General features: G+C 43.2%; 12 protein-coding genes across 13 annotated transcripts; 9 read left to right on the forward strand and 3 right to left on the reverse strand.

Annotated features, from left to right (window-relative positions):
• Positions 1-6,535: 6,535 nt before the first annotated feature.
• Positions 6,536-16,032, forward strand: LOC134405726 (olfactory receptor 4Q3-like). Its single transcript, XM_063136975.1, has 2 exons — positions 6,536-6,629; positions 15,071-16,032. The coding sequence occupies exons 1-2, from the start codon at positions 6,536-6,538 to the stop codon at positions 16,030-16,032; spliced, it is 1,056 nt and encodes a 351-aa protein (XP_062993045.1).
• A 7,659-nt stretch (positions 16,033-23,691) lies between these two features.
• On the forward strand, positions 23,692-24,639 carry LOC134405727 (olfactory receptor 4Q3-like). Its single transcript, XM_063136976.1, has one exon. The coding sequence runs from the start codon at positions 23,692-23,694 to the stop codon at positions 24,637-24,639; it is 948 nt and encodes a 315-aa protein (XP_062993046.1).
• Positions 24,640-28,799: 4,160 nt separating this feature from the next.
• On the reverse strand, positions 28,800-29,759 carry LOC134405728 (olfactory receptor 4Q3-like). The gene has a single exon (XM_063136977.1). It carries the CDS (start codon positions 29,757-29,759, stop codon positions 28,800-28,802), a length of 960 nt encoding a protein of 319 aa, XP_062993047.1.
• Positions 29,760-36,233: 6,474 nt separating this feature from the next.
• On the reverse strand, positions 36,234-37,509 carry LOC134405729 (olfactory receptor 4Q3-like). The gene is made up of 2 exons (XM_063136978.1): positions 37,475-37,509; positions 36,234-37,188 (listed from the first exon to the last, which is right to left on the reverse strand). Exons 1-2 carry the CDS (start codon positions 37,507-37,509, stop codon positions 36,234-36,236), a joined length of 990 nt encoding a protein of 329 aa, XP_062993048.1.
• A 7,386-nt stretch (positions 37,510-44,895) lies between these two features.
• On the forward strand, positions 44,896-56,101 carry LOC134405730 (vomeronasal type-2 receptor 26-like). Its single transcript, XM_063136979.1, has 5 exons — positions 44,896-45,183; positions 48,046-48,059; positions 49,691-49,892; positions 54,071-54,197; positions 55,200-56,101. The coding sequence occupies exons 1-5, from the start codon at positions 44,896-44,898 to the stop codon at positions 56,099-56,101; spliced, it is 1,533 nt and encodes a 510-aa protein (XP_062993049.1).
• Positions 56,102-61,532: 5,431 nt separating this feature from the next.
• LOC134406865 (olfactory receptor 4M1-like) lies at positions 61,533-72,039 on the forward strand. Of its 2 annotated transcripts, XM_063138487.1 has the most exons (2): positions 61,533-61,551; positions 71,129-72,039. In XM_063138487.1, exons 1-2 carry the CDS (start codon positions 61,533-61,535, stop codon positions 72,037-72,039), a joined length of 930 nt encoding a protein of 309 aa, XP_062994557.1. The 2 variants fall into 2 exon arrangements, with proteins under 2 accessions (XP_062994557.1, XP_062994555.1); XM_063138485.1 differs by lacking the exon at positions 61,533-61,551 and having other exon boundaries at positions 71,095-72,039.
• On the reverse strand, positions 61,602-62,534 carry LOC134406867 (olfactory receptor 4D5-like). Its single transcript, XM_063138488.1, has one exon. It carries the CDS (start codon positions 62,532-62,534, stop codon positions 61,602-61,604), a length of 933 nt encoding a protein of 310 aa, XP_062994558.1.
• Positions 72,040-75,710: 3,671 nt separating the features above from the next.
• On the forward strand, positions 75,711-76,655 carry LOC134406897 (olfactory receptor 4Q2-like). Its single transcript, XM_063138544.1, has one exon. It carries the CDS (start codon positions 75,711-75,713, stop codon positions 76,653-76,655), a length of 945 nt encoding a protein of 314 aa, XP_062994614.1.
• Positions 76,656-84,847: 8,192 nt separating this feature from the next.
• Positions 84,848-85,783, forward strand: LOC134405731 (olfactory receptor 4N5-like). The gene has a single exon (XM_063136980.1). The coding sequence runs from the start codon at positions 84,848-84,850 to the stop codon at positions 85,781-85,783; it is 936 nt and encodes a 311-aa protein (XP_062993050.1).
• A 4,797-nt stretch (positions 85,784-90,580) lies between these two features.
• Positions 90,581-91,516, forward strand: LOC134406146 (olfactory receptor 4N5-like). The gene has a single exon (XM_063137431.1). It carries the CDS (start codon positions 90,581-90,583, stop codon positions 91,514-91,516), a length of 936 nt encoding a protein of 311 aa, XP_062993501.1.
• A 9,263-nt stretch (positions 91,517-100,779) lies between these two features.
• On the forward strand, positions 100,780-101,715 carry LOC134406182 (olfactory receptor 4N5-like). Its single transcript, XM_063137474.1, has one exon. It carries the CDS (start codon positions 100,780-100,782, stop codon positions 101,713-101,715), a length of 936 nt encoding a protein of 311 aa, XP_062993544.1.
• A 6,605-nt stretch (positions 101,716-108,320) lies between these two features.
• LOC134405732 (olfactory receptor 4K3-like) lies at positions 108,321-109,352 on the forward strand. The gene has a single exon (XM_063136982.1). It carries the CDS (start codon positions 108,321-108,323, stop codon positions 109,350-109,352), a length of 1,032 nt encoding a protein of 343 aa, XP_062993052.1.
• Positions 109,353-118,062: the final 8,710 nt, after the last annotated feature.

Below are 118,062 nucleotides of genomic sequence, written 5' to 3' on the forward strand. Positions count from 1 at the left end.
CTCAGAAATTGGCCAGTTTCCACATATTGATGGACTATGGTCTCATTCTGCCCATCCCTGTTTTAGACAGTAAGTTAAATAAAAAGAAAATAATAACAACGTATGTTTGTTTTACTCATCATTGGGGAAGTAGAAAATACCAAAATCGTACAGTCTGCTCTTCAAAGTTGGGCACCTTAGCAAACCTAGCCTTCTACATTTCTAGATTCATCCCATGTTCCTTCGATAATAATCCGGTATTTCTGTACCTTGGTAGCACACAGTGAGCTGCTCCAGCAAGCTAGTGCTAAGATGCAGACCTACTCCCAGCATCTGAAATGCATATATTATTCCTTGTATTATCTCCTGGGATCAGAGATGGTCTTGATAGATGTGGCTTGTGGCTTCCATATCTTGAATAGTGTTTTAAGATGGTCACTGAAGCTGTTGTCCATGGAATGAATGGACCTTGGGAACTGGTCTATTCAGGATAGTTCTGTTTTCCATCAAAATAGGATTTCCTTGGTGATGAAAACACCTCCCCTATTGGAGAACTAGCAATTTATGTAGTCTTCGTTTTCTTGTGTTCTGTAGTGGGACCATGCCCAAAAAAGAAGAAATACATCATCAGTGAAGAGGACAAAAGAAGACTCGGATTTGCACAATATTTTCATATTGTTTTTGTTTTTGTACCATTTGCTAAGCTTCTTCAGCTTAGGGAATGGAATCAAGAGCTAGACTAGGGTGACCGTATAGAAAGGAAAACAGATCTCCTGTATCTTTAACAGTTGTCTAGAAAAGGGAATTTCAGCAGGTGTCATTTGTAAGCATGCAGCACCTGGTGAAATTCCCTCTTCATCACAACAGTTCAAGCTGCAGCAGTGTGCCCTCTTTTGAATCTAGTCCTGCTAAGCAGGGCTCCTGCAGCTTGAACTGTTGTGATGAAGAGGGAATTTCACCAGGTGCTGCATGCTCAACAACAATGCTTATAGTCATGAAGATGGGAGCAGAGGACAGATGTGATTCAAATTAAAAATCTGAAGTGGGAAGGTTCTCCTAGGTCATAGCTGTAGTGTTGGTCTCTAAGCATTTAAATGATTAGTTTTTAAAAAATGACAAGCCAATACGATTAACTACATGATTTCTTTTTGCATGTTTAGCTTCCAAATTTGGGCTTAGTTCATTAGTTGCTTAGGTGCAAATGGTCTATGTCACTCTGAGACCAAAAGAGGTCTTTTGAGTTCAGGTGGGAGAATTCTCTCTCTCTCTTTCATTTAATAGGAAAGGAAAGGAACCTCTCGTGCAAGCACTTGAGTCATTGCTGACTCCTAGAGGGATGCCTGCTTTCGCTGATGTTTTCTTGGCAGACTTTGTAGTGGGGTGGTTTGCCATTGCCTTCCCCAGTCATAGTTACCTTTCCCCCAGCTAGCTGGGTACTTATTTTACCGACCTTGGAAGGATGGAAGGTTGAGTTGACCTGAGCCGGCTGCCTGAGAACCAGCTTCCGCTGGGATCGAACTCAGGCTGTGGGGAGAGTTTCAGCTGCAGTAACCGCCACTTACCCCATGCGCTACATAAGGCTCATAATAATCATCTTCCAAATTGCCTAGTAAATTTGTGATACTAACAAAATAGTTTTCCTTGTTTTGTTAATTATGATATTCTTCTGCACTACAACTGTTAGTGCTTTCTCTTGCAGGAGAAAGCTATTTCTCTCCATATTTAAACAATCTTAATGAGTTTACTTTTTATTTTTAAAGCCATCGTTCTTCCAAAAAGGAAGACTAGAGTTAACTTCATTTATAACACATTGAGAACCTGCGACATTTAACACCAGTTTATGTTTTGGAGCATTATTTGAAACAGAGCATATATTTATAAGTTTTGAGGTTTCAGCGAAACCTTCACTTTGAGAGTATTCTTTTGGATTGCTAATTGGTATTATCAGTGACAGAAGACTTTTTACTGTCTTCAGTGCTGGATTTTAAAGATAAGTCACTTGAGGGTCATTTTGGGCAGATCTACACCAAGCAGGATAAACACTTTGCAAACAGTTCGGAAGCTGCAGCTTGTGCAAAATGCAGCGGCCAGATTGATTTCGGGAACCAGAAGTTTCGACCATATAACACCTGCTCTGGTCCGCTTGCACTGGCTGCCTGTATATTTCCGAGCCCAATTCAAGGTGCTGGTTTTGACCTACAAAGCGTTACACGGCTTGGGACCACAATACCTGATGGAACGCCTCTCCCGATGTGAATATACCCGGTCACTATGTTTAACATCTAAGGTCCTCCTCCGGGTGCCTACTCTGAGAGAGGCTCGGAATGTGGCAACGAGGGACAGGGCCTTTTCGGTGGTGGCCCCTAGACTATGGAATGATCTCCCCGATGAGGCTCGCCTGGCACCAACGCTGCTATCTTTCCGGCACCAGGTTAAGATTTTCTTCTTTGCCCAGACATATGGCAGCACATCTTAATCACCCACATGTTTAGTTTGTTTTTTTTAACGGTTTTTAATGCTTTATGTGTGTATGTTCTGTGTTTTAGAATTTTAAATTTTGTATACTCGTTTTTATCTTAATTTTAGAATTTCTGTAAACTGTCCAGAGAGCCCTGGCTATGGGAGCGGTATATAAGTGCAATAAAATAAATAAATAAATAAACACCTTGAAAACTGCATATGCAGTGTGTCCTGGGCCCCAACAGTTGTCAATAGTGCTATAAACAGTTTTAAAGCAGTAGTGCAGATCCTGCCTCTGTGATCCAGCCCATTCAACCCCTGAAAGTTCTTCTTCTTGTCAGTGTATGTTTTAGTCATCAATTAGTGCTGTGTATGGTTTAGTCATCTTTAAATTTCATGGGAACATATTATACCTGTGTAAGGAATATGTCTCGGGTAGAAGTATTTTAATTCTGGTGAAATTAAAACATGATGCAAATTGAATCAGCATTTTACTGTTAATGCAGCAACGCTATATCTAGTAGTAAGCAATGTTAACTTTAACACCACTGCAGTTCCTGGTTTCCTGTTCAGCTGAGTTTTAGTTATGTTACTAGTTAGACATATGGAAATTTTGTCTTTCTAGAAAAAAATTCTGTATTTTTAAACTATTTCAAACATAACATTTAAGCCTGTTGCTCCATTATATCACATGCTGTGTTTCAGTGCTCGAGCTAGTCTCACTCCAGGAATTGGAGCTGGTAGAGCCTTGTTTGGCTTCTCCGAGAATTTCTCTTTGTATCGCTAAGCTTAGCAACCCCAGATCAGTGATGCTGAAGAGAGGCATCGTTTTTGTTTATTTATTGTGATTCTTCGACTTGCTAATAGAGAGTTCTCAAGCCTCACACATTGGGTGCTTCTTGAGACTGGTAACTCCTTTCCCACTTCATCTGACGGGATTGTTTCTCAGGGCTCATCTACACTAAGCAGGATATTCCACTATGAAAGCGGTATATAAAAGGCAGGAGCCACACCAAGCAGCATGTAGCAGTATGAAAGCGGTATATAGTATGTCTCAATGGGCCCCAACAGTTGTCAGTGCACTTCAATACCGCTATAAAGCAGTCGTGTGGCTCCTGCCTTTGATATACTGCTTTCATACCGCTTTCGTAGTGGAATATCCTGCTTGGTGTAGATGAGCCCTTAGTCTTGAACAGGTGAATCAGAGATTCACCAGATCAAGAGAGACTACAACTGCTTCAAAGGACAGACCTTACTCAGTGCCAGATTTACAAATTCAGCTGAGTGTTCTGGGCATCTAGCCAAGTAACACAAAGTGGTACCACAAAATATACATTTATTGTTCTAACAGTATTAGAGAAGAATAAATCTATGCCATGACGAAAGAAGCAAAACACATTACTACATACAATGCTGTTAGGGTGATTAGAAGCATAATAGCAATTGTAGCTAGCATATTCCTTAGTATAATTAAAGTTCTATTCCTCTTAACCAACAAAGCAGTCGTCATTAAGATCTTATAGTTGTGTTGATAGTTACCAATCTGGCAAACATGGTTTGAAGAGCTTAGGTAAGCATGTTGAGTAGGCATTGCGTTCTCCAAGGATCTCTCTGGGCAACCAGATCCAACTCTTGCTTTTATAACTCTTTTGTGGATGACCTCATCTTAAGTAGTCATACCACTAGAGGTAGTCATACCACTGTTCTTATTTCTGTCAATGTAACCAGATCTGCCACTTATACCAGTAACAACCAGATGAAGTGTATCCCTGCTAAGCTTTGTGCTGCTTCCAGCACTTGGCCAACTCACTGGTGGCAGCCTCCCGTTCTAAGAATACATTCTATTACACTTAATTGTCTCAGAACACAGACACAGTGCGGTACATCTGTTACTGATCACTTACATCACCATATACAGATAATTAGGAATAGCACTCCTATGAAATACGATGAATGCTTATCAACAATACACATTACAACTCCCCTATGAAGGAACATAAGAAGTGCTGTGCTGGATCAGACCGAGGGTCCATCTAGTCCAGCACTCTGTTCACACAGTGGCCAACCAGCTGTTGACCAGGGACCAACAAAGCAGGACATAGTGCATCAGCACCCTCACACCCATGTTCCCAGCAATGGGTGCACACAGGCTTACTGCTTCGGATATTGGAAGCAGCACACAACCATCAGGAAAAATTGCAAAAGCTGGGATTGTTTAGTTTGGAAAAACAGAGGCTAAGGGGAGACATGATAGAGGTGTACAAAATGATGCATGGAGTGGAGAATATGGACAGGGAGACACTTTTCTCCCTCTCTCATAATGCTACAACCCAATGCGGTCATCTCATGAAACTGATTGGTGGGAGATTCAGGACAAATAAAAGGAAGGACTTCTTCACACAGTGCATAGTTAAATTATGGAATTCATGACCCCAAACTCCGGAAATCTTTCTCAGCGGTTTCATTTATATGCTAAATAGCATAGAGGATAAGATGGATAAGACCAAAGGCCATGGCATCAAACTGGAGTTCCCCACTGCCGTCTGAGCTCACCCCTCTAAGAAGAATCAGAGCCATCATATAGTAGGAATGAGGGAAGCGCCCGCTAGGGTCTGGGACTCCCCTGCATCTGCCCCCTCCCCACGCTCACCAAGCCATGGGCCCTGATGGACCTGATTTGGGAGCCATTCACTGTTATTGCAGCGCCAACCAGCTGTCAAGCAAGCCCTGTGATGTCCTTCCTTGCAAGGAAAGAGAGACCACGAGGCCTTGACAGCTAGCGGAGGCAGAAGCTGCTGTTGCCACATACCAAATGCTTGTTTTTCCCCCTTCCTTGCAAGGAGGAAAGGACAAGTCTTTGGTGCGTGGCAGCAGCAACTCCTGCTCTTGTCAGCTCTCAAGGCCTTGCCGTGCTGTGGTCTCCTTCCTTGCTTGACAGCTGGGTGGGGCTGCATTGAGGGTGAATGGCTCTCAAGTCAGGTCCTTCAGCACCCCATGGCTTGGTGAGCAGGGGCAGGGAGCAGATGCAGGGGAGTCCCAGACCCTAGCAGGCGCTTGCAACATTCCTGTTATATGATGGCTCTTACTCTTCTTGGACCTCATCTCAAGTGTCTAGCAAGCCCTGCTATCTCCTTCCTTACAAGGAAGGAGGTGACAACAAGGTCTTGTGAGCTAGCAAGGGCAGGAGTTGCTGTAAAGGAAGCACGCTCCAGCAAAAGCTGGCCTCTTGACTGGATTTAGCACGGATCCCCAGGACAGACACTCACGGCTCACAATTTGAGGTTTAAGACCTTTTATTTCAGGAAACGGGTAGGATACATGGGATTAGCAGACTAAAACTATAAAAACATGCATATAAATGTAAGAACCCAGAAGGAGCAAGCAAGAAAACTTAAACTACGAATCATACGTCACCCAACCTTGGTGTCCAGCCGACCGCAATTGTTTCCCCCACCAAGTAGTCTTTATACTCTTTTTTCATGCTCCTTCCCCCCTCCCTTCAGCTCTGATGCAAAGATCCATTCACACCTCTGCCTTGAGATGTTAATTCTCTCAAGGCCGAGCGGACATGCCACAATCAGTCCTTGGCTCTGGCTGACTCCCACATGTAGCTGGGCCGCTTATCTCCCCTCCTATGGACCATAAAATTTACACATTAAAAGATGACAGCCCCAAGTTCCATTTAACCCTTCTTGCAACATTCCTGTTATATGATGGCTCTGACTCTTCTTGGACCTCATCTCAAGTGTCTAGCAAGCCCTGCCATCTCCTTCCTTACAAGGAAGGAGGTGACAACAAGGCCTTGTGAGCTAGCAAGGGCAGGAGTTGCTACTCCCACACACCAAATGCTTATCCTTTCCTCCTTGCTAGGAGGAAAGAACAAGCATTTGGCGGCCAGCAGTAGGGACACTAGTGACCACCACTGGTAGCTTGGGCTCTTCCAATAAGGAAATGATCCTTTACGCAACATTCCCTTTCCAGGAGAGCCCACAAATGTTGGTGGCTTGCAAAGAGGGCAGACAGCCCCCTGTGGCCTCATTGGACACTCGTCGAGCTGCCGAGAAGCTGCGAGCAGGAGCGGATGGCTCAACGAGTGATGAGCCAGGCTCAAAGGACCTTTCCCATCCCCAATAGCAGTGCCTCCCAGTCCCATCTCAGCCGTACAGCTCAGAAGGATATCATGGTCAATGGTATCGAAAGCCACTGAGCGCTCCACCATAGCCAACAGGGACACACTCCTCCACTCACCCGTGTAGATCATCCACCAAGGAGACCAAGCAGTCTCTGTCCCATAACCATGGCTTGAAGCCAGGCTGAACTGGATCTAGATAATCCACATCATCCAGAAATACCCAGAGCTGAGAAATGACCACAGGCTCCAGCCCCTTGTCCAATAATGGAATATTAGAGACTGGCTGGAAATTATTCATTACAGTTGAGTTCAGGGAGAGGTGTGTTTTACTTTGTTTTGTTTTAAGCAAAAGGCTTCCTGCTGCCTCCTTTAGGCAAGGTGGTACCACACATTGCCATAAAGAGTCATACACCACACTACCCTTACCCACCCAGACAGTCTCCCTCCCCAGGCCACACATACCTGGGATAGATCAGTGAGATAAACAACAAGTAGACCAATGAGAGAGAGAGCAATATGTTCATCTGGGCTGGCACCAACATCTGGCATCCTTGGGCAGCTGCTGAGGCCCAAAAGCCAAGGCAAGGCCCACCACTGATACCTGCCCTATCCCCAATTTTTTTTTTTAAACTTGGTACTCTGAATTGCACCAAGTGGCTGAGTCAGGATTCCATGTTAATTTCCCACAATGCCCTTGATGTAGTGCCACTCTGGGGCATTGTGGGAAATTAATATTAACATGGTGGCAATCAGGTAAGCCTCAGAGGGCCCACCAACAGAGGAGAGAGGGTACCAGAATGTCCCCACAAACCTAGAGCTGGTTTTGATTCATATTTAGATAACTATCTGTAACATTTATTTCACAGAATGGTTATTTCCTGTCATAGCCTTAAATTTTTGACATAATCCTAAATTGCCCCAAAGGGACATTTAAGGTTAGTTTAGAGCGAGTAGGAAGGAAACATAGGATCCGTTTGCCTGAAAGCCAAACGTCTCAGTTGTGACAACTTCATTCTTCTTCAGACCTTTGGCCAGATTATACATGTCACAAAGTAGATTCCTCATGGCCAATGTCACATCAATAGGCCAATTGTCTTTGATTTATGATTAAAATATTGTTTTCTGGCATTTTAATGACAGAATATAAACAATGCCAACTGCCTTAATTCAGGGCCGGCCCTCCCATTAGAGTGAGATTGCAGCCCTGCAACCATTTAACCTACCCAGTAGGGAATGCTGTCCCATCATAACTGTCGAAGTACGATTCAACTGCCAGTCCAGTTCATTTCTGTAGGTAGAATGGAGGTGGATGGGTGCCATCTTGTCCTTTGCTTTATCCTCCAAAATGTCTTGGACTAGGCCTGCCTTACCTATCCATCTGTTGTTGCAGCTGTAGAATAACTTTGGTTGTGGGTTTTTGTGGGTTTTGTGTGTGTTGTTTTTGTGAGCAAATGAAGATTTACAAGAACCTGCTGATTCTTCCCCCATGTTAATCCAAAGATACAATATACAATATATTTACTCTAAAGCAGGTCCCACTGAGGTCGATGTTACTTACTCTCAAGTAAGTGTATGTGATGGGGGTGGGGAATGTGTGGCTCTCTAGATGTTGTTGAACTGCCACTTCATATCCCTAGCCAGCATGGTCAATGGTAAGGAATGATGTGAGTTGGAGTCTGATAACATATGGAGGGCCATGTGTTCCCCATTTCTCCTGTATGAGATTGCAGCCAAGGATTAATTCTGTTTGTACCCAGTTGTCCTATTTCTTAAACCTACCTCTGAGTCCCAGCAATTATCTCATCTTGACTGGGGACATGCCTCTGTGACCTCCTATTCCCTTAAGATATCATCATGAGCTACTGAAAGATCTCACATGGGTTTCGACTCACTGTAGGCCAAATCCTTGTTCCTATGGCTGCTGGAGTTGCTACAATTTCAAGCTCAGAAGAAAGGTAAAGATTTGGAAGAAACTGAATTCAGTTCTCTCTGAAGAAGAGCTTCTGGGTTCTGTCCCTGCCTCTGAAGGAGGAATAAATCATGCTTAGCAGTGGATGCTCAGACTTTTGCTGGCCCTCCTAAATTCTGGTAGGGAGTGGATTTTCACCCTTAGAGTGGGGCAGGGGAGCAGGGACAGGCTGCAATGAATGCTTTCAGTTTTCATCCCCCATTTCCTGATAGATCTGATGAAGTAGGCTCTGTCCCTCAAAAGTGTAAACCTTAGAAACTGACATTTATTTATGACAGTTTATTTCTCCGGCCAATATATATACTGTCCAGCCTCCCTTTTATCCTTGTAACGACCCTGTGAGGTAGGTTGGGCTGAAGGATTGAGAGAGAGAGAGAGAGAGAGGGAGAGAGAGAGAGACTGGCCCATGGTCACCCAGTAGAATGACATGGCCAAATGGGAATCTGAGTTTTCCTGGTCCTAGTCTGACTCTTTAACCACTACACCACACTGTCTCTCTTGGTTCCTTAAGGCAGGCGGAAGTAGATTGCAGGTTGGTAATACTTTGTATTTTACTAGAACCCCAAGGTCTACCAAATGGAACAAGATCATGGCTGGGGGTAGGGGACAGACATACACTTAGACGTAAGGATCAGAGTGCCTCTGAGCATGTACATAGCCCAGGAATTTGTTTTTAGTACCGATGATCTCACCGTCCTTTCACATAGAAATTCACTCCTGGATCACCCTCCCTTCACATGCAGCTTTCTTTGTTTCAGCAGCCTAAATTGCGTACGTGGGAAATCTTTTTGTTGTTGCCATTGATGTTAAACAATTGGGAGTCAGAACTGCTTGTTGATATATTGGAAATTAGGTCCTATGAGGAATGGTGGGTATATTTCACCCAGAGAAGAGATGAAGGAGAGATATGATAGCTGTCTTCAAATATATGAAGGGCAACCATGCAGAAGGTGGGGGCAGGCTTGTTCTCTGCTGCTTGAAAGGGCAGGACTAGAACCAATGGGTGGAAATTGCAGGGAAGCAGATTTCAGCTAAATAATAGGGGAAATGTCCTAACAGTAAGTTTGACAGTGGAACAGTGGTGGTGGATTCTTATTTGCTGGATGCACAATGCTTCATTGTAGACCCAGCATTGAGCATTGGGTCAACTAGAGGACCTGAGAGGTACCTTTCAGATTTGAAATTCAATGGTTCTGTCATTTTATGCTGCAGATAACCCAGAGACAAGAACGTCGGATGCTGCCTTATACTGAGTCAAACCATTGGTCCATCTAGGCCAGTATTGTCATAGAATCATAGAATAGCAGAGTTGGAAGAGGCCTATAAGGCCATCGAGTCCAACCCCAATGCAGGATTTCATCTTAAAACATCCATGACAACTGTTCAGCTGTATCTTGAAGGCCTCTAGTGTGGGAGAGTCCATGGCCTCCTTAGGTAACTGGTTCCATTGTCGTACTTCTCTAACAGTCAGGACTTTTCCCCTGATGTCCAGCCAGAATCTGGCTTCCTGTAACTTGAGCCCATTATTCCATGTCCTGCACACTGGGATGATTGACACTGACTGGAAGTGGTTCTCCAGGATTTCAGGCAGGATTCTTCCCTTGCCATACCTTGAGATGCTGGGGGACGAACCTGGGACCTTCTGCATAAAAGGCACGTGCTCTACCACTGATCTTCAGATCAGACAGTAGAGCCAGATCTATAATCTCCCCATTCCTGCCTTAAGCTGCCACAAGAGTCTTTGGGCTCATCTACACCAAACGGGATATTCCACTGTAAAAGTGGTCTGAAAGTGGTATATAAAAGGCAGGAGCCACACTACTGCTTTAGAGCAGTATTGAAGTGCACTGACAACTGTTGGGGCCCATTGACACAGACCATATGCCACTTTCATGCCACTTTCATAGTGTTATATCTTGATTGGTGTAGATGTGTCAGTGGGCCTCAACAGTTGTCAGTGCTTGTTAGTACCTCTATAAAGCAGTAGTATGGCTCGTGCCTTTTTAAAATACCGCTTTCATGGTGGAATATCCTGCTTGGTGTAGATGAGCCCTTTCACTACTGGATGTTAGTCTTTTTTACTAAGTAGTAAAAGTACTACTTTACCTAAGTAGTATTCTGGGAAGAGGGTAGGAACTCTGCTGTAGCCAGAGTAGAATTTATGGGCCATGTTCTACCCTGTTCTGCTTTACTCTTTCATCAATACACCATCTCTTCTCACTCCCTTGCAGTGTTATTACTACAGGTCAGCAACCCTAGCAGAGAACCCAGGAATCCTGAGAAACGCTGATGCTCTCCCACGACGAAGGTACTGCAAATTGAATTGAGTGAAATCAGGAATTTGGTGGAGAGGAAATCCTTGGATTCATAATTGAGTTCTGTAGAAGTTGAACATGTCTCCTATCTCTGAAACTCTAAATGTGATAATGGGCCATAGTGTAAGGTGCATATGGACATTGTCTGAGACGTTGTTGTTATTATTATTATTATTATTATTATTATTATTATTATTTATATAGCACCATCAGTGTACATGGTGCTGTATATAGTAAAACAATAAAATAGTAAGACCCTGCTGCATAGGCTAACATTCTAATATTTATTTATTTATTTATTTATTTATTTATTACATTTTTATACCGCCCAATAGCCGAAGCTCTCTGGGCGGTTCACAAAAATTAAAACCTTAGTAAGACAACCAACAGGTTAAAAGTACAAATACACAATACAATATAAAAAGCACAAGCAGGATAAAACCACGCAGCAAAATTGATATAAGATTAAAATACAGAGTTAAAACAGTACAATTTAAATTTAAGTTAAAATTAAGTGTTAAAATACTAAGAGAATATAAAGATCTTCAGCTGGCGATGAAAGCAGTACAGTGTAGGCGCCAGGCGGACCTCTCTGGGGAGCTCATTCCACAACCGGGGTGCCACAGCGGAGAAGGCCCTCCTCCTAGTAGCCACCTGCCTCACTTCCTTTGGCAGGGGCTCACGGAGAAGGACCCCTGAGGATGATCTTAAGGTCCGGGCAGGTACATATGGGAGGAGGCGTTCCTTCAAATAACCTGGCCCCAAACCGTTTAGGGCTTTAAATGTCAATACCAGCACTTTGAATCGGGCCGGGACCTGGACTGGCAGCCAATGAAGTTGTAAAAGGACTGGCGTAATGTGATCTCGCTGGCCAGTCCCTGTTAGTAAATGGGCTGCCCTGTTTTGTACCAGCTGAAGTTTCCGGACCGTTTTCAAAGGCAGCCCCACGTATAACGCATTGCAGTAATCCAAACGAGAGGTTATCAGAGCATGGATAACTGTAGCTAGGCTATCTCTGTCCAGATAAGGGCGCAGCTGGTATATCAGCCTGGTATATCACCTGGTATATCACAGGTGAACTCTTTGCCACTGAGTTCACCTGTGCCTCAAGTGACAGTTCTGGATCCAAGAGCACCTCCAAACTACAGACCCGATCCTTTAGGGGGAGTGCAACCCCGTCCAGGACAGGGCAAACATCACCTCGCAAATGTAATTATCTAATTATCAGTATTATTCATTTATTTATTTAGATGTTTATTTATTGTCTTTATTAGGAAAAGGCATCTTACAGTGGGGGAGGAAAATAAAGGAGTATAAAATTACTTAACTGCACCATGTTTTAGTTCTGTTGACATAGAACTAAACCGTGTTGCAATTAGGTAATTTTAGGCCTTAGCTAAACCTAAGGTTTATCCCGGGATCATCCCGGGGTCATCCCTGTTCATGTAAATGACACACAGGGGATCCCGGGAGCAGGCAGGGATGACCCCTGGGATAAACCTTAGGTCTAGCTAAGGCCTTCACTTACATCAAAATGTGGTGAGCCAGGCAATTTTATTTAATTTTATTTACTTAAAAACATTTTTTTATAGTGCCACCATGCCATTTCTGGCATCGTGTCACTTTACAATAAAACATGAAACAATTTCCATTAAAAACCCACATTAAAATTTAAACCACCTCTCCCCCAAACACTTGTGAAAGTAAAAATGCCTTACAGCCAAGTGTACCTATTAAATGTGTGGAGAGTCTCGTCTTTCATTGCATCTGGCCACTTTGTGAGGCACTTTGAGAGATTGTCTCAGTGGAGGATGGTGGTTCCAATTCTGGTGTCTGTGTATATGAGAATCCACTCCAGGTTTTAGTCAGAAACAGACAGTTCTTTATTTGACTTGACAAAGTTCATCGGTGTGTACAACTCGATTTGCATTTGGGAGCCAAGCTTCAGTCTTTCCCCTGGACTCTGGGGACTGTTTTGCACACACCCCTGCCCAGCAATTTCTGAGCAATTTGCACAAATTATGGATGACTTTGTGCAAATTTGGCATAATCTGCCCAAGTTGCTCAGAAATTCAAGCCAGTTATGGAACCTGTGGGGGGAAATGCATAAGATGCCTGGAAAATCTGCACACTAGGCCGACTCACTGAGAGTTGGGCACTGCAGCAGCAGCCAGAATTAAGTCGGGGGAAGGGGAAGACCTTGGCAAATGCATTGAACTTGAACCCACAAATGGATTTCTCCAATATTCCTATCTGAAAGTATTTCCCTGTGCAATATTTCCAAGAGATGTTTTATTAGGGTTGCCATATTCTGAATCCACAAAACTGGGACAATTTTTTTGGGGTGGGGGCTAGAATTTTTTTTTTAAAAAAACTGAGCAATATATATAAAGGTCTAGGGAAAGCCCAATTTTTGCAAAGCCCAATTTTTCAATTAAAACATCAACAACTGTAAAACCAGACAACTTCAATACACTGCAACTTACTTCCAAGTAACAGATTTGAGGCTTTTAACCCAAATCCAAAGAGGTGGATTGTTGAAGGGTGATTTTTTTTTGGGGAGTGACTTTCCTTTCTTTTCTCCCCTCTCTCCTTTCCGCTCCTTCACCCCTTCGTCCCCCACTCGCTCCCTCTCTCCTGCCCCCCACAAAACTCTCTTTCTTCTTCCACAAATAACCCAGCAGCTTCACCCACTGCTTACCCTAAAGGTCTGACCACAACCAGCCAAGCTCACCAAACTCCTTTGCATTGCACGGGCCATAGGTTGCCTGAGGAGAGCATGTGCACCTTTCCTCACTGTTGTTCCTCTTCTATGCATCTGCAGGCACAATAAGGTGAGTCACGGTGAGTGACTCAGGTGAGCCTGTGGAGGAGCGGTGATGCTCTGGAAAAGGCGCCGGATTGATGCATCTTTTTCTCTGCTGCCGCCGCTCCACTGAGCAGGCTCAAGGCACCATTTTGGAGGTCAGAATTTCTCTGGCCAGTTATACCAGGAATCCGTGATTCTTGCCCAGCCTGTCAGGACATTTCAGAATCTCCTGGAAATCAGGACATTCCCGGTTTTCCAGGATGTATGGCAACCCTATGTTTTGTTCTTCTATTCCCTTTCCTAATGATACTGTTGAATGGATGCCTCAGTCCACAAAAAATAATTGGCACTGGGTTGGATGTGGGGAGAAGATAGAAGAATTGGAATTGATGAAGGCCATAATGGCAAAGTTGGAGAAACGTAATTGCAAATTTAGGTAGACCTAGCACAGAAGGAGAAATTATCATATGATGTATTGTCCCAATGCACCCATGTCTGCAATCATCCAACAATATTGTGTGGCGGTCGTGAGACAACATAGGCACTATGCTGACACTATAGGAAGAAACACAGAACTATGGTAGCTGGAGATTAAGGGTGAGCTGAGGAAACCACAAAATTGAAAGGTGCATGTCATTTCCAGTTCAGTTGGAGAACAGAGGACAACAAGACCTATGTCCTCAGTAAAATTCTCCTATGCATTGGACATCAGCGGTGTTGGTGCATTGTATTCTGAGCCTTTGACAAAAGACAAACAAACCCAAAGAGACTTGTGGCACCTTAAAGACTAACGTATTTATTCTGGTTTAACCTTCCATGGAGACTGTCCATTTCATCAGATGCATGATGTATTCACCTTAAATTGGCAGGTTTATACATGCGTGCTAGGGGAGGGGGGACCTGCAAACACTGCTGTCAGAGGGAAATGAAATGCGAAAAGTATAGACAGTGATGATTATCTTAACAGTTGCCATTCACAAAATATTGTTGGGTGATGATCATAGACATCATTACAATAGTGAGCCAATTGAGACATGTAGTGTGATTTACAAAACAACAGCAATACTTATGTCCTCATTCAAACCACAGGAAATAGAGTTGAAGCTTGTGAAGTATTACACTTCAGCAATGTCAGGTTGACATTTCTCTCTGAAATTACTTTGTTCAGAAATGTCCACCTTGAAAATCATTGACAGAATGTCCTGGGAGTTTGAAATGTTTCCCCACTGGTTTCTGATTTGTATTTGTGGTGCCATATTCCTGATGCTTATATATTGTGCAGATGGGGTGTACATTTCACATTTTAAAAATGGAAGAACTAGAATGTCAATTACTTTCTAAACAATTTTTTAAGGGTTGTACCCATGCTCAGAATTCATGAATGTCCTGCTGTTTTCTTCTACCAGATCTGACCCTTCCCATCAATGTCTCCACTGTCACAGAGTTCATCTTCCTGGGTCATTCCAGCTCCCGTCCCATCCAGCTCCTTCTCTTTGTCCTGGTCTTGGCTGCTTATGCAACAGTCTTGTTGGGCAACCTCCTCATCGTGGTGACTGTGCATAGAGAGCCCCGCCTCCACCAGTCCCCCATGTACTTTTTCCTGGCCAACCTGTCCATCTTTGATATTAGCTTGGGCTCTGTGGCTACACCCAAGCTGTTGACGGACCTGATCCGCTGCAGCAGGAGCATTACCTTCGTGGGCTGCATGGTTCAGATCTTCTTCATCCACTTTATTGGGGGCTCTGAGATGCTCCTTGTTACCCTCATGGCCTACGATCGCTACATGGCCATCTGCCACCCGCTGACATACATGGCCATCATGAACCGTCCGCATTGCATCAGGCTCCTGACATCCTGTTGGGCTGGAGGCCTCCTCCACACTACCATCCAGATGCTTTTGCTTCTCCGGCTACCATTCTGTGGTCCAAATAAACTGGACAACTTTCATTGTGACCTCCCGCAGGTGATCAAACTGGCTTGTGCTGATACCTATGTCACAGAGCTACTTGTGGTGGCCAATAGTGGCCTGCTTTCCCTTGTCTGCTTTCTTGCCTTGCTAGGCTCCTATAGTGTCATTGTTGCCAACCTTCGAGGTCACTTCAGAGAGAGCGGAGGGAAGGCTCTGTCCACCTGTAGCTCCCATTTGATTGTGGTCTTCATCAGCTTTGTGCCCTGCATCTTTGTGTATTTAGTACCTTTCTCTAGGTCTCACATGGACAAGGTGGCTTCTGTGTTCTACACATTAATCGTGCCTTCCCTCAACCCAATTATATATACCCTGAGGAACCGAGACATGAGTGAGGCAATGGGGAGGCTGAAGAACAGGTGTCCTTTCACACATTCATCTGTGAAAGCAGAACACATCTGAGTTGTTTTCTTCCACAGGGATCTAAGAAATGGACTTGCTTTCCAGGTTTCTCTCAGAGCAGGTGATGGTGTCATGTAGTCACCTCCAAGAACATGTATGGCTGTTGACAACTTGTGGCCTGGTCAGGAACATGGGAAGACACTGCTTTTGTGAACTGGGACCTCCTTATGGGTAGTCCAATCATAGCCCCATGATGCTAAAGCAGGAGGATTGAACCTCTGGTCCGCAGGCCAAATCTGGGTCACCTGGGGTCCCAATCCAGTCATTTGGGTTTTGCCAGATGGCCATGCCCCCTTCTGCTGGCCACACCCACTTTCTCCAACAGCCAGTTATTTGGTGGTTTCCCAACTTTTGTAAAGTTGTTTGTCCTTCTAAGATGTTGAAATGCATCTCCCAAGGCTTAAATATTGGCAGTAAGGGCTTTAAGCTTAAAAAAACCCCTTGTATTTTGCCCCCACAGTTTTGCCCTTGGCCCCACCCATCACTGGAATGCAGCCCATGAGAGCTTCTCCAGCAGTTGATGTGTAGACCCTAGTGGTGATCATGCTTAATTTCATGCTGGGGCAAGCTTCGGTTTCAGCATCTTGAGATGCTGTTAAATTCAGAAGAGCAGACATAAGAACATAAGAAGAGCCCTGCTGGATGAGACCAAGGATCCATCTAGTCCAGCACTCTGTTCACACTGTGGACAACCAGCTGTGGACCAAGAATCCACAAGCAGGACACTGGTGCAACAATACCTTCTGACAATACCGTCCTGGAGATCAATACCATGATCTCCAAGACATGGTATATACAGGCTTACTCCCTCTGATCCTGGAAGTAGCACATAGCTACCAGGACTAGAAGCCATTGATAGCCTTCTCCTCAAGGAATACATCCAACCCCCTTTTAAAGCCATCCAAATTGATGGCCATCACTGCATCTTGTGGTAGGGAATTCCATAGTTTAACTATGTGCTGTATGAAGAAGTACTTCCTTATAGCTGTCCTGAATCTTCCACCAATCAGATCAGGAGAACACTTTTCTTATCAGATACCTATTGCAAATTAATGACTCTATCACAAATGCAATGTTTTTCAATGTAACTACCTCACACAGCCAACTACAAATAACGATGTCTAGAATAATCCAATAAAGATGAGAAACCAACTGATGACATCAACATGTGAACCAATCTTTAATTAGCAAAATGGTGGATATTGGATTTAAGGTGAAAGTAAATACTGGTGAGAATTCTTCCACAAATTTATCTGAGTTACCACCCAATAGATGAGTCCCTTAATGACTGGGATTCAATTCCAGCTGAAATGGTGCTTTCAGAAATAAGTTCTGAATATTATTGCTTCAATAAAGTACATCTCCTGAAAGTATTATGTTAATTTTTAAAACAATTATTTTAATGAAAAAATATCAAAACCATGGGATTCCTCATTATAAGCCAAAAAAAGTAACTTTAAATTTCAGCAGCTAACAATAGAACTCAAATGGAAATTTTCTGTAAATAAAAAAATGTAAGTATAATTTACGTATTCATTCATTCCATTTATAAATTGCAAACTCCAACTATCAGCTGATCAGGGCAATGTACAATAAAAACACCAATGCATCACATAAAACTATGAGACACAGCAAAAAAACAAACAGACAAACAACTCCCTATACAATACAATAAGAACAGCATTCAAAGTTAGATTGAAGATTGAAATAAAACATTAATCTATGTTAATGGCAAGCCTTCAGATTTAAATTGTTGACATGTGTAATGATTTTTTTTTTAACTGTTCAAGATGCAGTTCAAGGCAATTAAGTTAAGCATCATTCTCTTATTGCCCTGTAACTTTGAGATACAGTGTTGATCCTTCCCCAGAACATTCTTTAGGTAATCAGATTTCGGAGAAATGAGCACCAAGGAATCATGAATGTCTTCCGTATAGAGCTACTAGGGAAATCCTGTTCACTTTTTGGCTTGATGGAACTCCTTAGAACCCTCTATTTGGTGAACATTTTTTTATATGCATGAGCCTCAATTTGCACAAAATCGTGGGTATAACTCCTTAAGGAAATCACAATTTGCACAAAATGACAGGTGTGAATCATCTGATTAGACTATCCATGCCTACAATTGTGTGCAAATTGCACTATTTATGGCTACAATTTGCACAAATCACAATTTCCACAAAAATACTTATATATGCATTTTGTGCAAATCATGATTTGCTCATAGGAAAAAAAGCAACGGAAAACCATAAGCTTGCCTGATTTGGCAGATGACAAGTCAGGCAAGCTCAGGGATGAACAAGTCAGAGTCCGGGTGGGTAAGCTGGTGAAAACTCACTGAGCACTATCTCCAAATAGAGTCCTCCGACATCCCTAAGAGCTATATCTGTACATTTCTCATTAGGAATTCACATCCAGTTATTATCCACCCACACCATATTGCTTTCAATAGAATGTGCAATTGAATATACAATAAAATGCATGTCCCAATCCACACCAACTAGTCAACTATGAAGAACTGAATTGATGCAAGGGGTGTTGGCCCAACTGCCTTAGTAACAGGGATGTGACTTCTGATCCATCCCGTTTTAAACAGTTTTACATCCTTTTTAACAAGAATAAGGGGAAAAATCATTGGTATTGGCCCAGAGATGGGATGGGACTCTAAAGTATCCTTAACCAAAACCCAAGAAAACTTAGTGTGATGGAGCTATATGGATATTTGTCATTATGATTACATTATGATTACACAAAGTCACACCAGTGCTGTGACTTTGTGCTTGTACCATTGGAGTGATCCCATTGGGTAGCCTCTCTGGATTCTGACCACTTTCACACATTTTCTGTGTAGGGCGTGAGACAAAGGGTAATCAAATGTCCTGGTTCCTAGAAGCCCTGTCTCTAAGATTCAGCAATTATCTCGTTTGGCAAAGGCATCTGATTGGGGACCTGGGTTCTGTCTCTGTGGCCCCTTTCCCCTGAAGGCAGAATCACAGGCCACTGAAATACTCCAGATGTGTTCCTTGGTTCATCACAGGGAGAAAGAGCAGGAGCCATTCAAGAGCCTGCTGAATTTCCCACTTCTGGAAGCAGAGGAGGGTAATGGTTGCTACTGAATTTCTCACTCCTCCAAACAGCAGACTGTGGGGTTTACCCCTATTCCTGGATGAGGAACACTTTGAGCTACTGGTATGAATTGCCACTGCTGACCCCTAACTCTCAGCTAGATGAACATCTGGTCTGTTCCAATAAGGTGATCCGTATTTTCTTACATTCATGAGTGTGCAAACAAAGGCTGGGAATCAGGACTTCGGGGGGGCTAGTTCTGCATTTCTGAGCTGGTGCTGTTCGGGGTAGTTGTTTGCCTTTGTGAGGGTGGGATATTCTTGTTACAGTCAGGTCTGAGATTTTTAGTCGTGTTTCTTCTTCTTTTTCTTTCTTCTTTCCTGTTGCACTTAACGCTTTCCTCTGTATCTTTCTTCATCCTTGCAGTACAATCTCAGGTGACCACCAACCCTGGAGGATATGCTAAGACAGATCAATGCCAGCTAACAACAAGGTATCTGTGAACTGGGGGGGGGGCATCTTAAGAGATTGTTGGGTAGAGGAGGTTCTTAGGCAGCTGGTGATGAGGTTCATTGCGGGGGCAACAGAATACTGATCTATCTATCTATCTATCTATCTATCTATCTATCTATCTATCTATCTATCATCTATCTATCTATCTATCTCATTTATCTAGGACCATCTTGACAAAAGAGAGCTGTCAATGCTATTTTAATCAAATAAACACTTGATTGAAACTCAGTTGGATATGTTGATTTCTGACCATTACAGGGCAAGGATGATCATCCTTATTAATTTCTTGTGGACCTTCCAGAGTACAAAATGCTTTGCATACTCATGCATCCTCACAACCACCCTGTGAGTTAGGCTCAGCCATGAGATTGTGACTTGCACCAGACTTCCCGGCCATCCCCCAACATACTGTGCAAACCAGCAACACAGCAACCTTGCTGTGATTAACAGTGGCCTCATCTACACCAAGCAGGATATTGCACTATGAAAGCGGAATATAAAAGGCAGGAGCCACACCAAGCAGGATATAGCGGTATGAAAGCGGTATAGGGTATGTGTCAATGGGCCCCAACAGTTGTCAGTGCACTTCAATACTGCTATAAAGCAGTAGTGTGGCTCCTGTGTTTTATATACCGCTTTCATAGTGGAATATCCTGCTTGGTGTAGATGTGCCATCAGTTTGATGCTTTGTTGCTCATTCATTCCTGTATCTATAGGAATTCCCATGGCTGGCTGTCAAAACTGATCTCTTTCACATTTCCCTGATCTGTGGTGTTGATGTCTTCTTTGACCATTTCGACTGTTTATTGTAGAAAGGTTGGAGGTAGTTGTATGTAATGGTCACTCTTATTAGTGGAAACCAGTGGGATCTGCAACAAACTGTTGCAAGGTGGAACTCTGAAGTTCAGGATTCAATCTATTCCACCACCCGCACCACACACATTGTTTCCCTTCCACCATTCAGTCAGAATTCTGTGGTCACTGAGCATGCTCAGTCCTGCTTGGGCTGCTTGTGTGTGGGGTCACCTCTAATTTCTAGCCCCCTAAAGAGGTTTTCATACTTCTGCAAACCTTGGGGTCCCCCCAAAGCCTGCTGAGACCTCCTTCTCACGTGTTGGTAGTGCAATTTTGGCCACCGAGGGAATGGAGCTGCCTGAACATAGGAAATGGATGGAATGATTAAAAAAAAATCAGCACTGTGGGGATTCTGGATTACACTTAAAAGCAAGCCAGCAAGATTCTAGTGCCTAAGGCTGAAAGGGGATTGAGAGTGAGCATGATGGTGGGGAAGGTGGGCAGGATTTCTAGTGATCGGAGGCATGGAATGCTTCCCATTGAAGCTTTGTGCCGTTCCCCTGCCTGATTCATGGAATTTTACTAAGGTCTTCAAAGACACCAGGATCTTCCATGTGTAACGACCTGACTTCTTCTGTCTTTTTTCTTACTGCAGAACATATTTCCTTTTTAAAGAAAACATGGAATTTCTGCACAATGCCTTCTCACTGGTAGCACTATGTCAGCGTATAGACCAAAACAATAAAAATACCATATTAAAAATTACTAATTTTAAAAGAACAGAGTTCTGATCAAACCTGAGTTCTGATGAAACTCCAGCCAGTCACTCAAGGAGACTTTGTGGAGGCACTGAAAGCTACCCAATGTTGGCACTTTTCTGACCTCCAAGGGAAGGGAATTCCATAGGAAGTGGGCAACCACACTGAAGGCTCTTCTCCTGGCTCTTCTCCTGGTGGACTCCAATCAGACTATAGGTCCATGTGGAACATGCCCTCAGGTGACCTCAGTGACCAGGCAGGTTAGTAAGGGAGAAGGTACTCTCTCAGGTATTTATTTATTTATTTATTTATTTATTTATTTATTTTATTACATTTATATACCACTCCATAGCCAAAGCTCTCTGGGCAGTTTACAAAGATGATCTTGGTCCCAAGTTGTTTAGGGCTTTGTATAGTAGTATTAGAACCTTAAACCTGGCCTGATAGTGAATAGGCAGCATATACAATCATATACACATCTACGCAGAATTGAGTCCCATGAATTCAAAGAAACTTACTCTTAAGTAGGTGGGTATATATAGGATGAAGTGTTTTAAAAGAGTTGCTGTCATTCTCTCCTTGAAGAATATTAAGGAAGGAATGAGGAGATGGCAGATTGCAACCTACCAATAGAGTTCCTGTCTAGTTTCTGGTAGACCACTGACTTCTGGGATTTTTACAAAGAATTCTGGCCTGCATGGACCTTGGTCAGATGCAGCGTATCACTCCTTAAATTAGTAAGCTAGAGCACAAACACTCAGGGTCTTAATACTGATTAGTTATGCTGTAAATGTAAAGTCCCAGTTTATTTCAGTTATTGTTCATAAACCTTGGTCATCCTACGTATGGGGCATTACTAAGTCTGGACCCATGGGGCCCCCAGCCCTGAATCTGTTTCCCAGAATCCCTTTCCCCCTTCCCTTCTCACATGCTGCAAACTAGGCAGTTCCCAAATTTTACCCTGCATGGCATTTAAGCATATAAAAACACTCCCCCCTTCTCCATTGGTTTGGAATGATCTGGTTGAGGTTTCAATTTAATTAAGATGAGAAATTTATTGGATGGCTTTGCTTCCTGTAAAATTTAAATAACCCTAGTAATTATTTCAAAATTTGGATATATAGATATGAATTACCATATGCAGGTTTCATGGACGTGAACCTCAAATCTTTTAAGTTCTTAGCGATCTTGTGGCGCAGAGCGGTAAAGCAGCAGTTTCTGCAGCTGAAACTCTCCCCACGGCCTGAGTTCGATCCCAGCGGAAGCTGGTTTCAGGCAGCCGGCTCGGGTTCACTCAGCCTTCCATCCTGCCGAGGTCGGTAAAATAAGTACCCAGTTAGCTAGGGGAAAGGTAATAACGGCCGGGGAAGGCAACAGCAAACCACCCCGCTATAAGACCTGCCAAGAAAACGTCAGCGAAAAGCTGGCGTCCCTCCAAGAGTCAGTAATGACTCAGTGCTTGCACAAGAGGTTCCTTTCCTTTCCTTCCTTCCTTCCTTACTACAGACACATAAGTGGTCCATTTTGTAGAACACAAAAGTGTTTGTAGACCTTACAGAAGTCTGGATATTTGCTCTCCACCGCCCCACCCTGCAGCTAGTTTATGAAGTACTATGGAAGATATTTCCATTGCTTTTTTTTTAATGACTCCCCCTGATTTAAGTAGTAAAATATTGTGTTCCCTAATCCAAGCCATATCTTGTGTAGTTGAGAATCCATAGTGTAGTTGAGTGAGTATGCTGGATTCTATTCCAAATAGCTTAAACAAACATCACAACAAACATTCCTTTTGATATGGCTTCTGTTTGTATAATGTGATCAAATAAATTAGTTAAACATGGAAGTGCCTGCCTGTTGGCTTACAATCTAGAAAAAGAAAAGAAAAGAAACATAAGGGCAAAGGGATGGGCCGGGGAAAGGGAAAAAATGAAGCAGCCTTTCCATAAATCTCGTTGAATGGCCCTGCTTTTCCTATCATCTCCCTCTGTACAGCCTGCTGGAACACCTCCTGGAGGTCATAGAATCATAGAATAGTAGAGTTGGAAGGGGCCTATAAGGCCATCGAGTTCAACTCCTGCTCAGTGCATGAATCCACCTTAAAGCATCCCTGACAGATGGCTGTCCAGCTGCATCTTGAATGCCTCTAGTGTGACAGAGCCCACAACCCCCCTGGGTCATTGGTTCCATCGTTGTACTGCTCTAACAGTTAGGAAGTTTTTCCTGATGTCCAGCCAGAATCTGGCTTCCTGTAACTTGAGCCCTTATTCTGTGTCCTGCACTCTGGGAGGATCGAGAAGGATCCTAGCCCTCCTCTGTGTGACAACCATTCAAGTATTTGAAGAGTGCTATCATGTCTCCCCTCAGTCTTCTCTTCTCTGGGCTAAACATGCCCAGAACTTTCAGTCTCTCCTCATAGGGCTTTGTTTCCAGACAGATTGCTGGCTGCCCTGTGTTATTATCGAACTATTGTAAGATGCTAACCTTAATGCCCCATTGTCTCTTGTCCCAAGGTCCTCCAGCCACCTTCATGAATATCTCCAGTGTCACAGAGTTCATCTTCCTGGGTCTTTCTCACTCCCGCCCTGTCCAGCTCCTTCTGTTTGTCCTGTTCTTGGCCTGCTACACTGTAATCTTATTGGGAAACCTTCTCATTGTGGTGACTGTGCATGCAGAGGCCTGCCTCCTCCAGTCTCCCATGTACTTTTTCCTGGTGAACTTATCCATCATCGATACTGCCTTGGGTTCTGTGGCTGTCCCCAAGATGGTGGCGGACTTGGTGACCTGTGGCAGGACCATATCGTTTGGTGGCTGTATGGCGCAGATCTTCTTCCTTCACTTCCTTGGGGGTTCGGAGTTTTTTGTCCTCACTCTCATGGCCTATGATCGCTATGTGGCCATCTGTCACCCACTGACATACACCATCACAATGAACCGGCAACGTTGCATCAGGCTCCTCACATTCTGTTGGGTTGGAGGCTTCATCCACTCTGCCACCCAGATGATCCTGGTCCTTCAACTCCCATTTTGTGGGCCAAATGAGCTGGACAGTTTCTACTGTGACGTCCCACAGGTGATCAAGTTGGCTTGCAAGGATATCTACATCACTGAGATGCTCATGGTGGCCAACAGTGGCTTGCTGTCTCTGGTTTGCTTCCTCGTCTTGCTAGTCTCCTATGGTGTTATCCTGGTCACACTTCAAGGCCACTTTAGGGAGAGTGGAAGGAAGGCTCTGTCCACTTGTAGCTCTCACTTGACAGTGGTCAGCTTCATTTTTGTGCCCTGCCTCTTTGTGTATCTTCTACCCATTTCCATCTCCAGTATGGACAAAATAGCTTCCATATTCTACACAGTACTCACCCCTGCTCTCAATCCTCTTGTATATACTCTGAGGAATCGGGAAATGAAGGAGGCTATGGGACGGTTGAAGAATAAGTGCATTTTCTCCCATTCTTCTGTGAAGGGAGAAAAAGTATGAGTAGTTCTTCCTAGGAATGCTGTGTTTATTATTATTCCTAAGGATGGGGAAGAAATTCATTTGATTCACATTTTAATGTGAACTTACTGAATTTCACATATTTGACCAATATGCAAACTGAAACTCCAATAAAAATGTGTACAAAAATGTAGATAATTGGGGAAAGTGCACATGAAAAAAATGTGTATGTTAGGAGAAACATCATTACAAATATTTAGGTAAGTTGCTTGCAAACCCTCCCCCCCACACCTTTATTAGATAAAATTGCATACAAAAATACATAGTAGGAGAAATGTATTCCAAACTGTACAAATTTTCATTTTTTTAAATTTTTTTTTAATAAAGAAAATACTCCAAGTTCGGGACAAACTAAACTTGAGATTGGAAATATTCTCAAGGATTGGGATGAACCAAATTTCAGATTTGAAACACACACACCCCTCAAAATTCAAGGTGAGTTGAATTTAAGACTCACTGTCAAACTTAAGTTGTAAAAATTCTCAAGGTTTGGGACAAACCAAACTGCCATTCCCAGAAGTTGTTATTACACACACACACATAAACACACACAATTGCTTCTTTTAATAAAACAGTGAACCAATGTAGCATAGTGTTTAGAACAGAGGTAGGGAACCCATAGCCTTCAGATGTTGCTGGATGCCAATACCCATTAGCCCCAATGAGCACATCTAATTGTCAGGGGTAATGGAAGTTTTAGTTTGTAAAACATCTGAAGGACCACAGATAAGTGCGTACATGTTTTGTGGGGACATGGCCAGTGAGAACATAGGAGCAGTGGAAAGACCACCCCTTTGCCACTCTGGTTTCCTCAATGGATGTGCCCCCCCCCCGCTGCTCCACCACCACTGAAAAGCAATGTCTGACTGATTTAGGTCTCTGTTACTCAAAAGTTCAGGCGGGGGGGAAGTGTCACAGCGTTACAGCTTTGCTTAGCCAGCTGCTGCAGTTCTGCCTTTTGCCAGCAGGTGAGAGGGAAGAGGAGGGGAAGGATAATAGGAGGAGGAGCCATTACTGCAACTTCCTGGTGAAAGGAAAGGAGGACTGACAGATGTGTGTGTGTGTGCGGTCAGTCAGAGTTCGTTAGGATAGGCCCCTTCAAAGCTACTGGAGATGTAGCCATGACAGTCTTTTTCAGCATAACCAAAACGAGACTTGTGGCACCTCAAAGACTTTTGTGGTCCACTTCACTAGATGGACTCCCATCCATGAGTCATAGAATCACAGAATAGTAGAGTTGGAAGGGGCCTATAAGACCATTGTGTCCAGCCTCCTGCTGAATGCAGGAATCCACCTTAAAGCGTACGTGACAGATGGCTGTCCAGGCCTCTTGAATGCCTCTAGTGTGGGAGAGCTTAGCCTTCCTCAACCTGGTGCTTTCTGTTCTTGTAGGACTACAACTCCCATCATCCCCATGACCAGGCTAGGTGAGGATGATGGTTGGCATAGTCCAACAGAATCAGAAAGTGCCAGATTGAGGAGGGCAGTACAAAATTGTTTCTATGAAGAATCAAATATGGTAATTATGGGCCCATATGGCTGCTCAGTCCTTTCATGCTACACATCGATTTTCCAGCCGAAAGGGGCAAGGAGGAATACTCTTGTCTGTAATCTACTCAAGATTCTACCTTTTCCAGTAAATATAATTGTATCTTTATATCAGCTGTCCATAAGACCCAACCCCATTTTATTCATACTTGTCTGGTACATCATCTGAAGGTGACGAGGGATTGTGAGTAGGTGGCTAAAGGATCAGGAACACCTCAGTGCCCCATATTTTGTCCATATTTTCAGGTTGCAAAAAGAGGCATCCAAAGACACAGAACAGGCAGAAAGCTCAATCTTATCCCAAACCACATCTGAGGGCCTTGCTAGACCTACCAGTTAATGCGGAGAGGAGAAGGAGCGAGGCCACGCTACAGCTAGCACAGGCCGTCGCCCTTTTCTACACGTAAGACGCGATGGGGAAAGGAAAGCCCAGTTGCGTCCTGCATTTCAAAAAAACCTTAAAGGGCCATGTGCGCAGGAGTGCACCAGTGAAAAGGTAAGTCCTTGTTTTTTAAAAAAAGGGTTCCCCACTCCCCTCTGCCCCGATTTCCCCCCCACAATGTATGATGCCCCCCCGCTCGCCCCCTCGCTCACCCCTCCACTCGCCCCCTCGCTCGTTCGCCTGCCCACTCGCTCGCCCCCCCCACTCGCCCCCTTGCTCGCTTGCCTGCCCACTCACTTGCCCATCCACCCCCGCTCACCATGTCCACCCCCGCTTGCCATGTCCACCCCCGCTCGCCCATCCACCCCCCGCTTGCCATGTCACCCCCCCCCTGCTCGCCCGTCTACCCCCTCGCTCGCCTGTCAACCTCCCCCGGTCACCATGTCCACCCCCGCTCGCCATGTCCATCCCCCGCTTGCCATGTCCACCCCCACTTACCTGTCCACCCCCCCCGCTCGCTCGCCCACTCGCCATGTCCGATGCCCCCTCCGCCCCCGTCCGTGATCTCCCCCCTCTCCAGCCCAATGGGCACAGCGCTCCATGCTGTGCCCAGTGCGCGGCTTCTTCCGGCTACTCGCGAGTAAGTGAGCAGCCAGGAAAAGCCACGGAACTAACTAGACCTTCTGCAGCCCCAGGCTCAGCCCGGGGCTGCAGAAAAACTGGGCCATAAGCAGTTCCGGTTATCCCAGGTCAAGGGAGGGTTTAGCCCGGCCTGACCCCGGGATCCCCTGCGCGTCGTCTGCACACACAGCACGGAGCCCGGGCCTTGCACCGGGCTAAACCCTCATCTAGCAACGGCCTGAGAAGCACTGCTCAGTAAGGAACATGAAGCCATCATTCCATTTGCAACTAAGAAGAGATCCAGAACTTAAGCAAAGTACACTATCATTATTTAAATAATAAACCATTAGTTATTTTTTATTTTTGTATTTATTTATTATTTTTTTTAAAAAAATATTTATTTTTATTTTTGAGTGGAAAAAGTTAGGATCATCTGGATGTGAGCTTCAGACTCAAACTAATACAGATGGAAACGGTTCCTTCCTAGTAGTCAGTAATATCATGTGCCCTCCTTCGCTAATTGCTTTAAAATTGAACATGTCTAGTCTGAGATTTGAGATCATTTTCTTTCTGGCTTTGCTTGAATTCCCAGCACAACAGGCTTCACCTGACTGCTGTCTTATTAGACACTCGTTCTATCCCCGAAAGATAAGAGCATTGTATCTTGTAGCATAGCAGCACGGATGTGCTGTCCATTAATGTTACACAAAATTTGCAGACTTCATTGGTGTTCTTGAGACCTTTCCATTTCCACGATACAAGTGTCAGTTGAGTGACCATAAGGGTGATGTTCTCATCAGCTTGTTACATCTGGATGGGGAAGGGGGAAAAACATCACTAAAATGTTTTGCATTAAACCTATAAAAGACCCTTTTTAATATATTTATTCCTTTCAAACGTTTACAAAAATAGCAAGGGCGGGGGAACCATCAAGATCAATCATTACTAAATGTTAAATACAGATTCTACTTGTTTCATTCATGCAACGTTCTTAAAAAATCTGACGTAAAACGGGGCTTCTGTGTCAATGCCAGCTTGATCCAAACCATAAAACAACCCCCCCACAAAATCACTCCAAAGCCAACCTACCATCTTATATAACTTCTACGTGTGCTTAGGTTAGAGCTGTGAAGTGCCTTAATTAATTATAAGGGGGAAGATACAAGAAATGACTTGGTGAATCAGATTAAAAAAATGTATTTAGCCCGGTACTATTTCCCCAGGATATAATTCTAGAAAACTCACAAATTGGGCTTTCTAGAATTATATCAACCCCCCCCCTCCATTCTAAGTTAAGGGTAGTCATTCACCATATCTCACAGCATCAAATTTCATCCTGTGAAGTATTAGGCATTGTGGGAATTCTCCAATTCTGGAAAAACAAAATATGAAGGATTGTATCCAGGAATGTTTTCCTGCTGGAGGGAGTCTAATGCACGAGAAATGGGATTGGGTGGGTGGAGAGGACAGAGAAGTCCTGTTCCATAAGTATCAAGGCCATGAAGTGGGAATTCAAGTGAATGTTGCTACATTTGTAGAGGTTCAACAATTACGATTTGAAATCATTTGTCATAATGAACCCTCAAGTCTCTTACACACAACAGTTTCTTTCACACCTGTACTGCTGAAGCATCAAAAGAGATTTACACTTGTGCTTCAACTTCTTCATGGATGCCTTTACTTCTTGGTTCCTCAATGTGTAGATAAAGGGATTGAGGGCAGGGGTGGCCACCACATAGAACAAGGAAGCCAATTTGTTCATTTGAGTGTTGGGATTCACATAAACTATGATGCAGGGCACATAGAAGAGGCTGACCACCGTCAAATGGGAGGAACAGGTGGATAGAATCTTTCTGCCATCACCCTTCCCAAAATGACCACAGATGGTGACCAGGATTATGATGTAAGAAAGCAGCAAGATCAGAAAACATGGTAGAGTTAACAGGCTACTGTTGAGTATCATGAGAATGTCAAAGGTATAGGTGTCTGTGCAGGCCAGCTTGATCACCTGTGGGACATCACAGTAGAAGTTGTCTAGGACATTGGGCCCACAGAAGGGTAGATGAGCTACTGTAATCATCTGGATAGTAGAATGAATGAGGCCCCCTATCCAGCAGCCCATAAGAAGCCTGAGGCAACACTGCTGGTCCATGATGACTGTGTACCTTAATGGGTGGCAGATGGCCAAGTAGCGATCATAGGCCATGAGGGTGAGAAGGAGCATCTCTGCACCCCCAAAGACATGTAGGAAAAAGAGCTGGGCCATGCACCCTCCATAGGAAATCGTATGGCCAGAGTTCAACAGATCCAGTGCAAACTTTGGGGCTATGACTGAACCCATGGCCACGTCAGTCAGGCTCAGGTTGGCAAGAAAGAAATACATGGGGCAGTGTTGGAGTTGGGGCTCAGACATCACAGTTGCCATGATCAAGAAGTTGCCCAGAAAGATGATGATGTAGCAGCTCATGACCAGGGTGAAAAGGAAGACCTGGGAAGTGTGGGGGAAGGAGAAGCCCAACAGAATGAACTCCGAAATGGTGGTTCCATTCATAGTGAAGGCTGGTTCTAGTTGGAGAGAAAATAAAAGGGTTATTATTAACATTCCTCCATCACATGATATTCTTGTCAACCATATGGTTTGTCCCTCCTGGAGCTGTGAAAAGAATTTGGTTCTTGGACCTATATCTTTGTTGGCAATTTTTAATCTGGACGCTATTTCAGGCACCTTCCCATGTTAGTACGCACCAATACGCACCAAGTCAAAAACAAGAGCAACATCGACATCATCATCATCGACAACAACAACAACAACATTGGAGAAGTTAGACAGATCAATGTCATTTAAATAAATAAATAAATAAATAAATTTAGATCTTTTGCTGATTTGCACCAATTATTTTATTTTGTATCTGCTTGGCATAAGGAGTTGGACAAAAACTCTGCAGGGCACAGAAGCCACACTCCCTGAGAACTGGAATGTATTATCATATTCACCTATGGATTTCGAAATGTCACCAAGCGTTCCAAACCCATCTTTATAGTGTTTAAGAGTAGGAACATGATTTGGAATTAAAGCTAGGATCTTGCCTGATCTTGTGACAAAGGCCACAGCTAGACCTAAGGTTTATCCTGGGATCATCCAGGGTTCGCCCCTGCCTGAGCACTGGATCCCCTGTGTGTCACCTAGATGAACAGGGTTGACCCCTGGACGATCCAGGGATAAACCTTAGGTCTAGCTATGGCCTAATTCTCATTTCTCTATCAGGGAAAAAGTCATGTTGTGTTCAGCCGATCCCATATCTGAGTAAATATGCATAGGACTGCTCAATTATCACCCTCATTATTTTAATTAATTGTATGGTTCTAAGCCTTGTCTTTGGGTGTTGCCAAGTGAAAAGGTTACTTTAAAATTCCAGTAACAACAACAATGACAACAGGAGCAGCAGTGGCAGCAGTCATGACTTTAATTGCCAGAAATCCAAATTCTAATATTTCCTATTGCAATTCCAATGGAGGAAAAGGCATAACTAGAAGAACAAAATGCATGGATGGAAGGAAAGAAGAGTCCACACATTCATAGACATCACTAGCAGGATCCCTCCTGTGATTATTCAACACAAGCCCATGGCTGTACCTTCAACTTCTGCTCTTAGCACTCCGTGCCAAGGTATTCCCAACATCCTCCAAGCTTTGTGATCCTTCAGGAATGTCCAGTGTGGATGGGTAGGAAACATACAGGTAAGCGAAGGAGGAGAGACTTCTGGGGCTCACGCCACATTACTTTCAGCTTATTTTGAAACAAAGAGGTGCAAGCTTTCATAATTTCCCTTTAGATAATCCTCCTGCATTAGATGTCCTTGGGTTCTACCCTCTGTGAATGAAGTCTGGGTCTCTTCTTCATGTTGACAAAGGAATCAGCACCCTGGAGAGCACCAGCGGCTGTTAAGTCCCAAACGGAGTAATTAAAATCTCAGGAGGGTGGTCTTTTTGGTGTGTATTTTTTAAAAGTGTTATACAAACAAAACTTTAAAAGGTGCATATACCATCAAGGAAGTGGGTTATTCCCCCTTTGGGAGAACAGCCTATGCTAGCACCACTTGGTGCCATTTCTTTTAATGTTGTTATTATTTCCTGCCCTGTTTCAACTCAAACTACGATAATTTTCCTAAAGTGAAATTAAGTTCATTTTGAACTTTGAGATATAGTTTTTTTTTTTAAAAAAAAAAAATTCAGGTTGCGTCTTGGATCTCAGGTTACATCTTATTCAGCTTTTGTTTTGTTTTGGGGCAGGATCTACACTATTCATTACACCATTGTTTAAGTGCATTGTTGCGTCCTCCCTTGCTACGTTACAAAATGCAACTTGAGCCCAGTCAATCGAAATACCTTTTCTTCTATCGTTTTACCCCAGCACACTCTTCTTTAGAACGTTCTTCATTATGCTCATACCGGCTCTGAAGTAAACCTCCTTCTTCCGGTGACTCTGAGCTAGACCTGCCGGGATAAGCCGGCAGGGAGGCGGGGCGACACGTAGGGACGAGGGAAGCCCTGCAGCGTCTTAAAGGGGCCACGTGCGCCCCGAAAGATAAGCGGTTTTTTTAAAAAAATTAAGCCTCTGTCCCCTCTTTCACCGCCATCCCTCCCCCTCCCCCTCCCCTTCGTCGCGTTGTGCCAGCTCTCCCTCCCCTAGAAAAGCCCTCACTTGTCCTAATCAGGAAGCAAAGACCATGGTCACGAGACATGACTTTGAAAGACGGCATTGAATACAATGAAAGGTTGGGGCACATTGTTAGTTTTAAAACGATTTTAACAGAAAGTGGAACGGTTTTAAAAGTCAGAAGAAACGTAACAACAACAGCATCACGTGACTGCTGACGTCATCTCTGCCAACTTGTTACGTTTCATCTAGACAAGTGTAGACGGGCTCTGGGTCTATTGGACTCCACAGTGCCTTTTCAGTAAGGGTTTGTCTAACTTGCACATTTATTTATTTATTTATTTATTACACTTATATACCGCCCCCATAGCCAGAGCTCTCTGGGTGGTTTACAGAAATTCTAAAATTGAGATAAAAACAAGTATACAAAATTTTAAATTTTAAAACACAGAACATACACACATAAAGCAACTAGAGACATTATCTGCGATCTGCTGGCGGACCATAGTAAAGCAATCACAATTAAGGTAGCAATGTTTGCTGCTGCAGCCCAAAAAATCAGAAATAACTTTCTTAACAAAGTCTGCGTAGATTGTAAGGGGGACCATTTGATTTAATAGTTTTGTATAAATTATCATCAGAGATCCCACCTATCTGATAGTGCCAGATATTGACTGCCAGCATTTTAGGTTATAATGTAATCACTGAAATTATCCTTGTGACTTTGGCATGTATGTCACCATCGTGATAGCAAAGGGTGGGTGCTGCAGACAAATGGAGCACCCCTAGAGTGACCCACTGACTGATTCCTTGGCTGAGAAAGGATTGTACCTCAAATATTTTGAATATTTTAAATAATGTGTGTTGCTATATGTCATAGAATCATAGAATCATAGAATAGCAGAGTTGGAAGGGGCCTACAAGGCCATCGAGTCCAACCCCCTGCTCAATGCAGGAATCCACCCTAAAGCATCCCTGACAGATGGTTGTCCAGCTGCCTCTTGAATGCCTCTAGTGTGGGAGAGCCCACAACCTCCCTAGGTAGCTGATTCCATTGTCGCACTGCTCTAACAGTCAGGAAGTTTTTCCTGATGTCCAGCCGGAATCTGGCTTCCTTTAACTTGAGCCCGTTATTCTGTGTCCTGCACTCTGGGAGGATCGAGAAGAGATCCTGGCCCTCCTCTGTGTGACAACCTTTTAAGTATTTGAAGACTGCTATCATGTCTCCCCTCAGTCTTCTCTTCTCCAGGCTAAACATGCCCAGTTCTTTCAGTCTCTCTTCATAGGGCTTTGTTTCTAGACCTCTGATCATCCTGGTTGCCCTCTTCTGAACACACTCCAGCTTGTCTGTGTCCTTCTTGAGCAATTCTGTATTTTGTAATGGTCTTTGTGCTACAAATAAACTATTCATTCACACATAAAGCATTAAAAACTGTTAAAAAACCTAAACATGTGGGTGATTAAGATGTGCTGCCATATGCCTGGGCAAAGAGGGAAGTCTTAACCTGGCGTTGGAAAGATAGCAGGGTTGGCACTAGGCGAGCCTCGTCAGGGAGATCATTCCATAGTCTGGGGGCCACCACCGAAAAGCCCCTGTCCCTCGTTGCCTCTCTCGGAGTAGGCACCCGGAGGAGGACCTTAGATGTTGAACGTAGTGACCGGGTATATTCACGTCAGGAGAGGCGTTCCGTCAGGTATTGTGGTCCCAAGCTGTGTAAGGAGATGTAATGCATCTAACGCTTCTTTAACTCATATGTTTTGGCAATGCCCAGTAGTTGCCCCCTTTTGGGGAGGAGGTTATAATAAGGATAAACTTTGTACTGAAATAATCTATAATACGGAACAATGTGCATCTCTTCCTAAGTTACCTATCGGCTTCTTGGAAGTTAACACATGGTCAGTGCAGATAGATCTTCAGAGCCCTTATGACAGCCACAAGACTTATACTATCACATTGGAAAGACAAATTCACACCTCCCATAATGCAATGCATCAAGGACCTAATAACATTATCAACTTTTGAATGAGTGTTATATAGATGCAACTTTCAAGTGGATAAATATATGGATATCTGGTCTGTTTTTCTTGAAACCTTTGAATAACTCTCCCTTTTTGGGGGGAAGCAGTACATACAATGGAAATGATGATAATTCTATATATACAATGTAAAGTTTTTTTTCCAATTTTCACGATGTATTTTCTGTTCTGTTTGTTGATATTCACAACAAAAAAAAGTTTTTAAAATAAAAATGTGTTCACGTCCTTTGTGTTCATGTCTCCTAAATATATGCATTTTGTATATAGTGTTGCCTAATATACACATTTATGCAGCCCGTTTTTCTAATATAATCATTTGTTTACTAATTGTGTGTGTGTGTGTGTGTGTGTGTTCACTTTCCTATTTTTTGTGTTCACTTCCCTAATATACATTTTTGTATGCATTTTTAATTGGAGAACTCCATTGCAAAATTCAGAGAAGTGTGGGTTTCAATGGATAAACGAGTTTCAGTTTGTGTATTGATTCAAATGTGCACAATTTGGTAAGCCCTTATTAAAATAAGAAATGAACAAATTTCTTGTCATTTGCCACTTTACCGATTTTGTGTCTCTTACATTGTACATGAGTGAATGCCCATGGCAAGTAGATGATGCCTCCTTGGTCTGTGATTCAATGCTGCCAGAGCTCCATTCAAAGCAATTCTGACCTGAACTTTCAACTGCTTCATTTCCACAAGGAAAGAAATGATCTCCGTATGGGGCACCCTGAGAAAGCCCTTCCAATATGGCCGAAGGAAGAGAAGTAAATCTTGCCCTGGAGAAGGCATGGCAATGCCTGAGCATGGTTAAATTATCCAAATACCTGGCACATCTAGGCAATTAAAGTTAACCCCAGATATATTGGGGAACAAAATATATGGGCATTTGATATTGAATATTGAAAAGCAGTATCTACATTGCAGACAGACTATGGGTGGACCATAGCTAAAAATGCTTAACCTCCGTGGCTTACTGTGTCTTCTGAACAAAGTCATTAAAAAATTCCCAGGCGAATCATTTAGATACAGACTATATAGTGTAGGGGCTAATAGACAACACTGATGGATTCCCTTACTGGCAAGAATCGGTTTTGTCAAATTGCCCAAGCTTACTCAGAGCATGGTGCATTGGCAAAGTCACTTAATAAGGTAGAGCAATCTTTTGTCAATGGAGGAATGGTATAGCTTGGCCCATAGCCTGTCTCTTGATATTGCATCAAAGGCAGATTTCAGATCTGTAAAGCTGACAAACAGACCATTTCCAAAAGAGTTCATATATTTCACCTCCAGATGACTTAAACCTAGGCAATGGTCAAGAGTTGATCTGCCCTTTCTGAAACCTGCTTGTTTGTTCCCCAAGATATTTTCATCCTTTATCCAGAACATAGGAATAAAAGAACTGTTATGCTGGATCAGACTGAGAGTCCATCTAGTCCAGCACTCTGTTCACATGGTGGCCAACCAGCTGTTGACCAGGGACTCACAAAGCAGAACAACTGATGCACAGAGGCTTACTGCCTCAGATACTGGAGTTAGCACATAAACATCAGGGCAAGTAGCTATTGATAGCCTTCTCCAACCCCCTTTTAAAGCCATCCAAATTGGTAGCCATCACAACATATTGTGGTAAGCCTCATATACAACTTGGCCGCTATCAACAGTACGCTAATGAGCCTATAATTTGAAGGATCCTATTACCGTTTTTGAATATTGAAATCACAATAGCCACAAGCCATGCAGAGGGGAGTTGGCCAGTATTATTAATATGCATGAAGAGATTAGATAAAAGAGGAGTCCACCAGTCCATTTTGGCCTTCAAATTTTCAGAAGTTATTATATGTGATCTCAGGGGCTTTCCCAGTTTAAGACAAATGATCACGGTCACTATATCGGCCTGGGATACCAGATCCCATTGTGGAAAATTGTTTAGATTCAGGGAAAAAGATTTCCCATTGGCTGCTGTCTAGATGCCACAAACATTTCGGAGAAGTGACACTTATGAACATTAGCAGGAATATCACAGCTAATTAAACCTGAAGTATCACCCAAGGTGTCAGTGACCTGTGCCCAAAATAATTCAGATTTATTATCTAGTGAGGAATGCATTAGTACCTTCCACCCATTTTGAACTGCTTGTCTCTTCTTTTGAACTAGCAGTGTTCTATAATGCCTTTTGGCTGCAAAATATTATTCCTGGGGCAAGGTATCACAATTTTCCTTCTTGTACTGGCTTTACATCTCTCTCAGTTGCTGTTGATGCTGTTTGAACTATATAGCATTCCTTATCGAGCCACTTGAACATCCTCCTCTGCAGTGCACAGTGAAAACAAACTCATGCATGTCCTTCCTTCAACCTAGTGGGGAAGAATATGCATTTCTTCTTCAACCTCCCCATGGCTTCCTTTACTTCTTGGTTCCTCAGGGTGTAAATAATGGGATTGAGAGCTGGTGTGACTATCGTGTAGAACACGGAGGCCACCTTGTCTAGTCGGGAGCTAGAGAAGGGTCTTAGATAAACAAAAACACAAGGGATGTAGATGAGACTGATGACCATCAGGTGGGAGCTGCAGGTGGACAGAGTCTTCCTGCTGGCTTTTGTGAAGTGTCCTCGGAGGGTCACCAAAATGATGGCATAGGAGATTAGCACTATTATAAAACAGGGCAGGGAAAGTAGGCTGCTGTTGGCCACCATGAGTAGCTCAATGATGGATGTCTCTGTACAAGCCAGCTTGATCACCTGTGGAACGTCACAGTAGAAGTTGTCCAGCACATTGGGCCCACAGAATGGAAGCTGGGCAACTACGGCCATCTGGATGGTAGAATGAAGAAGGCCTCCAATCCAGCAGACCACAAGGAACCTGAGGCACCGCTGTCGATCCATGATGGCCATGTACCTCAGAGGGTGGCAGATGGCCATGTAGCGATCATAGGCCATGATGGTGAGGAGGAGCATCTCAGCGCCCCCAAAAACATGGAGGGAAAAGAGCTGGGCCATGCACCCTCCATAGGAAATAGTATGGCTGCACAACATCATGTCAGCCAACATCTTGGGGGCAGCCACCGAGCCCAAGGCCATGTCAAGGAGGGAAAGGCTGGCAAGGAAGAAATACATGGGGCAGTCTAGGAGGTGAGGTTCAGCATGCACGGTCATCACAATGAGGAAGTTACCCAACAGGAGGGTGGCATAGCAGGCCAAGATCACCACGAACAGGGCGAGTTGGTGTGTGCAAGAGTGGGAAAGGCCCAGCAAGATGAATTCTGAAATAGTGGATTGGTTCATGGCAAGCCTTTAACCTGGTGGGAGAGAGGAAGGGACATTGTGTCAAGAATTACTCCTCAGCCTCACCCTGACATAGAATAGGAGCTTGCTTTAAGCCCCTTGAGCTTACTACTACTTCTTTTTGGAAAACATGGGGGTTCTAGCTTCCCAGCAAATTCTATGAAAGGAAGCAGGAATAGGCTGCTACCACACAGGCCAACAACATGTACTGCCGCTTTCTTATGACCAGGTTGGGGCTGCATTCCTGAACTGTTTCGATTCTTTGCCCTGCCTTGCCGCTTCGCTTATCTTACCTTCCCTGAGCCTTGCAATGGCTGTAAATTCCCATCCCTTTCTCTCTAGCCTGAGGGTTTCCTGGTGAACCACATCTCCCCCTTGATCTAGCTAAGCTATCCATCTTCAGTGTTGCTTTACTCCTCAGCCACAGCACGGTTCTATTCCTGTAGTTCAGTCTTCACCAACCTGGCACCCTTTAGTGGTCTTTGACTGCAACTCCCATTGCTGACGCTGGCTGGGGATGGTGGAAATTGAAAGTCAACAAAACTGTGGGGCACCGTATAAACCCTCAACAATGGGCAGAAAATAATAACAGCCATACCAGGCACTTCAGCTTTTGAAAACAGCAGCCACACCCTGAGACCAAAGACACGGAGGTCTGATTTGCATATGCTGCAGAAGGTAGGTTGTGCTTTTTTATTGTATTTCATACCATGTTTTTATACTGTTCGTTTTATGTGAACTGCCCAGGGAGCTTCGGCTATTGGGCAGTATAAAAATGCAATAAATAAATAAATAAGGTGTTGGAGGAATCCATGCAGGGGATCAAGTTCACTGAGCTTTCGGCAGCTCAGCTCCCCCACCCCACCCCAGACTCCAGCTCATTTGTTTGTGAGCTGGACTGTCTCAAAGTGTGTCAGATTTTAGGAACATGTCCCCGTCTCAGCCTGCAAACACAAGCCAAGTCGAGGTGAGGTGAGGTTGGTGGCTCCCGTTTCGGTGGAGCAGAGATTCCTTTCCATTCAGAAGGCTAAAGGAGCTGTTCAGGATGCTAAACCATATATCCAAAATGGCTTCAGCACCTTGGACAACTCCTTAGAATGGAATCTCCATCCCACTGAAATGGGAGCCTCCAGCCTCTCCAAGCCAGGGTTCTTGGGGAAATCCAGAGAGGCGAAAAAGAAGGCCTGGATTTCCCCACGTTGGCCATCTCTAGCAGAAGGAGATAGACAATATAGTATACGTTCCGTGTGATTACCTGTCTTAGGCTTGAGTTTTTCTTCTCTTTTCATGTTCCAGGGTGTTGGGGTGTTGGTGTAGATCCATGGCAATTTCCCATTGGGCAGGAAGGGTGTTCTGACCTCCTTAGACTATTTTCTTTCTGAAACACTCCCATTGGTCATGCAGCAAGTGGCACCTTCGGAGACAATAGCGGTGGGGGGGGGGATTCAGTAGGAAAACAACCCAGGGTGGAAGATCAGACCTCTCTTCCTTCTTGTTTCTGTCCTGTTTAGAAGAATACACACACACACACACACACACACACACACACACACACACACACACACACCACTGCTGTTATTTCAAACAGAGAATTCAAGCCCAAGACAGCAAACACATAAGCATATTGTCTAATCATGGATCTTAGTTCTTAAATAGTACAGACTGCATCACTTTAGACTGCAAAAGGGAGGGGAAATGGTATTTTTGGATGACCTTTTCTGTAGATTTCTGCTCGATCCATAGTAAACTAGCACATCAGGGAAAATATCAGGGGGAAGATAAAGAAATGGTTCTGTCAGCCTTTTATCCATAATTTGACCAACTAATTCTACTACTCATTCTACTGCATATCTAGTCCTGGCTGGAGCCAGACCTACATTCACACATGCACAGAACAACAGATTCAGGAGCAAAGCCAGTGTCACAATAACTTGTAGAATTCTGATCTGCTACGCGGAGCTCAACAAAAATGGGAAAGACAACGGCCCCAGTAAAAACAGATCTATGTCTCCATCACCAGTGTATTCCACAGTTTTCACTGCAGACCTAAAGGGCCCACTACAGTTATGCACAGTGGGCCTAAAATCAAGAAGAACAGTTGCATTGTCACACCAAGGAATGTACATGTCAAGGTCGTTGTATAATTAATCTTGTTGTGTGTTAAGGCTGGAGGGGTGGGAAGAGGGAAGCTGCATTGCTAGCAACCCAGTGGATCCAAAATGGCGCCATCCATTTCACACCCAAAGAGGGAGGACTCATCAGGCTTGGGTGCACCCCAGATTTTACAGATGGACAAAACCAAAAGCTTTAAGGAGGGGGGAATTGAGGAAGGACTCAAAACAGTGCTATGAGGACTGAGCATGCTCAGTGGACACAGAATACTAATTGGCTGTTTGGAAAAATAAATAGTAAACATGGGAAAGGTGTGACGGAATGAAGTACCCAGAAAAGGGCATGGCTGGCTGGAAACCTCAACAGGAACACATCACATTGCATCATTTGGTCTGTTGCTTGTCTTTAAAATGAATTGGGCTTACGGATGGATATCCTTTCCCTATCTGTTTGCCTACCTGTTTTTTTTTTTCTGCCTGCCCTTAAAATTTGAGACGAGAACATCCATGGAATATCTCCTTGGAACATTTTGGATGAGCTTCCCGCATTACAGGTCTATAAAGGACATTCTCCATGATCAATCTAGAGATCTTTTGTGAACAGCGATGATGAAGGAGTCAAAACTCTGGGGAGCAGCAGCTCATGCGGAGTCCCACAGAGGGTCATTAAAAACAAATCTAAGGAGCTTTGGAATCCATTTCACCTCGAAAAGAGCTTGTAGAAGTCCATGTGGGAAATAGGGAGGATGGGGTGATTACCCCTTTGAGATGCCATATATCCTCCGAGTGCACCTCACCATCAGGGCTGTTGCGTTCTTTGAACCAAATTTTAAAGCTGCCTCTTTTTAACTTTCTGCTGCTTTAATGTTGGTTTGTTTGTTGCTATATGTCTCTCTCCTTCAGGATTTGACAACAGCAATTAATTAATTAATTACATTTCTATACCGCCCAATAGCCGGGGCTCTCTTGGCGGTTCACAAAAATTAAAAACATTCAAAGTATAAAACAACAGTATAAAACCATAATATAAAATACAATATAAAAGCTCAACCAGATAAAACCAGCAGCAAGGCAAAATTACAAATTTAAAACACCGAGTTAAAATTTATTTATTGACTGTTAAAATGCTGGGAGAATAAAAAGGTCTTCACCTGGCGTCTAAAAGCATATAATGTAGGTGCCAAGCGAACCTCCTTAGGGAGCTCATTCCACAGCCGGGGTGCCACAGCATATCTAATGGTGGTTAGAGGCAGCGGCTGAGTCCCATAATAGCTGAATTTGACCCAGCTATTCTCAGTATTTATTATATTTATTTAAAATATTTCTATATCAACTGTCATGTACAACAGACTCAGGCAGGGTACAAACAAGCAAACAAAACCATAGCTAAAACAAAGTCCAAATATATAAAAGCTCAGTAGGCTATCAACTAAAATCATAATTACAAGTGTCATAAATGAGTAAATGAGCCTCGTGTGGCGCAGAGCGGTAAAGCAGCAGTTTCTGCAGCTGAAACTCTCCCCACGGCCTGAGTTCGATCCCAGCGGAAGCTGGTTTCAGGCAGCCGGCTCAGGTCGACTCAGCCTTCCATCCTCCCGAGGTCGGTAAAGTGAGTACCCAGTTAGCTAGGGGAAAGGTAATAACGGCCGGGGAAGGCAACGGCAAACCACCCCGCTATAAGGCCTGCCAAGAAAACATCAGCGAAAGAGTCAGTAATGACTCAGTGCTTGCACGAGAGGTTCCTTTCCTTTTTTCCAAATGAGTAAATACTGAGGTGAATAGAAAACATTTCATAAATTTCAGTAGAGTTGGTGGAGGCTTTTTTTCTGTGTGAGAGTAAACAATAACAACAACAACAACAAAAACAATAAGAACAACATTAATAGTACATTGAAGACCCAAAAGCCCATTGTTCCAGGAAACTGATATGGGTCAGACCAAGGGCTTCATCCCATGTACCCGTTTCCCTCGAATTATCCCCATAGCGTAAAGCTGTCATTGTTGTTGTTAGCTAAACCTTGGGCAGCATCGCTTTTATGATCCTTTGCATGCCAGGAAAGGGTTTAAGGGGGAGAAATGTAAAAAAATCATTAAAAAATCAACAGATGACCCAATCCGTTTCAAATTTGGTGTGCTTTAATCCGTCCTTAATATCTATTACTGTGCCAATTTTGATGTCTTTATCTTTAAGACTACGCAGATGTAAATATTTGTTTAATTTGTACTTTAAACATATTAAATCATTCTCCTGCGCTCCTAGTGGCCACTCGGAGAACAACAAAAGATTCACTCCTAAAGAGGTAGTTAAATAGGTCGGGTCTTTTGGCTTTGTTCGTAGCACAATTAAAGCTGGATGATTTGGAGTACTTCACAGTCAAAGCAGATTATAAACTGGAAAACTTCGGAGTCCTTTGCACGCAATTCACAGTGATTGCACAGTATAACCCTGGTCTGATGAAGCTACAAGTCAAATGCCTGAGAAACGTCCCAGGTCATGGCTTGAAGCCATGTAATGCAGAAACCTTTCTGAATCTACAGTAAGTCAGACTGGCTCTGGTCTAGGAAAAAGGGAGATTCTTTTTCCTGTTGAGAAATTTAATTCGAGTTTAACTAATTTTGCACTTTCAAAACACCAGGGCCAGATCTACACCCAGCAGGATATGCCACTTTGAAAACAGTTTGAAAACTGCATATGGAGTGTGTCCTGGGCCCCAATAGTTATCACTACTGTGATAAACTGTTTTAAGCAGTAGTGTAGATCATGGCTATGTAAACCCAAACCCAAACTCAGCTGTCCTTCAAAGCAGAGAACAACACTCTTTGAAGCAGGACACCGACTTTCCCTAGAAAGAGCCCACCCACCCTCTCAAGGGACAGCATACAGAATAATTAAACTATGGAATTCACTTACACAGGATTAGTGATGGTCACCAATTTGGGTGGCTTTAAAAGGGGATTGGACACATTCATGGAGGATGAGGCTATCAGTGGCTACTCATTCTGATGGCTACACTGCCTGGCAGCTGAAGCAGAAGAATTTCCCTTGTTTCTCTCTAACTTTAACAAATACTTTATTGCCACATCAGAGGCAGTCCATGAAGGAGCATGGGGTCCATGTCTTCCCAACAAAGCCTCCCTGAATGGTTTTTCATTGTGACATAGTGTAATTCCATTACATTGATAGGAATAATAATATATTTTTAAAAACGGTGGCCTAGAGGTTTCAATAAATATATGAATTCTATCTTGTCTGATGCTGGTCTGGTTAGTCACATTAGATATAGTTCTCGACTGATCATCCACGGCCTCTTTGTACTCTCCTAAGAACATAAGAAGAGCCGTGCTGGATCAGACAATGGCAGCGAGATTATTGTATGCACAGAAGTGGAAAAATGAAATAACACCACCAATGGAAGAATACATACTGAAGATATTAGAGTCAGCAGAAATGGCAAAATTGACAGCGATAACGATGTATTTGTCTGTGGATGCAATGTATGAGAAATAGTTAACTTGGAAGAAAGAAATGAATTTGATTATTGCGTTAAATGTATTAACGAGGAGAGAATATAATTTACATCTCTGATGTGTAGAGTGCTGAAAACATATCTTAACCTTGGTTTATTTATTTCCCTTTTTCTTTGATTTTCTTTCTTCTTCTTATTTTTTATTGTCTTTTTTTCTTTTTCTTTTCTTGTGTGTTCACTTCCCTTAGATGTCATGTCTTTATGCAATGCTTTCATGTCATAGATGTTAATGAAAAAATAAAAAAAACTGTTTAACATAAAGAACATAAGAAGAGCCGTGTTGGATCAGACCAAGGTTCCTCTAGTTCAGCACTCTGTTCACACAGATGCCAAACAGCTGTCACTCAGGGACCAACAAGGCAGGACCTCTCCTGATGTTCTTCCCCATTTACTTCTCACTCTTTGGCCCAGTACCCGACATGATTCCAAGGGAGTGAATTGTTGAACCCGGATACTGTCCCAAAAGAAGAGCAGACATTTTCTATAGTAACATCACAAATAACATAAACATGTTTTCTTTGGCTTTCCTCTGCAAGGACTTGAAAGCTTTGGGAAAGGAAATTATCTACCCTGTAATTAACAAAGTCACTATAATTGTTTTCTGCTTATGGAAGTTCAATAAGCTATATTAAACCAGCTAGACATAAACTACAGAGAAGACTAATAAGAGAATCAGCACAATTGGTTGAACCTTTAGCCTATAAAGATACGTGAAGCTAAAATCATCAGCACATGTGCCTGAGAGTAAATCCAGTTGAACTCAATCCACTTCAGGTCTAATATTGTGCCACAGAGGTAGAGGGAATGCATTTGAGGCAGGCAGAGCTAGCTGAAACGGAGCTTTGATATTTCATGCTTTAGGCTAATAGCCCAGGTTGGAATCTTTGCCTTGGTAAAGATTGCTTATTTCTTGACGGACATCAAGACAGATTCTGTTCACAATCAGACTAGCAGTGTCGTGTAGGGGACAATGGATCAGGTCCAACATCTGCTGGCTCTCAGGGTGGTTTGCTTACTTCTCCTCCACCTCTTCCTCCTGCTGACTCAGACTTTTTGCAAGAGTTTGAACTCCAAATGCAGCAAGCAATTAAAAGCTCAGCATCATGATCCTAGTTCCAGCGATGAAATTATCATTGGTGAATTTGTATCTGTTATATATGTTGAACAGTCCTTATACAACTTTATGATGCATCCACACTCCTCCAATGAGGCATCGTAAGTAGTTCTTCATGGGTGCAAGGGACTGAAGGGGGTGGCTTTCTGTAGTTTTCTTACGTAATTTAGATAATTCTGATACAAACCATCAAGTATTGCTTCAGATTGAGGGTTGTGTCCACAGATGGATGCATCTTAATTAGTAATGGCGACAAGTGATGAGTTGCATGAGTGAGTGATCCAACATGATAATTAGAGCTTGGACAGTATTTTTGACAAGCTGTTTTTCATTGGCTTCTGTTCACACATTCAGCAACTCATTACCATCTGCCCAGCCATCAGGTTTCTGGGGAGAGATCAAATGTTGCATATGCATGTCTGAGCCAATGCAAATGGATCAAATTGCCCCCCACTCTTTAGTATCATAGAGCTGGAAAGGGCCTTCCAGTGTTATCTCATCCAACCCCTTGTTTGATGCAGGAATTCCAGTCTGAGAGCATCCAGAACAGATGGCTGTCCAGCCACTGCCTGGAGGCCTCCAGCAAGGGAAAGTTCCAACCCCAAGGATTTGGTTCCATTGTGAAACTTCTCTTACTGTCAAGATGCTCCTCCCAAGGTTCATTCAGAATCTATCCACTTATCAGTGAAGTCCATTGGATCTAGCCCATTCCCTTGGGGAAACAGAGAACAGGTCCTTGTCCTGTAGTAAGTCCAACAATCTAAGTAAGCTCATTGCAGGTCAAAAGAGTTACCTTGAATCCACCATTGGACAAAAATAGCTTTTTGAAGTTATAAAGCAACTCTCGTTTATAGCTGCATGAAAAGCACAGATTTAGCATCATCCCAATATTATGGCAGTAAAATGATCCCATTCTTCTGATATCCAGATGTAAGACTGTATGAAACTTTCATTGCAGCATAATGTCTAAAAATTACCAGTATGTCCTTGCCTTTGCTTTTGCCATTGATGAGGTCAACAAGAATGCCAAGTTGTTACCCAACGTTACACTGGGTTCCATGATTTATGACAATGCATTTAGTGCAGGAAGAGCCTATTGGGCCACTTTGGACTTACTCTTCACAGCCCAGGGGAATCCCCTCAACTACATCTGTGGCAGGGAGAAGAGGCCATTGGCTGTCATCGGTGGACTTACCTCTCAGAATTCCATCCAGATGGCCAACATCTTAAGTATCTACAAGATTCCACAGGTATGTGCTTTGAATAGAACCATGGCTCTAACCTTAAGAAATGGAGATATGTAGGTCCACCTTAGAATATTCGGAAGGCTCCAGTCAGTCTGTTAAGCAGAGTCCAATTATGAACTCATTCTCCCTATGGATGTTTTGGAAGGAGAGGGCTAAACTTTCCATAGCCCATGTTCGTTGTTGTTGTTATGCATTTTGCCTTTGTTGTAGATCCAGTATTTCAGAAGCCTTTGAATGCCAGTTACCTATCCACGTCAGAGCAATATTCTTGAATCAAAGCACACAGCAAAAAATGTTTTTCTAGTAAAGGGAAAATATTTTCCATCCACTTTTCCCATTTTATTAGAAATATACTTACAGCATCACATCAAAATATAACTTGCATAAAATGGCATAAAACATTTTGTAGCTAAAGAAGTTTGCTAAAGATTCTTAGATTTCAATAGCTTAACAAGAAATCAAATTTCCTAAACATTCCTTGTTCTTATGTCTTCATACCATAAAAAGTAGTTCTCATTCTAAGTAGCAAGTTCCCCATTCAACACTGAATAGTAGGGCTGTGCACCGCCTCTGGATGAATCTCTGAAACCGAGGTGAGGTGGACTGATTTGGCTTGCTTTACCTCAGTTCTGAGTCAGTTCTGGGGTGGCCCAAGGCTGAAGTGCATTGGTACCAAAGCTTCGGGTACCTTGCCCATTAAGGAGGGAGACAGTCTAGATTCCCCGGGAAGAGAGTTCCAAAGCACTGGAGCAGCCATCAAGAAGGCCTTCTCCCATGTTTCTACCATGCGCACCTGTGAAGATGGTGGGACTGAAAGAAGGGCTTCTCCAGAAGATCTTAAAGCATGGGCAGGCTCATCAGGGAGAATGCGGTCTTTCACTACCACCATTGCTGCCACGACCAGGAAAATGCATCCTCCTCCTAAGAGCCAGGCCACAATTTCAAGATATCACGGGGTCTTTGGGTCTCAAACTATAGCAGCCATTAAGGGGAAATGGCCACTGTAGTTTTCAGCCATAGAGGTACTAAAATAGAGCCCCATGATATCTTGAAATCCTGGCCTGGCTCTCAGGAGGATGCCACATTTCCTGGTGGTGGCAGTGATGGGGCAATAGTGGAAGCGATGGGGTGATGCAGCGGTGGCAGCAGCACGGTGGCAGCAGGTAAGTGGGTAAGTCCTAGCAGCAGCAGCTCTGGGTTATGGGGTTAAGGAAGGAAGCACAGAGTTGGAAGTCCAGTGGAGTCCTGCCCGACTTGCTCCTGGCTTTCTTGGGTCCCAGCTGAGCAGCTGGAACCCAAGGACCGAAAAGGCTGAGTCATCTCGGGGGGGGGGGGATCTAAACTTGGCTTTGGCACCGAGGCAAAGCAGACAACCCCCGAAGCTCCATGAGGTGAATCAGGGCCATTTGGGGGGGGGGCTTCAAAATGGCCTCTAAGGTGAATTGGAGTTACCATACACAGCCCTACTGAATAGGCTCTTTATCTGACAGATACACAGGCCTTGATGAGCATCTGAAAAGAAGCTCCAGCGTTCTAAAATCAGCACATATTTATACTTTTTCTGTGGAGAAAATATCTCATCGATAATACTATCTATCATTCCATTAATTAGGTAAATAGTTTGAATTAAGTTTCCTAAATCTTTGAACTTACAAAAAAGGTGTAAACATAAACATTTCAAGTTAGGTATGCTCAATTTTGAATTATAACCCCATACTCAAAATTTGCAAGTTAAACAGATGTGAAACTTCCTAAAAATAAATAAATACTTGAATAGAAATCTGTGAAAATTATGGGGTGGAATTTGCGTGACTTACACAAAGTTTTGCTGCTCTTTGTGTGACTTGCACAAATTTTGGCTACAAATTGCATAATTTACACAAATTGCTGTCGCAGGTGATATGACTTATGCCCCCAAATTTTGTAAAACATGCAAATTGTGACCTGCAATTTGTGCATGTTTTTATTTACATAAATAAAAAAGTGTGGATAAAAATCTGCCAGATTGCCCAACTCAATGCTGATCAAATTGGGTCAGCTCATGGGGGGACTAACCAATGAAAGCTCAGGGGTCCCCAATACCCAGATGGATTCCATTGACATCCCTACTATAAATGTGAACGACGGCCCTTTCCCCTATTTATTTGAATAGATAAATTTGTCATGATTTATTGGAAGATCACATCTGATTTGTTGGAAGATCACATGTCTTCCTTATTTCTAAAATTGGCTTTGTTTTAGCTTACATACGGCTCATTTGACCCCATGTTGAGTGATGTGGTTTAATCTTTTTTATTATTTCCGAACGCCAATAAATAAAAAACATTTCAGAGCGAAAAACAAAACAAAACAAACATGAACAAACCAAAAAGACAAAAATAAAATGTTTTTCCAATATTCTCCCCAGCAAAAATATGTAACAATGTTATTATTATTATTTTCTTACTCTATCACTGTCAAATCCAAATCTCTAATTTCTCTCTTAATATTTCCTACATTATTGGTTGAATCCACAGATCTACAAGTCACCTTTTTCTCGTCCCTTCATAAAATTTACAAAAGGTTCCCATTTATTTATAAATCTTGAAGTCGATTTTTCTCTCATTATTGCCGTGAGTTTCGCCATCTCCGCTAGCTCAAACATCTTCAGTAGCCATTCTTCTATTGTGGTCACTATTTTGCCCTTCCATCTTTGTAATCTTGCAGCTGTCGTCATATATAAGAATATAGTCCCATGATTCTTTTTCATCTGCTCATCCATAAATCCCAAAAGAAAGTATTCCAGTTTCAGTTGAATATTAATTTTTTAGATTTTTTTGGATTACAGAATGGATTTGTATCCAGAATTTTTTTGCTTTTTTGCAGGTCCACCATGCATGGTAGAATGTTCACATTTCCAGCACAACCCTGATGCCCCTCTATGCATTTTAGCCAATTTTGCTGGTGGCATATGTCACCTATACATCATTTTGTAAAAATTTTCTTTAAGATTAGTACTTAACATAAATTTTAGCCCTCTTGTCCACATATTTTCCCATTGCACCATTGGTATACTATATCCCATATTCTGGCCCCATTTTATCAAACATTCTTTCACTGGTTCTTCCTCCATCTCGAACCTCAATAAAAGTTTATAAATTTTAGCAATAACATGTTCGTCATTCGTACATAATGCCCTTTCAAATTCTGACTTTGTTGTTTCAAAGCCACAGGGTTTTTTGTCCATTTTAAACCTTTCTGACATTTGCATATATCCAAACCATTGGCATGGGTACCCTTCTTTTGTCAACCCTTCTCTTGACTTTAATTTATAATCCCCTTGCCACAGTTCTAAAATATAGCGATATGTCCACCAATTGTAACTACTTATCCTCTCCCTTCTTTGGTATGCTTCCTGCACTGATATCCATAATGGCATTTTTTTTTTTGACACGGTCTAGGTTTATATTTATTCCATATTTTCAGAATAGCACGCCGTATAGAATGGTTGTTAAACTCTACATTAACTTTGACTTTCTCATACATATATAACCATGCCACCAAATCTGAATTGACATAGTTATTACAGAACAAATACAATTGCTATTTGTTAACGTTTTTCCTAAGTATTTTACCTTCTTTTCAATCTAAAACCCTGTTTTTGCTATTAGTTTTGATTGGTCTTGGGGATTCATATTTTTTTATTAATATCTTTGTCTTCTGTTTATTAACCTTAAAGCCTGCTACTGCACCAAATTCTTTTAATTTATACATCAAAACTTCTATTCCCTTTAATGGGTCTTCCAAAGAAGATCACATTTGATTTGTTGGAAGATCATATATCTTCATTGTTTCTAAAAATGGCTTTGTACTTTTAGCTTACATACGGCTCATTTGACCCCATGTTGAGTGATAAAACTCTGTTCCCCTCCTTGTTCCGGATGATTCCAAATGAAGGACCTCAATATCATGGGATTGTTCAGCTTCTAAAGCATTTTGGATGGTCTTGGATTGGCCTCCTCATATCAGATGATGAGAGAGGAGAAACATTTCTTCGAACTCTGAAACCCAGGCTCCTGCAGAGTAATATTTGTATTGCTTTGGAACAATCGATTCCAACTGTGACAAGTCGCACATCCAATGAGACAATTTCTATCATTCTCGTCAGGCTATTTTCTACACTCTGGTTGCACAAAATTAATGTGTTCCTTGTCTATGGGGATGGACAATCTATGGAGGGCTTACGAATCATTCTGGAAAATTATGAATTTGTAAATATGCGTCCAATGGAGAGGGTTTGGATCATAACCGCTCAATGGGATTTCACTACTGTTTTCCCGTGGAATCAATTTACATCAAAATCCCTCAATGGCACCTTGTCCTTCTCTCTTCACACCACGGTGTTGCCAGGATATCAAGACTTCCTAGAAACAATAAATCCATATAAATCTAAGATTTATTTCCTCCCTCTGTTCTGGTACAGTACGTTTCTGTGTTCACTCCCAATGTATAACTTATTTATGCCAAACAGGGGCATCTGTACTGGGAAGGAGAAGCTAGAGACACTTCCTGGATCTGTGTTTGAAATGGGGGTGTTGGGCCAGAGCTACAGTATCTACAATGCAGTTCATGCTGTAGCACATGCTCTCCATGCCATGGATTCATCAAGAGCCAAAAATAAAGTATTGCAGATTGGAGACAGATGGAAACTTTTGGCAGCTCAACCCTGGCAGGTAAGACACAGGGCATGGCTAGGTGATGATCTCCCGATATGATGATCGTATAAAAGTGAGTGTTTTGTTTTTTTTAAAAAAACTTCCCACTCACCCTACCCCACCCCAATCGGCACAGTGCCATTCCACAGAATTTTGTCCAAAATTTCTTCACCTCTTTTGGTGAGGATTTAATTTCAATTCACCAATCACTTGAAAATGCTTTGTTCACAACCCCCAATGTGAACAAGTGTGCATTTTATCTCAAAATGGTTATAAATTTCCAAAGTTGTCGCTGTGTTCCAAAAACATCTACTTGAATAATGTACAACTTTCTGAAAAAGCACAGCTTTCTCAAACTGGATAAATTATGAAAAATGCACAACTTCCTCAAACATGCCTACATTTTAGATCACCCGCGCTTTAGTTTGTGGGAGAAATTTGGGGAATGCTGTTAATTTGCACAAATTTAGTAATTGTTTTTGCAACTCTCATGTTTGATAGCTGTTTGTTTTCTTCCATTTTTGCATTTGAACAAATCCACAGTGATTGCAAACATGAGCACAAATTGAGGAAGGACAAGCAGTGACCTTATGTCTGAAAAATCATGGTCACCCATTTACTCTCCCTATTATGCTTCAACCCCTGCCAGTGGTGAACCCTGTCTCTGTGAAACTGCTGGAGCAATTCTCCTCCCCCTGGAGATGTTCAGTGAAATTAATCCTCCAGTTATCCTGTCCACAAATAGGGTAGAGAATTTTGAGAGGTGATTTGCATAGAGGACTGGATTTCTTGACTTTTAGGTCACATATATCTAGATAATGCAAAACTGTGGATTGGATCATGTATACTTTTTTAGGTGGGGTTTGCAATTCAGCTCCTCCATCCCCAAGCTATTTATCACACAACATTAAAAGCATTTTAAACTTTAATTGGAGAAATCTCTTTTTCAGATTATGGGTCTATTTTAATATGATTCTCATTATTATTATTATTATTATTATTATTATTATTATTATTATTATTATTATTTCCCTCTATATCTAGGTGAACTTTTGAAATTAACTCTTTTGATACAAGAGAAAATGTCTAGGGATCTTAGTTGCCTAAATTTTTCATAGTTCATCCTTATGGATATCAGCAAATTTAACTGCCTCCATCACACTCAGGTTTCTATACAAAGTTTCTATATTGGTGTCCCTTTTTAATGTCTGTAGGACAACACAGTTTCATTGTTCCTTCAATGGATTGAGAACCAATGTATCAATGGCTCCTACTCACAATGCCTCTATAGTACCTCCAATATCAGAGGTAGTTTCCTGTTGTCCTGCTTGTGTGTTTCCCTTAGGCATCTGGCTGGACATGTAAGAACAGAATTCTGGACAAGATAGACCACATATGGTCTTCAAAAATACAAAATCTTGCATAGTCACTTTCAGTCAAATTGATACAGTGGCCCAAGGTTTTCTCAGGCTCAAAAGTCACATCTGAGCAAACATCCGAAATAAAAAATACAGCATTCCCTCCTCCATCTGACAGAATATAAACTTTTCTCCTCTAATCCAGCTTCACCCTTTTCTGAGAAATGTCCGCTTTAACAATAGTGCTGGGGAAGAAATATTTTTCAATGACAATGGGGACCTGGCAGGAGGATATGATCTTGTCAACTTGGTCACATTCCCCAATCGATCCTTCCAGAGAGTCCAAGTTGGGAGGATGGATTCCAAAGCTCCTGCCAAAAAAAAGTTCATCATTAACGGAAGCGCCATTGTGTGGAATCACAAATTTCAACAGGTGTGAATATTTTTTGTATGATGTTTTCAGCGACCATCTCTTTACCTGTGATTCGGGAATAAAATGTCATCCTTTTTTGCTTCCTGGGAATGCTCATGCTGTCTCCAGGACTTCCAGATGTCCAACTATGGGCTAAGATCTGAGTAGGATGTTATTCCCCCAAAATCCACAATTTGCAATTGCAAAACAGAAAGTTGGAATACCTCTGCACCCAAATTCTGAATCTGTTGCATAATTTTGGCTTGCACAAACTGGGTTTTAGATATTAAAGGTACATGGGAGTTGGTTGAGATGAGTCCACCCCCCTTCAAAGTACCATCAGTATAACCCTCAGTATCTACTTCTTACAAAAATGTTGAGCTAATAACTTGAAATTTGTTGATTCCCCCGTTGAACTAATAACTTGAAATTTGGCATCCATGATCTACTTGAAAGTTTTAGATCAGAGTTAAGGGTATCTCATGTTGGCTCAGGTCTATAAAAGCAGGAAGTAGCTTCCAGGTGTTCCATCTGCTGGAATCCTGGACTGGATTCTGATTTTTCTTTTTCCATATTTCTGGACTGATCTGCAAAACCTGAATAAAGTGTGGCGTCAGCAAAAGACTATCACTGAAAAGGTCAACTTTGCAGATGGGCTTGATTGAATAATTGGACTATGACATAGTGGTAATTTTTCTATTAGTGCCAATTATGTGTTGCATAATTTGTACTGAAAAGTGTATATAAAGAGTGTTTGGAATCGCTGTAACCAGATTAAATCATCACTCTTGTTCCTGTGAAGCCTGTTGTAAGCTGTATATCTTGTGACCATGTGTGAGTATTGATTGTACATTGTTTTGCCATAACTAAGTTATATTTGTGCCAGTAAAGTATTTATTTTTGTACACTACAAACAAAAATTCTCTGCCTTATATTTCTTGAGTCTTTTGCTGTATTCATAGTTAAGATCTGCTGTAACTCTGCTATCACTGTGAGTTTGTTTAAACAGCAAGCTCATGTTCAGTGATTACCCCGACACCATCCTCCAAGACCAAGAATACATGTGGGTGGATGGAGGATAAATTGTAAGCAAGCAAAATTTTGTGATGTTGCACAACATCATCACTCAACATGGTACATGTCAGTTAGGTTGTAATTTTTCAGCTTTGTAGAGCTTGCACCAACATGAGCTAACCTTAACTCTGGTCATATTCAAACACTATACTGAGGCATGGATGCCCAGAGTGTCCAACTATAAATTCATTTCTGATAACTACCTGGAGGAAACATGAAGACCAGATGAAGTGATAATTAATTTTTGTGAACTGCCCAGAGAACTACAGCTATTGGGCGGTATAAAAATGCAATAAATAAATAAATAGAGGAAGAAACCAAGCAGCCAGATCATAAGGGGAAACATCAGCCTATTCTACACCAAGCAGGATATTGCACTATGAAAGTGGTATATAAAAGGCAGGAGCCACACTACTGCTTTAGAGTGGTAATGAAATGCACTGACAACTGTTGGAGCCCATTGACACATCTACAACAAGCAGGATATAGTGGTATGAAAACAGTATGAAAGCAGTATATGGTATTTTTCAGTGGGCCGCAACAGTTGTCAGTGCGGTTCAATAACACTATAAAGCAGTCGTGTGGCTCCTGCCTTTTATATACCACTTTCATACTGCTTTCATAGGGGAATACCTTGCTTGGTGTAGATGAGGCCATCATTATAAATATTGAATGTCCATTGAAGGGATCCAGAAAGGCGGTTCGAAATTTGAGTTGGTGGTGAAATTAGGCATGTAAATAATTGTGTGAATCCAATTATTTGGATTCTCCCACCCTAGAGGCATTCAAGAGGCAGCTAGACAGTGTTCTTTCAGGAATGCTTTAGGGTGGATCCTTGCATTGAGCAGGGGGTTGGACTCGATGGTCTCATAGGCCGCTTCCAACTCTACTATTCTATGATTCTATGAACAGATACTTAAAAAAAAAAAAATCGCATATATGGCAGAGCCTGCATAGCATCAGGGGTCATCAAGGAATTTGGTGGGTGAGATTAACTGTTTCATCTCTTCTCCTTGTTTCAAATGAAAACTCCATGCCAACTGCTATTTGCATCTGGAAGGAAGCCATTGGCGCCAATGCAAATAGCTACTTGGGCATGGGGTGATTGTAGAGAATAATGAAAGGTCTATGACACTTACAATGGGGCTGGCATATAGGGTTGGTGTCATTTTTCATCTGGCAAGGCCCACGCCCCACTGCCACCAACTAGAATCTGCTTCCAACACTGCTCTACCACCTTAATTTCATTGCTTGTTCTCCACTCTTTCTACAAGAGGGTTATAATCAAGAATTTAACAATAAGAAATCAGTACATTTCTACGACCAAGCCCTGTCTTTCTGCTTGACATTAGATGGTCCCCCAAGCCACGTGTGTCAAGAGCTGCCATGCTGGTTACAACAAGATTGTCATGCAGGGGAAGCAAATGTGTTGCTATGAATGTGCTCAGTGCTCTGAAGGGAGAATTTCAAACCATACAGGTGAGGACAAAAATACAGATGTTTTAAGTTTCAGTTTGTGTTATTTCCTAACACTTTTTGTCTAGAACAGATTTCTGAATGGCTTTAGTAAACACCGTCTTCTTGAGCGAAGGAAACTGATGAGAAGCTGAAGGGTTTTATCTAGACTAAACAGGCTTTTCACTAGATAATAAGTTCTCCTTTCTTTTCCATGAGCTCAACTGTGTCTTTAAAGAGCCTTGCCTGATCTTGAGCCCCAGATGCTGTGGGCCTATAACTCCCATCATCCCTGACCACTGACTATGCTGGCTGAAGATGATGGATTTGTGATCCAACAATATCTGGGGGTGCAAGATTGGAAAGGTTGCTGGGAAAGATCATCTAAGGATACTAAAACATTCAGCTAAAAGAATTAGATCACCTTGCACTAACTTTAGTCTTACATTTCACATTGTCACATAGTGCTAAACTGGGTAATTGCATCAATTTCTCAAAGAGTTTATGTGTAGCACTAAGAGTCGGACACCCATTACTAAAGCACACACAAATTATACCTATTCTTTCTCCCATCACCAATTAATACTAGGAAAACCATGAGAATGGGGGCCAACTAGACGCACGGGAAATTAACATTTGAAATACAATGTTTGTAGCAATAGTTTCGTGAATTCTTCATACAAATATTATAGAAAATCTGCCCAATAATTCTGCATTTGGCCCAAGTTTCTTCACCAAGGGTTAAACAAGTTGACCCTGTTCAGATGAGATGTTAAGCCATGGTGGTTAAGCATTCTTGAGCTAAACATTATGTTTTAGTGTGTCATGTGAACCATTCCTAACCATAACCATGGTTTAAACATGCTTAATAACCATTTCCTGCAAAAGGGTTAGCATCCTAATCATGGCTTAGCATATTGTCTTACCAGGCCCATTTCATTATATAAACTTTTTGGAGTTATAATTGATGGATCCCCGTTAAATTCAGAAATTAGAAATAGTGATCGCCTGGTTTGTGCATTTCAGATGCAGATCAGTGTGAGAAGTGCTCAGAAGATCAGTATCCAAATGAGCAACACCATCAATGTCTCACCAAACATATTGTCTACTTATCTTATGGAGACCCCTTGGGAGCAATTTTGATTAGCTGTGCTTTTTCATTTTCCACAATCACCATTGTGGTGTTGTGGATCTTCATTCGCTACCAACATACTCCCCTCGTCAAAGCCAATAACTGGAGTATTACGTGTGTCTTGATCTCTTCCCTGTTGCTTGGCTTTCTGTGTTCCTTCCTGTTCATTGGCTGGCCTGGAAAGGTGTCGTGCCTTCTGCGGCAAACTATGTTTGGCATCATCTTTTCCATTACCGTTTCATGTGTTTTGGCCAAAACCATTACTGTGGTTCTGGCCTTCATGGCCACTAAGCCAGGGAACAGGATGAGGAAGTGGGTCGGGAATACCCTGGGAATATCTGTGGTGGTCCTCTGTTCTCTTATTCAAACTGGCATCTGTGCTGTGTGGCTGGCAACCTCTCCCCCTTTCCCAGAATTTGACAAGCACTCTCAGATCAGTCAAATCATTGTTCAATGCAATGAAGGCTCAGACACCATGTTCTACATTGTCCTGAGCTACATGGGGTTTTTGGCCTTCATCAGCTTCACTGTGGCTTTCTTGGCCAGGAAGTTGCCTGATAGTTTCAATGAAGCCAAACTGATCACCTTCAGCATGTTGGTCTTCTGCAGTGTGTGGGTATCCTTTGTCCCAACCTACCTGAGCACCAAGGGGAAATACACGGTGGCTGTGGAGGTCTTCTCCATCTTGGCTTCTAGTCTTGGTGTATTGGGCTGCATCTTCCTTCCAAAATGCTACATTATACTCCTGAGGCCTGAGCTGAACACCAGAGACCAATTAGTAAGGAAAAAATGTTGAAAATGTATGATATTCAGAAAATTGCTTGCAGACGTGCATTTTAAGCAAACGTAGGTACAAAAATGCATGTATTGCCGGAAATGCACAGAAAAATGGTTATAGATTCTCAAACTTTAACAAAAAATCTCAAAGTATGAACTGGAAAATCATCATCATCATCATCATCATCATCATCATCATCATCATCATCATCATCATCTTAACAAAACTGAAGTCTTCAGGGATGCGAAATTTCACACCCATTGCTGACTGCTAGGCTTCTGTGTTTTTGAAATCATATAATACACTAAGGGCTCATTTACACCAAGCAGGATATTCCACTATGAAAGTGGTATGAGAGCGGTATATAAAAGGCAGGAGCCACACTACTGCTTTATAGCAGTATTGAAATGCACTGTCAACTGTTGGGGCCCATTGAGACATACCATATACCACTTTCATACTGCTATATGCTGCTTGGTGTGGCTCCTGCCTTTTATACACAGCTTTCATAGTGGAATATCCTGCTTGGTGTAGATGAGCCGAAAGTCCTAAGCAATGTAAATAGCATGGCACAGGTCCAACACACAGTTCCTCGGAACTTCAGATCCTAGCCTCATCCATTGTGCCACTGGAAGGCTGTGCCTCTCTGCCTCTCAGGATAAACATCATGGCAAGCGGGAGACCAACCCAGCCCCATCCATCTGATAGAAAAGAAACATCTGCAGGAAGCTGGTTTCATGCTTCTCTACCAGAAAGAACTTCTATTAGAACTACAAAACTAAGAACTGGTGCCTGGCTTTCGCCACCCCTCCTCCTCCCTCCCAATCCATTTCTGCTTGTGTTGTGTCTTTAGAGCTGTCTCTTATTTTCATCTTTCTAAACCACTCTGGGATCCATTTTGTTAATAGTCACTATTAACAATCTGAGAAAGACATTCTGTTGAGAAGAAGATCTTTGCAGACATCTTCCTACAACCTCCTGAAGAAGGCCTTGAAAAGATACAGGCCGAAATGCGTTGGGCTCTTCAACCTACAAATAAAAAGTTTAGCATCTTGAGAATTTGCTTCTCCCCTTTTTTTCACCTGGTTTTCGTGCTTTTCTCCCCCTGTTTTGGAATCTACAGGATGCCTTGGAGCCTGGCTCTTCGGAGCTATATTCCCAACAAAGAGAGCGGTGTTGAACTGCCTGCCCCCCGCCAGGCCTAGAAGCCGCCGCAGGGGTCTGCTTAGCTAGAATATGTCCACTATTGGACCTATCACCAAAACAAGGCCTAGGTGGCATCATAAACTGAAGCCATAGGTCCTGGTCTTTTAAATCCCTTCTAAGGGAGGGATCAAAGGCCACCCTCATACAGAAGACCTCATCATAGGCCAGCCAGGCCCCACCCACCTATTCTGTGTATGTTCAATAAATTATATCTGAGTACTTAGTCAGGATCCAACCTCGCTCCGGGAATTTCTGCTGTAGCACTGCCATGTACATTAGGAAACCTGGCAAACAATTCGCCAAGTATGAGCTACTTTCTTGCGCCTTACCCTATCATGATCCTTATCAGTGTTTTTATCCTTATCCCGAGTTTCCGATTCCTGAAACAACAGGGAAAAGGCATCAATAAACTCTTCCTTTAATATCCTCTCTCTAGTGGATGATAAGAGTTGATACTCCAGTGGAGTTGAGGTTGCTCCAGTAGGGATAGAGCTCTCATTAGCCTTAGCAAAGGGATCCTGTGTGAGTATCAACTGCACTGAGTTTGATACTGTAGGCCCGGCCGAGCCTGGCTGGGCCACACGGATGCACAGATGTTGAAGCAGCCTGCTGATTCTACGCCTCCCCAGAGGCTGCCTGTGGATCCTTGGGAAGTGCTGAGGACTGTTCACTATTTGCAGGTTCTACTATGTGCATTATTCCCATGTTATCGTTCTCCTGAGATAAGCTCTCATTCTGCACCTGGTGGTGGGAAATACGTGCTGCTCCTGAACCAGATATGTACTTTCAACAGCTGCTGACCCCATAGGAGTCAAAAGGTTTGTCTCGAGTGTATTTTATTTTATTTTATTTATTTATTTGCTGCATTTCTATACTGCCCAATAGCCGAAGCTCTCTGGGCGGTTCACAAAAATTAACACCATTCAAAATATAAAACAACAGTATAAAAACATGATATAAAATACAATATAAAAACACAACCAGGACAAAATCAGCAGCAGTGCAGAAATACAAATTTAAAATACAAATTTGAAACAGCAAAGTTAAAATTGAATTTATGGACTGTTCAAATGCTGAGAGAATAAAAAGGTCTTCACCTGGCGTCTAAAAGAATATAGTGTAAGTGCCAAGTGAACCTCCTTAGGGAGCTCATTCCAAAGCCGGGGTGCCACAGCAGAGAATCATAGAATCATAGAATAGCAGAGTTGGAAGGGGCCTACAAGGCCATCGAGTCCAACCCCCTGCTCAATGCAGGAATCCACCCTAAAGCATCCCTGACAGAGAAGGCCCTCCTCCTGGAAGCCACCTGCCTCACTTCCTTTGGCAGGGGCTATGGGAGAAGGACCCCTGATGATGACCTTAGGGTCCAGGCAGGTACATATTAGAGGAGGCGTTCCTTCAGATTTCCTGGCACCGTTTAGGGCTTTAAATGTTAATAGCAGCACTTTGAATCAGGACCCGGATTGGCATGCTACCTTGAGGTTGTGCCCATGGCCAATTAAAGCCAGATCATAATGGCAGCAAACCCCAGGAACCAAATGGGTCCCAATCCTGTGCAGGGGTAGCTGTCCCCCATCCCGGCTCACCTGGCTCCTGGCCCACTGCAGCAGAGGCATCGATAGGCTGGTTGGAATCGATGGGGGCTGCACTGCTGATGACTCCTGGGTTCCTTGGGGCTGGGCTGCCACAGCTGCCGGCACTGGAGGAGGTGTAGAACTGCCAGATGCCTCCATGGCATCTAAACGGGCTGAAAGAGATAACAACAAGTCATACTGTGCCCCTTTTCTTGTCATTCTGGGATGTGCATAGTCATTTAGAGCTGGGGATGGCTGGGCTACTGTAGCCTTTGTCCCTTTCAACAGCTTTCAGGTGTGCCAAGATGGCTGTGATGTCAGGAGCCACTTTGTCTTCAGAAGAGGACTCAGGCTGACTGATTGGCCTCTTGGCCAGGGTGTGTGTGAGGGGGCAAGGTGCCTTGCCCTTGCCCTTCTTACCGCCTTGCCCTTTCTTAGGAGGCATCCTGTGTTATAAGAACAATTAAGCAAATGGAATGCTCGTGGACGCCCAAAATTAACACCACCCCTTAGAAACGTTGAATTGGGCTGTGAATTAATGCCTGGGCAAAAGCCCCTTGGCCTTATCTGGCCCCATGAGCCTAAAAACCAGGTTTCCTTAATCCCAGCCCAACACTCTATTCCACTAACAACTCTGAACACGTCTATGGCACTTTACAATTATTTATACTCAGTAAAAGTGGGCACAGATACGATTGAATTCAGGGTTGACTGCTCCACCTTCTCCCTCCTTAATAGAAATTCCACCACCCCCTTCAACCAGTGGAGGTTTGGGATGTATGGGGAGGAGGGAAAGGCTCACCCTGGATTCTTCCTCCTCCTGTGTGTTTAGGTCTGTTACCCCAAACAGGACACTTATTCAAATGCAAAGGGGAAGGGACCACCCAACCGGCCCCTTCCTTGCTTCCCCTGTCTGTTTAGCCCCTTTGGGAAAGCCCTATTAGCCTTCCCTGTGAAACCTCTAGGCCCCTAGGCCTGCCATCAGTGCGTGTGGTGCCACTGCCACCTTTTCATCACCCCGAAGCTCACCTGGCTGCTGCCCGGCCTACCTCTGATGACCCCCCCCCGAGGCCCATCAGTGCACTAGGTAGAGGTGTGCACTGCTGCTGCAGCCCATTCGCCACCCCGATACTAGTAGGCCTTTTCAGATGAACCTGGATCCAGATGGGCACCGGGAAGAGGCATGCAACGTTCACCCAGCCCTCTCCCTGCTGCTTGCGGTTGCTAGGCCTGCCACGGATGGAAACATAGCCATCCAGGTTCAGGAAGAAGAGCTCACAAACCATGTGATCCAGTCAATTTGTCAACCAGGCTCATGGTATGTGCCCTTTCCTTCTTGCAGCAGCTGCAAACAAGATGGTGCAATGGGGTGGGCGTGGCCACCTAATGAAGGCTTTTCCACCCCAACCCTCACCAGTGGTGCCACCTTGTTACCCACCAATGGGGACAGGGCACATCTCTCATTCCCTGCTGCCCGCAACTGCCTCCCCATGGCCACATGCACGGGACACAGGGGAAAGGCGTACCTTGCCAGAGCCTAGATAGAAAACTGGTAGCTCCAGTTTCAGTGGGAGTGTAAATCCATTCTGGGTTTCAGTCAGAAGCAACCTGAACTCTAAAGAAGCTATCCAAACTGCTGAACCCTATTCCCAAAATAGGTTCAGCCACTTGGATAACTCCTTTAGAGTCCTGGATGGTTCTGACTGATGTTAATTATTACATACAGCATTGAAAACCCATTTAAAAATAATATGCATACCAATGTAATACAAAATATGTTTTACATTCATCACTAAGTTATTATTACATCTTATTATCAATAAGTACAAATAAATGCTCAAAGATATAGATAGATATTAAATTCCATAACTGAAACATAATTTACCACTTGTATTTCCACACATAGGTTAAAGGTCATAATGCCCTGCCAAGGTTTCATAAAGTAGCTTCGGCATGGAAAAGTTAGGTCAGTTGTATTGCTTAATTTAAGAGCACCGGGCCTGTGGAAATTTATGAAAGAACAGAAAAGTGCCCGTAGGTGGAATTCAGGAGGTTTGGGTGGAAACCAATATTAGCTGGACAATGGGATTACTGGCTCAAGGAGGTAGAAGATGTGCGCCACTCAGAAAAGTCTGGAACAATGTCAGAACAAGACCCAATTAAAAGTCCAAACAAATGCCAAGAAAAAGGTGGGATTTAATCCAATTATTGATAAAATATATGGTTAAGGTTGGGAGGTGCCACTTCTGACGTCTGGCAATCTAGGGGACAGAAGTCATCACTTTTGGCAGGTACAATCGACCAAACTTGTAGAAGTTTGTAAGACTATCATTAAATTTTCTTTCATTGTTTCTATTTCTGTACAATACATGTTATGTTTGGTTCATTTTAAAGAGTCTGTTCTATTCAAACCACAAAACAATGGTTCCTCCTCACAGAGAGATTAGCAGTTGAATTGTTTCAGTTGTATCCTGTTTGTAGTCGTAAACTAAAATAAATTTATATACTAAACTAATTTGTTGCTGGGAGGACTTTGTCCTGGAAGAAGAAGAAGAAGAAGAAGAAGAAGAAGAAGAAGAAGAAGAAGAAGAAGAAGAAGAAGAAGAAGAAGAAGAAGAAGATTTAAATAAAATGGACTGACTCTATTCAGATTTTCTTTATATTTTGGAATGGCAGAGCTCTTGAATTGTGAAGAAACCATAAACATTGTGATCCGGAGTCGACTGTACCGGCTGTTATCAGAGAGTTATTTCCTGCTTTCTTCTCTTGAGCTTTTTCAAGGCCATTTGGAAATCTTTGTTCCTCAGAGTGTAAATGAAAGGGTTCAGGATGGGAGTGATGACAGTGTAGATAACAGAGATCGCTTTGTCCATGGGAAAGGTGCGGAAGGGACGAACATAAATGTAGATGCAAGGCCCAAAAATCAGGGTCACCACTGTGATGTGGGAAGCACACGTGGAGACAGCCTTGCTCTGGCCTGGTGTAGATCTTGCTCTGAGCTTGGCCAGGAGAATGGAGTATGACACAAGCAACACGACAAAGCACATCAAAGTCACCAATCCACTGTTTGACACCATGAGTAGTTCCACAGCAAAGGTATTAGTGCAAGCCAGTTTGACCACCTGTGGAACATCACAGTAAAAATTGTCCAGCATGTTGGGACCACAAAAGGGCAGCTGGATAATGATGGCCACTTGCACGATGGAGTGGATGAAGCCACCAACCCAGGAGGCCCACAGCAGCCCACCACACAGAGTCCCATTCATTATGGCCATGTAGCGCAAAGGGTGGAAGATGGCAACGTAGCGGTCATAGGCCATGATGGTGAGAAGAAAGATCTTGATGCCGCCAATGAAGTGGAAGAAGAAGATCTGGGAAATGCAGCCTCTATATGTGATGGTGTTGGCCCTCGATAGGAAGCCAACCAACATTTTGGGAGCTGTTACAGAGGAGTAGCAGAAATCCAAGAAGGAGAGATTTCCCAAAAAGAAGTACATGGGGGAGTGGAGGGTAGACTCATAAGCCACTAGACCCACAATCAGGAGGTTGCCTAGCATGGTTGCACCATACACAGCCAAGAAGATAGTGAACAAGAGGCCCTTCAGCTCTGGATTGGTGGACAGTCCCAGGAAGATAAACTCACTCACTGCAGTGCTGTTCTCTCCTTCCATCAGGTCAGGCCTCACTGACAGACACTGCAAGAATAGTTAGGCAATAAAAGTTATATTGAACATTAGGGATGTAGGGGTGGATTCAGAACCTGCCTTCCATTGACAAAAGGACTCCACTCATGGAAAGAGCCACTGCTTGAGTTTCAGGGACCCCCACTCCCTCTCCACACCATGTTCCATTCATCTGGAACCCCCAACTCTCTGTGTAGCATTTTCAGCAGGGATAGAGGGCTGCTGTGGGTGGGAGAAGGTGGGGAGATAGAAAGATAGATGATAGATAGATAGATAGATAGATAGATAGATAGATAGATAGATAGATGATAGATAGATATGTTGGCCTGCCTATGCTGCACACATTTACATCTGTTTCAGATCAATCAAATTGCCCTGTGTCAGCAGAAGCAATCTCCAAGGATCTCCAAGGAACAAACCGTGCTAGAGACACACACCCCTTTAAAAAAAGAAGAAAAGAAATCCACTTGGTGGGTCCCAGCTATAAAATGGAACCATTTCAAAACCATCTTTTGGGCACTTTCTCTTTTTGTCTCTCATGACACCCAAAATAAGCTGCTGGTGGAAGTTGCTTCACTTTGCCTAATGGTAGGGCCGGTCTTAGCTATCAAGACTGATCTCTTCCGGCAGCCCTATCCAGTAGAATTTTAGGATATTTTTAGGATGCTTTTAGGATGTTTTAAAGATTGACATTTGAATGGTGCAACAATTTTTTCTTAAGTATTGGTCCTGGATGAAGGATGCTATTTGAGCTCTGATGTGAGCAGCCTGTTTGCTGTGTAAACCAGAAATAGCCTGAAGGTTGGGTATTGGGCTTTGACCGAGTCCAATGCACACCCCAAATTCTGGTTTTCCTTTGCTAGTAATAAAGTACTTAATTATTGACCTTGGTATTATATATTCACATCATCCACACTCCTCATTTAGGCTTGATTTAATATCTCAGGCTGACGGGCAAAAATAGGAAGCTATTGCTCACATCTCATTTGATCTTTCCTCATACTTTAATAGAATCATAGTATCGTAGAATAGTAGAGTTGGAAGGGGACTATAAGGCCATCGAGTCCAACCCTCCACTCAATGCAGGAAACCATCCTAAAGCATTCCTGACAGATGGTTGTCCAGCTGCCTCTTGAATGCCTCTAGTGTGGGAGAACCCACAACCTCCCTAGGTAACTGGTTCCATTGTCATACTGCTCTAACAGTCAGGAAGTTGTTCCTGATGTCCAGCCGGAATCTGGCTTCTTGTAACTTGAGCCCGTTATTCCATGTCCTGCACTTTGAGATTATTGAGAAGAGATCCTGGCCCTCCTCTGTGTGACAACCTTTTACGTATTTGAAGAGTGCCCTCAATCTCCTCTTCTCCAGGCTAAACGTGCCCAGTTCTTTCAGTCTCTCTTCATAGGGCTTTGTTTCCAGACCCCTGATCATCCTGGTTGCCCTCCTCTGAACACTTTGCTCATGTGTGGTGACATTCTTGATCTCTGATTCCTCTAACCTTAACAAACATATATTCTCAGACTCTACTCATAAGTTACTTACACTTTACTCACACAGTACTTGCACATTAGTCACATCTTTTTTCTTCCTGTTGTTTTTTCAGGCAAAGCTCTTGCTATTGAACTAAGGATGCTAAAAGAAAACCTAAAAAAACCCAACCAACAACCTTGGCATCACAGGCCATAGCTAGACCTAAGGTTTATCCCTGGTTCATCCAGGGGTCAAACCTGTTCATCTAGGTGACACACAGGGGATCCAGTGCTCAAGCAGGGACGAACCCTGGATGATCTCAGGATAAACCTTAGGTCTAGCTGTGGCCACAGTCTCTATTCTGCAGTGTGCTGTAGAGACAGAGTTCTGAAAGCAAAGAGGTACTTACAGCCTATGGAAAGCATATTATCTCTAGCAACATAAGGAAAGCCATGCTGAATCAGACCAAATTCACATCTAGTCCAGCATTCTGTTCAGAAGGTGACCAACCCCCGATGCCAGTGGCAAGCCTGCAAGTAGGACATGAATCCACTCCTACTCATGTTCCCTAGCATCTGGTATACTGATACATGCTACTTTTGATAATGGAGGTAATATTTAGCCATCAGGGTTGGTAGCCATTGATAGCCCAATCCTCCATGGATCTGCCTAATCCCTCTTTAAAGCCATCCAAGTGGGTGTCCATCACTATATCTTGTGGTAGCAAATTCCATGGTTTAACTATGCACTGTGTGAAGAAGTATTTTGTTTATCTGTCCTGAATCCCCCACCATTCAGCTTCATGGAATGACCATGAAGCTGTTATGGGAGAAGGAGAAAAAAGAGGGAGGGAGAGAAAAACGTCTCCTTATCATCTTTCTCCAGAGCATGTGTAATTTTGTACACCTCTATCATATCTCCCCACACTCACGTTTTTCTAAACTAAACTAAACAGGCTCATAGTTTGTAACCTTTCCTCATTGGGTGTCACTCTAGCCCCATGATTATTTTGGTTGTCCTTTTTTGCACCTCTCCCAATGCTACTATTTCCATTTTTTATTTTTTATTTTATTTTGGTGCAGGACTAGAACTGTACATAATATTCCAATTGTGGTCGCACCAAAAATTTATATAAGGGCAGTATGATATTGGCAGTTTTATTCTCAATTCATTTTCTAATAATGCCCAGCATGGATTTTTCCTTTTTACTGCAGCTGCACACAGGGTCAACATGCCCATTAAACTATTCACCAGATACCCAAGATCCCTTTCTTGGTCAGTCACTGCCAGCTCAGAAAAGACGTTACCTTAAAAGATTAAAAGAAAGGACATATTGCATATCTTTGCATTTGTGTAAGGGGGGAGAGATTCAATCTAGCTTTACTACAGATTGAGAAAATCTAGATTAGTACCTACCAGCTGCAAAGAGTTGTGGTCAGGAAGTAACTTCTTTCCAAAACTAAAATATTTGCTCTGCCTGCAGTAAAGCATCTGAGCAACATATAGCTCCACCTACAAAGCTCAAACATCTTAATGGGTTTAGATGTTCTGGATCAGGCGGGGCCCAAGAGAACAAAGAGACACCCAGTCAGATGACATGCACATTGCAAAGGGAATCATTAAAAGTATGACTTGGGTTTTCCCCAAGGGTATGCAGAAGGCAAAACTTTGAGGTGGTCCCCAGCAGAACTGAAAGAGGAGGGGGAGAGAAAAGAATGGTCCTACAGTGATTATGATAGAGTGCACTTTGGCTGTTCCTCTTAATCAGATTTTCTGCTTGTTGTATGCCTTTATCATCAGAATATCAGCATTATGTTGTATGAAAGCAAATATTCCTTGGACAACAAGAGGATGCAACTGTTTGCCTCAAGGGGAAGCTCTGGAGCAAGGAGTGTGAGGATTGAAGCATGCTTGTCAGGGCCCTGCCATTGGACAAACAGAATTGACCTTCCTCAGACTGCAGCTTTGGGGGGACTCTTAAAGAGCTGCCAATGAATGACTTTGCATCATCATCATCATCATCATCATCATCATCATCATCAATTACCCGACTCTCCCTCTGGATCTAGGAAAGGAACAACATTAAATATAAAAATTCCATAAAATGCATAAAACTGATTAAAACATAAAAACTGATACAGTATTAACAATCAGACATCTTAATATTCATCTAGGTAGGCCTGCCGGAAGAGATCAGTCTTTATGGCTTTCTTAAACTCAGGAAAACTATTAAGTTGACAAATCTTTCTTGGCAGGGGTGTGCACTAACCCTGAGCTTTGATTCAGACCCTGAAATGATGCTTCATAAAATGGCCTGATTTGGCTCCAAGTGATTCAAAGTCAGTCCATTTTGACTCAATACTGAACACAAGCAGGAGTTTAGAAATCTGAGGCTTCATGCTTCCCACTGACTATCATGGGAAGTCAAATAAGAAGCTATAACTTCCCCTCCTTCTTTGTCAGAATTGGAATTGCAGGCACAGCAAGCGTTTGGGTGGGATTATGCCTAAATGTCTAAAAAATAGACGCAGGGAACTTGTGCTATGTGGAATTCTGTTTTAAAGGCATCTGCCTATAGATATTTATTTATTGCATTTCTATACCTCCCAATAGCCGAAGCTCTCTGGGCGGTTCACAAAAATTAAAACCATTCAAAGTATAAAACAAACAGTATAAAAGCATGATATAAAATGCAATATAAAAACACAGCCAGGATAAAATCAGCATCAGTGCAGAAATACACATTTAAAATACAAATTTAAAACAGCAAAGTTAAAATTAAGTTTATAGACTGTTAAAATGCTGAATCAAGAGGTCTTCACCTGGCATCAAAAAGAGTATAATGTAGGTGCCAGGCGAACCTCCTTAGGGAGCTCATTCCACAGCCAGGGTGCCACAGCAGCGAAGGCCCTCCTCCTAGTAGCCACCTAACTCACTTCCTTTGGCAGGGGCTCATAGAGAGGACCCCTGGGAATAACCTTAGGGTCCGGGCAGGTACATATGGGCGGAGGCGTTCCAGATAGCCTGGCCCCAAGCTGTTTAGGGCTTTAAATGTTAATACCAGCACATTGAATTGGGCCCGGACCTGGACTGGCAGCCAATGAAGCTGAAAGAGGACTGGCGTGATGTGGTCTCATTGGCTAGTCCCTGTTAGTAAATGCACTGATAAAAGGTGCTCTTTGCCACTGAGTTCACCTGTGCCTCAGGTGACAGCTCTGTATCCAAGAGTACCCCCAAACTACTAACCCGATCCTTTAGGGGGGGAGTGCAACCCCATCCAGAACAGGGTGAACATCACCAAGCCAGACGAACTATCAGTACCTCCATCTTGTCTGGATTGAGTCTCAGTTTGTTGGCCCTCTTCCAGTCCATTACCTGTCCATTCCAGTCCATTACCTTGCACTGATTCAGAACAGCCAGTGCCTCACCTGGGTTTGATGAAAAGGAGAGATAGTCATGATAGTCAGTGGGAAGCATGAAGCCTCAGATTTCTAAACTCCTGCTTGTGTTCAGTATTGAGTCAAAATGGACTGACTTTGAATCACTCGGAGCCAAATCAGGCCATTTTATGAAGCATCATTTCAGGGTCTGAATCAAAGCTCAGGGTTAGTGCACACCCCTGCCAAGAAAGATTTGTCAACTTAATAGTTTTCCTGAGTTTAAGAAAGCCATAAAGACCGATCTCTTCCGGCAGGCCTACCTAGATGAATATTAAGATGTCTGATTGTTAATACTGTATCAGTTTTTATATGTTTTAATCAGTTTTATGCATTTTATGGAATTTTTGTATTTTTGTCCTAAACCCAACGACCACTGCCAAAATAATCAACTGTGATCATATACATGTCTACTCAGAAGTAAAAACCATTGAATTCAATCAGGCTTTCTCCCAGGTAACTTGGTATAGGATTGCAGCTCAAACCTGATAACTGAGTGTGCTCATATAGGTCAAAGGAAGTGCCTGAGACCGTTCATTGCATTCTGGTGCCTGAGGCAGAAAATGACCTCATGGTGGTTAAAAAATATGAGAACGAGCTAAATGATTCATTTGCTGCTCTTTAAAAGTCCCCAAAGCTGCAGCCTGAGGAGGGTCAGTTCTGTTTGTCTAATAGTAGGGCTGTGACAGGCGTGCTTCAATTCTCACACTCCTTGCTCGAGAGCTCCCCCTTGAGGCAAACAGTTGCATTCTCTTGTTCTGCAATGAATATTTCTTTGCAACATGTTGATGTTCAGATTATAGAGGAAAATTTACAGAAAGTAGATAAGGCAGAAAATCTGAACAAAAGGAACAGGTCAAAGTGTGCTCCCTTGTAATCGTTCTGGCTGCATACCCTTTGCCTTTGTCATGTAACTTTTTTCAGTTCTGCCAGGGGACCTCCTCAAAGTTTTGTCTTCTGCGTCCCCCATGGGAAAACCCAACTTGTACTTTTAATGAGTCCCCTTGCAACATGCCTGTTGTCTGGTTGTCTCTCATGCTCTCATGCTCTCTTGAGACTTGCTTGATCCAGAACATCCAAACCCATTAAGACTCTTGAGTTTTGTAGATAAAGCTATATGTTGCTGAGAGGATGTTCTGTTTGGCAGAACAAATATTTTGGTGGTGGAAAAAGTTGCCCTTTACAACTCTTGGTTGCTGCTAGGTGCTAGTGCAGGCTCCCTTAATCCACAGTAAAGGTTAATTGAATACACACATAGAGGGAGAGAGAGAGAGAGAAGCTTGCTGAATGTCCTTTGTTTTAAGGTAATGTCTTTTCTTACAGACAATATGCTTTCTACAGTCAGCAAGTAACACTTTGGTTTCAGAAGTCTGCTTCTTCAGCAATCTACAGAATAGACATTGTGATGTCAATGAGTTTAAAAGTTTTTTTTTAGCATCCTTAGTTCAGTAGTGAGAGCGTCGCCTGAAGGACAGAAAAAATGATGTGACGAAGGAGTGAGTACTGTGTGAGTAAGGTGTGAGTAAGCTATGAGTAAACACTGCCTATAGGTGTTTGTTAAGATTAGAAGGATCAGAGATCAAGAATGTTGCTACATGTGAGCAATAGCTTCCTATTTCGGATAATCTGCCTAAAGTATTAAATAAATAAAAAATGAGAATGGAAGATGTCAGTAGGGATCGTGTTTTTGGGTGAAGTGCATTTTTTGAAATTCCTGGGTAAACAGAGAATGGTATTAAATAAACAAGGGAGCAATCCTAAGGCCCCTAGACGTTGTCTGAGGGGCCATAGGAAACTGGTCATTCCACCTTTGAAATGGGGAGTCGGACATCCAACTCTCTGCCCAACCTCCTCACAGCCAGCATGGGGGGGGGGAATGTGTTGGGTGGACTCTGAGGTTGGAATGTCAACCTTGGAGAGGAGGGAAAAGGAGCATTCTGGTGGGTGAGGTTTATGCTCTACAACTGAGCCATAAAGTCCTTCTGCAAAGAGGGAGGTAAGAGTAAGAGAAGCAGGAAGTTGGTAAGGAAAGGCAGGTGGCACTTTTCTCCTTCTTCCAAGTGCAAGAGTGGGTGGAAAGTAAAACTCCTGAGGAACTATTCATGGGATTGAGAAGATCCGTCCTCTCTCTGATCTGGGAAATCAGAGTAAAGGGCTGCTTCTTGTCATTGATTCTCTCTTCAAGTCTCCCCAAAAGGAGTGTCAGCCAAAGAAAAGACTAAAAACAAATCAATCTCACAATTGAAGTAAACACTCAATTCCATAAAATTGGGAAATTGATTGTGCACAATTCATAGAATCATAGAATAGTAAAGTTGGAAGGGGCCTATAGGGCCATTGAGTCCAACCCCCTGCTAAGTGCAGGAATCAACCTTAAAGCATCCCTGACAGATGGTTGTCCAGCTGCCTCTTGAAGGCCTCTAGTGTGGGAGAGCCCACAACCTCCCTAGGTAACTGATTCCATTGTCGTACTGCTCAAACAGTCAGGAAGTTTTTCCTGATGTCCAACCGGAATCTGGCTTCCTTTAACTTGAGCCCGTTATTCCGTGTCCTGCACTCTGGGAGGATCGAGAAGAGATCCTGGCCCTCCTCTGTGTGACAACGTTTCAAGTATTTGAAGAGTGCTCTCATGTCTCCCCTCAATCTTCTCTTCTCCAGGCTAAACATGCCCAGTTCTTTCAGTCTCTCTTCATAGGGCTTTGTTTCCAGACCCCTGATCATCCTGGTTGCCCTCCTCTGAACATGCTCCAGCTTGTCTGTGTCCTTCATGAATTGTGGAGCCCAGAACTGGATGCAATAGATGATTCCTAACCAGGGCCAAATAGAGAGGAACCAGGAACTAATAATGGCAGTAAGACAGTGAATTCCAGAATCCAAGAGGCCCATGTATTAGTTTTGTGAAGACGTTCTTTCTTCTGTCTATCTACCTATTGCCTATCAATGTCAGTTTTTAACCCATCTCCAAAAGATGCACATCCACTCAGCAGGAGATGATGCCATAAGTTCTCTGGTTAATTTGAACCACCGCAGAAATTGTAAATCCTCCCAGGAATCTTTTCTTCTCTTTTTATCTCTGTCTTCATTTTGAGCTTTCCCCCAAATCACACCTATATTTAACCTAAAACCTGAGCTCATCATCTTTTCTTTTCTTTTTTAATGCACAGGCACAGGTGTGGCTTTAATAGCATCTCAAGATCTGCAGAATCCTGATAGAGTGAAATCTTTCTTGGCATGGAAATGAAATGATGCAAAAAGCTTTATCTAAACCCAATACAGCATCCATCAATAGGAAGGGTGAAGATCATTCAGATTAGAAGAACCTACATTTGCAAGAAAAATCAAGGTAGAAGAAATCTAACCCCCTCCTCCATCTCCTCCTGGTTCTCTCTCTTCTTTGCCTGTCAGTGATAGTTGAGTATTTGGCTGATGCTTAATTGTTTAGTGTTCCCCATTTTATGTCATCCCCCAATATTAATCCAGTAGCAAAGGCGATTGATTCCTTACTTCCTCTTTTCCCACCATTTCTTCCCCCTTTTTGACCACTCTTTCTCTCCTATCCAGGTGCAACTCGCTTAAATCTCATTCCTAAGATGGAGGGTAGAACAGGAGCAGGCCAACTTATGCTTGTAGAGTTACTACCCATGCAATCTGAAGGTGCAAGGAACAGAACCCAAGTGACTGAGTTCATCCTAACAGGTCTGTCCCATGAGCGTGGAGTCCAGCTTTTCCTCTTTGCTCTCTTCCTCACTTTCTACCTGATTGTCCTGCCAAGCAACATCTTGATCATCATCACCATCCGAGGTGACCCACACCTCAGCTCACCCATGTATTTCCTGCTGGCCAACCTGGCTTTTTTGGACATCTGGTATTCCTCCATCACTGCTCCTAAGATGCTGGTTGACTTCTTCGCTGAGCGCAAAATCATTTCCTTTTGGGGCTGCATTGCTCAGCTCTTCTTTCTCCATTTTGTGGGTGCCTCTGAGATGTTCCTGCTCACGGTCATGGCCTATGACCGCTATGTTGCCATCTGCCGGCCCTTGCACTACACCACCACCATGAGCCGGCATCTGTGCATTGTACTGGTCACAGCCTCTTGGGCTGGAGGCTTTGTGCACTCCCTCATCCAAGTCATACTGATCATCCGCCTCCCATTTTGTGGGCCCAATGAATTGGACAACTACTTCTGTGATATTACCCAGGTGCTGAGGATCACCTGTGCCAACACCTTTGCTGAGGAATTGGTGATGATCTTCAGCAGTGGCCTCATCTCTGTGGTCTGCTTCGTGGCCCTCTTGGTTTCCTATGCCTTCCTGCTCACTATGCTGAAGAAGAACGCCGGTGAATCAGCTGGCAAGGCCCTCTCCACCTGCTATTCCCACATCACCATAGTCATTTTCATGTTTGGTCCTGCCATCTACATCTATGCTCGACCCTTTGATGAATATGCACCCGACAAGGTGGTCTCTGTCTTCCACACAATCATCTTCCCCCTCTTGAACCCTATTATTTATACCCTCAGGAACAAGGAGATCACTACTGCCATGAAGAAGGTAGTCAACAGATATCTCCTCTGCAAGAAAAAATGAGGATAATAGAGTGGGGGCCATCTTGGATTCTTCCTGGCATGAATGAGCAAATATGAACAGTTTTAATAGCACAATGTCACCAGGAAATGTCATTCCTCCATAATCCTTTCGTAGGTTCCTTTTTCTTCTTCGTATTATTTATTATTATTCATTACATTTGTATACTGCCCCATAGCTGAGGCTCTCTGGGTGGTTTACATAGGATATTTGTCTTGCTATTTGTCTTCTGAGATTACACATTTGTGTACTCACACACATGTGAACTACAACTACAGAAAACATAATATTTGGTTAAATATTATATTGTCAGTTAAATTATTCCTAGCTCTATCGCTCTGGAAGATTGTATGCTCCATGGATGTTCGCAGTTACCAGATAATTCCGGGATGGGGAGCACTGCTAGTATTTATTTAGTTCATACTACAGGAAATACCAGTGATGTTTATTTAGTTCATACTACAGGGATTATTACAGAAAGAAAAGATGCATGTATTCTTCTGTGTCTTCCATTTTATTCTTCTGTCTCATAATCCTAGCTGGGAATATCTTCATTGTGACAATTGAGAAGGACCATCATATGTGGTCCTCGCCATCACTGCCACCCCCAGAGTGGATTTTCTTCTTGGCCTATCCAGAATGAATGAGCGCTGAATCCATGGCAACTGGTGCCTAATATGGCTGGTGGAGTGGAGGGTGGGCCAGTGGCAGGGTCAGAGTCAAGGAGTTCTCACAATTTGAGAAAGGGACTGAAGGAATGAAATGGGGAAAGCCCAGTACAAGAAGAACCATCAGTCACATGCTCCTGAGGAATAAACCTGAAGCAGAACTAAAATAAAGAAGTTAGTTTAGTGCTAACTTTTTAATAAGATCCATGGGGATCAATAGAAAGAAGTGCAGGCAGAAGGTCAGATTCCCTTGGGATAACCCTAACAGTGCCTCCCCAACCTCCTAGCTCTTGTAGGGCTAGATGTAATATCACTACAAAGATATTTGTAGTGGTATTCCTTGATCTTCTTGAAGAGGTGCCTGATGTTTGGAGGTAGCAAGTGGTAAGTGGCAGCTTCAACTCACCTTTATGCTCTTCTCTCTTCTTTCCGTTCTCTCTCTTGCTCTCTGCTGGTCCTCACCCACTCTCCTCCTTCCTTACTAGCAATAAAGGGAGGAGTCTGAGCAATGAGGCTGGTGTAGAGATGAGGAAGGAGTTTCAGGGGCTGCATTCTCTTCACCTCAAATGCATTGAGGGCCCAGGCACTACACTCTGGTCAAAGGCATGGATTTATTGATTTTTATTTTGTTTTACCCTTCCTATCTAATCAGAATGGATTTGTTCATCTGAACGATATGAATTGGTTCAAAATGGGAAAAGATGCATTCACCTTTTTGTATATTGCAAATGATGAATGAAACAATTCCAAAAATCGATGAAATAAGAATTCTTTTCTTTTTCTTTTTCAAAATCAGACTGTCGATGTCTTGATTTTCTCTTGCAGGAAAACATCTGGTTTTATTTTTGTTATTTTGGTTCTTCTTCTAAAACTGCTTTACTAGTCTACAGCTTTTGCATATATGTGCATCTGTGTGGACAGAGACGTTGATAGACATTTCCAGCAATACTACAATTGGAGTATGCAAGCATGGAATGTAGTGTCCAGTTCAACATATAGGGTTATGTGTGTATGTGTTTAACAAATACACAAATAGGGAACATAGTGGAAGCAAACAAGATCTATTACAGCAGGCAGAAGTTCTCCAGGGAGCAACTTGGCACCTCACCTGCCTTTCCAAGGCTAAACCTTCATAAGAACATAAGAAGAGCCCTGCTGGATTAGACCAATGGTCCATCTAGTCCAGCACTCTGTTCACACAGCAGCCAACCAGCTGTCGACCAGAGACCAACAAAGCAGGACATGGTGCAACAGCACCCTCCCACCCATGTTCCCCAGCAACTGCTGCACACAGGCTTACTGCCTCGGATACTGGAGGTAGCACATAACCATCAGGGCTAGTAGCCATTGATAGCCTTCTCCTCCAGGAATTTATCCAACCCTCTTTTAAAACCATCCAAATTGGTGGCCACCACTACATTTTTGATAGCGAATTCCATAACTTAACTATACAAGTTCTTCATACAAGTCCTACCAAACTGCTTTTTACTTTCTTTCTCTTTCCTTCACGCCTGGAGGGTTAGCATCCCCTCCAGTTCTGTTCTGTATCTCATTTCAGATACAAGAGTGAGAAAAAAAATCTCCAATTTTGAGGAGATCATTTCCTGCCTTGCCCATCAATTTGCTTGTCTTGTCCATCAACTGATGATGATACATGGAGGGATCATCCTGGATAATTAGCCAGCTAGCAGCCTAACAAAGTGAAGGCCAACTAGTAGTCATAACATCATTTGTTCCGAAAGCTGGACAGGTTGTGGGAAGCAAGTGAAGAAAAATCAGAAAAAGAGAGAAGCATCACCAGAAGTTGGAAAGGACTAGGGGAAAGGTTATCCCATACATTCCAACAAGCCATTCAACACGCACCACAGTTTCAAATCTGGGATTCCAATTGACATTGAGTCAAATCTTGTCAAGGTTCCTCCTTTACCTGGACCCCTTGATCAGCTCTATTAAAGATGTTTGCCTCTTTAAGAGCCCTTCTTCTCGTCCAATATCGAAGTTTTACCTTCCCCTCTTAGGCCGTTGCTAGACGAGGAGTTAGCATGGTGTGAGGCCCGGTCTCCCTGCTGTGCATCCAGATGACGCATAGGGGATCCCGGGGTCAGGCCAGGCGAAGTCCTCCCTTGACCTGGGATAACCGGATGCTGTTATGGCCCGGCTTTTCCGCAGCCCCGGGCTGAGGCCGGGGCTGCGGAAGGTCTTTGCAGGGTCCGTGGGTTTTCCCGGCTGCTCTCTTACTCGCGAGTAGCTGGGAGAAGTCACGCACTGGGCACAGCATTCCATAGGAGCGCTGTGCCCATCGGGCCGGGGGGGGGAATCACGGGAGGGGAGATGGGGGCTGGGGGAAAGAGCGGACCCAGCAGGAGAGAGGGGGGGAGAAGAATGGGGACAGGGCATGATGAGCGGGGACAGGCATGGCGGACGGGGTGGGTGGGAGAAGAACAGGGACAGGCATGGCGGACGGGGGACGGGCATGATGAGCGGGGACAGGCATGGCGGACGGGGGTGTGGGTCCTTTTTTCCATAAAGCATTCTAGATTTTGTTCACAACGTTTTTCCAGGGGGGTGGAAAAAAAGCTAGAACGGATGATTAGTTCTAACATAAACACTTTTTGTGATTGGCTCTAGGAGAAGGAAATAAATATCAAACTGTTTCCCTTATTCAGAAGGGAATATTCCCTTATTCCCTTATTTTTTAACTTAAATTTAAATTATACTGTTTTAACTCTGTATTTTAACCTTAATTTTGCTGCGTGGTTTTATCCTGGTTGTGCTTTTTATATTGTATTTTGTATTTGTGTTTTTAACTTGTTGGTTGTTTTATGCTGGTTTTAATTTTTGTGAACCGCCCAGAGAGCTTCGGCTATTGGGCGGTATAAAAATGTAATAAATAAATAAATAAATAAATAAAATAGAAGCATAATAATATTAACAACAACAACAACAACAACAACAGAGAACTGTGTTCCCTGGAATGTATCTGTTTGTTTCACCCTTGCAGGTGAAATGGAGCACCTGAAAAGTAACCACACAAGAGTGAATGAATTCTTCTTGGCGGCCATTTCCCCAACATGGCAGTCCCAAATTGCCCTCTTTGTGGTCTTCCTCCTGGCCTATGCAGCCACCATAATAGGAAATACCCTGATCATGCTGACGGTGGCATCTGACCCTCAATTGCGCACACCCATGTACTTCCTGTTGGGGAACCTCTCCTTCTTGGATCTTTGCCTTTCCACTGTCACAGCCCCCAGGTTGCTGATGGACTTCTTGATTGAGAAGAGGAGCATTGTCTTTGAAGCCTGCATGGCCCAGCTCTTTTTCCTCCATTTTGTGGGTGCTTCTGAGATGCTCCTCCTCAATGTCATGGCCTATGACAGGTATGTGGCCATTTGCAAGCCTCTGCACTACCCCAGTATCATGAACAGACATCTCTGCAGTTGGCTGGTGGCAGCTTCTTGGACTGCAGGCTTCATCCATTCCACAGTGCAGACCATCCTCACCATGAGGCTGCCCTACTGTGGGCCCAACCAGGTAGACAACTACTTCTGTGATGTTCCACCAGTCATCAAGCTGGCTTGCACCGATATCTACATCATTGAGCTCCTCATGATCTCCAACAGTGGCCTTATCACTACTTGTTGCTTTGTAATCTTGGTGACCTCCTATGCCACTATCCTGCTAAGAATTCAGTCCCCTGAGGGACGCCGCAAAGCCCTCAATGTCTGTGCCTCCCACCTTACTGTAGTCACCTTGTTTTTTGCTCCCTGCATCTTCATCTATGCTCGACCTTTCTGTATTTTCTCAGTAGACAAGCTGGTCTCTGTCCTGTACAACGTTATCACCCCTTTGCTGAATCCGTTGATCTACACCTTGAGAAATAAAGATGTGAAGATGGCCATGAGGAAGTTGAGAAAGAAGGAAGTCTTTTCTGATGGGAAATTGGTGATGTGAGGTAGATGCCAGAAGTCATTCCAGAGAGAAATGCAGCTTTCATGGGTCAACTTGGATGATATGGCCATTTTGGTTATACTGCTAGTTATGGGGTCCCTAACATGATGCCCATGGGTACCAATGTGACCCTGTTTCCTGCCCCCCATGATTTTATTTTAAATATTATTATTCCCATCAAAGGAGTTTTCTTCTGACTATTTGAATGTGTAATGGAAAACGAAGTCTTTCCCAGGCATCATATCTGTAATAGATACGTTCTTACCCTTGGTTCTTGGTAGACATTGTGATTGTCAAATAAAGACATGGATTGTCAAAATGCTGTTCTCAATACAAAACCTACTGGGGTTACTTCACCCACTAAATAGGATTCAAGTAGCCTCCAATATACCAATCAACACCTACACAAAGTTAACACACCACCACATACATGAATCCCTTCAAGGCATATTCAAAGTTCACATTCTTAAAGCACGTGGTTCACCAATCCCAGGGCCTGAAGCACTTCTTCTTTTGCATTCAGTATGCACTTCCTCCTTAATTTCCTTCTTATGTAAATTTGACCCATTTGCTAAAACAGCCCAAGAACGACAAAAACAGCTTGTCACCTAAAAGGAAAGTGCTGATTGGGAAAAGGTATGTAGTCCATTACGCATTTGCATGGTCAGAAGAAAATTCATTTGGTCAGATTAATGACTTACAAAGCTTGTAATTATACATGTGACTATGTATATCTTCACGGAGTTACCAATTTATTTATTATTTAGTTTTTATGGATTTATTTGTTTGTTTGTTTAACTGGGAGGTTGACAGGCTGCAAACCAACATGTTAGCTTTGATCATCTTCTTTATTTCCAAATATTCCTCTGGGCATCATGTGGGTATTTGGAGCCCAACACTTCGTTTTCAACCATGCCCAGCTGTCCAGCAAGAAGAAAAAGATAGGCTGAAGGTGTTGGAGGAATTTAGCCTGGAGACGCCAGTGGTATTGGATGGCTTCTTGAGCTAAGGAAGATGGCAGGAAGGAGGAAGGTATTTTTCCAGTGGGCCCTCTGGGCCTGTTCAGACAACACGTTAAGCCATGGTTTGTGAGCATGTTTAAACTGTGGTTATGCAGCTACCATGGTTAGGAATGGTTTATACAACATGCTAAGTCATGGTTCACATGACATACTAAGCCATAACGTTTAGCTCAAAATGCTTCACCATCATGGCTTAGCATGTCATCTGAACAGGGTCATTGAGTGAATGTCTTTTTCCCCCAAATATGGTCATCCTAGATTATTAGTACAAAATGCGAAGGTAGGAATGACTGGGCACATTTCTAGAACACACGACTCAGTAGAGACCCACTGAAAAGTACCCCCCCAACACACAATTTACTTCATCTATTGCTCTAGCCCAGACAGTGGTGGTTCTGAAATGGAAAAGCCACAGATGCCATGGCCTACCTGCTCAATGGTTCACTACATGTCAAGCAAGCAAGTGTTAGCAATGATCAAAAAGAGGATGAAGAGCAAGATCAGCTGGGGACAATGGAGGAGCTAAGGTAAACACCTGGAGGGAGGGGGCCCATTGAGGGTGTCTTGCCCCAAAGCCCTCAAAAACCTGGATCTGGAACTGACAGGATGGAGAGATGCAGCTATTTTCCTGTGCCTTCCTCTTACTTTTCTATCTCATTAGTGTGGTGTAGTGGCTAAAGTGTCAGACTGGGAGTCAGGAGATCTGGGTTCTAGTCCCCACTTGGCCACGGACACCCACTGGGTGACTTTGGGCCAGTCACAGGCTCTCAGCCCAACCTACCTCACAGGGTTGTTGTTGTGAGAATAAAATGGAGAGGAGGAAGATTATGTACATCGCCTTGGATTCCTTGGATGAAGACAGGTGGGATATAAATGCAATAATAAATAAATAAATAAATTATCCTAGCTGGGAATATTCTCACTGTGACATTTCCCCCCCTTTATTGGCCTACTTGGCATGGATGGACATAGTATCATGGAATGGCATGAATGGACATAAAATCAAAGAATAGTTGGTTGGAAGGGGCCTATAAGGCCATCGAGCTCAATGAACGAATCCACACGTGTTATGGCTGTATCATCCTTGCAAATACAGCAGACTCTTCCCATGTCATCAACATTTCTAACCACTCTTAAAGCAGCTGAAAATGTAAAAACACTCAAACATCCAATGAAACCAAGATTTAAACACACACACATACACACACACACACACACACACACACACACACACACACTGCAGCAATCAAAGGAATCAAGAATAACATGAAGGTGGAAACGGATGTCTTCTGCTCTCTGTCACCAACAATAGCCACCTGGACTGCTCCCAGGCTCCTATATAGTTCATGAACAGGACATGGTTACTTGCCCATTCTCACAACCTGAGAAAGAGACTGAAGGAAACAAATGGAGATATCCCATTCAAAATGGATGATCAATTACATGTTTCTAGTGAGCCACACTGAAGCCGATCTAGAATGAACAAGTTTGTTTAGTGCTAAGTTTTTAATAAGGTCCGTGAGGGCCAAAGGAAGGAGCTGCACAGCAATGCTCAGAATGTCTTGGGATAACCCTCCACCTCCCTCCTCCCCACACTCTCCTGGATCTCCCAGGGCCAGAAGTGACATAGTCATGGAGATGAAGAATTTCTGATCTACCTGGATGACCACCTGGTATTTGGAAGGAGCAAGTAGTAAGTGGCAAATTCATCTCACCTCTACACCCATCTCTCTTCTTTCCATTTTCTCCCTTGCTCTCTACTGGTCCTCACTAATTCTCCTCCTTCCTTACTAGCAATAGGGAGGAGTGTGGACAAGGAAATGGGTGTAAGGCTGTGGAAGGAGCCACAGGGGCTGCATTCACTTCCACTCAAAAGCCTTCTCTGGTCAAAGGCATGGATTTATATCTTTCTTTCCCTCTTCTTATCAAATCAAAATGTATTTCTTCATCTGAACTATTTTAATTGATTCAAAGGGCTAATCTACAACAAGCAGGATATTCCACTATGAAAGTGGTATGAAAGCGGTATATAAAAGGCAGGAGCCACACTACTGCTTTATAGCAGTATTGAAGTGCACTGCAGGATATACACTACTGCTTTATAGTGGTATTGAAGTGCACTAACAACTGTTGGGGCCCATGACACATCTACACCAAGCAGCATATAACACTGTGAAAGTGTTATATGATAAGATAGGTAGGTTATTTCTTTGGGAATACATTGGTCCTGATTCTTGTTTGGATACTGATGTTCTGGGCACATCTTGCATTGGTCTGCATCTGAAAGTAAGAAGCAAAGTCTCAGTATTAAGTATTAAGCAATGGTGATCATGGTGGCAAAGATTTCCTTTCTCAGACAATATAATTTCACTCTTATTTCTTATCATTTGCTGCCACCAAGTGACCATCCTTGCTAAATCCAGTGATTAATGTTATTCTGTAATAACATTACGGAAACATTCCCCCTCCTTGTCCATCTTTAATTAGTGACAGTGGTTTCCTTTTCTAACCATCTGAGATGTTCACCTGCCTCAAACATATGATAAAGAGATGGGACCACCATCTTCCTGAGTTGAATTTCTGCCTCTGTCTCCTGAAGACACCTGAAATGGTTCCTCCCCCACTCCCTGCCCTTTTAAAGTTGTCCAGGATTCAAGGCTCACAAAGCATTATTGCTCTAACCACTGTACCTTACTCCCTTCAGAAGAATGCAAGGAGTCCTCTGGAGAAGAAATGCAGTAGACCATTGAAGAGTCAGTGATGCGCAACTTCCTTTGCCCATGTGTAGAGTGCTGTTTGAACATGTTTATTGAACTAATTAGCTATGTCTTTTCATACTTCCCAAGGCCAAGTACTGGAATATGAAAGGGGAAAAATTAAGACTTCTTCTACAAGGAACAAATTAACTATGTACTTTGGAAAGTAGCCTCCTTTGCAGTAAAATTTTCCAGCCTTAGAAAAGATTTCTTCAAGTCATCCCAGTTAACTGTGGTTTAATGGTTTAAACCAGTGGTTCCCAAACTTTTTCAGATAACCGCCCCCTTGGTTCCACAAACTCATGCCCAGTGCCCCCTACATTACACTATAAAAATCATTATTCAGAATAGCGGTTTTCAACGACCCAGTAAGGAAGGTAATAACAATAAAATTCAAAACAGTAACAATTAATTGAATATTTTTTCAAAATCCAATTACATTTTTTAGTTTATTCAATTAAACTTGATCCAGTGATATCATCTTTTCAAAGTTTGATAGCCATTTAGCAAGGATATTAGATATCACATTTAGTAACTAGGGTAGAGTACCTCACTATTCTGTAAATTCTTAATGTGATGGATGGGCTTGATGAAGTGATACCAGTTTCCCAATGTCTGGTTTAAAGTCACTTAACATGAGTCTTAAATCACCATGTTTAGTAATCTGGAGTCGATTTCTTTGCTTAGAGAGAAGTTGGCAGACCACACTAAAACCACATTTCACCAAATATGATGTTGGAAATGCAACCAGGAGCTTCTGAACCACTCTCCATAGTGCAGGATAGCAGGGCACACCAAGCAGGGTATGGTGTGCCAGAATGTCCCTCTACAGTTCTGGAATTTAGACACAGGGGGGCGATCCAGGAAGCAGGTAAGCCTGGGATTGTTCTCCTCCCCCTCCCCCTCCCAGAAGGCCTCTAGGTTTAGATGAGGACTTCCACTGCACCTGCAACTGTCTCAAAACCTCTGACCAGTGCTGAACCTAAGTTTATATTCTCTCCAGCCAAGACCTTCAAGCCATCCAGCTCATTTTTGGAGGAATTTTTTGGAGGCATACCCACACCCTCACTGGTCTCTAATAATGGACCAATAGATTTAAATGGAATGTCTGCAAATGGACACATTGAGATACAAATACTCCCAAATAAAAGGGCATGCACCTCGTAAAAACATAGGAAGCTGGCTTATACTGAGTCAGACCCTTGGACCATCTAGCTCAGTTCTGTCGACACTGACTGGCAGCAGCTCTCCAGGATTTCAGGCAGGAGTTTTTCCTGCCCTACTTGGAGATGCCAGGGATTGAACCTGGGGCCTTCTGCATGCAAAGCAGATGCTCTACTACTGAGCCACCTCACTTCATGTGACACAGCCATCACTTTAGAAAATCAAAGCAAAATTGACCGTTTGACACGGTTCGGTCAACGATAACCAACGTTTTCTTATTGCGTCATCTATTGGTTGGCTACTCAGCAGAAATAACCAACACAAATAACCAACACTTTGTAGAGCTGATTATTTTTTAAAAAAACCAAAAAGACTGACTGTCATTGTAAAATAAAATTATACAAATAGAGTTGGCAGATCAATAAATTCAAAAGTTAACAAATTTTGTTTGTTTAGAAAATAGAAAAGACTGCCAGTCAGTGGAAAACCAGTAAAGAGGCACAACAATCAAGAAGGTCATCTCCCTGATCCTAGAGAAATGGACTATGAGGGTAGATGAATAAAGGGGCCTCCGTGGATGATTTTAGTAATCACCATGTGACAATCAATCTCATTTCATGTTTAGTGAATTGAGATGCAACACTACACAAGGGGTGTTTCCTCTTTTGCTTTTCCATGATATAACCCCTAGATGGCACTGTGTTAGAGTGGAACCGTGCAAATAAGCAACAGGAAATAACATTTCCTTTCACTTCCACAGTTAAATACTGCATTTTCCATACTCAAAAATAGCTTACCAAAAGCACTGGTTAGGCACAGAAGCAAAACTGGAAAGTCATGATGTCATGATCTAAAGAACCAGCTGTGAGTAGGGAATGCTGACTGCATCATAAATGACTCATATAGAACAGCCATTAGTTAGACCAATCGTCTATTTTGGCCAGCATTGTCTATTTTGCTCATTATTGACTGGGAACAATGGTTCTCCGGGGTTCTAGGCTGGTGATTGAACCTGGAACCTTCTGCATGCACTTTACCACTAAGCCATAGCCCTTTCCTAAACACATTCTAATATCTTAAAACTTCTTTAACACATCATGAAAGCAATCAGGCAATTGTTCTTAAATAAATAACAACTTTAGCTCACATTAAATGATAGATTTTTAAAAAAGAGAGAGGAATGAATCACACACAAAGACCGTTAAATGAAAAAAAAAATCCATGCCGTTCTTTTCCCACAGGATTTGGAACAGGTCTGGAAGAAACTTGTAGGCAGACACAAACCCAAAATGGGATTGATGGTCACATGGTGATAATCTACATCCTTGAAGCAGCATTGAAATGAAAAACATCTTAACGAGGCTCTTGGGAGCCAATAGCACGAGCCACACACCAGGGCACAGTTTGCCCTTGGATACTCACCTCTTCTGTTTGAGCAATTATACAGCCAGAAGCAATATAGTTATTGAGATGATGGAGTCTTGTCCTGCGTCAAGGCAAATTGTGGGGAGCGAGTGGTAAGTACCTCCAACTCACAACTCAAACACAACTTCCTTCTGGTGAAGCTCTTAGTGGAGCTTACAGGTGGGTAAACAAAGACCCATTGCCCCCGTTCAGACGACACCATTAACCATGCTGGTTAAAGGTTTTTGGTTACGCAGCAGGGTTAATGGTGTCATCTGACTCATGAGAGGTACTGGTTCCCCTCTATTCAGCACTGGTTAGGCCTCATCTAGAGTATTGCGTCCAGTTCTGGGCTCCACAATTCAAGAAGGATGCAGACAAGCTGGAGCGTGTTCAGGGGAGGGCAATGGGGATGATTAGGGGATCTGGAAACAAAGCCCTATGGAGAGAGACTGAAAGAACTGGGCATGTTTAGTCTGGAGAAGAGAAGATTGAGGGGAGACAGGATAGCACTCTTCAAACACTTAAAAGGTTGTCACACAGAGGAGGGCCAGGATCTCTTCTCGATCCTCCCAGAGTGCAGGACATGGAATCATGGACTCAAGTTACAGGAAGCCAGATTCCGCCTGGACATCAGGAAAAAAATCCTACCTGTTAGAGCAGTTCAACAATGGAACCGATGACCTAGGGAGGTGGTGGGCTCTCCCACACTAGAAGCATTCAAGAGGCAGCTGGACAGCCATCTGTCAGGGATGCTTTAAGGTGGATTCCTGCAATGAGCAGGGGGTTGGACTCAATGGCCTTATATGCCCCTTCCAACTCAACTATTCTATGATTTTATGATTCTATGATCATAAAACCAGGGGCCTCCACTAACCACATTGTGGTCAACTTCATTAACCCTGTTCTGCAGCAGGGTTAGCAGCACTAACTTTGGCTTAAGGTGTCTCATGTGATGCAGCTGTGGTTAAGGGGCCAAAATCAGAATAGAGCAGCCTAAATAGCCTAAATTGTGTGACTGCCAGCTCTCTTAGTGCAATGGCTGATGTGATATGGTGTAGAGCATTCAGAGGACTCAGGCGCTCATCTAACTACTTTGTGGTTGGCGTGTGGTTAAGGAAACTGGGAATGGAACAAGGTTAACAGTGTTGTGTGTGCGTGTACGGCTTGTGGTTAGTGCTAACCACAGAGAAGCATGGTTAAGCCAACCACAGAGCCCTCAGTGTCATGTGAACAGGCCCATTGTGGTGACATTTTACCAACAATTTACTTTTTACCAACATCCAGGCACAACATCCGGGTGCCGCTCCCTATATCTGCTTGCCCGAGACCTGAGATCTGTCGGAGAAGCCCTTCTCTGTGTCCCACCAATGCGAGATATATGCTATGGTGGGACATGGGAGAGGAGTTTCTATGTGGTGACACTCCAGCTGTGGAATGTCTTCCCCCTGGAGGCCTGACTGGAACTGGCACTGGCTTCATTTAACAGAGTTAAAGAAGAGTGAGATCTCAGGAGGTATAAAACACAATTTTGCAGGGTTATATAGCTGTGCACGTATTCCAGAAGTGACATCCCACACAGGCACGTCTGATACAGTCTTGTTATGCGATCCCAACTTCTCTGAGCAGAAGGCAGCTGGTATACACCTCACCAGACCTTGTAATCTAGTTTAACTTTTCTTGATCATCCTAGCTATTGCAGATATAATAAGAGATATAAAGTGTGTGTGTGTGTGTGTGTGTGTGTGTGTGTGTGTGTGTGTGTGTGTTTGGGAAGGGGGGAATTCAGTGATCATTTTCTATTTAACATCTCCTCCATTATTCTGCTCCAAAGCTATTCCTTGAAAAGATGAAAAATGGAAATTATACAGTTGTGACTGAGTTTGTTCTCCAGAGATTTGCACAGAACTGGGACCTACAGCTGTTCCTTTGTGCTCTCCTCCTGCTTTTCTATGTCATCATCCTACCTGGGAACATCCTCATCATTGTGACAATAAGGAATGACCCCCGTCTGGGTTCCCCCATGTTTTTCCTATTGGCCAACCTGGCCTTCATGGACATCTGCTATAGCTTTGTCACCCCTCCAAAGATGATCACCAACCTCTTCTCCGGCAGGAGAACCATCTCCTACCCAGGCTGCATGGCTCAGATATTTTTCATACATTTTTTTGGTGGTGCTGAGATCTGCCTCCTTATTTCCATGGCTATTGACCGGTACGTGGCTATCTGCCACCCATTGCACTATGCCACTGTGATGACCAAGGCAGTGTGTTGGGTGTTGGTGCTATGTGCATGGGCCGGAGCTTTCATGCATTCCATGATCCAGGCCATCCTCATTATTCCACTCCAGTTCTGTGGCCCCAATGAGGTGGACAACTTCTTTTGTGATATCACCCAGGTCATCAAGCTGGCTTCCACCAACACTTACACACTACAGTTTGTCATGTTTGTCAATAGCTGTTTGGTGGTCACTACATGTTTTATCCTTCTCCTCATCTCCTATGGAGTACTGCTGGTTAAGGTGAGGACAGGCTCCAGCCATGGCAAGAACAAAGCCTCTTCTACATGCATCACCCATATCATCATTCTCGTCGTCATGTTTGGTCCAGCTATCTACATTTATTGTCATCCCTTCCAGGACTGCCCCTTTGACAAGTTGGTGGCCTTTTTCCACACGGTGGTCTTCCCCTTGATGAATCCCATGATCTATACATTGAGAAACAAGGAGATCAAAGTTGCTATGTGGAGACTGCTCATGAAACAAAACATTTGTGGAAACAAGTGAAAGAAAACTAGGGCATTGTGATGCCATTCTTGCGTTATGCTCCTGTTTTCTTTTATTATTCCAGTTTTTTTAATCATTATATCATAAGAAAGAAGTTTCTGTAAAGTAACCGTGTAGACATGGTGCTAGTTTCATCAAGTGTTAACAGTAGATAGGATGTTATTGACATCTGTTTACCCATAAGTAGTAATGAAATTGGTATTATACGTCAGTAGAGATTTGTCCAAAGTGTGGTCTGATGGATTAACCACTTAGCAATGGTCTAGCATCTGTTTGGTAGCTATCTAATAACTTGTTAAAATAATCAAACCTAGTTTAATTCTTTTATTTTCTTCTGAACTTTCCAGATTCTAGACTGGAAAATATTACAAAATCCCCACCTTCAGGTTTATCCATTTTTAATGGCTCTTTTAAACAGCATGCTGTATTTATTCAAAGCTCTGGGTATGTGTCTACTGACAGTGTTCATTCGGAATGCCCTTGCAGTTTGTATATGGGTGGGAAACCTATTCTGTGTATGAAAAGAGAGAGTTGGTTGTAGACATCTAAATTCAAAGTGTGTCCTTTGGTTGCTCAGTGATCTGATGGACGAGCGTTGAAGACAAACTGTAAATAAGAAACTATTTTTGATACATGCGACGATAAGGAAATCTATTTATACAATTTCCAGTCTGAAGACGTTCTGAGGTCAAGTTAAATTGTACATGTTCAATATATTTTTGTACTTCGTTCCTGAAAAAGGCAACGCAATTAGGGGTTGAAACATGATCAGTAATTATCACCAAATACTGTTGTTGTCAATAGTCACTGCACTAATTTTGCATCCATTTGAGATGTAATTGGATTGTCACAGAATGTACCTTTAGCATTACATTGTCATTCGATATTCATCTTTAAGATATCACAGTATCCTTTGTTGGTTTTGCAGACCAATATAGACAGTTCAGCTACCCACAAATTCCAATATTAGCTCCTTTCTCACGGCTTCTGCCTTTCTGTTGACTCCACCATTCTCCTTCTTTTTCTCCCTGAGCCCTGTGGGAAATTAGAATCCAGAGGATGATCATATAATTATAGGGACAATGATCTAAACCAAGCTTCCCAACAACTTCCATCATCCCCAGACAGGAGTCTGTCAAAGTGGGTATTGTAGTCAAACATGTCTAGTCAGCATTGGGTTGGGGAAGGCTGATAAACACCATTATTATTATTATTATTATTATTATTATTATTATTATTATTATTATTTATTTATTTATTTATTTATATAGCACCATCAATGTACATGGTGCTGTACAGAGTAAAACAGTAAATAGCAAGACCCTGCCGCATAGGCTTACAATCTAATAAAATCATAGTAAAACAATAAGGAGGGGAAGAGAATGCAAACAGGCACAGGGTAGGGTAAGCAGGCACTGGGTAGGGTAAAACTAACAGTATAAAGTCCGCACAACATCAAGTTTTAAAAGCTTTAGGAAAAAGAAAAGTTTTTAGTTGAGCTTTAAAAGCTGCGATTGAACTTGTAGTTCTCAAATGTTCTGGAAGAGCGCAGCAGATGAACACACTGAAGCTATGAGTGACCATACAACTCACAGTAGTATGGCAAGCGATCTGGAATGCTTTTCTGTGCTTCTGGTGTACTGGCTGAAGAGGCTGACATGGACAGGGATGACCTGGGTTCAAATCCCTGTTCTGCCATGAAAGTCACAAGGACGACCTTAAGCTAGTCATGGGATCACAGTCCAGCCTACCTGTCAAGATTGTTGTTGGGATAAATTTTCTGTGCTGTCGAGGGGCTCCTCGGTGGAGGCAAGCCAATCTATGGCAGCCTGCCAAGAGCTCCATAAAACTCTTGGTCTGGTCTCCAGTGTGTTAAGCACATCATAGGCTGCACTGCATAGCTGGTGGGCTGAATTATGCTGGCACACCCAGAATCTGCTCTTTTTCACACTGGGCATGCTTGCAGGAAAGCCCCCTGAAATCTCAGATTCTCAGTGAAGGCTGCCTCTGTATCCTTCTCTGTAGGCCATCCATACCCTGCATGAACGCTCCCCCTTCAGGGTTCTGCCCATTGGCTTCCTAGTACCTTCAGACAGTGTTTTGGCGTGTATAATGATAAAAACTCAAATGTTACAGCAGAGCCAAAACAGGGTGTTCTGCCCAATGGGGGAAGACACAGAGCAGGTGAGGTGCCGAGTGGAGGAGCACCCCTCCATCCAATGCCTTAGTGAGGGATTGTTTAGCTTGGAAAAGAGGAGGCTAAGGGGAGACATGGTAGAGGTGTACAAAACTATGCATGGTGTGGGGAATGTGGATAAGGAGACATTTTTCTCCCTCTCGCAAAATACTAGAACCCAAAGGGGTCATCCCATGATGGGTGGGAGATTCAGGACAGATAAAAGGCAGTACTTCTTCACACAGCGCATAGTTAAATTATGGAACTCACCACCACAAGATGTAGTGATGGCCACCGATCTGGAGGGCTTTAAAAGGGGGTTGGATAAATTCCTGGAGGCAAAGGCTATCAATGGCCACTAGCCCTGGTTGTTGTGTGCTACCTCCAGTATCCAAGGCAGTAAACCTGTGTGCACCAGTTGCTGCAGAACATGGGTGGAGGATGCTGTTCCACCATGTCCTATGGTAAAATAGCTTGCTGAAAGCACTGGTTTGGCACAGAAGCAAAACTGGAAAGTCATGATGTCATGATCTAAAGAACCAGTAAACAACTGTGAGTAGGGAATGAGAACAGAACAGAACAGCCATTAGTTAGACCAATAGTCTATGTTGGTCAGTATTGTCTATTTTGCTCAGTATTGACTGGGAACAATGGTTCTCCAGGGTTGTAGGCTGGAGATTGAACCTGGAACCTTCTGCATGCACTTTACCACTAAGCCATAGCTCTTTCCTAAACACATTCTAATATCTTAAAACTTCTTTAACACATCATGAAAGCAATCAGACAATTGTTCTTAAATAAATAACAACTTTAGCTCACATTAAATGATGGATTTAAAAAAGAGAGAGTAATGAATCACACACAAAGACCGTTAAATGGAAAAAAAAAATCTATGTCATTCATTTCCCCCAGGATTTGGAACAGGTCTGGAAGAAACTTTTAGGCAGGCACAAACGTGAAATGGGATTGATGGTCACATGGTGATAATCTACATCCTTGAAGCAGCATTGAAACGAAAAACATTTTAACAAGGCTGTTGGGAGCCAATAGCAGGAACCATGCACCAGGGCACAGTTGGTCCTTAGATACCCACCTCTTCCGCTTGAGCAATCATATAGTTATTGAGATGATGGAGTCTTGCCCTGCATCAAGGCAAATTGTGGGGAGCGAGTGGCAAGTATCTCCCACTCCCTACTCACACACAAGTTTCTTCTGGTGAAGCTCCTAGCGGAGCTTACAGGTGGGTAAACAAAGACCCGTTGGCCCTGTTCAGATGACACCATAGTTAAGGATTTTTGGTTAAGCAGCAGGGTTAACCAGGTGCCTCTGCTAACCACATTGTGGCCGTCTTCACTAACCCTGTTCTACAGCAAGGTTAGAGGCACTAACTTTGGCTTAAGGTGTCTCATGCAATGCAGTTGTGGTTAAGGGGCCCAAATCATAGCGCTAGCATTATAGAGCAGCCCTAAATAGCCTAAATTCTGCAACTGCCAGCTCTCTTAGTGCAATGGCTGATGGGGTATGGTGTAGAGCATTTGGAGGACTCAGGCGCTCATCTAACTGCTTTGTGGTTAGCATGTGGTTAAGTAAACTGGGAACCAGACAGGGTTAACAGTGTCATGTGTGAGCATATGGCTTGTGGTTAGTGCTAACCACAGAGAAGCATGGCTAAGTTAACTACAGTGTCCTCAGTGTCATCTGAATGGGCCCATTGTGGTGACTTTTTACAAACAATTTACTTTTTACCAACGTTTAGGCTCAACATCCAGGTACCACTAGATTTATCTGCCTGCCCGAGACCTGAGATCTGTCAGAGAAGCCCTTCTTTGTGCCCCACCAATGCGAGATATACGCTATAGTGGGACATGGGAGAGGGCTTTCTATGTGGTGGTACCCAGGCTGTGGAATGCCCTCCCCCTGGAGGCCTGACTGGCACCGGCACTGGCTTCATTTTGGCACCAGGTTAAGACATGGCTTTTTAACAGAGCCTTTGATGGCTAAATCCACCAGCCTGCACACTGTCTTGTTTTAATTGGATTTTACTGTTTTAAAATTTCATATTGGTTTTAACATATTAAAGTTAAAGATATTAATGTTTTAGAATTGTATATTTATTTTAGTTTATATGTATGATTTTATCTGTACGCCACCGAGATCCTTGTAATATAGGGCAGGATATAAATGTTTTAATAATAAATAAATAAATAAATAAATAACACTGCAGTTTATCTAACCCAAGATTATCTTCCATACTTTTAAAAATAAATAAATCTAGAATAATGAGATTTTGGGAAGTATAAAACACAATTTTGCAGGGTTATGTAACTGTGCACCTATTCCAGAAGTGGCATCCCACACAGGCACGTCTGATACAGTCTTATTATGTGATCCCAACTTCTCTGAGCAGAAGGCAGCTGGTACCCACATCACCAGACCTTGTAATCTAGTTTGACCTTCTCTTGATCAGCCTAGCTATTGCATGTATAATAAGACATATAAACTGTGGTGTGTGTGTGTGTGTGTGTGTGTGTGTGTGTGTGTTTGGGAAGGGGGGAATACAGTGATCATTTCCTATTTAACATCTCCTCCATTATTCTGCTCCAAAACTATTCTTTGTAAAGATGAAAAATGGAAATTATACAGTAGTGACCGAGTTTGTTCTCCAGAGATTCGCACAGACCTGGGCATTGCAGATGTTCTTCTGTGCTCTCCTCCTGCTCTTCTATATCATCATCCTACCTGGTAACATCCTCATCATTGTGACAATAAGGAATGACCCCCGTCTGGGTTCCCCCATGTTTTTCCTGTTGGCCAACCTGGCCTTCATGGATATCTGCTATAGCTTTGTCACCCCTCCAAAGATGATCACCAACATCTTCTCCGGCAGCAGAACCATCTCCTACCCAGGCTGCATGGCTCAGATTTTTTTCATACATTTATTCGGTGGTGCCGAGATGTTCCTCCTTATTTCCATGACTGTTGACCGTTATGTGGCTATCTGCCACCCATTGCACTATGCCACTGTGATGACCAAGGCAGTGTGTTGGGTGTTGGTGCTATGTGCATGGGCCGGAGCTTTCATGCACTCCATGATCCAGGTCATCCTCATTATTCCACTCCCATTCTGCGGCCCCAATGAGGTGGACAACTTCTTCTGTGATATCACCCAGATCATCAAGCTGGCTTGCACCAACACTTACACACTACAGTTTGTCATGTTTGTCAACAGTGGTTTGGTGGTCACTACATGTTTTATCCTTCTCCTCATCTCCTATGGAGTACTATTGGTTAAAGTGAGGACAGGCTCCAGCCATGGCAAGAACAAAGCCTCTTCCACATGCATCACCCATATCATCATTATCGTCGTCATGTTTGGTCCAGCTATCTACATTTATTGTCGCCCCTTCCAGGACTGCCCCTTTGACAAGTTGGTGGCCTTTTTCCACACGGTGGTCTTCCCCTTGATGAACCCCATGATATACACATTGAGGAACAAGGAGATCAAAGTTGCTATTTGGAGACTGCTCATGAAACATAACATTTGTGGAAACAAGTGAAAGAAAACTAGGGCATTGTGATGCCATTCTTGCATTGTGCTCCTGTTTTCTTTTACTATTCCAGTTTCTTCAATTATTATGTCATAAGAGAGAAGTTTCTGTAAAGTAACCGTGTAGTCATTGTGCCAGTTTCATTGAGCGTTAACAGCAGATAGGATGTTATTGACATCTGTTTACCCATAAGTAGTAATGAAATTGGTATTATACGTCAGTAGAGATTTGTCCAAAGTGTGGTCTGATGGATTAACCACTTAGCAATGGTCTAGCATCTGTTTCGTAACTATCTAATAACTTGTTAAAATAATCAAACGTAGTTTAATTTTTATTTTCTTCTGAACTTTCCAGATTCTAAACTGGAAAATATTACAAAATCCCCACCTTCAGGTTTATCCATTTTTAATGGCACTTTTAAACAGCATGCTGTATTTATTCAAAGCTCTGGGTATGTGTCTACTGACAGTGTTCATTCGGAATGCCCTTGCAGTTTGTATGGGTGGAAAACCTATTCTGTGTATGAAAAGAGAGAGTTGGTTGTAGACATCTAAATTCAAAGTGTGTCCTTTGGTTGCTCAGTGATCTGATGGACGAGCGTTGAAGACAAACTGTAAATAAGAAACTAGGGGTTCCGCAAGGCTCAGTGCTTGGCCCGTTGTTGTTTTCTTTATACATGCTGCCCTTGGGTAAGCTTATTCAATCTCATGGCCTCCAATATCACCTGTATGCCGATGATACACAACTATATCTCTCATCTCCGGAACTTTCTCCTGATGTTCACGATCGTATCTCGGCATGTCTTTCAGATATCTCAGCCTGGCTGCTTCATCGTCGTTTGAAACTTAGTATGGCAAAAACTGAACTGCTTGTTTTTCCTCCTAAACCTTCTCCTCACCTCTCATTCTCTCTTACTGTCAACGATGTGACGCTTACTCCGGTCAAGGAAGCTCGTAGTCTTGGCTTTATATTTGATTCCTCGCTCTCCTTTATTCCTCATATCGAGGCAGTAGCTAAATCCTGTCGTTTCTTCCTGTATAATATTGCCAGGATTCGACCATTTTTGTCTGTCTCTTCTGCCAAGACTCTCGTTCACGCACTGGTTATCTCTCGGTTGGACTACTGCAACCTTCTTCTCTCTGGCCTTCCTTCGTCTCACATCAGTCCGCTGGTCTCTGTTCACCACTCTGCCACTAAGATCATCTTCTTGGCCTGCCGCTCTGACCATGTCACTCCACTTTTGAAATCTCTTCATTGGCTTCCAATTCACTCCAGAATCCAATATAAACTTCTCCTGTTGACCTTCAAAGCTTTCCACGGCCTAGCTCCTGCCTATCTCTCCTCTCTCATCTCACACTATTGCCCCGCTCGTGCTCTCCGCTCCTCTGATGCCATGCTTCTTGCCTGCCCAAGGACCTCTACTTCCCTTACTCGGCTTCGTCCTTTTTCTTCTGCTGCCCCTTACGCCTGGAACGCTCTTCCAGAACACTTGAGAACTACAAACTCAATCACAGCTTTTAAAACTCAGCTAAAAACTTTTCTGTTCCCTATAGCTTTTAAATATTGAGTTTGTTCTGACTCTATACTGTTTAGCTTCACCCTACCCAGTGCCTGTTTACACTTCCCTGTGCCTGTTTGCATTCTCCTTCCCTCCTTATTGTTTACTACAACTTTATTAGATTGTAAGCCTATGTGGCAGGGTCTTGCTATTTACTGTGTAATCTGTACAGCACCATGTACATTGATGGTGCTATATAAATAAATAAATGAATAATAATAATAATAATAATAATAATAATAACAATAATAATAATAACATGCGACGATAAGGAAAACTATTTATACAATTTCCAGTCTAAAGACGTTCTGAGGTCAAGTTTAATTGTGCATTTTCAATATATTTTTTGTACTTTGTTCCTGAAAAAGGCAACGCAATTGGGGGTTGAAACATGATCAGTAATTATCACCAAATACTGCTGTTGTCAGTAGTCACTGCACTAATTTTGCATCCATTTGAGATGTAATTGGATTGTCACAGAATGTACCTTTAGCATTACATTGTCATTCAATATTCATCTTTAAGATATCACAGTGTCCTTTGTTGGTTTTGCAGACCAATTTAGACAGATCAGCTACCCACAAATTCCAATATTAGCTCCTTTCTCAGGGCTTCTGGCTTTCTGTTGACTCCACCATTCTTCTTCCTTTTCTCCCTGAGCCCTCTGGGAAATAAGAATCCAGAGGATGATCATATAATCATAGGGACAATGATCTAAACCAAGCCTCCCAACAACTTCCATCATCCCCAGACAGGAGTCTGTCAAAGTGGGTATTGTAGTCAAACATGTCTAGTCAGCATTGGGTTGGGGAAGGCTGATAAACACCAGCAGATGAACACACTGAAGCTATGTATGACCATACAACTCACAGTAGTATGGCAAGTGACCTGGAATGCTTTTCTGTGCTTCTGGTGTACTGGCTGAAGAGGCTGACATGGACAGGGGTGACCTGGGTTCAAATCCCTGTTCTGCCATGAAAGTCACAAGGACGACCTTAAGCTAGTCATGGGATCACAGCCCAGCCTACTTGTCAAGATTGTTGTTGGGATGAATTCTCTGTGCTGTCGAGGGGCTCCTCGGTGGAGGCAAGCCAATCTATGGCAGCCTGCCAAGAGCTCCATAAAACTCTTGGTCTGGTCTGCAGTGTGTCAAGCACATCATAGGCCGCACTGCATGGCTGGTGGGCTGAATTATGCTGGCACACCCAGAAACTGCTCTTTTTCACATTGGGCACGCTTGCAGGGAAGCCCCCTGAAGTCTCAGATTCTCAGTGAAGGCTGCCTCTGTATCCTTCTCTGTAGGCCATCCATACCCTGCATGAACGCTCCCCCTTCAGGGTTCTGCCCATTGGCTTCCTAGTACCTTCAGACAGTGTTTTGGCGTGTATAATGATAAAAACTCAAATGTTACAGCAGAGCCAAAACAGGGGGTTCTGCCCAATGGGGGAAGACACAGAGCAGGTGAGGTGCCGAGTGGAGGAGCACCCCTCCATCCAATGCCTTAGTGAGGGATTGTTTAGCTTGGAAAAGAGGAGGCTAAGGGGAGACATGGTAGAGGTGTACAAAACTATGCATGGTGTGAGGAATGTGGATAAGGAGACATTTTTTTCCCTCTCACAAAATACTAGAACCCAAAGGGGTCATCCCATGAAGCTGATGGGTGGGAGATTCAGGACAGATAAAAGGCAGTACTTCTTCACACAGTGCATAGTTAAATTATGGAACTCACCACCACAAGATGTAGTGATGGCCACCGATCTGGAGGGCTTTAAAAGGGGGTTTGATAAATTCCTGGAGGCAAAGGCTATCAATGACTACTAGCCCTGATGGTGGTGTGCTATCTCCAGTATTTGAGGCAGTAAGCCTGTGTGCACCAGTTGCTGGGGAACATGGGTGGGAGGGTGCTGTTCCACCATGTCCTGCTTGTTCATCCCTGGCTGATGGCTGGTTGGCCACTGGACTAGATGGACCCTTGGTCTGATCCAGCATGGTACTTCTTATATTCTTATGACTCAGATTTTGCCCACGTGGGCTTTCCCTAGCCAGGGAAAACACATGTGCACTGAGGTTGCCTTGACCAAAGTGGAGAGTTGAGAAGCACTGGGGTGGCTTCATCTGCTCCATGCCTTCCCCCACTGAGGGAGACACAGTGCCCTTCACCTCTGAAAGGTAAGTGGCATGCTAAGGGGAACCCATGCTGTTATATTGGAGAGGGAGCAGCATCCAGGAGAAGCCAAGCATTATCTCTGATCACTGCTTGGAATCCCTGCTGTCGTTTCTGTTTGCTGATAAGAAAGAATTCTTCTCCCTGCTAGCCCTCAAAGAATGGGAGCTTGGGGGAAGGAGCGGAGCTTGGGGAGGGAGTCCAAGGCCATAGCTAGACCTAAGGTTTATCCCTGGATCTTCCAGGGGTCGAACCTGTTCATCTAGGTGACACACAGGGAATCCAGTGCTCAGGCAGGGACGAACCCTGGATGATCCCAGAATAAACCTTAGGTCTAGCTGTGGCCCAAGTCTCTTCGGGCCAGATAGGGAACCCCTGCTGACCAAGGTTGGCCTGTGAGCCAATGGCTCCCCAACCGTACCATATAGGGACTTTCGTACCACCACCAGTCATAATAATTTGTGAGGTTAAGTACGGGAATAAGAACCTGTGAAATGGGAAATGTTTCTGCATCCCCCCGCCCCCACGTGCATTCATTTTGCCATGGATTAATGTCTAGAAAGGGCCAGTTGCAGAATTTGAATGCCGCAGCCTCCATTTTAGATCCTTGCTTGGTCTTGAAGTTAGCTCCCAATCTCTTTGCCCAACCTCCTTCACAGTGCAAACAAAGATATATCTATCTTTTTAGAACATATTGCATTGGCAAATCAGGTCAAATGTCCTTTTTATTTTTATGTATTATATCTTCTTCCATTTGTCATTCCTCTGTTTTTGCCGGCCAACTCTAAGCAACCCATGCAGCCTTCAATAATCAAATAATCAAAGTGAAATACAGTAAAGTCGCAATACAAACTACATTTAAAACTGTTTGCATGATCCAGAACAACAGAAAGGAGAATTTAGGAGTACTCCTAGCTTGCCAACGGTGGCTCATGGCCAGCTAAGTCCACCCCAGGTGGCTCACAATTAGTGCATGATATTGAGCTCCATTCAACAAGTATTTTATTGGATGCTCACTACTGGGCACTCACGGACTTTGTGGGCCCTATTCATGACCACATCTGCATCCTGCATGCCTCCCACCCCTTCTAGCCTTCTTCGCACCACAAAAAACCCACCCCACTAAATCTGATTTATTTTAAAGGCAGAAGTTGCCGCTATCTCCTGCTGTGTATAGGAGAAACAGCGGGATCAAAATGGCCCACTGAATGGGCCATGTGCATGTTGTTTATTTCCTCTTTCGCAAGAGGAAGTAATGAGGGACAAACGTGCGGGCAGAGGAGCAACAGTAAGGAAACATGATTTTCCTTGTCTGATGGAGCTCATTGAGAGGCTGATGGAGCTCATTGAGAGAGCCGCAGGTCCAGTTCAGATGACACTCTGGGCTTTGTGGTTAACTTAACCATGGCCAGCTGTGTTTACACTTACCACATGCAAAATGGGAGCAGACGACACCGTTAACCCTTTTGTGTTTAAGTTTTCGTTAACCACACACTAACCACTAAGTGGTTAGTGGAGCACCTGAGTCCTCCAACTGCTCTGCCCCATATCCCAGAATTCCATGCATAAGTAGCCAGTGCAGTAGCGCCCGCCATTTTAGCATGGAGTAGCGTGTAAACTAGCATTTTTACCATAAAACCCTCCATTCGTATAGTGATTAATGACCTGTCCTGCTCACCATCCTGTATCGCTGCAGTGCCATTGATATGCTGTGTTTTAAGAGGCAAGCAGTTATGACAGCATTGACGTGGTCATTAGAAGTGTGCCGCTGCCGTCTCCCTCCTGTGGCCATTTTGAGTGTGTCTGCTGTGCCAGCTAATGCTGTCTGCCATGTTGGCGACTCCCCGTTATAGTATAGCTCTAGTGGCCATGTTGAGTGTGTCGGCCATTGGAATGAGTATGTGCCCAGTACGTGTGTCATCACAGGCGGCGGCACTGGTTGCTGGTTAAGCGAAACACCAGTTCAAAGTTAATATGGGCACTCAGCAGTTTGTGTGCTGGCATCATTGAATGGGCGGAGGGACTGTCAAGAAATATTTTTGTAAGCCGCCATGAGAGCCTGTTTTGGCTGAACGGCGGGATAAAAATGTTTAAATAAATAAATAAATAAAAATAAATAAACAGGATGCATCATCAACAAGTGACGTCGATATGGTGCGACAATGACATGAAAAAATGCAGGGCAATGAGGAAGTAAACATGAGTTTAACACATGCATGTTAAATCAGACGTGACCACATTAAAATCTTTGCTGAATGCGCGGAATGGCGGCCTCTGTGGACACTTAGGCAAAGCAGCAGTCCGGAGCACTGAACTTGCCTGCAGTATACGTAGAGCAGCCGCGGCAATTTTGGCCACTCTATACTTGAGGCTCTATGATTTCAGCACGTTAACCACAGACACATGTCAGACGACATGTTTAGCCATGGTTAGTGCTGCTAACCATGTGGCATAACGTGGTTAGTGAGCCTAACCACAATATGGTTAATGGGGCAGATGGTTAGTGAAAACGTGTGTCAGACAACACCGTAAACCATGGTTAAGCATTCCGTTAACCATTTTGTGGTTAAGCAGCATGGTTTAGCATGTCGTCTGAATGGGGTCACAGTCATCCAGTCATGTGGGCTTCTTGACTCCAGGATCCAGGACAGGGCCATAAAGAGCTGTTAGATAAAGATATGGAAAAACCATTACAGATGGGATTGCCTTTGACAAGCTTTCACAGACTCAATGTCCCTAAAGCAGAAGTGAATTGAAAAAAAGTTAGCTTGATGCTAAGTTCATAATAAGGTCCTTGGAGACCAATGGAAAGAGCTGCAGTGTATGCCCCTTGGATAGACATCTTTACACCTCCAGTTCTCCAAGGGCCAGAAGCAATATAGCTATGGGGAAGAGGAAGGTTCTGCTGCCTCCAGGGCTGCTTGAGAATTGTATGGAGCAAGTGGTAAGTGGATGTTTCATCTCTACTCAGCATCCTCTTCTTTTCTTTCTTCCACCTTGGCCTTCCACTGGTCTTCCTGCACACCCTTCTTCTCATTGCTAGCCACAGCTAGAAAGCCATGGAAGTGGATCTTCATGGAACTGGCAAAGCCATGACTACCACTGAGGAAGGCACACACATGGTCAATTTAAAGAGTTAAAGGGGACTCACAGGCCACAGCTAGACCTAAGGTTTATCCTGGGATCATCCCGGGTTCACCCCTGCCTGAGTACTGGATCCCCTGTGTGTCACCTAGATGAACAGGTTTGACCCCTGGACGATCCAGGGATAAACCTTAGATCTAGCTATGGCCACAGTGGATTTTGCAGGTAGGTGAGCACCCATTTCAAGGGATAGGATCTTGCAAATGGGTGAGGACCCATTGGAAGACGGGCACAAGGTTTCAGTTTATCTAACCCAGGGGTAGGCAACATGGTACCCACAGACACCAGTGGTCTACCAGACTACTTTTCTTGATGCATACCAACATCCCTAGCTTTACACTGCTTTAAAAGAAAATTACAAGTTGGGATCACTTCAAAGCAAAGCGACCACTTCCCACCTTTCCCGTGAATGCCTCTGGGCCACACGTGGGGCTCAGGTCCATTCTTATGAAACGGGGAGGGTGGGTGTCTGTCCTCCGCTGTGCACCCAGAGACAAAGGAAAAGAAAGACAAGAAGAAGAAACTTAGAAACATAGAATAGCAGAGTTGGAAGGGGCCTACAAGGCCATCAAGTCCAACCCCCTGCTCAATGCAGGAATCCACCCTAAAGCATCCCTGAGAGATGGTTGTCCAGCTGCCTCTTGAATGCCTCAAGTGTGGGAGAGCCCACAACCTCCCTAGGTAACTGATTCCATTATCATACTGCTCTAACAGTCAGGAAGTTTTTCCTGATGTCCAGCTGGAATCTGGCTTCCTTTAACTTGAGCCTGTTATTCCATGTCCTGCACTCTGGGAAGATCGAGAAGAGATCCTGGCCCTCCTCTGTGTGACAACCTTTTAAGTATTTGAAGAGTGCTATCATGTCTCCCCTCAATCTTCTCTTCTCAAGGCTAAACATGCCCAGTTCTTTCAGTCTCTCTTCATAGGGCTTTGTTTCCAGACCCCTGATCATCCTGGTTGCCCTCCTCTGAACACGCTCCAGCTTGTCTGCATCCTTTTTGAATTGTGGAGCCCAGAACTGGACGCAATACTCTAGATGAGGCCTAACCAGGGCCGAATAGAGAGGAACCAGTACCACGTGATTTGGAAGCTATACTTCTATTAATGCAGCCCAAAATAGCATTTGCCTTTCTTGCAGCCATATCACACTGTTGGCTCATATTCAGCTTGCGATCTACAACAATTCCAAGATCCTTCTCGTTTGTAGTATTGCTGAGCCAAGTATCCCCCATCTTGTAACTGTGCATTTGGTTTCTATTTCCTAAATGTAGAACTTGGCATTTATCCCTATTAAATTTCATTCCCAGCACTCCAGCCTATCAAGATCACTTTGAAGTTTGTTTCTGTCTTCCAGGGTATTAGCTATCCCACCCAATTTTGTGTCATCTGCAAATTTGATCAGCGTTCCCTGCACCTCCTCATCCAAATCATTAATAAAAATGTTGAAGAGCACTGGGCCCAGGACTGAGCCCTGCGGTACCCCACTCGTTGCCTCTCCCCAATTTGAGAAGGTTCCATTGATAAGTACTCTTTGAGTCCGATTCTGTAGCCAACTGTGAATCCCCCTAATAGTTGTTCCATCTAGCCCACTTTTAGCTAGTTGGTTAATCAGAATATCATGGGGCATTTTGTCAAAAGCTTTGCTGAAGTCAAGATATATGACGTCCACAGCATTCCCACAGTCCACAAGGGAGGTTACCTGATCAAAAAATGAGATCAAATTAGTCTGACAGGACTTGTTCCTGACAAATCCATGTTGGCTTCTAGTAATCACTGCATTGATTTCAAGGTGTTTACAGATTGACTTCTTCATAATCTGCTCCAGAATTTTCCTAGGGATGGATGTCAGACTGACTGGTCTGTAGTTCCCAGGTTCCTCCTTTTTGCCCTTTTTGAAGATAGGGACAACGTTAGCCCTCCTCCAGTCGTCCGGCACCTCACCCGTCTTCCATGATTTTGCAAAGATAATAGACAAAGGTTCTGAGAGTTCTTCCGCTAGCTCCTTCATTACTCTAGGATGTAGTTCATTGGGCCCTGGAGATAACTTCTGTAACTTTGGTCAGGAAAACTGGGATGGAGAAGGCTAGAGCTAGGGAGACCAGTGGTGGGGGTGGGGGTGGGGGTGGGGGTGGGGCTCTAGGAAAGGCCAGCTGGGAGCAACCTGAGGGATTGCAAAGGGTTGGACACTTGTACATCTGAAAGGATGGGGACTGCATGTGGGTAGGAAAGAGAGATGGAGGCAAGAAACGGTGTGGAGGGATTTTGGAATGACCCTCAAAAGCAGGTAAACAGTGTGTGTGTGTGTGTGTGTGTGTGTGTGTGTGTGTGATGAAGATGGGGATGTGGTCAATGTTTCCTTTTTAACATCTTCTCCTTTATTCTGATGCAAGGCTAGGCACTGTACAAATGGAAACTTGGAATCAAACAGTTGCGGCCAAGTTCGTTCTCCAGGGGTTATCACAGATCTGGGAGCTGCAGTTGTTCTTCTGTGCCCTCCTCCTGCTCTTCTATGTCATCATCCTACCTGGGAACATCCTCATCATTGTGACAATTCTGAAAGACCCCCGTCTGGGATCCCCCATGTTTTTCTTCTTGGCCAACTTGGCTTTCATGGACATCTGCTATAGTTGTGTCACCCCTCCAAAGATTATATCTAACCTCTTCTCCGGCAGCAGAACCATCTCCTACTCAGGCTGCATGGCTCAGATTTTTTTCATTCATTTTTTAGGAGCAGCTGAGACCAGCCTCCTTATTTCCATGGCTATTGACCGGTATGTGGCCATCTGCCACCCATTGCACTATACAACCATGGTGACCAGAGCAATATGTTGGGTGTTGGTGCTATGTGCATGGACTGGAGCTTTCATTCATTCCATAATCCAAGTTGTCCTCATTGTCCCACTCCATTTCTGTGGCCCCAATGAAGTGGATAACTTCTTCTGTGATATCACCCAGGTCATCAAGCTGGCTTGCACCAACACTTACACACTAGAGTTTTTCATGTTTGTCAACAGTGGCTTGATCGCCACTGGATGTTTCCTCCTTATCCTCATCTCCTATGGGGTCCTACTGGTCAAGGTGAAGATGGGCTCCAGCCAAGGGAAAAGCAAAGCCTCTTCCACATGCATCACCCACATCATCATTGTCTTCATTATGTTTACTCCAGCTACCTACATCTATTGCCGTCCTTTCCAAGACTCCGCCTATGACAAGGTGGTGGCCTTTTTCCACACAGTGGTCTTCCCCTTGATGAACCCCATGATCTACACCCTGAGGAACAAGGAGATTAAAGTTGCTATGTGGAGACTGCTGAAGAAATACAACATTTGCAGGGACAAGTGAAAGAAAACTAAGAAATAATAATCCAGTCCTTGCCTTCTGGGTTTGTTTTGTTTTGTTATTCCCATTTCTGGGACTAATTATGTAGCAATACAAAATCTGTATGTTAATCTGTGCAATAATTCTGTCACTTCTTTTTTAAAGTTAACAGCTAGAATTTTAATGATCCACCACTAAATACCATAAATATTGACTTTGACCAAAGAACAGAATAGATGACCCAAACAATGGTTTGATAGGTTAACCATTTAGCACCACTGGCGCATCTGTTTAGTAGCCGTCTAATAAATTGCCAAAATTATAACATCTTAAGGCTTGAAAGGGGCTGACGAAACATCTTCACCACTCAGCACAAAATGCAACACATTGAGAAAGTGGAGTATATTGCCAATATAGCTAATCATAAAATGTCTTTATAATAAATACATTCATATGACAAAAGAGTGGGGGTTTTCTAAAAAAAACTTTTAATCTTTTATTCAGTTTGTGCTGTTAGGTATGTTCAGGTGTAACCTCCTGTGGAACTAATAGTATTAAGTTTAAGTACAAAGTAAAGAGTGACCTGCTCTATTTATTTATTTATTTTGAGGGACTAACTGGGGAGCTGTCTCCATGGCACCAATTTGGTGCCACTTCCCTGCTCAAGCCCGTGCTTTCTCTCTCCCAAGGAGGCGTTGGTTAGTCCTGACACTGAGGAGGGAGCACAGGGCTTCTGGATGGCCATCCGGGTCACAGAGCCAACCCTGCCCTCTTCCTGGTGGAAGGTGACCAATCGCTGGTCACCTACCACCAGGCTCCACCCCCGGGTTGGCCCCAGATTGAGGACTGAGCAATGTTATATGGCGGAAGTGCTGTGTTGATATTGCTCCCTTTGAAAAAAAAAACCGGGGTAAATCCCTGACTTTTTCAAAACACAGCGTCACGGGAAAGCCCTGTAGTGGCTGCGAACCTATGCCTATGTCATCTAACCAACGGGGCACAGATCCACAGCCACCGTGGGGATTTCCCCACATGTAGACAGGTCCTGGATCTTACCTGAAAGGCCTGCCCAATGCTGATGATTCGTGTATCTTGCCTTATATCGCCTACTATCTAGTTGAAGGACATACATGACTTGAATGAATTGGCCTTACAGTTTCCCCATCCCCATGTGGAGTAGCCTTTCCAGAAAGCAATGGGCTCGATCCAGGTCATGTCATATTTAGAGTAAACCCATTGAAATCAATGGGACTTAAGTTAGCATCATGACTTAGTCACAGAGTGGACTTATTGAAACCAATGGGTCTCTAGTTTAGTCATCATGACTAACTTAAGTACAATTGATTTCAATGGGCCTACCATAAGTATGATTTAAGCCTGAATCCAATCCAATAATATCATAATATGCTTCGATTGGATATTAGGAGATGCAGGAGAAAGATTCACATTGATAACAATGACTTAGAGGTACCATTTTGTTTATTCTTTAGCAAAAATATATATTAATTCAGCACCTAAAAGAAAAAATTGTAAAAACATCTCAGAGGGGCTTTTAAAAATAACCATTTAATTTTCTTGTTTTTAATTGCACATTACACATTGAGGTTTTTAAATTATTCTCCTTTAACATTTTTAAAGAGTGTTCAAGGCAGCTTGCAGTATTCATCCAAAGGCATTACACTCATGCATTCACTCCAATGGCTAAAATCATGCACAAGAGGAGGCTGAGTGTGACTAGTGATATGCACGACATTTTAATGTGGATGTACCATCACATTTTCATCCAGATGTGGAAAATGAAAACAAATGAATCCGCTGTCTACAAAGTTTTGCCTTTGCGCTCATTTCTTCATGCGCAGCAAGAGATCCGCAAATCTATTTTGTTAATCTTCATGGGATAACTTTGCCCTTCAGTGGGATCCCATGTAGGTGTGGGCGTATATCTACTCTCAGTGTCCAAATGTTCAGGGGCTGTATAGCTAGGACAAGTATTCTGCATGTGCAAAAGGAGGGTTGATTCCAGGCACCTCTGTCTCTTGGTTGTATACTAATAGGAAGATGTTCAACATGAGTTGTAAATATGAAACTATTTTTGATAAACGGAGAGATAATAAAAATCATGTTTATACACTTTTCAGTCCAAAGATTGAAATGATTTGAAGTCAAGTTTAATTGGGCATTTCCAGTATATCTTTTATTATTTGTTCCTGGTTTGAAAAACACAAACCTATCTCACCAATTACCATTGTTGTGAATGGGCATTGTACTTATTTTTCATTCATATACGCTTTAATTGTATTGTCACAGGATGTACATTTTGCATTTCATTGCCATTTGACTCCACTGTAGACATATGCACGCACACACACACAGCATCTCTACATTAAGCAAAACCAACCCCCACCCCCCAAAAAACCTGCTCTCTTACTGGACTTTCTTCTTGCAGAGCCATTCTGGGATTACAAGGGGAATAATAAATGTGCCTCACGTTTCCTGTTCCATTTAAACAGCCAGAAGATGGCACTGCAACATTACACAAAAATTCCACTATCCAAGAAATACACCACTTCTTTGAGAGCAGTGTATATTTGTTATAGCTAACTCATTCTCTGAGTATGTTAGGCCTTAGCTAGACCTAAGGTTTCCCCTGGATCGTCCCAGGGTCATCCCTGTTCATGTAAATGACACACAGGATATCCCGGGAGCAGGAAGGGACAACCCCGGGACGATCCCGGGATAAACCTTAAGTCTAGCTAAGGCCTGAGATTATGTATCCTAAACAATACCATCCACACAAAAAAGGGAGACCTTGGGGCTGTTCACACAACATGCTAACCCACTCTCAATAGTTGAGTGTGGGTTGTTGTTGAACCATGGGTTAACGTGTTATGTGAACCCAGGACATTTTCCACAGGGTGGCTTGTTTACAACGCAGTGTGACTTGTTAACCACCTTGACAATTGTCCACAACCTATCACCCTCCAAGCTGACCACAGCCCACCAGCTGGGTATGGTGGCCTGTTTGGCACTATAAAATGAGGCAGTGTTGGTTGTTAAGTAGTTGACAATCCTCTATACAGGCAACATTTGGGGAATTGTACATTTTGCAAATAAGCCTATGATCTAGTGGCCTGGTTGGGGCACTTACAATACAGTTGAAGACTTCCTGTGGTTATGGAAAAGCAGTGTCTTGCTTTGGTTTTGGGACTCATTCCTCAGACCTGAAAGTGCACAGTGTGGTATGGAGGAGCAACATTTGTGAATCCTTTGTGAATTGAAATGAGGGCCACTGATCCCAGATAATATCTTTGAGTCAGCTACTAGTGAAACAGCCTTGGATACCACTATCCAGGGGTGCTTAGAGAAGAAAGGGGACTTCTAGCAGTACTGTGGACAGTCAGCCAAGATCATGACCCATTCCACCGTTGTCTGTTAAACTAATTGCCCATAATGTTCATCCCAGCCATCATTATTCCTTATTCTTTGGCAGTATTGGAAGGGAGATTCCCCTGTGGCTGATTTTGGCTTGCTCTGTTAAACTGGAAATTAAGGGTGGGGAAGTTTTTGCAAGCAGAAGTATTCATTTAAACATTGACTAGCACAGGAGATTGGGCTACCCCTCCCCCGCCAGTCTGGGCCTATCTGGAATACCAACTATCCATATGGGAATCAACGTATGCCCCATGTGGCTTACAGGTGTCAGTTGTGTTGAATGTGTGTACCTGCGCATTAAGCCTGTACACTGCTCTTCCTAGATGCACTCCTTTAGATTACACCTCATGTTTCGGGTTAGATTGGACTGGGACCCAGGTCAATGCCTCATTCCCCTCTGTCTCCACTCCCATTCCAGAAGCCATCTTCACTGCCACTGACACTTAGTACTAACTTTTTAATGAGCTCTCTTGAGAAGGATAGAAGGGAGATGTTTCTTCCTTGGATCTCTGGAACCACTGTTGTTGTTGTTTTACTAAGGTAGCTTCCAAGTGGTTACCCTAGAGATGAGAACTTATAGCTGTGAGGAAAAGAAGAAGAAGAAGTACATTCTTCACAAAGCGGGAAAGAATATATATTTTTCACTGACATATTCCCAAATTAAATACCAAGTGATGGGTAATTCTGTACATGCTCAGAGGCTAATTATTATTTTTGTGTGTTCCAGGGCTGAACCCCTGACATTCAAAATCACTTTCAGGGAAGAGTTTCAATAAAACCCAGCTCAGGTAAATCTATCTATCCACCTATCCATCTATCAATCAGTCATGGTCCACATCCAGGAGTCCTCAGAGGCTGAAGATTCCAGCAACAGTGACGCTGGGGAGGTACTAGAAACAGTCCTTCTGAACTGGGGCCCTCAGTTCAGACCTCAGACTTCATTAATTACGAGGAAGACCTGCCTCTGATCTTCACTCGCCAGGAGAAACCAATGCCTTCAGGGGAAAAGTTGATGGCCCTTTAACAGCCAAATACAACACCTAATGGGGTGGAGTTTCCTTAAAGACTCTCCTGGCCTGAGGATAAAATCCTGGCAGGTGCTCTCATCAGTGCTGGAATAACTTGTTCGATCCCTAGCTCCAGGATTGCTGTCCAAGGTCCTGACCAGACACCACCAAGCCCCCTCTCCCATCTCATGCCTATTCACCTGAGACATCGCCCAGGACAGGCAGCAGGTTTCCAGATGGAGCTGAACACCATCCATCCTCTAGTTTTTCCACCCATCTTCTGTCTGACTTTGTATCTGTTGTAGACCCAGCCCATAAATCATCGAACTAATCTTGTCATCCAGATAATACATACTATTCCTTCTTTCCAAATTAGTACAGTTGCAGGTTATTCAACTAGTGGAGGAGGTAGATTCACAAGATCAGAGAGTTAAAAAATCCCCCTGTTCCTTCCCATCTTTTTTTTTTAATTCCATGATACCTACCCAGCAAGGCAAACTAGAAGATGCACCAACAAAATGCTCCTTTGAAGATAGCTGTACAATGCATGCTGCAGTAGAAAGTATCCCCACTGACCAACACCCAAGGAACAGGTAAGGCACCAACACATGAACTCCCCTTTCAAAAAAAAATTTTTTTTTTGAAAAAAATGAGCAATTATCACCCATTTCTATTCCCTCTTGATTTTTCCCCCTCCTCAGTTCATCTTGTCTCCTGAGCAGTTACATCACCGCACACCATTCATAGGCAGAAGATGTATCTGGATCAAACAGTTCCATGCTGCTGCTAAGCTCAGCTTCAGAAGAAGTTGCTCCAGGAAACCTCTGGAGTTTTGCAGGTGGGTGAGAAATTAAAATCAGTTGAGGGTGCATTATTTCCCCCCAAAATTGGCAGGTGTAAGACTATTTACCTTTCAAACCCAGAGACAGCTCTTATATATCTGTATTAGGGATGTGAATTGCATTTGACCCACACAGAATCAGGTCGCTTTGGACCATTTCTGGACCATTTCTGAGCCATCTCAGACCATTTCTGAGTTGAATCAGGCTTCCTTCCAAAGCGAACCAAACTCAAGCTGGACCCTACGCAATGCTTCGCTCAGTGTACAGCTTCAGAAAGGCAGGCAAGTTTGTCTCCAAAAAACAGCCTCTTTTGCTTTCTTTCCAAAATGCTGATGAAAGTGGAAGGCTGAAGAGTGGACAGGTCCACCTTCTAATCCTAGGGCACCTTTCCTCAGGGGCTCTCCAATCACTGTGCCTTGGGCAAGGGCAAAGGTTGTTTCATATCCAAAACATGAATTGGTAACACAGCCTTATTCTGGGGTGGCTTTGGTTCTGTTGCATTCATAGGAACTCCAAACTCAGGACCCAACAGAACTGGGGTGAAGTTATCTATTCCTGACTATTTCTCATCCTGTCAGGGGCTTCTGGGAGTGGAAATCAGAAACACCTGGATTTCTACCTTCTGCCCAACCCTATCTAGACATTCTGCTTTAACTTTCTTTCATTTAGTAATCACAGATATGTGGCACCTGGCAATGAAAGGTGCTTGTTTTGTCATGAGCAAAAGCCACTGATATACCTCTACTTGATTCTACCGGCAGGGATCATTACTCTGACAGGCAAAGCATGAGCTGTCTATGTTCTGCTTCTTCTCTTCATGTTTACAGTATATTCATCTTTGGACCTACCTGTCACCAAAAGCTGGATTACTATATTTGGGAGAGTGATCTGTTTCTTAGGAAGGGGAAATTGCTTTTCTTTGTGTAGATGAAAATTTGGGGAGATCCACGAGAGGAAGGGCTCTGCTCATGGAAGGTCTCTTGGCCCAATTTTTTGAGATTCCCCCTTCCTCCTTTACGCACCACAGTTCATACCATTCCGCAGGGTCTCCAGACTCACCGTGTAGCAATTTCATGGGGCTGGAAGGGCTGCAATGAGAAAGAGGGGGCAGGGAAGTGCCCTTCCATCTGTGCAGTCAACCTGGCATAAATCTGGATCCAACCCAAAGTTTTTAAGACAGGCTGGAAGGATGAATAACGTATTTGCCAGTAGAGCTAGGGCACCTGCTGTCAGTTCCACTATAACACCAACAGAAAAGGCACCTCTTGTTCACTTAGTCTGAGGCTATTAAGGAAATCACTTGTTACGTTCTCCTTTCCCAATTTTCTCATGGATAGGAAAGAAGTGAATGGCGTGGGAAAACAAGACTACAGTGACCGAGTTCATTCTGCTGGGCTTCTCCCAATCCTGGCATGTTCAGCTCTTCTTTTTCATCTTCCTCCTCCTCCTCTACATGGCTACCCTCTTCAGCAACATTCTCATCCTCTTGGCAATTTCCCAGGACCAACGCCTTTTAGATTCACCCATGTTCTTTCTGCTGGGTCACCTGGCTTTCCTGGATCTCTGCTTGTCTTCTATCGCCACTCCCAGGGCTCTCTTTGATTTCATTGCCCAACGTCAGGCCATCTCCTTCCATGGCTGCATGGCACAAATTTTCTTGCTACATCTCTTTGGAGGTAGTGAGATGCTCCTACTGATGGTTATGGCTTACGACCGATATGTAGCCATCTGCTATCCTCTCCGCTATACCTCTCTCATGAGCAGATATCACTGCATAGGGCTTGTGCTAGCCTCCTGGGCTGGTGGGCTCCTCCACACCAGTGTGCAATTGGGTTTCACCATTAGCGTGCCATTCTGTGGGCCCAATCGTGTGGACAACTTCTTCTGTGACATCCCCTTGGTCATCCAGTTGGCCTGTGTGGACACTTATCCTTTAGAAGTCATGATGCTGACCAATAGTGGTATCATGTCACTGGTTTGTTTCATTGTCGTGCTTTTCTCCTACGGACTCATTCTGTCTACAGTCTGCTCCCAGGGACCCACGGAGGGGACCTCCAAGGCTGTCTCCACATGTACCTCTCACCTCATTGTGATCACCACATACTTTGGACCTTGCATAATTATTTATCTGCGCCTATACACTCATTTCTGGATGGATAAAATGTTTTCTGTCTTCTATGTAACTATCACCCCCTTTCTGAATCCAACTATCTATGCTTTGAAAAACAAGGAGATGAAGGCTGCCATAGGGAGATCATTGGCAAGGCATTCTGGACAAGTTTCTGCTCAGATTCCTGCTCTTGCAGCAGGAAGACAAAAGAGGAACATCCTTCCATGCAGGTGCAAACTCAATTCAGTGTCACAGTTACAAGTTGTATAATTCAGGGGTTATGTTGTTGTTGTTGTTGTTGTTGTTGTTGTTGTTGTTGTTGTTATTATTATTATTATTATTATTATTATTTATATCCCACTTTTTGCCCAGTGCTGGGCCTCAAGGTGGCATCACTAAATTTAAAACATATACATTAAAAACCTATAAATAGAGATATACAAAAGTTAAGAGTGTATTAAACAAATTCCAACGTTAAAACATTTAAACGTTTAAAATTACAATTTTAAAAAGTCCTTGACACAGATGGAGGTCCAGTTCATTCACCAAAGGCCTGTCGGAACAGAAAAGTCTTTCTTTGCCTGCCTCCTAAAGCACATGAGGGAGGGAGCCAGACTAGCTTCCTAGGGATTGATAGGAAATAAATAGCTGTGACAACAGTCTGATACAAGAGCTAATGTGGATTTCTCATTAAGGACAAGGATAACCTCCTCCGTTTTTCTACATCTAATTATCCTTTGATATCCTTGATATTTGATGCACTTTCGAGTTGCCCTCTCCCTCCCTCTGTGTGTGTGTGTGTGTGTGTGTGTGTTTTTGAAAACAACCATTCCTTCCATCAACAGCCAGTAGAGTTGTGTTAACTTTCAGTCTTAAATTACTGTATTTCTTCGATTGTAAGACGCCATCGATTGTAAGACGCACACTAATTTCAGTACCACCAACAGGAAAAAAACACCCTAAGACACACCCGCGATTCTAAGATACACCCCATTTTTAGAGATGTTTATATGGGGGGGGGGAATGTGCCTCCGAATCGAAGAAATAGGGTAATACAATAGATGGAACTTTCTGAAATTAACTAGTAAAATAACAAATGGTCCCTTCAGAAGGTGTTATGTACTCTGCTTGTTAATTGGACACCATGTTGAAGGCTCACAAATGATTCTTTGAACTTATGTTTTAGAAGTGCACTTTTTGGGTTGGATCCAGACTTAGTCAACCTCAAAGTAGGCCCACTGTAATCAATGGGATTTAGGCCTTATTAAGTAATGTCATTCACTATATTGAAGGGAAGCCAGAAGGGAGCCGTGTATAACTGCATCATATAAAAGAGGTTGGGGAGATCTATAAGTACAGAATAAACAAAAGTGCTTTTATTGAAATGCTAGTGAACAGACCTGGCTTCACATGGGTTGGACAAATTAATTAAAATTAATTAATGACCTAGGGTCCTATTAGCATGCACGCTAAGTTTCAAGTGTTTGGACTTTATGGTCCTGGAACTGTAAACAGATGCTGGAATGAATGATACTACACAATCCACAGAACATACATGGGATGGATTTCACAAAATCCAGATATCCCTAGGTGTGGGGCAGGTCACAATTGGAGAGCGAGCAGGACAGACAGACAGAGAGAGAGCATCTTTTCAGTCAGGACCGGCCTTAGGGTGGGCGAGTTGGATGGCCAACCAGGACACTGAGCTAAGGGGGGAGGCAAAAAGCAGAGCTGAGGGGGTGAGGCTCAACAGTAGGGTGACCATATTTTGGAAACCAAAAAGGAGGACAACATGGTCGCCCCCAAGGGGGCGTGTCCAGCACCAAGGGGGCATGCCCACCCGAACATAGCCTTGGTCACATGTCTGATTTTACAGCACACATTTAAGACAAATCTGTTCTACATAACATCTTAATGTTAAAATCACTGAAATAAAGAACAAGTGAGAGATTCAATGTATCTGAAATTAACTTCACTCACTCCTACTTTTGTAGGTTTTGCTGTACTTTGAAGCTTTTGCTATACTCTGTGTGTTACATTCTCCCCTTCCCTCAAATATCTTTTCTGACTGTATCTTCACTCATTGCAAGCTGCTGTTGTTGTTAACAGGGTTTGCTACTGGCCCCAGATCTGTTTCAAATTTGGTATGGCTAAAGCTCTACCTAAAAGCTATCACGGTGCCAACTTTCAGCTCTTTATCTTTAAAAATGACAGTTTAAAAATAATAATTTTAAAACCTCATTTTTAAAAAAAATCCTAAAAAATCAATGGATGAATGGATCTGCTTCAAATTTGGTGTGGCTAAAGCACTACCTAAATCCTATCATGGTACAAAGTTTAATCTCTTTATATTTAAAAATGACAATTTAAAAAATAATAATTTTAAAACCTCAATTTTAAAAAAAAATCCTAAAAAATCAATGGATCTGTTTCAAATTTGGTATGACTAAAGCCCTTCCTAAGAGCTACCATTGTGCCAAGTTTCATGTCTTTATCTTAAAAATGACGGAGCTATAAGCATTTTTGTTAATTCCCATTAGAGCTGCTCTTTGGGGGGGGGGAATCAGATTTCCCCTCCCCCCTCCCGGATTTGCCATCAAAAACCCGGACAAATCCGGGCAAATCCAGTCATATGGTCACCCTACCCAACAGCCCTGTTGTATATACACAGAGAGAGAGAGAGAGAGAGAGACAGAGACAGAGACAGAGACAGAGACAGAGACAGAGACAGACAGAGTAGAACTGGGGAGACATCATATTTATTACAGAAACAGAATCATGAAGAAGGAAAGCTGACAAAGATATGGGTTCAAGGAGCAGAAACCACAATGTGAGCACTGCTAGAGCTTACAGTGTTCCTTCGTACAGGGCTGGGCAGAGGGGTGGCCAGTGGGGCCAGTTGGCATGGGCCTACGATTTTGAGGGGGCCTACTCCAAGTCCCCCTGGTCAAAGTTGTTTGATTTTTCTGTTGTTGTTGATGAATTTGCCCAAAGAAAAGCACGTAAAGCATTTCTGAATGTGAAGAAGTGATGTCTAATATATACATCTTGAATAAAAGTGCTTTCCATTACCTTTTTTATATAAATCGTTCTAGTTCATATGTATTTAGAACTGATTAAAAAATACTTAATGAGTAGTTTGAAATGGGGCCTACATTTCTCATCTGGCCCGGGCCTACTACCAGCTTTGGCCAGCCCTGCCTTTGTATATTACCCCCGTGCTCCCCTCCCACACACGCAAATCTTCAGAATATCAAGCAACGCCATCAGTTTTGAAATCAGCAATTTGATATCCATGTGTCATTGCTTAAGCCGAACATTTCAACTGTGAGAAAAGTAGAGATGGGGACATTACGTCCTGCCACAATGGAAGAGCCACTCCCTGTTTCCATAGTGTGCTCTGGGTTTTCACAGAATCTCTTCTTGTTGTGGACGAGCAACTACTTTTTTTTATTATTAAATTTTTAAAACATCAGTACAAAGCAATACAAAGCAATACATCAATACAATAAAACAATACTACATAATACACAATAATATAAAATAAACATTTGATAACTGTTAGTTTTACCCTACCCTGTGCCTGCTTACCCTACCCTGTGCCTGTTTGCATTCTCTTCCCCTCCTTATTGTTTTACTATGATTTTATTAGATTGTAAGCCTATGCGGCAGAGTCTTGCTATTTACTGTTTTACTCTGTACAGCACCATGTACATTGATGGTGCTATACAAATAAATAAATAAATAATAATAATAATAATAATAATAATAATAATAACAACATATATTCTAACTTAATTCTATTAACATAATCATACTTAACATAAAAGTGCTGCCCCCACCCACGGGATCTTATTCGTGTTTCCAAAATCTCATTGCTTCCTCTGGAGGTGTTTCCCCTCTCCCCCTTAATAAAACAAATTCTAGAAACTGTTTCCATATTCCTTCAAAATCATTCATTTTTGTCATTCCTCTTCTAACTTTTATATTACATGTTAATTTATCGTTAATAGCAATATCCCATATTTCTTTATACCAAGCAACTACTCTCATGGAAAAAATGTGCCAGTATAAATGTGAATTGCACTCATGACTGTGGGAATCTCTTTAGACATTCCACCCAGACATGGGGCAGATATGGTTTTTGAACAAGGGAAATGGTGAGCATCATCAGATGGGGGGAGGGAGTGCATTCCCCCTACCATCACTTTGCCTCCTGCTCCTGCCCCACACTAGGGATGAACAGCTTCCTCTTTCTTAACATGGGGAGAGAAAGAGGAAGCAGCAATGACCACGTGGCCCATGCAGTGGGTGTTTTTATTGCACTGCTTCTCCTGCACACAGCAGGAAATGGCGGAAAGTTTCGCTACAGCCCCCAAAATTGGATTTTCTCTGTCTTATTTTATGATGGAAAAAAGACCAGAAGGAGCAGGAGATGGGCGGGAGGCAGCCGTCATCATCAAAAGGACCCGCAAGGAAAACGTGAGTGGTTAGTAATGAGCATGTGATAAAACACTCATCTGTTGACACGCTGTGTGTCCTAAGAGATGAATGCCTCGAAGAATTCTCTGTGCCTGCTGAGGCAAGATGGAGGTCAGCCCACTCATGGCCTAAGTTAAACATGTCTTAATTTAGAGCAAACCTCTGGCAAAGTTAGAAATCTTCATTCCCTCTGGAATCCATCCTCCCTAGAGCTAATGGAAGGGGGCAGAAAAGACCATCTGCAATTTGGCCCAGAACTGTTGTTTTAAATGGATGTTGTTGTTTTTATGTTTTTGATGGTTTTAAATGTTGCATACTTTTTAATGTTCACTGTTTTTAACTTTTGTAAACTGCCCAGAGAGCTTTGGCTATGGGGCGGGATATAAATGTAATAAATAAATAAATAAGTTTCTCAATTATGTATTTTTTAACACGGTCCCCAGGTGCAAGCCAACTGAGCTTGACTTCAAGGGACATCATGAAAGCAAATTCTGTTCTTCTATCATCTGTACATCTCCTGGGGCCAGAGAAGATAAAGATGTAGCATTAAGACACACCTGTGAACAAGGGGGGGAGGGGACCTTCCCTATCCCATCGAAGGATGTGAATGGTAAGTTGCTTTCCATAAATTTTTGTTCTCCAATCCCTTCCTCCTATTTCTTAATTTCTCCCATTCTTTCTTGATGTCCTTATCAATCAGGTTTTCAATCATGGTTACAATGCTATGCAACCTGGCAAATCTGTCTTTTTAGCTTTCCCTGTACTCACTGAGGCAGAATAGAGTCCAATTTGGTGCACACTATCCCATCACATCCATCCCAAGCTTTCGAATCCACAGATGAGGAAATCTTTTGGAAATCAAATCACCCTTCTGGCAGAGCTCAGCAAAATATTCTTTTACTTAAAATTAAATAAATTAACACCTTGCTAGCTTCATTTTTTCAGCCCATCAAGTTGAGAACCAGCATTACCTGTCTGTTGGCTAATTCCATAGTGTCAAAGCACCTCCAGCCAAAATGGGCTACAGTTCTTTGTTTTTCGGTCACTGGGATCCACTATACCTGCACGTTTTGATACTCAGAAACCCAGGCGCCTCTTCCAGGCAAAGGTGTGGTGTGTGCTTGTACGTACCAGTATCCTCTTCGTGACAGTAAGTTACTTCTAAGATTTTGGTTTTCGTTAGCTAGATTCATTTTATGGTTTTATTTCGTTCTATGGTTTCATCTTGTGTTTAACTCTGCCTCTCTTCTTGCCTCTTTTGATATTCTCTTTAATAAACATTCTCTCTTCATTTGGACTGGAGGTTTGGAGTGTGGGGTTAGCTGAGGAAGAACCAAGGGAGAGGGTTTTCTCCCTTTCCAACACCTTGCTGCAAAGTATGAATGTAACGAGTATTGCTGATAAGAATTCATTGTATTTCAAAGGAGTGCTATTCATAAGAACATAAGTACATAAGAACTGCCCTGCTGGACCAGACCAAGGGTCCATCTAGTCCAGCACTATGTTCACACAGTGGCCCACCAGCTGTCGACCAGGGACCAACAAAGCAGGACATGGTGCAGCAGCACCCTCCCACCCATGTTCCCCAGCAACTGGAGCCCACGGGATCACTGCCTTGGATGCTGGAGGTAGCACATAACCATCAGGGCTAGTAGCCATTGATAGCCTTCTCCTCCAGGAATTTATCCAACCCCTTTTTAAAGCTATCCAAATTAGTGGCCACCACTATATCATGTGGTAGCAAATTCCATGTTTGCTAACTGTAAGTATAAATAGGGTGACCATATGGAAAGGAGGACTGGGCTCCTGTATCTTTGACAGTTGTAAAGAGAAGGGAATTTCAGCAGGTGTTATTGGTATGCATGCAGCACCTGGTGAAATTCCATCTTCATCACAACAGTTAAAGCTGCAGGAGCTATACTAGAGTGACCAGATTTAAAAGAGGGCAGGGCACCTGCAGCTTTAACTGGTGTGATGAAGAAGGAATTTCACCAGGTTCTCCATATATACAAATTCCCTTTTCAATACAACTGTTAAAGATACAGGAGCCCTGTCCTCCTTTTCATATGGTCACCCTAAAGTATACAGTGATTCACTATGTATGCTATAAGCTAGACTTAAGTGCAAAAGTGTGTTCTTGAAACTGGGGGAAAGCAACTTGCTACAACTTGGATTAATTAGAAAGGAACTTGTGTTGGTTAATGCTTGTAAATAATAAAAAAAGCTCATTGGCTCAGTAGAGGCTGACGGTTCTGATGTCAGTGAGGCAGTGAATGCATTCTGAGACAGAACCAGTCAGAACTCTAAAGGAGCTTTCAGTGCTGAATGCTCCTTTAGAATTCTGATGAGTTGAATTCTGATGTGAACCGCCCAGAGAGCTTGTGAACCGCCCAGAGAGCTTTTGAACCGCCCAGAGAGCTTCGGCTATTGGGCGGTATAGAAATGTAATAAATAAATAAATAAATAAATAAATAAATAAATAAAATGAGTTCTGACTGAAACCCAAATCAGATTCACCCCTCTGCTGACAAGGAGCCACCAGCCTCAACCGCATTACCTCATGAGGAGATGGAGTTTTGCAAGGGTGCTGTGTGGATGGAGTAAGCTGTAAGCCTGGCTGTGTTACGGAGACACCTTCCTGAGGTTGGGAGTAGAAACTATGACTAAGTCCAAAAAGTCAAGATGCACAGGTGTGTGTTTAAGATAAAGGAACTGGAGGTACTTCTAGGTGGAACATTATAAGTAATAAGATTCTGATGTGATTGACCAGAGAGATATAGGGAATAAACAACATTGGCAACACTTAAACATGGAGGAGGAAGGCAAGGCAGGAAGAGGGTGTTCCATTCAAGGTGTTCCATATTCAGAACTTAAGGGTCTGAGTTAATGCTTTTGGGGTCACAGTATAAACGCATTGACACATCCTCCTTGTTTCTCTAATAATGGACAGCTGAGAAAATTTATTTTGCTTGAGAAATCACTGGGGACTTATAGAGTCTATGAAATATTTGCTTTATTGACAAATGTCCATGAAGAGCACAGTGAAAGCAAATGCACACTTATGATCAAAGTGCTTCAGAAACTCAGAGAGCAACGATGCCAGCAATGTTCCAAAGTAGCAAACTGAGCTCACTCTTTCTGCTTCTTTCTTTGTCCCTTTTTCTTCAATACTGCAAATTATTTCTCTCTCCCTTTCTCTCTCTCTCACACACACTCTCACACACACACACATTTAACATCTGCTTCCTCTAGTCAAGTGAAATATTCTTCTCCAAACTCTGGGCCTGTTCAGAAGACACCTTAAACCATGGCTTTAGAATCATAGAATCATAGAATAGCAGAGTTGGAAGGGGCCAACAAGGCCATCGAGTCCAACCCCCTGCTCAATGCAGGAATCCACCCTAAAGCATCCCTGACAGATGGTTGTCCAGCTGCCTCTTGAATGCCTCGAGTGTGGGAGAGCCCACAACCTCCCTAGGTAACTGATTCCATTATCATACTGCTCTAACAGTCAGGAAGTTTTTCCTGATGTCCAGCTGGAATCTGGCTTCCTTTAACTTGAGCCTGTTATTCCGTGTCCTGCACTCTGGGAAGATCGAGAAGAGATCCTGGCCCTCCTCTGTGTGACAACCTTTTAAGTATTTGAAGAGGGCTATCATGTCTCCCCTCAATCTTCTCTTCTCCAGGCTAAACATGCCCAGTTCTTTCAGTCTCTCTTCATAGGGCTTTGTTTCCAGACCCCTGATCATCCTGGTTGCCCTCCTCTGAACACGCTCCAGCTTGTCTGCATCCTTCTTGAATTGTGGAACCCAGAACTGGACACAATACTCTAGATGAGGCCTAACCAGGGCCGAATAGAGAGGAACCACTACCTCACGTGATTTGGAAGCTATACTTCTATTAATGCAGCCCAAAATAGCATTTGCCTTTCTTGCAGCCATATCACACTGTTGGCTCATATTCAGCTTGCAATCTACAATTCCAAGATCCTTCTCGTTTGTAGTATTGCTGAGCCAAGTATTCCCCATCTTGTAACTGTGCCTTTGGTTTCTGTTTCCTAAATGTAGAACTTGTGCATTTATCCCTATTAAATTTCATCCTGTTGAAATTTTCACTCCAGCCTATCAAGACCATGGTGGTTAAGCTGGAAAGCCAGGCCATGTTCAGAAGCCACCTTAAACCATGGTGAATAAGGCTTTTTGCTTTGTTCACCATGGTTAAAGCTATGGTTTAAAGTGTCTTCTGAACACAGTCTGGCTTTCTGGCTTAACCACCATGGTTAAAGCCATGGTTTAAGGTGACTTCTGAACAGGGTCTCTGTACAGTATCTCATTCCATACACAGGAGAGAGGGAGAGGGAGAGAGATTTCCATGTTTTACAGGTACGTCTCTTCACCTCTAGCTCCTTTCCATGAAACATCTACTAACAATCTTAGGTGTTTGACTAACAATCCACCTGATAACAGGAATAGTTGGTAAGTAGCATAACATTATTCTA

The sequence above is a fragment of the Elgaria multicarinata genome, chromosome 11, assembly GCF_023053635.1.
Source record: "Elgaria multicarinata webbii isolate HBS135686 ecotype San Diego chromosome 11, rElgMul1.1.pri, whole genome shotgun sequence".
NCBI classification, from domain to species: Eukaryota; Metazoa; Chordata; class Lepidosauria; order Squamata; family Anguidae; genus Elgaria; species Elgaria multicarinata.

Excerpts from the sequence above, each read along its gene's own strand:
- LOC134405727 (XM_063136976.1), top strand. The coding sequence starts at position 23,692 with ATGAATATCTCCAGTGTCACAGAGTTCATCTTCCTGGGTCTTTCTCAC.
- LOC134405726 (XM_063136975.1), top strand. The coding sequence starts at position 6,536 with ATGAGCCAGGCTCAAAGGACCTTTCCCATCCCCAATAGCAGTGCCTCC. Across the intron at positions 6,630-15,070 it reads GAAGGATATCATGGTCAATG|ATCTGACCCTTCCCATCAAT; the intron begins GTATCGAAAGCC and ends TTCTTCTACCAG.
- LOC134405731 (XM_063136980.1), top strand. The coding sequence starts at position 84,848 with ATGAAAAATGGAAATTATACAGTTGTGACTGAGTTTGTTCTCCAGAGA.
- LOC134405730 (XM_063136979.1), top strand. The coding sequence starts at position 44,896 with ATGTCTAAAAATTACCAGTATGTCCTTGCCTTTGCTTTTGCCATTGAT. Across the intron at positions 49,893-54,070 it reads TGGCAGCTCAACCCTGGCAG|ATGGTCCCCCAAGCCACGTG; the intron begins GTAAGACACAGG and ends GCTTGACATTAG. Across the intron at positions 54,198-55,199 it reads GAGAATTTCAAACCATACAG|ATGCAGATCAGTGTGAGAAG; the intron begins GTGAGGACAAAA and ends TGTGCATTTCAG.
- LOC134405728 (XM_063136977.1), bottom strand. The coding sequence starts at position 29,759 with ATGAATGGAACCACCATTTCGGAGTTCATTCTGTTGGGCTTCTCCTTC.
- LOC134406865 (XM_063138485.1), top strand. The coding sequence starts at position 71,095 with ATGCAATCTGAAGGTGCAAGGAACAGAACCCAAGTGACTGAGTTCATC.
- LOC134405729 (XM_063136978.1), bottom strand. The coding sequence starts at position 37,509 with ATGGGAATTTACAGCCATTGCAAGGCTCAGGGAAG. Across the intron at positions 37,189-37,474 it reads CATTGCAAGGCTCAGGGAAG|GCTTGCCATGAACCAATCCA; the intron begins GTAAGATAAGCG and ends ACCAGGTTAAAG.
- LOC134406146 (XM_063137431.1), top strand. The coding sequence starts at position 90,581 with ATGAAAAATGGAAATTATACAGTAGTGACCGAGTTTGTTCTCCAGAGA.
- LOC134406867 (XM_063138488.1), bottom strand. The coding sequence starts at position 62,534 with ATGGAAGGAGAGAACAGCACTGCAGTGAGTGAGTTTATCTTCCTGGGA.
- LOC134406897 (XM_063138544.1), top strand. The coding sequence starts at position 75,711 with ATGGAGCACCTGAAAAGTAACCACACAAGAGTGAATGAATTCTTCTTG.
- LOC134405732 (XM_063136982.1), top strand. The coding sequence starts at position 108,321 with ATGGCGTGGGAAAACAAGACTACAGTGACCGAGTTCATTCTGCTGGGC.
- LOC134406182 (XM_063137474.1), top strand. The coding sequence starts at position 100,780 with ATGGAAACTTGGAATCAAACAGTTGCGGCCAAGTTCGTTCTCCAGGGG.